The sequence below is a fragment of the Anastrepha ludens genome, chromosome 6, assembly GCF_028408465.1.
Source record: "Anastrepha ludens isolate Willacy chromosome 6, idAnaLude1.1, whole genome shotgun sequence".
NCBI classification, from domain to species: domain Eukaryota; kingdom Metazoa; phylum Arthropoda; class Insecta; order Diptera; family Tephritidae; genus Anastrepha; species Anastrepha ludens.
In genome coordinates this window covers 78,700,859-78,845,037 of record NC_071502.1, presented here as the reverse complement: position 1 = coordinate 78,845,037, position 144,179 = coordinate 78,700,859, and the positions used below count along the sequence as shown (strand labels likewise).

Sequence of the window (144,179 nt, the reverse complement as noted above, 5' to 3'; positions counted from 1 at the left end):
AGGGGAGATAAAGATAAGGGATTTCATAGATTTTCTGACCAATTTGCTCATAGTATCAAATTATATGACTTCGGTGCATCTGTTCTGAAGTTTTATGTTGGTCTAGTGGCATTTTCTTAATAACCGTTTTTGCGGTGGTGAACTTTTTCTTATCAAAACAGCAATCCTGTGCTTTCACTGAACTATAGTTCATCCAGAATACATCGAATAATCAATATCCTCAAGAACTCATTCACTTTATAAAAAAATTCTCTCGCTTAGAATTACAGACAATTATTCGGACACAAGAAAATATTATAAATGATAAAGGATTGATAGTCTCCTTTTTTTGTGATAGACTCCTTAAGTTTCAAGTAATTAATATTTATTTGCGCGAACAGAAATCCATAAAATTGCAGTAATGCCGCCGCATTTTCATTGCATCGCCTTATTGCATTGCATCGCACGTCATCATGTCACCAACAGCGTCACCACCTCTACCACTTCCAACATCTGCTTGCTACAACAAGAACAAGAGCAAAAACAACGGTAGCTGTCACAACAAAAATTGACATACATGATTGGCATTCCTTGCTGATTGATTGAACAACTCGCCGGCGGGCATGAAGGATCATTCAATCCATCGCTTCCCCCTGACAACCGATTACATCAATGATCAGACCATTGAACGATCAATCGGTGCCCTCAAGAGCAGCTGCTCGTTGTGATTCAGATAATTTTTGAATGATGAATAAGAGGAGTGTGGCAAGCGCGCAGTTTGCTACTGCATTTTTTTTTTTGTATAAAGGTACGAAACACAGATATGTAATTGCATACAAGCGCTTTAACTAAATGTACACAATCTTCGAACACTATCACAATAATTGAGCATCGAATCGATGAAACGCTGACTGAAATAAAGAAGTGCCGACGAGTAAATTGTATGGCTGAGCGGCGCAGGCATTGACAAATATACCTAAGCCTTGAGTCAAATGTGTGTCCCAATGGAACTCAAATATTTATTTATTTAGTGTGTGAACAAACAGAGATTCCTACAGACTAATTACAAAATCTAGCTTAGTTACTAATTAATAATGTATAAGGGCTGGAAAATGGAGTACAGTGAATTTTTAAAAATATCTCCCGAAAAAGTAAAATCAAATAATAGGTTTTTCAGAATTATGTTAAGTTCGTCTAAGGCAAGGGTAATAGGGACATTAAGGGACTTTCAGCCACAGAATGACAGAAAATTACACAGATTTCGGGAAGGAATATTAAAATAAGTTTTTTCTTGAAGAAGATGACATATATAAAACCTTTAACTAAATTGAAGGTAAAAGACAGAGAAAATACAGTTCTTCTTGCGTCTAGTAAAGCGTTTCTCAGCGCTTCAACTTTGTTTTTGAATAAAACACAAACGGTTTGACTTTTTTAACTAATTTTTTTTTATTATCGAGTTTGAACATATACATTTAAGTATGAAATTCAATTTCTTTTGCATGACCACCGCGTGCACGTTTTACGAAGTCCAATCGTTGAACCCAATTTTCGAACACTCTTTTGCATAAATCGGCCGAAATTCCAGCAATTTCGCGTTCAATATTGGCTCTGAGCTCACAAATCGTCGCCGGCTTGTTACTGTAGACCAATGACTTCACATAACCCCAAAACGGGACGGCTTGTTAAATGGACCGTAAAATGGCCGTAGCAGCAACAGAACGATTATTTTCATAAAAAAATTGCACGATTTGCAACCGTTGCTCAAGTGTGTAGCGTTCCATGATGAAATGTATACTAATGAAGTTTACAAATGACAAGCGAAGAATAAAAAATATTGCGTCGTTCGCCCTCCCTATCGGAAAAAAGTTGAAGCGCACCTATTGAAAAACGCCTTAGTTTCAAATTTATTAAGAGCAACCGGGATGTATATGATGGCAGAGGTTCCGCAAAATATAGTGTACATAGTGCGTTGAGCACGTTGAATTTGACTAATTAAGTTTGCTTGGTCAGGGCTCCAAATAAATACAAGTTATTTAAAATTTTTGTATGAAAAACCTAATAACAGGAAAGGTTTTTTTCTAATAGCGGTCGCGCCCCGGCAGGCAATGGCAAACTTCCGAGTGTATTTCCGCCATGAAAATGGTTTGCGGTTCGGAGTCGTCTTAAAACTGGAGGTCCCTTCATTTGTGGAACAACAACGATTACGATCTCACAACATTGTGCGAAATATGACTACTGGAATAAAAATTCGAAGAAAAGATAACTCCAAGATTTTTGATTTCGTAAATTGATTATAAAGCGAAAATAGATATTTTATTACTCGTTGGCATAATTTGGCGAATTTTTGCATACGTAACTTTGAACGTTTAAAGGCAGATAATTTTTAATGCACCTAAAATATAGGTCATCTTTTTCAATCTGAAGCTACACTTCATTTATTGTAGAAAAAGCTTTCAAATTGTCAACCTATAGCAAAAAATTAGCAACAGAAAAGCAACTACTTGTACCGTTAATAAATAATATTGTATAAAAATCAAAGTCCCTCATATACTCGCTTTTGGGACCTCAGATAGCCTCTTCTGAGAAGTTTGCAAACGTTACAGCTTCTATTTTCACAGATGCAATGCAATACTTACTAAACACTGCAAGGTTAGTACACATAGATTCATTGGCAACAATTGGCAAAACCGTCCACTTTGTTGCAAAATTTAATTTTTCCACTACAATAATTTCAAAGAGTTTAGAAACTGAAGATAACTTGGTCATAGGCCTACAATTACACACTTCACTTTTATGCAAACTTTTAAAAAGGGGGTTAATAGCCACTTTCCAGTAATCTAAGCAGGTCTCGGAAGCTAAAGACATGTGAAAAAAAAGTTTCAAAGGGATCACTGAAGCAGACTAGTTTTTACACAGCATGGCTGAAAAGCCTCAATATCTGTCTTAACAGACACTTTTAACTTGCAAATACGATTGGAACGTCATTAGATGATAAACTTAGGAATACAAAACAAAACGATGAATTTGCCTCAAAGTTGAAGTCTGTTGAGAACGTGAAATTGTCCCGAGTAAAATTTAACTTAAAAATTAAGCAAAAAGATTGGCGATGCCTGCTTTGGAGGCGAAAAGCCAAATGCATTCCTCAGCTTTCTTATAAAAAGCTTTTAGTTAGGCGAACTGAAGGATGCCACTAAAGAAAAAGGAAATTGAAAATGACCTCAGGCTTCTTTTACATGACAATGAGCCCGCTAACGATCAATACCTTACACTGGCTTCTAAACACTTAGTCCTGCGGTCTACGTTTAGCTGCTTCGGATTATAATCTAAATAAATAACTGAAAATTAATTAAATAACTATTATTATGTCTAAAATTTAACAAACGAGCTTTAAAAAAACAAAAAAAAAAAAAAACAATTGTTGGATTCGAATGAAGCGGATGAAGGAAAAAACATTTTGGATACTCTAAATAAGTTTATGAAGGATCTGAAAAGTATATAAAAAAACACTAGTTCACAGTTTTATCATAATATCCTTTGACAGAACACTTAAAATATTTCTATTTTAATAGCTACGCTGAAACTCTCGAAAATGTGAAATAGGACCGAGTCCGCCTATTAAACTCAGAATAGAGCTGGGTTGAATTGAGCGGCACATACGCTGCGCGCTGTAGGGCTGCATTCCGGGAGAAGGTGCATTGAGGTCTCCTGAAATAAGTCACAGAAACGAGTTGAGTCCATAGGCCTAGTAGACTGGTAAGCATTCTCAGTTTATCCTTGGGGAAGGTTATGAGTTTATTAAACCTCTTTTGGTTGCACCCTCCCATAATTCCATTTCTAAGCATCTCCTTGATGGTGTTTTGTCCCATATCAAGGAAGGGCTGTGATGGTGCGTTCCTAGTAGATCAAGTTTCTCGATACATTCAACCACCAGTAAGGACTTGATCTCACAGGACGATAGGGTCATGAGTGCCGCCTGACTGTTGCTCAGAATGACGCATAGACAGGTGGCAAACAACTCCGCTTAGAAGTATACCCATCGGAACAGTGCGCTTGGTTGTGGGGCCGTAGATCCCAGCCCCTATACCCTCTGGGGTCTTCGAGCCATCTGTGTACCAGTGTAGGGTACACTTCTGGAGTTTCTTTTGTAGGTCTTCTCCAGTTTAACTTATCGTTCAGTTCAATTCTGAACTTCTTTTCGGATTTGATGACTTTAGTGATATCATTTCTGTATAGCTGGGTATATGCGAACTGCAGCCCCAGCACTTCCATGTTAGATGATATCACTTTTCCTCTCCCGAAGCCTTCCCTGGTAGTATTTAGCAGGGTACGCTTGGCTGTTTGCTGAATAAATATATGAAGCGATGTCAGCTCAAGCATTACCTCCATTGCAGCTGTAAGGCAGGTCCGCATTGCCCCCGTGAAGCATACTCATGCTAAGCGCTGCCCGCACTGTCGAGAGAGTGACTCTCGATGCCCAAGCGCCAGCTCCATATGCCATCATTGGTCTTATTATCATGATGTACATCCATCTCAAGATTCTTGGGCTACAGCCCCACGTAGACTAAGCCAGCCGAAAATGTGAAGTTTAGTTGCTGACAGTCCCTTATTATTATTAAACCACAACAATTTGGCCACTGATTATAATTTTCCGATTTTAAGTTGCATAATGAATACAAAGTTTCGATGATTTTTAAAATGTTCCACTATGCAACACATTATAGCAAAAAAAGGAAGTAACAAAAAAAAAAAAGAAATATTTCTGTATGTGCACGTAAATATGTAAGCATCGATTTAATGGTAGATATGTTTGCCTTGTGGCTTGGTGGCTTGTAAAGATCACTCATCAGAGTCTTCCCTTGGGAACCGAAATCAGTGACTGGCGCTACATCACCGCACATACATACATCAGCAGATCAGTGAGAGTGATCGGGGAATAATACATACATACATACGACCAGTGCATTTTAACTACTTTTTTCTCATTGGCTTTTTTATATTTGTTTTTTATCCCTGAGTAGCCGGTGGTCGGCGGTGAACATGTACATATCTTGTGATTATTTGTTTACTTGCATGTTAAGCACCCATCATTGATGCCTTAAATGGTTGCAAATCTATCATCCTTGGACCTTGGGCACTTTGCAACACCTTAATGTTACACCAGGCATACCTGCCACCACCTTCTTCTGAGTCGGCGGTTGTGAAGGAATCTAGAGCAAAAGCTGCCTAAAGCAAGTGAACTTAAGAGATTTCGAAGATTAGTTAAAGATCAGTGAATGCAACGGCGGAAGGTGCACACAGCAACTGAACTATCTACTTACGTGAGTATGTATGGGTGTGTGTATGTACAACAATACGAGTAGGGAATGGTGTTCGATTTCTGTAAGCAAAATGTCATGTTTGATAAATTCCAGTGCAGTTGTTGTTTTGCTGCCAGTAAGTTATTTTAAATGTTTCTCGTTGTAAAACAGGGTGACCATCATTTCAAAAACAAAGTCTTCGTCACTAATATGATTTTACCAATATATTACTTTCACTGATGTTTAAATGTTTTTACTGTGCTTTTCATCTTCAATCAACTTTTGTATGCATTTGTTTGAAGAATGGGAGTTATTAGAAAAATAAACTAGCCAAATAAACCTAAAACTGTACGAATAGCCTGTTCGGCACTGTTAAATGTGAATGATAAATTTCCATAAGATGCAACTTCTCGTCTTCATTACTAGATGATTCAGTTTTTAGTTTTAGTGAATCACACTTTTGGCACGTGTCTTTTCGAGGAGTATGAAAATTTAAGTTGAACTCCGTATGGAATATTTTCCTATAAGTGCACTCCTTCACACGTGATGTATTATTGTCATCACATTTTTTCACATACAGCTCATACATTTTTCGAATATCTAAGTCAGCACTTAGATACTTTCGACCTGATGTGATCTCGTGTAATGGCTCTCACATGCTAGAAAGCTCAGAATATGTTTTCGTACCACTTTAATTTTTTCTTCATCTGTTTTTCTAGATGAACTAGCCATTTTGCCACGACCATCGGTTCCAGGTGTTTTAGCATTTAAGACACGGCTTAATCTTCCGTTAGATATTTTGAAAGTATCCAAAAAACAAAAAGCTTTGCAAACAGAAACTTCTCAATTCCGTAAATTTAGATGAAACTTAAAACCACATTTTCTCATATATCCTTCGTAATTTCTGGGTCGTCTTTGCTTTTCGAAACTTGCTAATTCCCAAAAAGAATCAAAATTAGCTGTCCTGTCTTCCTATCCGATTCCATTTATACATTTTTTGGAACAAAGGCAATCTTTATTTTCGAAAAGTTTACCACTCACATTCTTAGACTCTTTTGTTTCATATTCGTCTCCACTATTTCTCTCCATTTTTCTTATATTTTGTGCATAATTACGTCGATTTCGTGTCTTCTTTCTAGATTTCATGTCCGAAGTCACTTTTAAAGTATGAACTGATTCATCTGAAGACGATATTATTCTTATTCGTTTCCATTTCTTGGGAGCATTACTTATTCTTCTTCGCCGTATAATGTCTACAATTAACTATAAATAGTACGTTTTTACATTAAAATGATTACTTGATCATACCTGAACCGATATCTGAAGACATGAAAAATTACCAATTTTTTGTCAAACTTTGTGTACAGACTGACTTATACCACCATCAAAAAAAAACAGTAACCGTATTTTGTTTACCAACCAAAAAATAAACACATTTTATCGAGTTAATTTTCTGGGCATACTGCTAATCTCTTCAGATTAAATTATTTTATTAGGATTTGATATGAAATAGCTGTTAAACTAGATTTTTAAAATTTTTGACTTAAATCAAGGGCTCATATGAAAGTAAGTATATATGCCTTAGTTGCAGCTAAGGTGAAGTATCGACTAGAGGGTAAAGAGGTAGAGACAATAGTTGTCTCGACCTATTTTCCCTGCGACTCTATTCTGCCTTACCCTACAAGGGAGGCTATGGAAGTCGTAAGATACGCTGAGTCCATCGGATTAGGTCTTGTTATGGGATGTGATGTAAATTCGCAGAACACACGAAATGTAACTTCAGGGGGCATAAGCTTATGGACTTCATTCTGTCATCTCGCTTAGTTATACAGAACGTTGGCACCAGCCCGGCCGAGAAAACCGCGACGCCAGTAGGCCGAAATCCTCGAAAAGCGGATTGAACTCAGTATGATGATCTCATTAAAGAGTTAATTCTCGATGTGCCCAAACTCCGGGCTATATCTGGGATTGATGAAGCCACAAACTCATTAGGGCGAATTTCAATTGAGAGTTAAGAGAAGGTGTGCGTGTGGTGAACGTAAGAGAAGAGAGGCTAAGGCAGTCCCTTGGTGGAATGCTCAACTTTTAAAACTCCGAAAAACTTTCAGAAAACTTCTCAACAAAGCTCTCAAAACTCAGTTGGAAGCGGACTGGACTGCCTACGGTTAACTGAGGAAGGAATATGAGAAGAAAATTAGATCATCTAAATTTGACTCTTATAGAACCTTCTGCAGGGAACTGGATGATCGGAAGAGTTCTACGAGCTTGCGCAAGGTCTTCCAAAGGGGCTGGGCGGCTAAGCTGTTCTAAGTCGCAACCCTTTCAATGTCAGACAATACGCTTACCAAAGTGGAAAATCTTGTGAACCTCCTCTGCATGAGGGCGTCAGCTTCATCGAAAGGGGTTGGAAACAAGAGAACACACTTTTGGTGTGTTTGTGGACATTGAAGGAGCTTGGACAACGCTATCTTTAATGCTATCTAAGTGCTCTTCTATTGGATGGATTCACTCAACGCTATCCAAGAGACTGCTTATCACAGATGGAAGAAGCAATGATGGAGTCAAGGTGGAGGTTAAGAAGGACTGCCCACAAGGCGGTGTACTCTGTCCCTTGCTTTGGTGCTTTGTTGTTGATTCTCTTCTTAATAATCTGTAGGAAATTGGATACATCCGAGCTTACGCGGACAGTGTATGTGTACTAATCTCAGGACCGTCACTAGTAGCTATATGCAACAAAATATAGGTAGACTGCTTAATCATTGGTGCGAATTGCATGGTCTTTCGGTGAATCCCATAAAAAGTACCTTGGCACTTTTCACTAGAATCCCGAAGACTAAAAGTTTTTTGACAATGTAGGAGAACCTTTGGCACGACATAGGGTCTAAGACCGACGATAGTATACTGCTTGTACATCACCCGAAATAAACTACAGAAAAGTGTGCGATTAGGTATCACAGGTGCTATGAGTACGACATCTGGCTATGCTATATTATAAATGCCATCCTAAACTTGCAACCTCTAGATCTTCAACTCCGGAAGGAAGCAATGAAGGCGGCGTACATACTCAAGAAGAAAACACTGACCACTGTCAGATTTACCACCAGCTGTCGGAGCGATTATTCTCAATGCCAGCGGACAATCGTGTGCCTTACGTTTGCTTCGCTAGGAAGTATGACGTTTTGAGCCCAGATAGAGATCAATGATCAAGTCCAGAGAACTTATTAATGGGATTTCACGACACTTTCTACACCGACGGATCCAAAACCAGCAATGGTAGCGGATCTGGATGGTACTTAGACGAAGACACTAAAGGGCAGATGGCTACGGTATTCTTAACGGAAGTCTATGCCATCTTAAATGTAGCATACTTGCTAATTGAGAAAAAGTGGCGGGGTAGTAGTATTAGAATTTGTATTGACAATCAAGCTGCACTAAGAGCCCTTGCTAACCCACGCTGCTCTTCGAAATTGGCCGGTGACAAAACTGAAAAGTGTTCAAAACACAACAAAGTTTGTCTTATTTGAGTGCCTGGACACTGCGGTATTATAGGGACCGAGTTGGCTGAAAAACTGGTTAATGAAGGCCCGGCAAGTACGCCACTGGGCCCTGAACCCTTCCTAGGGGTCAATTCTGCATCGGTTCAATTATGAATTGATGACTTCATAAGGTCTACCCATAGATGACGTTGGTCTAAATTGGGCTCTTGCAGAGTAGCTAAGTGCTTTGTGAAAGAACCAAACCGGAAATTAGCGACCTTTCTTCCTAAAATTCGCAGAAAGGACCTGAAAGTACTGGTAGGTGTAATCACAGCACACCGCCTGTGCTCAGGATATGGCTACCATGGGAATCATCAACGACCCAACATGCCTGTTTTGTCGTGAAAACGAAGACACTGCAGAACACTTTCCTTGTAGCTGTCCGGCGTTCTCTAGAACCAGACTTAGGCTGTTGGGCTGCAATGTTCTGAGCATGGATAAAGTTCATACTCTTCCGTATCTCTTAAGATTCATCAATGAATACAAAAAATTCGCGGAAGAGCGACCTCCAACCAATTGGCCCGTCTTACCATCCATATAATATCTATCCTTCCAATGTAATCTATATGGGTGTAGTACAATGGCCTTCCTGACTGAGCGTTTGGACTTGTCTAACCCATCACAAATCTAATCTAATCTAAGTATGTATGCACAATAGACCGTACAGAAAAACAACGCAACAAAATTTTTTTTTGGCCGAACGTACGAGTTGGCATTTATATTTTTCCTTATATCTTCGGCATTTACAGTTGGGTCTTAAAGTACTATAGTACCACCCAAACTAATCCTCCTACCATCAAATTGCCAATCCCACTGGTACTACCGTTAAGTATTTTGTCAGGAGGCAGTTTGGCCCCTAGATTCAACATCTGTTACTGTCCTGATGCAGCACGTCGAAAGTAGTATCTGCTTGTTACCACCAACTGTTTAATTCAGGAGAGAGCCACAACTGTAGTATCAGTGCTCACCTACCCGGCATGTCCCAGTCCATAACATAGAAAAGTAAGTTTCTAGGTCTGGTATCGTGTTATTTTTTCTTGATGATATTGCCATCAAACTACAAGACAAATGTTATTCAACTTAGAGGTCGTATCACAAAATTATTATTTATTACTTCTGGCAAAGTGGAGTTTTTTAAATAGTATATGGGATTGACCTCTTTCGTTACGGCTGCTACAAATGTGTACCACAGGCATAGAAATTTACGCCAAAAGTCGATTTTGATGCGCGCTGCTGGTGCAGATGAGTACCAAATAAATATATGGATGGTATATATGGTCGCCATAGCCGAGTGGATTGGTGCGTGATTACTATTCGGTAGTACCGGCCTTAACAAGCAAAATACGTTTTTTGTTCAAAATTAGCTTTTTCACAACGTAATTTTCATCAATAACAACACAATCATTCCAGCGCCGCTCTAAGTGGTATTGATGCACTTTTGTAGGCGTCAGTTTCAGCGATAACATCTTCACTCGAGCGAAATTTCTTACCGTCGAGTATTATTTTTAGATTTGCAGGCAGCCAGTAGTCCCTGTTAGCCAAATCTGGAGAATACGTTGGATGTGGGAGCAATTCGAAATTCTGTTCATGCTATTCAAACACTGCTCAGAAACATCAACACGTTCTTGTGTTTGGGCAACAGTGAGGAAACGCGGCTCCCAATTTGAACACAGCTTTCTCATAGTCAAATGCTCATGCAATGTAAAGTCAGCACGTTTTTTTGATACGAGGGGTGCCTTTTATATGTCGGGATTTGGACACCCTGGTGTTGCAATCTGGCAACTGACAGCTGTATCCCAAAGTTTGACATTTTTTGGCTTTTACGTACTCGGAACGTTTTGAAATACCAGCGGTATTTGTGTTGTTTACAGTAACTTAAAAGATTCATCTCGGTCCAAAAATGGAATTAAATCGTGAACATTTTCGTGCGATTATTTTTTACAACTTTCGACGTGGATTAACTCAGCAACATTGCATGGATGAACTTAATTAATTTTTTGGCGATGAAGCTCCATCAAGGACCAGTGTTTATCGATGGTGTGGTGAATTCAATCGTGGTCGTAGTTCACTGCAAGACGAATTTGATGAAGGTCGTCCAAAATCAGTTGTTGTTCCGAAAACCATTGATGCTGTGCGCGAACTGATATTGCAAGATCGTAATCTGACCTATCGTGAGATTGAGACAATCTTAGGCATTAGTGGGACCAGCATACATTCAATATTGCATAAACATTTGACTGTCAAAAAAATTTATTCGCGTTGGATTCCACACAATTTGTCAATCGCTCAAAAAAAGGCTCGTGTCGATTGGTCGAAGGAAATGCTCAAAAAATACGATCGCGGGGCTTCGAAACACGTCTATGACATCGTGACAGGTGATGAATCATGGATTTACGCGTATGAGCCCGAAAGTAAACAGCAGTCGACTGTATGGGTGTTTCAAGATGAGCCAAATCCAACAAAAGTTGTTCGCGCACAAAGCACTTCCAAGCAAATGGTCGCCTGTTTTTTTGGAAAAACTGGACATGTCGTAACCGTACCACTGGAACAACGCAGAACAGTAAATTCTGAGTGGTACACAACCATTTGTCTACCTGTTGTCTTCCAAGAAATTAGGAAAACCAATCGCCAAAGACGGATCACTCTTCGCCAGGACAATGCGAGCTCTCACACATCGGCTCAAACAACTGCATTTTTGAGCACCCAAAACATCGAATTAATGGGTCATCCGCCGTATATTCCTGACTTGGCACCGAATGACTTCTTTTTATTCCCGTACGTAAAAAACAAACTGAGAGGTCACCGTTTTTCGACACCTGAAGAAGCGGTTGCGGCATTCAGAATGCATGTTTTGGAGGTACTCTGAATGAGCAGAGTGACAAAAGTGCTTCGACAATTGGTTCAAACGCATGCAAAAGTGTATAGATCTTCATGGAGAATATTTTGAAAAACAATAAAGTGATTTTCGATGATTAAAATTTGTTTTTGTTCCCTAATCCCGAAATATAAAAGGCACCCCTCGTATCTTCACGATATCAGCTACTCACGCAACTTCACTTTTCGATCACTGAAAACGATTTTTTGGATTTTTTTATGTTTTCTGGTGTTACCGCCTAATTTGGACATCTACTGCGTTGTGCATCATCGGTGTTTTAGTGCTGTTTCTGATGGAGTAGAGTCCCCATGACTCTTTTCAAGCCACAATAACTCATGAACCAATAAATAAAATATTTTGAAAATTTAACAGCTCTCGTTTTAAGGTTAGTACTAACTGAAAAACAGGTGAATAAAATCAAACTAGTGATATCTATGTGTTAGGATAGGAATTTTTCAGCCCATGTGTTATGTGTACTATGGGCCCCACTCTACGCCCTTTTTCAGCTGAAATATATTCCCATATTTGGTCCGGTACAACGTCCCTTTGCATGCACCTGTTCAAATTTATATAATATAAAAGCTCCCCTATTCGAAAGCCGTAGCGAAAGGGTTAAACTAGCCTAGAACAATAAAACATTTTTTTTCTGAATATAAAAAATTTATATTTCGGCAATAATTTGACGTGCATGTTTCTATTTTTATTAGGTAATAGGTCTATTTATAAGTTCGTGCGGTTTTACAACAGATGGCGTAACTTGATTATTATTCCATCGATCCACATTTCCAAACATTCATTGGAGAGCTACTGTCGTAAGGCACAAACGTCAGTATAAGTTTTTTATTTGAAGCGTAAACAACAATATTTTTACCACACTTGAAAATGTCGAATTTCGTGCCAAATAATGTGTTTTTGCGGGGAATTCTTCTTCATTATTTTAATATGAAGAAAAAAGCAGCCGAAAGTCATCGTATCTTGGTGGAAGTTTATGGTGAGCATGCTCTATCTGAGCGAACGTGCCAGAAGTGGTTTGCACGCTTTAAAAGTGGTGATTTTGGCTTGGAAGACGAAGAACGCGAGGGTGCGCCGCCAAAGTTCATGGATACCGAATTGGAGGAATTGCTCGATCAAGATCCGGCTCAAACGCAAGAAGAGGTTGCAAAAACTTTGGGAGTTGATCAATCAACCATTTCCAAACGTTTAAAAGCCATGGGAATGATCCGAAAGGTAGGCCATTGGGTGCCGTATGAATTGAAGCCAAGAGACGTTGAACGCCGTTTTATGGCATGCGAACAACTGCTTCAACGGCACAAAAGAAAGGGTTTTTTGCATCGAATTGTGACTGGCGATGAAAAGTGGGTCCATTACGACAATCCAAAACGTCGGGCAACGTATGGATACCCTGGCCATGCTTCAACATCGACGTCGGCGCAGAATATTCATGGCCTGAAGGTTATGCTGTGTATCTGGTGGGACCAGCTGGGTGTTGTGTATTATGAGCTACTGAAACCGAATGAAACGATTACGGGGGATGTCTACCGACGACAATTGATGCGTTTGAGCCGAGCACTGCGAGAAAAACGGCCGCAATACGCCGATAGACACGACAAAGTTATTTTGCAACATGACAATGCTCGGCCACATGTTGCACAAGTGGTCAAAACATACTTAGAAACGCTCAAATGGGATGTCCTACCCCACCCGCCGTATAGTCCAGACCTTGCGCCATCCGATTACTATCTCTTCCGATCGATGCAACATGGCCTGGCTGACCAGCACTTCCGTAATTACGATGAAGTCAAAAAATGGATCGATTCGTGGATTGCGGCAAAACCGACCGAATTTTTCACAAAGGGAATCCGTGAATTGCCAGAAAGATGGGAAAAAGTAGTAGTAAGCGATGGACAATATTTTGAATATTAAATTTGTAACCATTTTACGTCAATAAAGTTTCAAATTTCGAAAAAAAACCGCACGAACTTATTCATAGTCCTATTAATATGCTGTTTTGTTTTGAGCTATATTAGGATTTGTTTTGTACAGACTTATTGTTTCTGAAAAAATCAAGAAATTATTGAGTAAACTTACTCCTTTTGTTCATAACCGAACAGTTTTACTTTTTTGTTATCAGCAAAATTGGCAAGCCTCTGACTGGTAGATCGATAAATATATGTGACACAGTAATTTTTATAAAATTCTATATGATGTGAATCAAAGCTTTGGCACACAACATTTCACTTTTGTGGGCTTTGAGGAACAAAGGTGGTTTCCTATGCATAAGAAAGTTTAAAAGTGTAAGCGCCACTGATCTTGTTTTCTTCAAAAAATATGTATGAGCCCTTTTGAAGTTTTTTTGTGATGCTTACTTCTCCACCCTTCAGGTAATAAGCGGCGAACCAAAAACAAGTCTTCTGCTATGACCAGCCTAATATGAATAAATTCATGTATCTGTGTGTCTGTGTGTATGTATGCATATATAATTATCTTTAGCGCAGGCCGATACGCATACGAAAGGTGAAGAAACACTAACAACTACCGCTAGTGCATGAAACTTCAGTGTGATTAATGCGGTAGATGTTTTTAATGTTCAATGAGATGATAATAGCTCTTTATCATCCAATTACATCCATGCTCGGTGGAGTCAAATTGCCTGGCTTTAAGAGAACAAAAAAGAAAGAGCTCTCAAAAAATTAGTTTAACTTTTTCTTAGGCAGTGAAAAACTTCTATCAAAACGGTACACAAATAATTATAGATGCTGGTGTTAAATTACGAAGCTTAACGGTTAACAATCAAGCAGCCGAATTTCATGTTAGCCGCTGTTTAATTTTCAAGCCACATTTGGTACGTGTTTGGCAAAGGGCGTTCTGAGAATGCAAATCCGAATTGACGTGGAGGCATAATTAACATGTTTCGAAATGCTGCTCAAAGTGATAGATTGAGAGAGAAGTGTACTTAAGGGTATTTTGCTTTTTAAAAGAATTATTATAGCCCGTTTTGCAATACATTTTTTTATATGTGGATCTCTTTCCAATGACTGCATTCTACATACTCAGAAATATATAAGTGTGTGTATAAATTGAGATTATTTTTAAGCTAATTTCTCTTACAGTAGAAACAGCTTAAATCAGGTCTTACAATTCACGAAAGAATTATGGGCAAATAAAAAATTATGGTGTACAAAAATATAAATTAACAATTAGCATGAAAGTTCTTTCACAAGCACCATTCATAAGAGAAAAAAACTGAAGCCAAGTTCTATCCCTATAGCCTTTCCTTTTCGTTCCACAACTAGCAAGCGATCGATCACTAGATCTGTACCCATTGACAAACTATGGGCTTGACTATGGTATGCCATCGAAGCGTTTGTACATTCAGCGCACATAACCCCTTAAGTCTCCCTAATATCCACTTCCAGCGCTTAATTAGTTGTTTGAACCAGCCAAATATGATTTAAAGACTGAACATTATTTATATCTTAAAACCTGTTTGTAATCACCTCAAAATTGTAACTATCGGGCCCATTTTTTGACACTTAGATTTGCTGGCATTGCCTGTTTGGTTTCCTTCTATTCTTCTTAATTGGCGCGATAACCGCTTACGCGATTTTGGCCGAGCTTAACAAAGCGCGCCAGTCGTTTCTTTCTCGTGCTAACCGGCGCCAATTGGGCACACCAAGTGAAGCCAAGTCCTTCTCCACCTGATCTTTCCAACGCAGAGGAGGCCTTCCTCTTCCTCTGCTACCACCAGCTGGTACCGCATCGAATACTTTCAAAGCCGGAGCGTTTGTATCCATTCGGACGACATGACCCAGCCAACGAAGCCGCTGGATCTTTATTCGCTGCGCTATGTCTATGTCGCCGTAGAGCTCATACAGCTCATCGTTCCATCGTCTGCGATATTCGCCGTTGCCAACGTGCAAAGGTCCAAAAATCTTACGCAGAATCTTTCTCTCGAACACTCCAAGCGTCGCTTCATCGGATGTTGTCATCGTCCAAGCTTCTGCGCCATACGTTAGGACGGGCATGATGAGAGTCTTGTAGAGTGTTAGTTTTGTTCGTCGAGAGAGGACTTTACTGCTCAGTTGCCTACTTAGTCCAAAGTAGCACTTGTTGACAAGAGAGATTCTACGTTGGAATCCTAAATAAACGAAGTCTTTTACAACCTCGAAATTATAACTGTCTACAGTGACGTGGGTGCCGATACGCGAGTGCGCCAACTGTTTGTTTGAAGACAGGAGGTACTTCGTTTTGTCCTCGTTCACCACCAAACCCATTCGCTTTGCCTCTTTATCCAGTTTGGAGAAGGCAGAACTAACAGCGCGGTTGTTAAGGCCGATGATGTCAATATCATCGGCATACGCCAGCAATTGTACGCTCTTATAAAAAATTGTGCCTGAGCGATTAAGTTCTGCGGCTAGTACGATGCTCTCCAACATCAGGTTAAAGAAGTCACACGACAGCAAGTCACCCTGTCTGAAACCTCGTTTGGTATCAAACGGCTCGGAGAGGTCCTTCCCAATTCTGACGGCGCTGCTGGTGTTGAGCAACGTCATCTTACATAGCCGTATTAGTTTTGCGGGGATACCAAATTCATACATCGCGGCATACAGGTAACTCCTTTCCGTACTGTCGAATGCAGCTTCGAAGTCGACGAAAAGATGGTGTGTGTCGATTCTCCTTTCATGGGTATTTTCCAAGATTTGGCGTATTGTGAATATTTGGTCGATGGTAGACTTTCCAGGTCTGAAGCCACACTGATAAGGTCCAATCAGTTGGTTGACGGTGGGCTTCAGCCTTTCACACAATACGCTCGCTAGAACCTTATAGGCGATATTTAGAAGACTAATCGCGCGGTAATTGGCACAAATTGCAGGATCGCCCTTCTTATGGATTGGGCAGAGCACACTTAAATTCCAATCGGCAGTCATGCTTTCATCCGACCATATTTTGCATAGGAGCTGATGCATGCACCTTACCAGCTCCTCGCCGCCATGTTTGAATAGCTCAGCCGGCAGTCCGTCGGCGCCCGCGGCTTTGTTGTTCTTTAGCCGTGATATTGCTATTCTCACCTCGTCATGGTCGGGTAACGGAACGATAATTCCGTCGTCAACGATTGGGGTATCGGGATCTTCATATTCTCTATGACATGCGCAGTTGTCACTGTTTAACAGGTTCGAGAAGTGTTCCCTCCATAATTTAAGATTGCTCTGTACGTCAGTCAGCAGATCGCCGTCTTTGTTCTTACATTATATGGTTTCCTTACTACATATAATTTAGAAAATGGCGAATTAAGGGGAATACTTTAAGGCTCTGCTGCACTAAATATGATCTCATCTTACTTGAGCTATAGAATTCTGAGCCAATGGAGTGTTTATATCTAAGCTTATATCGGCGAACAGTGATTTTTTCAATATGCGCGTATAGACAGCTCAGAGGAGAATAAGATTGTGTATCTAATTTTTTTCCCGTAACAATTCTCTTTGGAATAACTTTCCACCTTTTTATTTCACAAGTGAAATTTCAGTAAAAATTTGTTCCATATCCATTCTTTTTAACTCACTAGTGCTCTCAATACTCGTAATACGCACATCATCGCGCTGACAAATCAAGTAGGCCTGACAATAGGAGCTGATTTCACACTCGAGGTGAGCGCTTTTGCTTTAATATATCGGTTGATTTTTAGCTGCATGAGAACTATCGATATCGATAATTATGGTTTGACAGCTGAGAATCGAAAATGTGTTGACACTTCTGTTCAGTAAGGCTTGGCGAGTCTTCATGAATCGTTTAACGCCAGAACAACGTTTCCAAATTCTGAAATTTTTATTTGAAAAAAAAAAATAATAATAAATCTGTTCGCGAAGTGCATAGAGCACTGGCGATATCAGCGATCCTTATTTATTTCAAAATTATCAGCTAAATATCGACGATATTTGGCTCCAACAAGGCTGCGCAACTTACCATACGGCACGCTCAACAATAGATTTATTACAATATTCAAGCCGCCGTTGACGCCATTCGGCAAGATTTATTGGAAAGAGTAGTCAAAAGTTGGACTGATCGAATGGGCTGGGAAATATTGCGACATTACTTTGAAAATCATGGCTACTTGCCACACAGCGAATGCTACGAACAATCTTTTGCGCACTGTCTTCGAAGATCGCATTATCAACCGAAATTCTGATATCACTTGGCCGCCTCGGAGCTGCGATTTGACGCCGTTGGACTATTATCTTTGGGGTGCCGTCAAAGACCAGTGTTATGCCAACAAACCAGCAACAATTGATGCACTAAAGACCAACATACGCGATGTCATAGCTGAAATACAGCCGCATACAATCGAAAATGTGTTGAAAAATTGGACCGATCGTATGGGATGATGCATGGCTAGCCGAGGCAGCCATATGAATGAAGTTGTATTCCATCATTAACCGGAAGGATTGTACTTCAAAATAAAAAAACAGTTTGGAAAAATATTGAGTAGTTTCTTTTTTATGGCATTTTTAATTCCGTAAAGTTATATGGCGGACCCTTTACTTTGTCGAACGCCTTGGAGGCAACAAGGAATACGGCAGGGGCAAGTTCTTCTTTCTTCTAAAGTCTTTTCAATTATTCGAAGTATCTAGATCAATAGTCGTGTGGAATCCAAATTGATGCGTCGGTTAATTTTTTTAATTTTCAGTTATTATATCAATCCATTTGATCAACAATTTTTCCACCATTTTCGATAGTATTGGAAGAAGTGAGATAGGTTTGTATGATGCTACGTCGTGGGCGGCTTTGCTTTGCTGTTTAAACATAATGATTTCCGCTGTTTTCCAATATATTCAAAAATATTATAACTTAAACGTGGTGCTGATGACGTTCGTGTAAAAAGCGCTTCGAAAATTGGTTCATACGATTTCCAAAACAAAAATGTATTTCTTATCCTAAAAAATAATCATAAAAAAGATATGAAAATCTTAAAGAAATTTCCACACTGAATTTTTTTTTTGTTTTTTTTTTTATTACTATTGCAATCTAGTTAACAAAACTAATAAGCAATTCATTTTACATATATTTAATTAAATTGAAAAATCTCAAGTAAAGACAAAATTTTATGAAAAGAGATCATGCGGTTTCGTCCTTTTTAATCTTCTCGTGAGGTCATCAGTTACAAGTAGTTTGGCTGCTTCATCATTGATGTGCTGCTGAAGTCTCTCTTTATGTTTATTTGCGAATTTTTTTATGATATCCGTAAGGGTTTCTATATTAAGATCCTTATGTAGATTGCAATTACGAATGTACCACGGCGCTCTAACGATGTCGCGTAATACTCTATTTTGGAATCGTTGAATGATGTTTTTGTTGCTTTCACTGGTGCAGCCCCAGATCAGTATGCCATATGACCACACTGGTTTCAGTATTTGGTTGTATAAAAGTATTTTGTTATAAATAGAGAGTTTAGAATGTCGGCCTAACAGCCAATACATTTTCTTGTATTTAAGAATTAACTCCTCGTGTTTTTTCTTGACATGTGCTTTCCATCTCAGCTTAGCATCTAAGGTCATTCCTAGATATTTTGCCGTATTTGCATGTGGTATTGCCGTATTATTGATAAATATTGGTTTATGATTTATATTTCTATTAGTGAAGTCAACATGCACAGACTTGGTTTCGTTTAACTTGACACTTGGTCCAATTTTGAATTGCATTTACTGATGCTTGTAACTTCTGAATTGCTTCTAAGTGTTTTTCATCAGTTGCTAATACTGCAGTATCATAGGCAAATGTTGCAGTTGTTGTATATCTGCATGTGGGTATATCGTTAGTATACAAGAGATACAAAACTGGCCCGAGTACACTGCCTTGCGGGCCACCTGCATTAATATCTTTCAGTTCTGAATAGACATCTGCTTGCTTTATTCTAAAGTATCTGCTCGTTAAGTAGGATTTTAAAATGTTTTAGTACTGGATTGGTAGAACTGCTTGAAGTTTATGGATTAGTCCCTCATTTCATACTTTATCAAAAGCTTGCGATACAGCCAGGAATACCGTAGAACAGATTTGTTTTTCTTCCAGTGATTTTTCGATTACATGAGTAATGCGGTGCACTTGATCAATCGTTGAGTGCTCATTTCGAAAACCAAATTGATGGTTTGGTACAAGGCATTTTGCATCTAACAATGGTTTTTATCTTTTTAGCAAGATTTTTCCAAAAAGCTTAGATAAAATTGGTAACAACGATATTGGTCGGTATGATGCCACATCGTGTGGTGGCTTCCCTGGTTTTGGAACCATAATAACTTCCGCTATTTTCCATTGTTGTGGTACATATTCTAAACGAAATGCTGCATTAATCAAATGTGTCAATTTGACAATAGCATTATTGGGCAATTCTTTTAATATTTTCCCTGTTATAAGGTCATAACCGGGTGCTTTTTTGCTATCTATTTTATTTTTAATAGTGCCCTTTACCTCTTTAAAGGAAGTCAAGGGGATTTTATCGATTTTCTGTCGAATAGGATGAGGTATATTTTCTAACTCATCTCCTTCGTTAGGATGAAAAATGTTTTGAAGATATTCGGCAAATCTCTCAGCTTTTTGTTCGTTAGACACTGAATAAATCTGAAAGTTATTGACTTTTTTTTAATTTTTTCAGCTTACGTTTTATTATACTCAAGACTGTAAATAAACCGCAAAACAATCTTATATCAGAAAAATCTAAGACCATTCCCAAAATACTTGGATCGCAAGGCATGGATTTGCTAGTTACAGGAAACCTTCATTTATGAATGAATAATATAATTTTGATGAATTTAGTAACCAATATGTCATCATACGGGATACAAATATCAACTTTACTGATTAAAAATTTATTTTTACTTTTATTTTGTTGCTCATTACTTTGATTTGGGTATAACAAGGGTTCTCATGAAAATAATCTTCCATTCCTAGTTGTCTCAAAATGAGGCAATGCATATTAGTGGGATCCCTACAAATACCTATATATTTAAATTATTGGTTGCACTCACATAAGGACTTCAGCATAAAGCGATAATAATTCTATTTGACCTTTCTAATGGGAAGTCTGCATTAAAAAACTAAAATTAAAAATTGAAATGTGGGGCTTATTTAATCCGCCGCCGAATATTGTTGTGGTAGTATACGTTTTTTTATTACTTGACCTGCAATAGTAGGTGCAATTCAGAGTAAATAGACATACCCTTAGCCCAACCACTAACTGTGTCCGATTGGTGTTATGTATATTTCAGCAAACACAATTTAAAAAGTCGAGAAAATAATGTTGATGGGGAATGATTTTCGCATTGCAATTTTCATGCCTTTTAATGTATCGGCACATGGGCAGGCATGCAATATAACATATGTGTATGTGAGTGTATTTGCCTTGTCGACATGCCGAATGGGCAACGTTCGAAATGTCATCAACAAATGCAATCACTTTTGACCAAATGGAAACCACTTGGATTGATTGGTTTCCGTTGAAATTTTGCCATTTCCCCCTTGCTCCACCTCGCAGTGGCATAATCAATGCGTGACCGCATCATCAGCAAAATCCGCAATACGCACACTTTATCACAAACACACTTCCATATTCATTCATACACATATGCGCATACATGTCATATACAGGCAAATAATTGTGCAGCAGATAACAGTTTGGGGTTTTTTGAATCATCCAAAATGAAAATTGTAATTGACACCAGCAATGACGGACCTGAATTTTGACTTGTGTCAAAACCAAGCAAATTGGGGTAGTCGGAAAATGACAGTGGTCGGGCATTGACGCGGTGGCGATGGCCAAGTTAGGAAAGCGCTAACAATAATAACGAAATCAATATAATTCAGAGAAACCGCAACAAACACAAAACAAAAAAGCCGTACGGATGGGTGCACAAAAGTCAGGTGAAAAAACAGCCTAAAATATTTCGCCAACCCATCTACATACATTAAAAGCCATATACATAGACATATATACATACACACATTTGCACAAAAGTTCTCAATATATGTGGGCCAAATGTAGTGTCTTCATGTATTTTTGAACACTTTTGCAATGTATGCATGTGCACGTGTTTATGTGCTCAAAAATTCACCTGCAATGTAATCATTGTGTTGGAAAAAATGCGAGACAAAACTGGGCAACGAAGGCAAAGAACTGCTGAATGTGCACGTTGAAATTCCAGGAAATCCCTTATGCAACAACGCCCAAGAAAATGATAGCTGTTCAAAAGACTGACTTGCCAGGCTGATCACAAAATAAAAATAAAACAAAACGTCTCTGAAGGTGGCAAATACGAGTATAGCGGAATCGTGTGTGATAGACGCTCGCTCGTATCAACTGAACCGTAAAATGAGAAGACGACATGTAAGAAAACTCTGAACATGATTAGAAATTGTAGAAACACATACATGTCACACACATGTATACTCGTGAGTCCATAAGTGCTTATAATATAATATTTACGTGAGAATGAACAATTTCTAAAGATTTTCGACATGAATAATTTCTGCAAAATTGAAGCTACAAAAATATTTGGCAAATTTGGCAAGTAATATAGAACATCGGAAACTTATAAGCTTATATGTATATAGATGTGTTACAAAAGTATCGCGAATTTTGTGTGTTTCAAAAATTATTTATTTATTCATTAACTAGCTGACCCGATGAACTTTGTTCCGCCCTAGAGGCAATAAAAAAACAGATTTTAAATTTTATTAAGTTAATTTTTTTATTAATCAAGTATTTCAATGAACCTTTAATAGATTGCACTCTTCAGTTAAGCACCTTGTGATACACGACATTTTTTGTTTTATTATCAGGTGCAAAAACAAACAACGCAAATGGTTTTCCGACCCGTGAACATGCCACATATAATTGACCATGTGAGAAACATTGATTTTCTAGATTCAGATTGCATGCGTTCCAAAGCACTTTTGAACAGCCTGACCAACGCATGATGTTCAAGTGGTAGTTGCTGCAGATCTTTAAGAATTGCTCTTTTCATTGCTGCATTGATTCCTTGGCGTCGATCAAGTTGTTCTTTCATGTTGCCCATGAAGTATATTTGTAAAAATTTGTGCTGTGCATTTTCGAGAGGTTGCAATAATCTAATTGGATGATGAATCTGCCCTTGTATCTATTGTATAAAAAGCAAAGTCAGTATTTTTTATTTATAAACACTTTTTTTATAATCAGCAAACATAATACGTATGAATAATTATAGAAAGTTCAAAAACAAATCAAGAAATACCTTGAATGTCGGATTAAATCCTCGTTCTTCGGTAATATCTGTCCGAAATGAGGTCATTTGGAAACAACCATTGTATTTTTGAGTGTTTGCAAGAAAATGGCGTGATTCTGGTGTTTCGCCACAAAGCAATGAATGCAATGGCTCAGGTCGCGGAGTCAATAATGGCAATTTCACTCTTCCACTAAGGCAGCACAATCCGGGCGTTTCTCCGGAAAACTTCAATGCGCCACAATACTCGCAAACAAAGTTCATTGGCCCAATGCAAACGCTAGGATGCAAGCAGTAATCAGTGTTGCGATCATATCGAAACTCTGCTCGATTCAAATCAGCACTTGATAATTCTCTTCTTGTGCGCCGAAAATGATCTACTTGTTGATCTCTGTTATTCGCTCGACGATTTCGCATTGCCAACCGAGCCGTTTCACGGGCTGCCTCGCTTTGCACTTGTGATTGAGAAGCACCTAGTCGAGCCATACTAACGCGGCGCTCTCCACGGGCAATTCCTTATGCTTCGTCAGTCGTTTCATTCGCAATGTTTCGTATCCTTCTTGCACTACGGCCTTGTCGGGAAAGATTCGATCGTCTTGGTCGCGGCATTGATAATGATGACTCAAAGAGAATACAATCGACTGTGATTATATATTTCTGACAAAACTTATATTAAGAAATTTTCTACTTAACCATAGACAAAACTACGTTTAGCTGTCATTTGCGTTTTGTTATTTCATATCAGATGTGTTTTTGTTATACCACATTTTATAGTGAAAAAGTATCCTATGTCCATCTCATGGTTCTAAGCTACCTCTCCACCAATTTTCAGCCAAATCGGTTCAGCCGTTCTCGAGTTATAAATAGTGTAACTAACATGACTTTCTTTTATATATATATACCTATACATCTATTTTGTCGCTTTCAAAGTAGTCCCTATGAGATATTATGCATTCGTGCCAACGTTTTTTTCCAATCTTCGAAGCACTTCAATTCAATCACCAGTTATGACCCTCTGGAGCATATTTGGGTCATCGCGGACAGAGTCCAACATCTCATTAGCAATGTTCATGCGATGCTGCTTCTGGTCGAAATTGAGCAGTTCCGGTACGAATTTTGCGGCGACCCGTCTCATGCTCAAATCATTGAAAAAAAAAAAATCGAATGCCACGAGCCAATCCATGTGGTGATTCGACGATTGGCCAATACCATTTTCTTCACTTCATCAATTTTTTTGTCTGTTGTTGAAGTGCTCGGACGTCCGGCATGCTTTTCGTCGTTCACAACTTCTCGGCCTTCTGAGAACATTTTGTACCACCGATAAACGTTGCTTTGGTCCAAAGTAGCTTCTCCGTATGATACAGTCAACATTCGGAATGCATCCGCGCACCTAATTTCGTTTTTCACACAAAATTTGATACAGGTTCTTTGATCTATTTTTTTGAATAGGTAAACATCGCAGACGAGCAAGCAAAGCAGCTGTCAACAATTAACTGAACATTCAAAATGGCCGAACTTCGAATTCAAATGGCCGACGAATTCAAAATTTACGATACTTTTTGAACACACCTCGTATATCTATTGGTATGCTCAAAGTATGTACGCACAACAGTTGTATGACAACAGTTGAAAAAAATATCTTTAAGCTGATTGCAGTTCCAGAACAATTGTGGTTACAACAGCCGTTTTGAATGTAGCTGACTCAAAAACTTGACTCGCAAAATCTTATCTTTTCGGCTGCTCGAGGGCCGTATACATAGTAAAACATAGAGCTCGAAAAATACGAAGCAGAAATCTTGTTGGAATGATTTTTTTATTTATATTTTTATAATCTGGTGGATAATTTCATGGCATTTATTTTTTGAATGTGATATCCGGCATATGTCCACCGCGGCTACAAGTTATATGGTCGGTCCAATTTTTGACTACTTTTTTCAATAAATCAGAATAAAGTGTTAATGCGAAATCTAATTTCGATTGCTTGTATTTTTTGTAATCTTTATTCTTCGCATTTTTCAGTGGCATAATCTTGAATTAAGCCGGGAGTTTATTATGCTTAGTCAAATTCTTCGCAGGAACAAAACTTGAAATAATATTGGAGATTCGATAAAATACTACGCAAGATTTCAAGATTATTTTTTACAACCATTCTATTATATTGCTTATATTATTATTTACTTCCATGACGTTATTAGGTAAGGATGTGCAGCTAAATATTTTAAAAATTCATCTTCGGAACAATTTTATTTTTCAAATAGCAATTTTTTGATACTTTCGATTTTTTCTCATAACAACATCGTTGTGATTGTTTTTCACCTCCGTTTTATTATTTTCCATTTGTATTTGTTCATTAATTAGGTTGGGAAGTTGATTATAAATTTTTGTATTATATCAGATATAATTCATTATTAAATAAAAATTATATATATTAGACGACTTAGACTTAGAAATTGAAGTTTTTGGGTAACTAACATGCGAAGTGGTTGGTTTCCTTGTGGACATAAAACGTCAAAATGGCATAAAATGTTTTCCCTAATAGCTGTCGTCGCTCGAAAGACAATGCAGATGCAGTTATGCTACGAAATGTTTTTCATAAAAACAATGTTTCCCCAAAACTCACTCGGTGATTTGACATCTCATGACGAGGGGCCACCACATTACAGCACTTTTCTATCTTACCAGCATTGCACCGAAGTTTTAAAATTTTCGAAACAGTCTTCTTCTATCGATCTCAGGACTCTTTCCGCTCTCTTCGTTTTTCACTGCACAGCTCGCGTTAGATCTAGTGGATAAGGCGGTGAGACAAAAAAGCCGCTACACATAAGCGAACGGAGGCTATGGCCCTTATTATGAGCAACATTCGATCTTTGACAGTAGTCGAAAGTGCTGATCGAACGAATTTTCATTTGGTATTATAGTGCTCATTCGTTGAAGAATAGGACTATTGTGAATTTCGATCGCTCGACGCATTTACAATAGATAATTTTTTCTCAGCTGATACAGCAAATCAAAATAAAAGAAAAACCGATTGTGTTGAAATTCTTTGCTAACATTATTTTTAAAAGTTAAAAAAAGTATTTTTTGTGAAAATGAGTACAACGGAGTTGTGGTTCGACGATTCATCGGACGATGAAAGATTAGTGGAACTAGCTAGAAGTAAAGAACAGTTGAGGGACGCATCCAACCCCCTAGAAATGGCTTCCACTGAGTAAATTTAGAATTTTCAAAACGTGCTGACGTACTTAATATTACAGAAATTTCCTTACAGATTTTTAAAGAACTTTAGATTATCTAAAGAGGCGTTTGTGAACCTACTGTCCAGTACAGAAAACCAGTTGCAGCAGTGCACCCGAGCCAAATTGATTCCAAATATGTTAAAGCTAGCCACAGTTCTGCGAGTTTGTGCTCAGGGATCGTACCAATTGAGTATTGGTAATGAAGATATGCTAGGACTTGCTCAACCCACTGTGTACGATGATGCTGAAGATATTGAAGTGGAGTCAAATAACGGAGAAGTAGAAAACATAAGAAATGAAATTTTGAGAATATTATAGAAAAATCTAAAAAGTATTAAATAGAAACCTTTACGCCACAGTTTCTGTTTTATTTTTGTTATAAATTTTCTTTATTCAATTATTCGTCATTTGAAAAAAATATGTATTTCAGTTCCTCTACGTATTTCAGCCCATACCCTCCAAGGGAAAACAAAAATGTATTTCTATAAACATCACAAAAAAAAACCATTATTAAGCTTAACCCATTTTGCTGCCGTTCTCACTGGTGGTCCCAAGCAATTCAGCTCCGTTGTAAATTCCTCCCATTTTTTTGCTGCTTGAAGTTTGGTGCAAATCCCTTTTGCGAATTGTGGACTTGCCTTTCTAATTGTTGTTTGGTACTCACGACTTTCGACCTGCATAAAATTAACAAAATTAGTATTGTATATATATATTATTTGGTTACTATAAAACCATAAATAATCGCAAACAACTTACACTTTAACAAGTTTTCCCACAATACGCTACTCAATCGAAAGCAAAGTTGCATTCGACTCTAAATTCGGTAAACATCGAAAATTTCGATAGGGTTGCACCGCTCATAATACCAAATTGACATTCGATTTTCGATCTTCGACAACCAACGAATATTATTATTATTTATTTATTTATTATTTATTATTAATTGTTCGACTTTTACATTTCATTACATTTAATTTTTAATCATTAACATTAGAACGTACGACAGTGACACTAGGTCGTTTGTCGGAAGAAAAAAGAAAAAAAAAAAAAAAATCTTACATTTTACATATGTTACTATGGTACTATATATTGAATTCGCTTAAAATTAATTTTCTATATTCTAAAGCACCAGTGATGAACTTAAATAAATTATTATATCCAGAAGGGCCAACACCATTTAAAATGTCTATGATTTCATCTCGGTTTAAACTAAATTTTCCAAAAAATCTTTGACGAATTCTTTTAAGTATCGGGCATTTTCCTAAAAAATGTGTGATGTCTTCTAATTCATTTAAGTTACATAAAGTGCAATTTAAATCCCTTTGGCTTCCCAAGTATATTAAATCACATCTGGCTTTCATAATCCACATAATTTTATAGATTCTAGTATTATCGTTTAAATAGCTTCTGGCGTTGTTATGGTCTAATTCCTTATATAATCGGGTGCTTTGGTGTGCCCTTTCCCATAAAGTTCGAATATTCGAATCATGAAGATTTTCTATTATTGAAATTATATTTCTATTCCACTCTCTTTTATTTGAAGTGCCCCAGTTACATGTTATATTTAACTTTTGTGCTAGATTACTAATTTCTTCAACCCAAAATATCTGTTTTTCTAAAATCTTTTTTGATAGTATATGAGGCAATCTATTATCATCATATTTAAATAACGTTTTGAATATATATTTTAAGTGAAGCTGCAGTGTATACAAATGAAAACTTGGAACATTTGTCTCCAAGAGAATGCAATAAGATGGCGTATTACTCGGGAGATGAAGTACCCTTTTTAAAAAATAAAGTTGAATTTTGTCTACTTCTTCAAACAACGAGTTTCCCCATACCTGAGCAGCATAACTCTGGATTGCTCTAGTCACCGCTAAAAACAGTTTCCATTTTGCCGACAACTTAATTTTATTTTTACTAAGAAATGTGCACCAAGTTGCATTTATGCTATTTTTCGCTAGAACATTTCTATTTTCTATATGTTGCTTGAAACTGAGCTTTACACCCAAGTAATTATATTCTTTCGTTATTGGTATAACTTCGCCGTGAAAAAACCACTTTTCTTTTTCTGCTATTCTACCGCCTCTCCGAAAGATCATTATAGCTGACTTAGATAAGTTTACTTGCATGTTCCACTTTTCGCAGTATTTTTCTAAGTTGCTTATCATTTTTTGAAGAGCACTAACCTCATCTGCTAATATGACGATATCGTCAGCATATAATAGCAAACGGATATTTAACTCATCTATAAAGAGTCCCCCCTCCAAACAGTCGTGCAGGTCATTCAAGTAAAGAGCAAAGAGCAAAGGTGAAAGCAGGCACCCTTGCTTTACTCCTGACGATATTTTGAATTTTTCACTCATTTCATCTCCTACTTTTAACATACTATCGAACATGTATTTCTGTAATAACTTTCAATAAAGTTTGCCATTTTGGTGGAGATTCCTATTTCATGAAGCTTGTATAGCAATAGTTGTCTAGGGACAGTATCAAAAGCGGCTTTAAAGTCCACAAAAAACGCGTACACTTTTTTCTTCTCCCTGAACTTAATATGGACTATTGCTGCTAGGTTATATATGTTATCTACAGTTGAATGTCGCTTTCTGAAACCTGCTTGAAATTCTGTTATAATATTTTTATTTTCTACCCAGCTTGTGAGTCGCTCATTTAAAATGCCCATCATTATCTTTGCAACACAATTCATGAATGAGATACCTCTATAATTGGAGGGAGATTTCCTATCGCCTTTTTTAAAGAGCGGATATATCAGACTTGTTTCGAAACATTCAGATACTTGGCCCATATTATATAGCCTATTAAAAACGTTTGCCAACTCAACAAGAATATCGAAGATCGAATGTAACTCATAACAGGGACCTATGAATATACTCACTCGTGTTAGAAGCTATAAGTAGCTGGGCTCAAAAAAGAAGAAAGTTTCACGCTAATTATTATTTTTTCTGTGGCAGTGACAGTCTAGTTATTTAGTAGCTATAGTTAATTATCTTGAAAGAACTGGTGTAGATTTGCCGATATATATAGAAGAAACACCTAAGCAAACTTTCGGACTCTATTTCTACTCTACGAACCATAAAATACTCTGCTTGCCAAATATGTATAGGCATATGGGCTAACGTGCACAGTTAGTATTAAATTTCTAAAGGCGATAGGGCATCAGTCATCAAGTAAAGATACTCTACACTTTCTGCATTCGATTCACAAGTCAAAACAAAATTTTATTTTTGCCTCACAATCACGCTCCAGAAATAAATAAATACGTTACGTTACCCAATAAACATTAGGTAAAGAATTCGAAAATGCTTGAAAACGAATTTCATTTTCAAATCCCTGCTTCGTTATCCAATGTATTTTACCCTCGTTGAGAATTCGAAATCCAGTTCATTCTCGATGAAAGCGAGTGGTTGCCTTACGAGTATATCTCCTTTCGAGAATGAGAGTAAATGAAATTAAACTATAAACAAAATTATTAAATAACTTACATATTTATATATGTAAATAGCGATCATTGAGTTCAAAACTTAATATTAGTTAGTTAGTTTTGAGATTTTACAGATCGTTGCAAGAGAAAAATAGTTTGCTTTAATAGATAGAAAGGAGTTTGAAAAGGCAAGACTTTGTTGGGCACATTGATACATATCTGTTTAAGTAAATCGGGTCCATCAATATAACCACAGAGCAAATCGTAGACAAACATAAGTTCTTCTATTTCCAATCGCTTTCACTTTGTTAAACTAACAACGAGCATTACAAGCAGTTAAAGGTTCTGCAAAATCAAGCGATTGATAAACGAAACGAATAAGTTTACGTTTTCATATTATCGAACTCAGGGTCTTAAGGATCCAGGGGTATTATTGAGATCCATTAAATCTTTCGGATATCTTCACAGAAATACTGAATTACTATAACAAATACGATTAACAAAAGTGAACTCAGAGTCAAACACAACACCCATATCGACCAAACCTTGAACTGAGGTGAACTGGTGGCTTAAAAAATTATAAATTGTATGAATGAGGTATATGAAAACTTGTATTGATATTTAAAGATAAATTATTTCTACAACTGCACGTTTGTCGGCTGCATAGGTAAGTCTGTGAAATAGTTTAAGATCATCCACAATGATTTAAAACAGCTGTTAATGTCATTTAATATATAAAAAAACAAGTAAAAGAGATCCCAGGCCACTGCCTAGTGCAATGCAATGAATTAATTAGATTTGTAACTTCGATTTCAACAAATAAGATTGTGTTATAGAGACAATGTTTCAACCAGGATGAAGAAGCCGAGTGAATACCAATAAAAACTTTCCAACTTCCGCAATAAAATATAATGAGAAAGCTTTGGAGAAGTCAGTGTAGATGCTGTCTACCTGAAACCCACTACTGAAAAATGGGACCCAGTATTTAGAAAATCCTGCTAAATAAGGAATAGTTGACGGACCCCAAACAAAGTCATGCTGATGAGATTCCAATAGGCATTTAGTAGCGAATGAAAGTTTTTCTTTAAAAAGTACTTGGAAAAGCTTGGAACTTTTGCTGTTATCTATTATCGAAAGTGATGCTTGAAAGCGAGAGTCGGTTCTAATTAACCAAGCCAAATGTTAATTGGGCAAAAACTGAAATAGTCTTATGTGTGCACGAGTATGTGTAAATATATGTGTATACAATAACTAACTGGGAAATACCATTGGTTTTTCATTGCATAACTACATCGGAGTCAGTCGAAAAAGCTGAAATGTAAGTTGAAAAATATGTATGCCATTCTCGAGCATTTCCCATGTATCTCCCATATTAATAATACAAACATACATGCATATGTATGTGCGGTTGTATGCAACTTTCTTTCAGAGCAAAAATTTAAAGAAGGTATTATGATTTTGTGGTGAAATATGTTTAGATCTTGAAATAATAGGCGATAGTCATTGTGATGCAATTATTTATTTTTATTTTTTGATCATCATGTATGAACACGAAGGTATCACCTTACACGTTCGCGTGGTTGGTGACAAGTGGTTGGTGATTAGACAAGTCTTCAAAATTTTGTGTTGTGTCTTCTATAACTCCGTGTTCTCCACGCTCTAATGAAATATATGCACATATGTACGTATATATTGTATATATATATGTATGTGTGTCTCTAATTTTCATACATATTTAATAAATCGTGACATTTTAAGCGGCTAGTTGCTAACGAGATCGCTTGCATATGCAACCCACATGCATTTTTATCTCATTAGAGTGATGATTCACGAATTGAAGATTTTAGAGTAGACAGAGGAAATACCAAGTGAAAATGGAAGAGCCATTGAATCATTTCTTCGAGTGGCTCCGGTTTAAAAGTAACTAATGAGAAGTGCTTCATAGGTCGACATCTATTTTGGGTGACGCTGAACCTAGGTTAGGCCAGGTTAAAATGGCTGCCCAAAGAGTGTACGCACTTGGACGAAGAAATCAAATTCATCCTTTGTGATACCATTGCAAAGGAAGTAAGGTGGAGAGTACTAATAGGACAGAAGGAGAAGGGGGCGGTAAAGGAGGATTGAATACGAAGTTCATCAGGTTTGTAATATCAAGGGCTGCTATATTAGTAAGTATAGCAAAGGAATGAGAGCCATTATGCCTAAATTTTAGCACCTCTCCTCCTTGCATTTACGTGAAACTCACCTCTCCAGGAGGTAGATTAATCGATGATCAATTTCGAGTGCACGAGCGGCCCTCGTAGCCTGAGTAGCCAATCAGCTGCTTCTTTGATTGCAGCTACCTTCGCTTGCAACACATTGCAGTGTTTCGGTAACCCTTCCTCAGTCTGAGCGTAGCACGTGCACCGGCAGTTTTGCCTGCGATTTGTACAGGTACCACATTTAACAATGCGTTAAGCGCTAGAGTAGGAGTAGTTCGTAGCACCCCGCTGATTCCAATGAGTGCAGACTTTTAACTCTCTCTAGCTTCTCCACCGATGCCATCCTATCCAGTGCGGGAATCCATCCAACAAAAATGGCTTTATAACGGAATTATATGCTGAATTTAATAATTGCTTCGAAAAATCTATTTTCGGCCTTCTCTTGTTCTTCAAAATAGCCTAGGGTGTAACTGCATAATCGCATTCGAAGAAACCAGTTATCGCAACGTTTATTCTACTTTGAAGTAGTGTCGATGTCTGCTAGTGTAACAGAAATTGATCAACGACTTTCACAGAATACGTCACTGATACTAACATGGCCCTGCTTTGGTTTTGCAAACAACTTGTCAGCACCGTAGTTTTGTGTGGTGCTACATTGCCAAAGGTAGAGGCTGCCGATCCATACATTGATTAAAAATCGGAAAATATTATCACCGAAAATGTTCACGAGAAATTTAAATTTTCCACAACATTTACTTTCTTAAGCCGATGTTAAAACTAAATTCCTTGACAAATTTTTGAGCTGTCAATCCTTTTTGCTCTTAAAATATCAAATTTTCATTTTCAAAATGACACAACTGGCAAATTCCATCTACGGGTAGAATCCAGAAACTTTTAAGTTTACCCACTATGACTGTCATTTTCAAAAATGTAATATAAAAGAGACGTTACAGTTTTCTCAGTTTACGCATATCGACACATTCGCCAAATACTACCGCGAATATTTTTATTTGCTCCATTGTGATTTGTATTTAGCTGCTCTGCTTTGAAATAATTTTTATTCCTTTATGACTATTTTTTTTTTATTTTATTGTAGAACATTGAACGTGCTTTTTATTATGCTCACTGACATATGTACGAGATGTGTTAAAAAAATAACGTGAAGGTTTCAAATTTCGCAGGCTACGTACCCGTTTATTTTTATTTTCTCACTTTTTATAAATCAAGTAACCTAGATAACCTATAAATATTTACTTAACTTTTTAATATATATTTATGGGAGGATAATATTTAATTTTTGACTATAATTATATTACTCATACTATTTTTTTTTCAAATAACCGCACCACTCTAAACACTTTGGCTCTAAGAGTACGCACTTATTAATTATATTTAATATCTATTTAGCTCAAATATGGTAATATGTGATTAATTTTGTGGGATACTTAAGAATTGTCACATTTATTGGAGGAGAGGCTGAGCTGTGATTCGAAGTTGGATTTGGTTTTGCCAGGCAATAAAGCAAACATCTTTCAGATTTTTTAAATGTCACGTTATGGTTGGAACAAATTTAGAATTTTGATCTAATAGAGTTTAGTAATAAATATTTGGGTGTTTTATAACTTTGTTTCATAAAGAACAGTAAATCTAAACATGTAGAAAATATGCCGCCCTAGTTTTTTTTTTTTTTTTTTTGACACAAGGATATATTGTGAATCCTTCATTTTATGTTGAGAAGTTACCTTTAATTTTTAGCTTACTTAAAATGCCATTAGAAGAAAATTTAACTTAGCTTCGAGAACATGATCGCAAATGAAAGCAGTGCCACTCGTACATACAACTACGGTAAAACAGCAGAGGACCGTAAGAAATTTAATATACAATAACTCCACACTCCAATCCACACGGAATTAAGGCTTTTCGTGTATCCTTTTCTCAAACACGCACACACACACACCTTCGAACAGCATATAAATATATTTATGTACTTATTTCTTTCCATACTTTCTTACATGAAATATATTTTTTACGTTTTTCTGGGCTTCGATGGCGATAATTTGTTAATCTCCGCCTTGTTTACCTGGTTGTCGAATAGGAAATTTTATAGGAATTGCTCTAGGGGCACGTAATTATTCTACAATTATACAAGTAATATTTAATTTATATGTAAAGAAATAAAAATGTGCTTAAAAAACTTCACATTTGAGAAAATGTTTAAGTGATTTTGTTTTAGTTTTGTTTTGCTAACTTCTTTCTCAATCTTTGTTGCCTTGTAATTTTGGCAGTTTTTCAGTTTTTCTAACGTCAGATGACGCTGTTGTAACACTGACTTACACTTGCTTACACATGTTTCTAAATCTACCAGAAGCAAAAACCGCATAAACTTACGCACTCACACACTCACACTCATATCGTACATACTATTTGTTTCCTTTTTCCTGACTTTGTCGCCGGACCTCACTCGCAACTTCCTTTTCTCTTTTTTGGCATTTTACTCGACGACTCTTTTGTCACAGCGCTCACATTTTCCGATTGCGGCATAATTTAAAGTTTTTCCTTTTTATAAAAGAAAAACCGCATACACATACATATGTATGTATATGTGTACGGACTTATGTATGGGTGATGTGCTTATTTTTTCATTTGTTTTATACTTTGCCGAATTTGTTCGATTTTGTCGATTGTTGCCGTTCGCCATTTTTTTATTATTATTGTTATTGTTCTTTTGATTTTTACCATCCATCGTTGTTTTTTCGTGCGCGAAGCCAATAAACACAGGCACGGCAACACCAGCAGCGAAGCGAACGTCGTTTGTCATATAAGTCGGTCTGTATGTATGTCGTCGCATGTTTCATTTGCTTCAGTTGCTGCTCTGTCAAAGTTGACGACAATTTTGCTGTTGTCGGGTCCTCTGCTTCCTCTTTGTGTGGGACTTCGTCTATTGTTTTGTCTGATCTACTTGTGTTTCAATTCTGTACAAGTGTTTGCGCTTTTGTTATAAGTTTTTTCTCTGTTTTTGCTACTACTACAAGTAGCCAACATGGTATTCCTTGAATTATTCAGTCACACAGTGGTACATATCCGACATTATTAATATTGTAATTATTATTATTATTGTATAATTCTTTTTTAACTTTATAACAATGAAAGTGGTCTGAAATGAATTTTTGTAAGCCATTGGCTATCGGTAAGCTCTTAGTTTCAAAAATAGTTCCAATTTAAAATATTTACAATCAAAAGTTCAGGAGGAACCGAATGGTATCCTAATAACATTGTTGATATAAATTTTTCTGGAATTAAATGAGTAAAACTTAAAGAAGTACATCGAGTATATTAGCGTTGTTCGTTGATAAGAAACCCTTACTATGATGAACAATCTAACAAAATAGAAAGCATTAAAAACTATTCTGAAAATCGCTACGCGTAAATTACCCTGACGAGGTTATCTTCCATTCTATATTGCCAGATGAAAACTCTGCAATCTTTGTGGGATAGAAAAAATTACTGGCCCTTATTGTTTAAATACAACACATTGGTAAGCAATAAAAAATGAATCCGATCCAACTAACTTTCTCAACTTACGTAACTTTCGGCTAAGCAGAATAAGCAGGGTCAGTGAGCATTTCAAACTACGCTAAAAATGAGCCAATTGCAAGGAAAAACAGATTATGTAATACATATTGCAGCATAATCGATTTTATTTTAAGTTGAAATATGTTAAAAATGACGCCGTTTTCAATATTCAATAAATTACAGGTAAATAGGCTGTAAAAACACTCCTCTGTAGACTGAACGAGTAAATAAATAAATAAATAAATAAGTAAATAAATAAATATAAATTGCCATTGGTGCGTGTTTGGCCGAGCGGTGTGCGTCGTAATGTTGTTCCACCAAGTAACGGATCTACAGTCTTATGCCGCCTCCGAATTGAAGCCTGTTTTTATGATAATCTGTTTCATGTCAGATATACACTCGGAGATCTGCCATTGTTACCGATGGGCGAGCACAATTTGAAGCAACCTTTTCTTTCATTTAATGTTTCATGGCTACAATGGGTTTCAAGTCCGGGCCCTGCCGAATGGTCATCATGTACAAACCCATTCGAACGTCAAGCATCAAGTTATAGAAATATTTTTCTTAATGACAATCGATCCTCGGTCGACACTGACATACGTATGTACCTCTGAGTGCATATTTGATATAAAAAATCGTCTCATAAAAACCATCTGCCGTACGGAGGGACTTTCCATACCGAGCATTTCCAAGTAGGTTTCGACCGAGTATGCAATTCGTAGCCGGGCTGTACTAAGATACAAAATAACTTTGTAGTCGGTCTTACCTTATGAGTTTCTTTATATTTTATTAGTGTATGGCATACGAAGGAACATGCCACTGTGCCACTTTCGTGTCGTTGTCAGCGTGTGACTGGATGCGTACTCTAATCGTTTGTTTGAATATTTGTTTGTGTGCTGACTATAAACGTCGCCGGCGTCATCGTCGTTGTTGATGTCGCAGCGCTGGCGCTGGCGCTGGCGACGGCGATGGCGATGGCGATGGTGGTGTAGATGGTGTTGTAGTCGTAGCCGTCGTCGTCGTCGAGGAGCAGAAATCAAAAAGATTTCGAACGCAAACAGATGCAACGTGCCGCTCACAGCAACTGGTCGCACGTTTTCCCTCAGCGCGAACTCGACATTCGTCACTCGACAAATTCAGGCGAACAGTTAGTCGACAATTTCGTATTGTTGTCGCATCGTCGTATAGTCTTATCGTTGTACCGTCGCCTCGCAAATCGGATTGGCTGCTGCTGTCTCGTAGTCGCACAGTCACAAACGCGTCAGTCGAACTGAATTTTTGACGAGTCGGAAGTGTGTGTAACGTGTTTTTGTGATTTCCGTTGTTTTGCGACATTTTGCTTTTGGCCTATCCGAAAATCGCATAAGCCGCATATATTTATTAAAAAGTGAATAAAAGTCAATCACAAAATCGTATGCATTTGTGACTTACTTTAAGCTGTCAAATTGAAAAGGTATACACTGACGCCTGCATACAAGCAGCGCAGTGGTGAAAGGTAAACTTTGTGGCGCGTGTGAATCTGTGAATGTGCAGAAAGGTGCTATGTATGCGCGTGCAATGTTTTAAGCGCCCCGTCAGTGTTGGGGAATCTGTGTCATCTACCCGAAAGTGAGACATTTGACGTCTAGCGGAAAAGTTTGTATCACAAGTATTTAGAGCAAAAATCAAAATGCGAGCGATGAGGATTTCATCAAAATAGAAGACAGACATAAGCCACGCATTTGTTGCCACTAATTGATTAGAATTTTTTTTAGTCAACTATTTGTCTGTGAGTGTGTATGTGCGTGTCAAGTTATAATGTCTGCCTATTAGCCGCACTTTCGCCAATTCATTCGCACCATTTACACATAGATGCTGACTGGACCAAGTGTCCGCGTTCACACATACATACATGCACATACTCTCTAGCATTAGGTTCGTGATAAAGTGACAGTTATTCTTGATGGTGGGTTGGCGTTGTTTTTGTTAGTCAGCGTTTGTTGTAGTACAAACACTGTTATCGCACCGATTGTCAGGGGCGTCGTTTACATGTGGCAAATGCTGCATGTGTGACAACGTAATTGAGGTTAATTAGTTTAAGTTGCAGCAGCCACAGGTGGATATTGTTGTTCGTTTCTTGCATTACATATAATGCAATAAGTGCCTACCGCGTATATATTTGTGGCGAAACTTATTCTGGCGAATATGTGAATGTACATACTTACATATGCATCTGCCTATTTATAGCTATGTGTGTGCGAATTCATTGCGTAGTCCCTTCTTAAACAATTCGCCACATTATTTTATTCTCTTCGCGGCACTTTCCTTAAAAATTTACATCCAATTATATGTACATATGTACAATGCCTAGTACGTATGTATGTATGGATATTTGTATGTACGTATTTTACATGAGTTTCGTGGCAACTAATTGGGCGCGTAAAACGTTTGTGATCGCTTGGCTATCAGTGGATTCTAGTCTATTTTTATTATTTTTATTTTTTTTTGTGTTTTGTTTTTAGTTCTCTTCTTTTGTATTTATTATTATTGCATGGACTATACTCAGTTCACAGAACCTAGCAATCTACTTTGAAAACCTGCATACACTTAATTACATGCGAGTACTTGACTAAAGAACCTTTTTCTGATATAATCTGATAGTTAAAAAACATTTAAGAAAAGGCATTTGGTATGAAAACATTTAGCAGGGGCTCTAATAACTGCTGCATACAATTAAAAAAAAAAACGCACATGAAATTTGAACCCAAAATTTTTTTTGCTTATTTGTTGCATTATCAGCTCGCATTAGGGCTCTTTTAGCCCAAATATTTCGCCTATTATTGTTAATAGGATTCTATCTCTCTGTAATATGATATTCTATCTGCCAATAGAATATTCTATCTCTTCGAGAAACCGCTTTTTGATTCTTTTTATTGTATAATATAATATTAATTATTATAGGCGGCCGCCGTAGCCGAATGGGTTGGCGCGCGACTATCATTCGGAATTCACCGAGAGAACGGCGGTTCGAACCTCGGTGAAAACACCAAAATTAAGAAAAACATTTTTCTAGTAGCGGTCGCCTCTCGGCAGGCAATGGCAAACCTCCGAGTGTATTTCTGCCATGATAAAGCTCCTCATAAAAAATATCTGCCGTTCGGAGTCGGCCTGAAATTGTAGGTCCCTCCATTTGTGGAACGACATCAAGGCGCATACCACAAATACGACTAGGAGCTCGGCCAAACACCCAAAAAGGGTGTACGCGCCAATTATATACATATATAATTATTATATATATATATTATTAGTTCCTATCGCGCCATCTTTGAACGTATCGTGTTTACTTCTCGCTGTTTGTTTACTTACGTCTTAATTTGTGTCCATGCGAGAGATTCGTCAAATTGTGAAAATTCTTCATTAATGCTACGTCACCAAGCTCCTTTTAGGCGTCACTTGCTGCGCCATCATTGTGGGTTCCAATTCTGGGCCATTCTACTTATGTCGGTCGCTAGCTTGCGCAACGTATGGCTAATCCAGTTCCATTTGCGTTCTCAAATTTCAATGTCAATTGGTCTTCGTCAGATGGGGTGGTGGATACGGACGTAGAAGGATGGACAGTGGGCTCCGTACAATCTTAAACAAAACTACAAGGTCAAATTCATCATCGACAAGGCAAGAAAGTGGCATCTTTATATAAGCACTTAGTCCAAAACAGCGTGTGCCTTGTAGCAAGCGGCTGAAAATAGAAATGCTGCTCCCACCATATAAATTTAAGATGACCGCCCCATCGTGCGCCCCTAGGCAAACGACCAATTGCTCCTGAATTAAATCTCGCACTGAAACCGAATCAATTAATATTAATATTAATAACAATTGGCACTGACACCATTTCATGGGCCTTTCCTATTTGATGGGTGCTTTTCCACAGTTTTATGCCACCTCTGAACCTTTTATATCATTTGTTTGTCATGCCCGCACTGGGCACACGCACTATCATAAATGGCTGTGGCGGCAGACTGACTAAATTCTTTCTTTAGATGTAAAACAACTTTTGACTTGGTAGGATTACTTCCAGTAATAGAGCAAATAGCTGCATGGACCGTTGGTCCAAAGGTAATAAACTACATAAAACATTTCCTCTAAATAGAAAACAATCGGATTAAAGTAAATGTAGTACTCCGATGAATGACTTCTGCATAATGGAATCACTTAAGGATCTGCATTAACCGTCATAGTCTTTATGGCTGAAACACAATTGCCTTAGTTTAATTATACAAGAACACAAATACATGTTTATGCACGTTACGGCGGTTATCTTTAAATATTCGCTGATGTAAAAATGAGTCTCTCTCGACTACCAACTAAACAACTTCCCAATTAATATATTGAGCTGGTGCCAAAATAATGGTACAAACAACATTCATGTGGCAACCTAGTTTTAAATATTAATTCTTGTGAGGGCACCACCTTGCATAAACTAATTCGTACCACGCATGGAATGGCCAGACCATAGTATAAAATATGAACAAATAAGGTAAAAGCTGCCGGTTGCGTATTTTATATTTTTAATTTTATATAAATAATTATTATTATTATTGATTTGTTAATTTTCAACGCAGTGAAGGCAGTATTGAAATTGTCTTGACTGTTTAATGCATCCAAAATTCAGGCAATCAACACATGGGAAACGCGTTTTTCTGCAACATTTATCTACAACCTGCGCGGATATAACGTCAATTTGGTGTTTATGTTTTCTGAAGTATCAAAATCGCTTTGCTATCGGAACCTCGTAAGTCAAACAAACGCAGTACTGAAAAAAAAAAAATTAATTAAAAGAATATGTAAACTAAGAAAATTAGTACTAACCACAAAAAAAGAGATTTACAAAAAGATCTGGTAGAAACATTTTTCTATAATAAATTGTGGGCTACTCATTGTCTCTACAATATTTGGTGTTCCAAGAGATTCAACCATTACGTTATAAAAGAAATTACGATCATCAGTTGTTCTGAATACGGAGTTCTTGTTGCAGTAACTGAATGTTACCAGCGCCATAACATCAACCGTTTTATAAAAAAATGTCAAACGCTACCTTTTTGCTATAGTATACCTAAGCATTGCATCACCACCAATTTTGTATTTGTTGTAAATGGATACAGCCTTTTACTATTTGTGTATATCTGATCTTCTAACTCCTATTTGAAGCATAGGGCGTCAACCACTCCCCTTCGCTAACGGACACAGTTTTGTGCTTGTGATGTTAGTTCGTTCCACGACAATACAATAGACTTCATTTCAGTTTCTGTTGAGCGCAGCCAGGTGGTACGTAGTCTGCCAATTCTTCTGCCAGTTTATTGACATGCTTTAAAAATTCTTGTGAAACACACGTTTTATTTGAGCGACGTGTTCTTCAGGAGTTTGCGCTCTTCAAAAGAATATTATCACCTTGACCATGGGTTTAAACGCCAATTGAATGCTTGCCAGCATAAAATATACCACCAATTGGAAAATGTGTTTTAGCCTACCCAAGTCAAGGTGTTCATCTATAGTGTGGCTTATAGTTACGAGCTGAACTTTGGAATAAAATAAAATAATCAGTAATAGCTGCAGCTCAGTCATGTTTCTCACTATCAAAACGAGTACTTCCATTACCAAAGCTTGAAAACAGTGAAATTACTTACCGTTATATCGAAATATAGCTAGCTAAAAACATAAACACAGATTATTTGTAGGCAATAATAATAATTAAAATAAAAAAGTATCAAGAAAATCGATGCGATCGTAAAGGGTGTTTTTTAAGGGTTAGGTTTTCAAGTTGGCACTACTTTTTTCGTAGATGGTCTTTTTGACAGCTGTCACTTGATTTATGCTCAGTTTGGTTTGCCATTTCATAATGAATAGACTTACACCTGAACAACGTTTGCAAATCGTGCAAATTTGGGCCCAAAACGAGATGGCCACCGATCCCGATTTTCACAAGAAAATTTTGTTCAGCGATGAAGCTCACTTTTGGTTGAATGGGTATGTCAATAAGCAAAATTGTCGCATTTGGAGTGAACATAATCCACAAGCCATTGCTGAGACGCCGTTACATCCTCAAAAAGTCGCTGTTTGGTGTGCTCTATGGGCAGAGTGAATCCATATTTCTTTAACAATGAAGCCGGCCATAATGTTACAGTCAATGGAGAGCGCTATAGAGCCATGATTAATGACTTTTTCGTGCCTGAATTGGACGATGTTGATGTGGACGACCTTTGGTTCCAACAAGACGGCGCTACATGCCATACAGCCAACGCAACAACCGATTTATTGAAGGAAACTTTTGGTGAGCGCATTATCTCGCGCCGTGGACCTGTGGCGTGGCCTCCAAGATCGTGCGATATAACACCACTGGACTATTTCTTGTGGGGCTATGTGAAGTCGCTTGTCTACGCAGATAAGCCCGAGACGATTGACGTCTTGGAAGAGAATATTCGGCGCGTTATTGCTGACATACGGCCCCAATTGCTGCAAAAAGTGGTCGAAAATTGGGCCTCTCGGCTGGAATTTATTCGAGCCAGCCGCGGCGGCCACTTGCCCGAAATCATTTTTAAAACAACTTTATAATAAAGTTAAATTCTTGGCCATAACATTAAATTATATACGTTTTATTTTATCTTGAAAACCTAACCTCTAAAAAAAACACCCTTTACATACTTAGGCCTGCCTCAAGTTCTGTTACAAGTTAAGTCCGTTATAGATATGGAGTTATAATACTTTTTTTAGTGAAGTTGGCGTAGGCGAATGGTTTGGTGTGTGACTACCATTCGGAATTCAGAGAGAACATAGGTTCGAATCTCGGTGAAACACCAAAATGAAGAAAAAGTTTTTTTCTAATAGCGGTCGTCCCTCGGCAGGCAGTGGCAAACTTCCGAGTGTATTTCTGCCATGAAAAAGCACCTCATAAAAATATCTGCCGTTCGGAGTCGGCTTGAAACTGTAGGTTCCTCCATTTGTGGAACAACATCAAAACGAACACCACAAATAGGAGGAGGAGCTCGGTCAAACACCCAAAAGGGGCGTACGCGGCAATTATATATATATATATATTAGGGTGGTCCAAAAAAAATTTGTATGCTGCCGCCCCCCAAAATAGTAAAGAATGAAAAATAAAAAGACCCGTATTTTTTTTTTTTTTAATCAGACCATATTTAATGGTGCCGCCGGAGCTTTGAAATATCCCATGTATTTTGCATGGGAAAAAAATACTTTTTCGTAGATTTCATGTAAAAACCTGGAAAATGAATATATTTTAACCGGATAACTCAGTTTCTCTTCATAATTGGTCAGGGATAACAACCAATTATGAAATAATTAATTTTTTTTGTATTAACTATTTTTTATAGAACCCCAAAAAGCCCCCATAAAACGAAAATCTAAGAAAAAATCGAAAAACAATATTTTATATTACTTTTATGATATTTTTTTGTGAGATTGGTTGTTATGTATATATACTCGCCAAATTTCTGTGAGGCCTTCGACAGGTGGTCACTGCTGGGTGGTTTTCGCCTTATGGGCCGGAGCGGAATCTTGGTGAAAGGTCCAACGCTCTCTATCGAAGAGAGTACTGTTCAACTGCTTCACCACGCCTTCTAAGATATCCTTCTGGTACACCTTTGCTCCGGTCTTAACCCTTTTTTTTGCAGAAATGAAGAGATGTAATGCCTTTACAATTCTCTCCCCCCCCCCCCAGAGATTTTGTGGTTTTGCTTATTAAAAACTTCTTCAACAGTGAACATTTTCTCATCTGTGAAAATAATATTTTCATGAACGTTGACCGTGTGCCACCGAAGACGCCAGACGAAGACTCAAAATATGACCAGTTGAGCGACGGAGGCCTTTCATGTAGAGATCATTTCTAATTAGTCTTGACATGGATCCGGTCGATGCATTCATTTCCCTGGACATGATTTTCTGCTTTCTAATGGGATTTTTGCGAATTCTTTCCCGAACGGCTTTTATGGCTGCACTGGTTCAAACCACGCTAGGGCAATCACTTCTTTTTATGTGTTGCACTTCAGACATTTGGGAAAAACGATTGATGGTGCAGTAAATTGAAATATTAAGTTTTTTCAGCAATTCGCTAATCTCACTTGCGCTTTTAGCACCCTTTGATAATGCAATCCCTGCAATGCGAATTTCATTAGCTCTCCACTCCATTGTTAACAAGCGAAATTTGCCACGCAAGTAAGAAAAATTTATGAGTAGAATGCATACAAACAAAAGCACAAAAATCGTATCTTTTTTCTGCGAATTTGTTCTTCCGGTATGTATTGAAAAATTTGAATTTATGGCAAGACTAAGTATATGCACATATGCTCCGGGAGCTGCAGACAATCTACCAAAAAAATATCGCCTGCACCAACTTGTGGTTAACTTAACAAGAGGTTATAGCTCGCCGTTATACTTGTGCACATGCCTTGCGGTAAAAGAATTTGTTAAGATGTGACCACATAATCTGAAGAATATAACAACTTTTGGACATAAAAGTATGGATTTGTTCAAGGGTCCGCCTTTTTTTACGTGTAGTTAGTCTCCTAATAAAAGCCATCAATAAAATTTGAGTTTTGTAATATATTTTTCACAAAGTGTTTCCTACTTCACAACATTAATAATCAAGCTTTGCTTGGCAATTACTCTGCAAATTATTTTAAAATGAAGTATGCCTTTTTCCCTATCCAAACAATTTCAATTATCGATGTTCTAATGCAAGCCGCACTCTCTCAACTGACAGGACGAGTTTCATATCTCTCTGGAATTATGATTTCAAAGTTTATCTACCCAGACGGATCACCCTAAAAAAGTCTTATAAAAATAAGTTCAAAAGAAAGCGCCAAGCCAAAAAATATCCGCCTACTATAGACTATAAATATTGCTCAAGAGCTCTGAATCAACATCACATTTTCTACACCTTACATGCACAATATTCGTTGGCTCCTAATCAACCTAAAGTTTTCGAAATACAAACAAGAAACACTCCTTCCAACATATATCTGCAAAATGGAAAAACCTTATACATGAATTGAACTTCGAACTGCTGCCATATCCACCGTATTCACCAGATTTGGCTACCTGGGCTGTTCGCAGACTTAAAAAAATATTCACTGGTAAGAAATTTCGCTCGAATGAAAAAAATATCGCTGAAACTGAGGTCTGTATACTTTGAATCAAACTATAAATCGTTCTACAAAAGTGGTATTGATATGTTAGAGTGGCGCTGGAACGATTGCGTTGTTCATGATGGAAATTACGTGGATGAATAAGTTAATTGTGAACAAACAAAAAAAAAACACAAAATGTTAAGACAACCTATTTAGGCTATAGGCTCCTGTTTGCCGGCAAAGCAAGTTTCCGAAGCTCAACCAGTGAATAAGATCCGCTGAGTCAATTCATGATACCGAAATCCCTAATGATTATTTCACCAAATCATATGTATCTGACTTGAACAAATGCAGGACATTCACATAAATAATGGCAAGTACTCATTTCGTGTTCCGATGCAATATAAAGTGCAACACAAACCAGATTCCGAATAGATATTGGCCGTCTGAAGCCATGCCAGTAGTTACAATATTCCTTTGATAACAGGCCGTTACTCAAGCCTTTTCATATCATAATAAGTCTTTAGATCTAAATAGAACATTGGACTAATGAATATATTTCACGATCATCGACAACTAAAGTTTTGTGCCTAAAAAAAGCACAAAAGCTAGCCGAAAATTGCCTTCTCTTTTCATTTTGAACAGCATAATCTTTTCTTTTTTTAAAGGGTTTAGTGAAACAGGGCGCTCTGCTATCTACAATGCTCGGTATAGCCGTCAAAATGAACTACACAGTAATTGCATTCGGCCTCACAGTACTTCGTTTTACAGGCACTTCTTCAGAAACTGCATGAGACATGCCTCTAATATATATATATAATTGGCGCGTACACCCTTTGTGGGTGTTTGGCTGAGCTCCTCCTCCTATTTGTTCCACAACTAGAATCTTAAAATACAGCTGCATGGGGCATCTGTATAAATAGTACCTCTATCTGCGAGTTTCACAGGCGTCGAAATTATAGTTATGTATATGAAGCCGCCTTAGAGTACCAAAAATTCAGTTGAGTTGGAGTTACTCAAAATTCTGTTCTAATTGCTAAAGGAGTTTAAAACCAGTGCAATCAGGCTTAATGTGAATTCGAAATCTATAAGTAATTTTCCTTTTCAAATTTGTGAAAGACGTTATAGAATTCCCATCCTGTTTTGGAAAGCCAAGGGTATTTTCCCCTGATAAGTCGTATTAATATCAGGGTTCCAAACAAGAACCGATTACAGGAACGCCCATCTAATTCTCGAAAGAATTCCTGTTCATCGGAGGAAATATTGGACAGTAGCTGCCGGTGATCAATTGGTTTGTGGATTCCATCATAGCAAAGACGGATTAAGTACCCGTGAAACTTCTGAAATTCGAAACCTCTTGGTGCCTCATTAGAACTTTTTGAATCTGTCATAAGGCAGGCAATAAATGCGGCTCATTTATTATATGGTAATTTATTTGGATAAGCACTCTGGTTTATGTGCTACGAATCTGTTTAAAATTCCTTCGCAATCCTGCTTCTTATTGCAAGTGCGTATGCTAGACGCTTAAAAAATATACGCTATTTGTTTAAAAACTGCCTTTATACCAAAAACAAAGTCCCCATTCAGCAGACATGGAACATTAAATATTATGGAAATGTATTTTCTAAGAACGGTTACCCCCTCATACTCCATTAGCGCTAATTTTTTTCACCATAGTTCAAACGGAAGACTAATCTTAATTTCCTAATTGTCCATTTCCCCTACCCAAATATTTATTGATCCAGAAATAAGCATGAATGTGATTGTAAATCGGACTCAGTGTCAAACATAAGTGTGCTTTATCCTGATTAAAAAAACCAAACTCTCTGCTTAATGCTCTCAAAACTAAATTTTATGCAATAATTCCCATTTAAAACTTTTTCAATGAAATCAACCAACTTAACTAAATGGAAATGAAAAAAAGAAAAAATATAGGTATATAATAAAACTGGCGAGACAGTCAAAAATTACGCTCAAATCGCATCAGAAAATGTGCAGTTATGGCAAAACTCCACATACTTTATATATCCACGTACACACCTAGAGACAAATATACAAGTACGTGTATGCCCAACTCGGAAATCGAGTGTTCCTACACCGGTGCTATTTACCGGTCTTTTTTGCAGAAGCAAGGATTCATTTAATGCTTGTTAGCCAAGCCAGCGCAGCAGCGGTATTTTAATACTCGTACGCTTCATTATGTCGACATCTCGGTAAATCTCATACAGGTCGCTGTTCCATAGGATACGGAATTCATTCTCGCCTCCGCGAAGACGACCAAAGAATTGTCGGAGAATTTTTGTCTCGCACGTTCCCAGTGCTTTCTCATCAGTCGTCGTCATCGTACAAGCTTCTGCGCCATATAATTATTTACAAGGACAGGGATAATTAGGCTTTTGTACATCCTTGTTTTCGTTTTCGAGAGAGGGATCTACTTCTCAATTGCCTACTGGGCACAAAGTAACACCTGTTGGCAAGAGTTATATTTCGTTTAATCTTTAGGCTGATGTAGTTCTGGCTTTAACATTGGTTCCTGGATAAACAAAGTCCTTCACAACCTCAAATTCTTGGTTGCCAACAGTTACGTGCTGTTGACAGCAGCTATTTCGTTTTCTTCTCGTTCACTGCAAGACCCACTTTTTCTGCAGACTGGAGTACTCTGAACATACGACGTGGTTGTTCAGAACCATACCAATATCGTCAGCATACGCCAATAGCATGACACTTTTGTAGAAGATAGTCCAAAGCGGTTTAACTAGGAGCCCGTATAATTGTTTCCAATAGAAGATTAAAGAAATTACACGAAAGGGAATCGCCTTTTCTAAAACCCCGCTTGATATCGAGCGGCTCGGAGAGGTCCTTTCCGATCTCAACGACATTTTACACAGCCGTATAAGTTTTGTGGGGATACCAAAGTCAGGCATAGCGGCATAGTGGCCGTTCCTGTTTGTGCTATCGAAAACAGCTTTGAAATCGGCAAAAAGGTAGTGTGTGTCGATTTCTCGTTCGTGGGGTTTCTCCAGTATTTGGCGTATTGTGAAGATCTACTAGACTTACCAGGCCTGAAGCCGCACTGATAAGGTCCAATTAGTTCTTTGACGATGGGCTTCAGTCTCTCACATAATACGCTTGATAAGGTCTCGTATGCGACGTTAATAAGACTTCTTGAGGATTGAGCAGAGTACGCTTAGGTTCCAGTCGTTCGGCATGCTTTCATCTGATGCAAACCTCTTCGGACCTCTTTAAGGTCGGATGGTGTTACGACTACTCCATCGTCCACGACTGGGATCATCGGTTTCAACTTCGTCGTCTGCTACTGCTACCGTTTAGCGGTTGTGCGAAGTGATTCCTCTATAATCCATGCATTCGTCGACTTCGTCGTCACAGACACTAACGTCGACGTAATTTTTAGTGCAAAATATGTGCTTTGCAGCAATTTATCTTAGCAGTTCTGGAATTTTTTGCAGTCGAACTCTACATACGCACATACACAATTACATTTCATTATGAGAAGAGGTTTCAACGCATCAACTTTTCATTGTGACTTTTCTTCTATCCTCGATTTGTTGACACTTGAAAACCCTCGTTCTTGTTAAAGATTTCTGCTATCGATTTGGAACTGAAACCTTATCCTCTTTTAATTTTGTTGGGGCAGCCCTAGAGTGGGATTGTAATGTCGAAATACGCAAAACTTAAGAAATGCCATCTGAAGACGCTGAAAAAAATATTTGCTCATCGTCCTCCGTATGCCAAAAAGATGATTGAGTCAAAATTAAAGACAATTAGAAGGTTTCTTGTCTGATAAAAAAGTTGTTGTGGTTGTGTTTGTACATATGGTACATAGAACATCAAAGGGTTAATCAGTTCAACTCACTAACTCAGAAATGGCAAATTTGTATATTCATGCTTCTGGCATATGGTGGACTATCTACATAAAATACAAGATTTATATATATTAATATACTGGTTTTCGCGCGGTGGGTTTTTAGAAACTGAAAAAAGGAGCATTCCGTGAACAAAAGGATAGTGAATATTAGTGCATGCCTGTTATAAATGCTAACGATATCCGACAAAGATTCACAATCAAAGTTTTCTTGGCTGTTTGGGAGCGTATTGAAGCATTTGAGGCAGAATATTCTTTGTAAGAGTCCACAATTGTAGCAAAACAAAACGTGGTTTCTTCATTACACATTTTGTTTGTATGTGACGATTTTGCAAACGTTTTTTCTAATTGTGCAGAGCTCTTGGTGTATTTCTGCTATAAAAAAGCTCCTCATAAAAACCATTTGCTGTTCAGAGTCGATTTAAATCAGTAGGTACCTCCATTTGTGGAACAACATCCAGACACACAGCTCAATTAGGAGGAGGAGCTCGGTAAAACACCTATCTGAAGCGTACGCGCCAATTATTTTTTTGTTTTTATTTTGCTAAAAATATATGTGACTTTTTTCTATTCCGAAGTTCTAAATTATCACTTCGTGGAAACCTTTTCGAGATTACTGAAGCCACGAAGGGAACTGTGCAGAAACAAGTCAATTCTAAAGACAATTCCTATGCCTAAACATTTTTTTTTGGAGGTTTGAAGAAGCGTTGGTATATATTCCTTGGTTATTATGGAGATTGTCAATAAGTATCAATGTATAATTGAAGCGCTTTCAAGTTATTAGAAAAACTCTGGTACTCTTTCTAGTTTTTTAGTGGAACAGCTTAAATTTTTTTAATGAGTGCCTGTGCCAACAAAGTTTTGAAAATTCCCTCGTGAAGTATGTATTTTTCCTTAATATGGCATGAAATATTTACAGATTGATATTATTTAATCTCCTCTTTTAATTTCTCTTCACAATCACCAACAAAATTATGCTTTATTTAATAAAGAAAATGAAAGCCCCCAAAGTTGAACACATTTTAGAGATTAAAAAAAGAAAATATTTATCTGGTTTTTTTTTATTTTTGGTTTAGTTTTCTTGGATATTTGTGAAGATAAATTAAAGGAGGACATTAAAAAATATTGATCTGTAAGCATTTTGTGCCATATTTACAGAAAAGTCATATGTCCCATGGGAATTCAATGGTAATTTTCAAAGCGTTGGAGGCACGGGTAAATATTAGGTAAAAAATAAATAAAGAATTATTTTCTCATCTTTATAGCCATAGAAAAAAATTTAGAATTTAGTGTAGCATCAAGAAACTTGCTCATCCTGTTGCGCACATAAGAAAATCAAATATTGTATTTTAAGCTAAATTACAAAATACGAAAATATTTAAAGTTCAGTAGCTTCTTTCGAGCGATAATATTTTTCAGTTTATTTTGAAAAACCAGTTGTGGATTAGTAATTCGTTGTACGTGTTCACATTTTGCCTGCAGGGCATGTGAATATATCTTTGTTTTAGCAAGCATTAGGGCAAACAACTTTTTTCAGTGATTTGAAAAGAAAAACCCCAAATTTAACGCATCAGCAACGACACTACGCCATTAAAAAATTTTGGTAATTTCCATTATCAATTACATAAGCACACATAGTCGTACATTAAAACATTACCGCGGGCAAAATCATATGTGCATGGGCACATATCTGTGTATGTATGTACACTCATGTGAACGAGTATGTGTAGCCTGTGGAAACGCTAAAAGCCAGAAGCGGATGCAACTTTTTCACGAATTGGATTTTTTGAAAAGTTTTTGGCTGCATTGACGCAAAAACGAACACATTTTTCAGGAGGAAACGGCGGAGTGTGGTGGGGCTGATGTTAGCAAGTGAATCAGTAGTACAAGTGTTAGCGAATGCATGTTTGACGATTCAAAAACTGGTTTCTATGGCGAAAAACATGCATGCACCAGCCATGTATGTGATTATATACATATGTATGTAGGTATGATTTCATTTATGTATGTTCGTATGCGTTTACACAATTACATCCATTGAAGGCACACAATGAGCAGTAGACTCACCCTACACGCCCCAAGGAGCAAAGGGTTGCCACCTTGTAGGATGAGGTGTGGGGAAGAAGGCTTACCAACTCATCAACCTATTCGCCTCAGGAGCAAAGCCAATGCAGGAATCAGAGCAGATGTTACAACTATGCCACCGCTGTTGGCTTGAAATCAGGAATATTTTATGTTGCGTTAAGTGAGGAAGAGCTGAAGGAACGCTGCATTGTGTTGGACAAATAACTTTAATGGACTCTAAATGGTTCTATTTACCGACGCTTACTCTTTGCTTATATTCCATTCTCTGTTTGGAATGGCGCTGATGCTCGTCAATTTCATGGTTGATACAATAGTTTTGCAGTTTTGCAGTTTTTACGAATTACGCATTTCAAACTTGTTTTTTAAAGTTTGAGATTGTAACTTGATCATCCATTTTAGTTTGAATGTAGCCATTCAAATATTTAAAAAATGTTCCTTGTAATACTTACTTTTTAGGAGCAGAACTGTACTTGTACGTAATTTTTTTTTTTTTTTGCTTTATACAAGAATGTTGAATTTTTATTATTAGTAAAGAGCAGACTTTACTTCGCACAATTTTTAGTTTTTGCCAACTATCACAGTTAGCCAAACCGCCTTAACCCTGCACAAATTTCACGCAATTGCACATGGATGCATGGACAAATATTTATTGTGGACGTTAGTTTAGTTAAAAATACTACAATACTCAGCCACATTTTTGTACGATTTTAAAGTCGATTTGGATAGCATGAAAAAAGTTGCAATATCTATGGGAAGCGTATATATATATGTATAATTGGTGCGTACACCCTTTTTGGGTGTTTGGCCGAGCTCCTCCTCCTATTTGTGGTGTGCGTCTTGATGTTGTTCCACAAATGGAGGGACCTACAGTTTCAAGCCGACTCCGAATGGCCGATGTTTTTTTTTAAGAGGAGCTCTTTCATGGCAGAAATATACTGGGGGGCTTGCCACTGCCTGCCGCTATTAGAAAAGTGTTTCACTTAATTTTAGTCTTTCACCGAGATTTGAACCTACATTCTCTTTGAATTCCGAATGGTAGTCACGCGCCAAGCCATTCGGCTACAGCGGCCGCGGTATAGGTATTTCCGGGAGTGTCCGTGTTTTGAGAATAACTGACTCATGAAATAGCCCCCTTCCCCGAAATTCCTTTGAACCCATTTACCCATTACAGCGTCCATCTGCCACTCGATTTAGTATCGCATCGGCTTTGCCACCGCTGCATGGTTTGGCATTTCCGTTAAGCGGCGTTAGTGGTGTCGTGTTTTTCCCTACAATTCCACGGATCCACTCGTTTCCGGGCCATGAGGTCGATAGGTATCTCCCCGTTGATAACAGAAACTACTCCTGAAAAAGTGCGGTTGGCGGAAGCTACTCTGAGTGTCGCTGTTCGTTGTACAGCCTCCAGTGCTTTGCGCTTGGTTTTACAGTTTAGCGCATCTCCCCATATTTCGGAGCTGTACAGGAGTATTGTGTTTGTGATGGCCATGATCAGCCTTATTTTACTGTGGGTTGATCCACCGATGTTCGCCATTAGTCTGCTCAGCAGTTCCATTTGCTTTGCCTTGCAAGACTTGTGTCTATTATTATATTTTAGTTCTGAACACATTTTGAAGAGTACAACATCTCAATGTTCTCGATTAAAAAGTAAATTTCTCAGTTCAGATTCAAATACTTTTCAATAATTAATAAATAATTATACTCTTTTTGCACTACATTTGGCGAACACTTCCTTCGTTGGACGTTTGTCTGAGCTTCAGGTGCGCCGCTGCTTAGACAAGGAGCTTATCTTAATTGTCCATTATTTCAGTATTGTTATTTTAATTGCATATGTATTAAATAGTTGATATCTCTTAAACTATTTAAGTGCAAGTAAAATACATTTTTTGAGCTTGAGTGAAATTATTTCAATTTGAAAAAAAAAATTAATGTTTAGGAAATTAGTTTCATAATTCTCTTAGAAGTATGAATTGCCTTCAAATCAAATTTCAAATACAGATACATTTTGATTAAATTATTGTTCCAAATGAAGCAAATAACCCTCCTTTACAAAAGTTATCTACATATCTACATATGTATAGGGTGTCTGGTAGTAGTATTATTAATTAAGAGATAAATTAAAAAAAAATTAGTGGTTATAAAAGTTTATTTTAAAAACTATTGTAAAGAAGACAATTGGAACTTTTTTTCAATTGTTTCCTCTAAATGTTGGCCGTTATGTCGGATATACTTTTGGAATCTGGTCTCCGTACTCCGTGCCACTCGCTAGAGATGGTCGCTTGGTTTCATAGACTTTACTTCTGAGGTACAGGAAAAAGTTCTTAGGGAAAGAAATCACGCAATATCGGCATTGTGTCTTTGGCCGTGTGCGGCGTGAAGCCGTCTTGCTGAAGCCATGGGTGTGGGAAAGATGTTTTCCCATTATTGGCCAAAAATATTCGTTCAAGAAGCGCCGATAACATACAACGCCTACAGAAATTGCTTGCCCTCGACGATGTTCAGAAAAATATCGTCCAATTATTCCACTTCTTGACAAGGTAGTCTCTTTGAAGAGACTTTTGATATTTTAATAGTGGGTTTAGGTCACCATTAGGTGACCAATAACGGCAATTTTGCTTATTTACACTTCCATTTAAACAAAAATGGGCTTCATCACTCTAAAAGATGGTGTTTACCGTACGAAATTGCCCCAATATTACCTCGCAGAACTTTTTATACGCAAATTGTAATTGTTAGGCGCCAGCGCTTGAACGATTTGAATTTTCAAGACGCGAAGCTTTTATATTTCATGAACAATAGGTTTTGGAAGCCTCGCTTCTTACGCACGGACTGACGAGTACTATATTTGTGTTTGTTCTCGATATTCAGCTTAGCCCCGGCCGTCGGCTTGTTGCCGAGAACTTTCACACGCTTTTCGAATGAAATCTTCACTTGTGGTATATAAGCGTCGAATATTGTAACTTGAACGAATTGCACACGAATCATTGGGCTAGAAATACGCTTCGATTGCTAAAGCGCGTTGTTTACCCGTCCCTTGACTAAATGACCCGGAGCAATAACTAAGCTCAGCCCCGACGAGAGGGAGGGGGATCGGGGACTTTATACCCCGGGCCCGGACTCGAGAGTAATTCGAATTATATGAATTAGACATATTTGGAAAGGGTCCGCATTTGCAATTTTCCCCCGGGGCCCGGATATGCTCTCTACGGCCCTGACTAAGCTAACGTGGTGCCCACCCCTCATACACTCAGCCGTTGCGAACACTTTAAATTTAAAAGCTAATTCTGGCACCGGACACCCTTTACAAGTGCACGTTGTTATGTACAGACTGTATTAATAATCAACGATTGCAAGTGCACGCAGCACAGAGCCCTAGTGGATCGCATCAAATTTGTTAAAAACTTTTAAATTCAGTGGAAAATTTATTGCTCGCAAGTTTAGTAAATTAATTCAAATCGAATTTCGAATTGAGCTTGCTCAGTTTGTGGAACTGCAGATTGGTATTCCGCTCTCACACTTTTTTCTGTTTTTTCATTATACCGTTTTTTTGTTTTTTTGATATCGTTCTGCCTCTCTGCTCGCTGCAGGAAAGTTTGCCATTTGCCAGTTAAAACGTAAAAGGGCCAATTAAATATTTCGAGCAATTCGGATTTCGGAAGCCAATTTGCATGTGGAGCCAATTAGTTAATCTAACAATTCGGGGAATTATCATCAGTTGCCCACTTTCTAGAATAAAAAAAAAAAACCAAAACGTTTCAAAGCTTGATTTTAAAAGAGCCAAGAGTAACAGAGGGAGCTTGTGGAAATGCATTCGATTTTCGCTGATTGGCAGCAATTCAATGCTAACAAAAGAAGTTGTCAAAAACTGGACAATGCCACCATTTGACAGCCGCCCAATCAATTGTTGGCAATTAAAAGCGATTGGCACACTCACACGTACTCACACACACACACACACTATGTTTGACAAATCTAATTGACGACAAATGCTGGGCTTGAAATTGGCTGTCCTAATCCGGCAGAAACTTGCCTTTTTTGCTTGTTGATGCGGAACAATTCGATTTTTTTTAATCTGCCTTTTTGTACAACCAGTGACTAAATGCAATTTTACCGATTCACAAAGCGCATAAATTACACTTGCGAACGAAGCATTGCACTAATTTGAACATTCGCACTGAAATTACGAAGGTCGTATCCGTCCAAAATGCCGTCAGTTAGAACTGCGTACACCCCACGGGTTGTAGTGACACGACCCATTTTCCTCCTGCTCGTTGTGAGCGCAGCACTGTCGGGTGATTTTGTTAGTGCGGAAATTGCCACTGCCGCAGACGCCTTTGACGGAGTGTTAACTAATAGTTTAGCGGAGAGTAGGTTCGGGGTTGGCAACGGAGGCAATCGTTGTTCCGCACGCAAGTTCCAAACGATTGCCAAAGCTATCGATGATGTTGAGGATCTGGAATTGGATGTGCCGGTTAATATCGCCTTTGACAGCCATCAGAAGAAAAGGTAAGTGCAGAATTTTTAAAGCTCACCTTTACTTATGCATGCATATATACACAAATTTGAATTGTACGTAAGAGTGTTGGTGGACGAGTACAGTTGTATGCTCAGCTGTAAGCATACTTTTAGGTGACACTGGTGGACATCGATTAGAGTTACATTGAGCGTTTAGTAATTAATATTTAACTTAATTCTTATTTTATCATGAATAATTATTTTATCAAAATAATATTTATAATTCGAATTTTGTGTGTTATATTATATTATAGCGTACTTATTTCTGATACCATTTGGACAGATTTTTATCTAGCCTGAACATAAATATTGTTAATATTGTATTTAAAGCAGGTATCGGGTAGTGAAACTTTTTATTAAAGAGTTGAAATAAAAATCGATTTTCTATGATATTTACCAGTACGAACTTGGTTATGACTACAAGGGAGTAATTGTATCGAGGGTTTTTTAGCTGCTTGAAAACTATAGACATTGATAACTATGGTTTGGCAGCTGAGATTGATTAAAAATTTTGACACTTCTGTCCAGTAAGGCTTTACGTATCACCAGAAATCAATAACCGTCAGAAAACCCAAATTGTTGTTGTTTCATGTCCTTTATTTCATATTAAATTCAAATAAGTAAATACAATGGCATAATAATAAATAACAGAACGTACGACTATAACACATGTTGTCAGTCGGTGGAATAAACAAAAAGTTTATTTTGGAACATAGTTATTTAATAGTTATTATTATAATTTTTTATTTTTTCTCCAACATTACTAATCAAAAGCTAATCCTAAAATGAAAATATAAATTAATTAGTACACAAAAAATAACAAGCGGATTACGAGAATTCGTTAAGAAGCAGCCCCCTGTATTTGAGGCAGCTATATAAGAATTCGCACAGAGCTTTATAATCACTACCGTTCAAAATCATGGTTATATTTAAGGAATCCATTGGCGGCCGCCGTAGCCGAATGGGTTGGTGCGTGATTACCATTCGGAATTCACAGAGAGGTCGTTGGTTCGAATCTCTGTGAAAACACCAAAATTAAGAAAACCAGTCGCCCCTCGGCAGGCAATAGCAAACCTCCGAGTGTATTTCTGCCATGAAAAAGCTCCTCATAAAAATATCTGCCGTTCGGAGTCCGCTTGAAACTGTAGGTCCCTCTATTTGTGGAACAACATCAAGACGCACACCACAAATAGGAGGAGAAGCTCGGCTAAACACCTAACATAAGTGTACGCGCCAATTATTTATTTCTTATTTAATGCTTTTCACCAAAATGTTCACAACGAAAATTTGTATAGACAGGGCAGGTAATGACTTGCTGAATATTTCCTGGGCCATTCAAGTTACAAACTGGACAAAAGAAGAAGTTACTTTTTTAAAAGGCCTTGCACTTAGATTAAGGAGCCTTTCTTTCCATTGCGCGAAAGATCAAACTTATAGCAAAAGCAGACAATTCACAAGTCGTTACTGAAATAGTTGTTGTTTGTAAATGATGGACCAGGATACAAATCGTGAGATCGTGATTTTGTCGCTGAGTTTAAAAATACCGAGAATTCTTTGACATTTAGTTTTTATATAAATTGCAGAATATATGTCCTCAAGAAGGTAGAAGAAAATACATTTAGAGGCTCCATACTCCAAATTGTGAAAATTTACTTTGAACAAAATAAATCTGCGTCAACAGTCTTTATTTCTTTCGAAATGAAGAAGCAACTGCCGTTACGGTGAATGGTGAACGCTATCGAGCCATGCTGACTGAATGTTTGTTTCCAAAAATTAATCAGCTAGAAATCGACGACATTTGGTTCCAACAAGACGGCGGAACTTGCAATACAGATAAAATAAAATTCATTCCAACATTATTTCTGTTTTGCATTGTCATTTTAAGTTCTCAAGCTCATAAAAAACACCTGATAGTACTGAACCTCGTTTCCCAAACTGATCAATCAAACGCCTAATTCAGAAAGCTGTCGGAGCTGATCTTGAATTAAAATATTGGCAATAATTCACTGTATGTTGTTGTTGTAACAGCTTACTAAACTTAGGGCAATGTAGTTACCGGTCGTCTTCGTCTCGCTCATCTTACGGTAGGCCTGTTCGACAGGTTGGGTTCAGAGGGAAAGAGGTGTTAAGTGAATAAGTTTGATGGGGTATGTGAAAAGGTGGTTAGTATCGTGCGGAGTGCTTTCACATGCTGGACATATGTATGTTGGATATGTCGGGGTAAATTTTGGATAGGTAGGAGTTTAGTCTGTTACACTATCCAGTAATTGTGCGAAAGTTACGCGGGTCTTCCGGAGTAGCTTAATCTCTTCATCTGCTGTGGCTGGTGGTTGGACTTCGATTACGGTATTCAGAGGTCGGGAGTTTAGGAAGATGGTATGTGTCTCCCGATGAATGCCATTGAGCGTATGTCTAAGCACTGTCCGGGGCAGTAGTTGTCGGTTAGTTTTGTCCCGGATCTTGTTGGAATAGTTGAAGAGATGCCTCCTGACGTGCCTGGGAGGCGGCTCAGGTGTTAGCAGGTATATACAGGGGGGAAACCTAAGGTAGCACCTGAGTAGAAACTGTTTGCTAAGCATTTGGTTGTACTCCTTGACTGGGAGCATCTGTGCTGAATTATGTAGGTGTTGTAGGGGGAACAACAGGAGGCGTCCCGTGGCTGTCCGAATAGCAGTGTTTTGGCATGTCTGTCAGTAATAAACTAGCCCTGTCTAGTGCACCGTTCCATAATTCACTACATAATATTTGATCGTTGACAAGTACAGACAAGGTTGATAGTTTAAACGCGCTGTTGTGTGAATGTCAAAGAATTCAAATAACCTGCAAACGGAACAAAAAACAAAAAAAAAGAAGAATTGTATGTATTACTTGTAAAAATAAAAACATAAAAAATAAAAAAGAGTATAAAAAAGCTACTCGTGCCTAACATTGGTTGGTCTTATTTTGACCTTGACATATATAAAAAATATGTTGGTGTACAACTTTGCCTGCACCGTTTTTCCCCCAACATCTAAGTCGTTCGATTACATTTTTTTACATATTAGCGCTTCGTGGTGCTGTACGTCGTTTGCCGCCCCTTTTCAAAATATTTTGGGCAGTACACGAACTCCGCACCGAAGTAACTCCTTTGTGGAGATTCACGAATCGATTCGTTTTACTTCTTCAAAAGAGTAAAAATGCTGATCAGCCAGAGTAAATGTCATCCATCGAAGCAAATATTAGTTGGTAGGAGCAACGCCTGAAAGTACAGCGACGGAGTTAAGACCTCGCACTTCACGTTTACTGGAAGATAACTTTGTGGTATCTCTCTCTATACAGCGTCTGTTTTTATTTCCGCACACGGGTGAAACGCATTAATTCCATTTTGGTAGCCAAGTCACTAAATCTGAACTGAAAATTCCCAATTCAGTGGATCCCTCATTGGAAAATTTGCTGTGAAGACTAATGTTATGAAGTTGCTTATTTTATTTTTAGATAAGTAATAAAGATCCCCGCCTTAAAACTGGATGAGAAATTTCATCTGTGGTTGCTTGAAATTATTTTTTATTATTGGCATAATTTCTTTCAAGTATTTCATTTAACTTTGCAGCACTTTTTCAAAAGACGTAATAAAAAATGATGGGCTTGCAGAATATTTTTAACGGGCTCTTTCTGCCCACCTCTTCCATGCTCCTGTCTTATAAGATACCCAAAGCTTAGATGGGGTAAGGACATTCTAAGAGAGAGCAAATTTTAAACTAATTTTGCTTTTAATTTCACCCGGACCGAATGCGGCGGGCTCGTAAGTGGGCAATAATATTTTTGTTATTGAAGTATGGGCCACCTTGGCTCTCATTTATTTTGGAGCACTTACATTGATTTCTCACATAATATAAGTATGTTTGTATGTATATACAATAGTATATTGGTTTTTTGACATGCAACACATTAAAGCTTCAATAAATGAAAGTTTTTCATTTACGTTGCACACGTTCCAAGGTTTCTTACAAACAGCGCAGTGTCCTGAAAAAATGTAATAAAAACTTTAGTCAGTAAAAACTTTTACCGCAACTTGAAACCGAAACTAATAATTTTTGTAACGTGAAACATAAATCGAGCGGTTGCTGCTCTTTTCGACCAGTTTTCGTTTTGACACATGAGCGGGCGCACATGTGAGCACGTAAAGGGAGGCATTGCACTGAGAGCAGGAAGTACTTATTTGCCTTATTTACTGAAACTCAGCTGGGTTGGAAAAACATGCAGCTGTGCTGACGCCGACATTAAAAGCAATTGAATTTGAAAAACTGCCGAAATACGTGCGCCAATAACGTGGAAAGTAAGTGGAAGAGGTATGAACCCAGCAAAAATTCGCAATTCACTTTCAGAGCTCTCAGGTTATTATCGAGGGAGGGCATAATATAAGTATGTACAAGTACTTAGTAAACGCTGATGCAATGCAATGGAATGTTGCTCATAGAGAATCATCTTAAGAGTTTATAAAGCATTTGGAAATAGAGAAATGATAGAAAGATATCCGTCACTTCATAAAGTTTTCGCAAAAAATTAGTTGCCCAAGAATCCATTGGACAAGTTTCCCACGGGGCATGCCCAATGGGCTATGAGCCTAGGTGAAACCCCTAGTGGACAACAGCTACAATCTAAAAATCCAGCTTTCAACTTCTTAATTGAAATTAGACATAGTCATACTTCAGAAATAATTCGATTTAGGTATATTTTCCCTGTCCCTGGAGCAAGCATATTTTAAATAAAAAAAAATTGAGTACCTAATTATGTGCAAAACTTCTACTTATTTCGCCACTTAATCTACTCGATGCAAAGGAAGACTTTTTCTTGCTCTGCCATCAACAACATACACAACAGCGAATACTCTCAACGGAGGGTGCAATGTAGTGCTTACTGGCGAAAGAAATATATAATATTTACAAATATATACAGTAGAAGCCCGATAAGTACAATTGGAAAATTTCAGCAATGATTCCACTTAGCGAAAAATTGCACTTTTGCGAATTTCTCCTGTGGATCGAGGAATACCTAGGGAAAAATATTTTAACTCTATTCAATGCAATTAATGAGCTCAAAAGGTCGATATTCAAGAAAAATGAACACATATTTATTGAAATTAATACAAAGAGATCAATGCGGAAGGACATATGAGTGTGTGCTCCAAAAGTCAATTATTTTTTTTGAAAAAACTTTGTTATTTTCGATTGCGTTTTCTCGTAACACTTTTCAAGTGCTTTTGATCGGATATCATGCAAACAAGCGATCTGATTGAATGACAGCACCGTTCTGTTCACCCCATTTCAAAATTGTATTGACACAGCCAAAAATCGATTCATGCTGGACTTTTTCGGTTGTTTCTTCTTGAGTAGTATCTTCGGGTTCATTGGCTTCACTATCACCTTCATCTATTCCTAATTCCAAAACCCAATTGCGGATTTCATCTGTGTCTGCTTCACCCACATAGTTTTCGTCCATCTCATTTAACCGTTGTAATCCTCCGACCCCCTTCGTCAATTTCGATATCCAATGGCATATCGTCTGGATTAGATTCAATAATCGTGTCAACTGTTGGGCTTGCACCCAATACGCTTTTCCAGCATTTAGCGATCGTTTCAGGGAGCAATTTCCCCCATGCTTGGTTCAACATGATCACGGCGGTTTTCAAATCAATTTTCTTCAATAGTTCATGAAATGAAGAATCCTTTTCACTAATTATGGTTTCCATTAGCAATGTTTTGTATTGAATTTTTGTCAAGTTAATAACACCTTGATCCATTGGCTGTAAAATCGCTGTGCAATTGTCCGGAAAATACATCACTTCGATCTCACCACAAACTAAGTCTTCTTCGGGCGGATGAGATGGGGCTTGATCCAGCAAGAGTAATGCTTTGGGTGGAACATCATTTTCTTTGGCGAATTTTTTCACTTCTTCGACAAAATTATCAAAGAACCACTTTTTGAAAATATCCCGCGTCATCCAAGCAGTCTTGTTGCTAGCATAATTCACCGGTAGACGAAAATTTTTAAAACAACGCGGATTCATAGATTTGCCGATCGTTAATGGTTTTATTTTGTGGCTGCCATCACCATTTGCACACAAAAGAACACTGATTCGATCTTTTGAAACTTTGTTGCCTGGAGCACTCTTTTCATCTTTCGAAACGTAGGTTTTATTTGGCAAAAGTTTCCAAAAGAGCCCCGTTTCATCAGCATTATATATTTGTGATGTTACACATCCTTTTTCAGCGATTTTCGCCGTCAATTTTTCCTTAAATGGCTCAATGGCTTCAGGATCACAAGATAATGATTCACCAGTCACAGTCAAATAGCGAAGTCCGAAGCGTTTCTTGAATCGCGAAAACCATCCATCACTTGCATTGAATTGTTCTCCATCCTTTTTTATTTCATCAAATATTTTTAATGCTTTGCTTTTCAATATCAAGCTAGAAACAGGAGCATTTCGTCGCCGCTGATTCATGAAAAACTGGTACAAACGCTTCTCGAGCTCTGGATGATTGCCAAACCGCAAAGTTTTCCGTTTATTTCCAAGTGAAAATGAATTGTATGCATTTTCTTTTAATGAACGGGACTATTTTTTTATTCCGCAAATCGTTGCGCAATCAACTTTGTATTCTAATGCAAGATCTCGTTGTTTAACGCCTTTTTCAATTTTTTGGAGAATCTCATCTCTTTCTTTCAATGTAAGAACATGTAGATTCTTTTTCACTTTTCTCATGATTTTATTTGATGAAAGCAAAAAAAAATGATTCAAACTCCGAACGACTGTTTTACTCTCAAGAACCAGCTTGAAACTAACGCGTGTTGAATGTCACAAACGATTCGATGCCATATTTTATGATATCAGCGCTACAATTTTACAGTTATTTGTAAAAATCAAAAATCACAAAGCGTGAGAACGGTGTTTTTGGTCGCAATAATTCCGAGAACCATAACTGTGCTTAGCTATAAAGCTGTGTCTTCGCGCGTGATGAACGCAAATACATTGCCGTATTAAGTAAACAATTTCTTCCAACAAGAACTCTTTTGTGCCCGAAAATTGCAATTTTTTATTGCTCTTTTCGAGTTTTCTATGGACTCAAAATCGAATTGTACTTTCCGCGAAATTGCAGTTATCGGTATTGCACTGATCGGGCTTCTACTGTATATAGTTACATATAACTGGCGCTTATGTTATTTGTTGGTTGGTGGCCAAGCTCCTCTTTTTCCAATTTGTGGTGCGCGTGGTGATGTTTTGTGAGAAGCTTTTTTCGTGGCAGAAATACACTCGGAAGCTTACCATTGTCTACCGAGGCAAGAGAGATACTCCGCTGAATTTCTTAGAATAACTGCAGCTACTTAAAGCTGGATGCTGAATACAGTTCAGACTTTTATGGATAAATATTCAGTTCACAACTTCCCATCGGCAAACTAAACTCCTTAATGCTGTCTACTGCTGACTAATAACACTGGTTTACAGCCAAAATGCACCAGAGACGCCGTTATGAAATTCCTATGTAAAATCACCGTCTGATTCCGAAAATCAAGGTTATTTTTTATTCTATGGTAACGTTTTCGAGATATTTACGAATTACCGTTATTTCAAAAAAAAAAAAAATTCGGCCCACCTAATCATATATATCTCGAAAACGAATTGAGGGATTCCAAAACCGTTGAAAGCTTTTAAAAGGTAATAAAATTTGCTATAAACTGTGTGTAAAACACTTTTTGCTAGGCCCTGCAGATTCAAAGATAACGAACTATCATAACGGATTTTTTTAATTTTTTTTGTAAAAATATAAAAAAATTTGTACTTTGAGAGAAAGGATCTTTAAAACTTTTTATTTTTTCGTATATTTTTTGTTTTTACTCTAAGCTCTGTTTTATTACAAAAAAAATAAACTTTGATTCAACAAAATCGATGAACTAGTACAAAAGTTACAAGCATTCAAGTAAATATATCCATATAGTAAAACTTAAGTTCCCTACAAATAATAGCATATGTACATATGATTCTGTCTTAACTCTATGATCTTATTTTATAATTGAAAAAGTTATATGTCTTGTTTTGACGTTTATTTATATAAGGATCGGTTTCTTTTATGAGAAACCAACAGTAGTCACCCATCATAGCGACATCCCAGAATCCTTGATACCGACTTTCAATCATTTTCATTTGCTGGTGAAACCTTTCGCCATGCTTGTCACTTTCGTCGCCAAGATTTTGCGGGAAAAAATTTAAATGGGAGTGCAGAAAATGAATTTTTAAAGACATATCTACTCCTGAAAGAAAATTAAAAAGGGAATTAGATAAATACATAAGTGACACATTAGCATATAATTTTCTTAGGCTGGATTAATCTTCCAATTCAGAACAAATTTTGGTCGTTCTTGTTTGTTCGGAGCAGGGCAATAAATTCAGATTAAGGGCTATATATTCTGCTTTAAAATTTTTTGTTTAGTTTTAAAGTTAACTGAGAAAACGGTCTTATATGTGTTTTTTATTTACCCATTTCCGCATAGTTTTTGATTAAATCGTTCACTATCAGCTCGAAGTTAGGACTTTTGTGTTTGCCTAAAAAAGAAGTAACGACCTTTTCAAAAGAGTCCCACGCCGCTGCCGCCACTGGTGACAATAGTTCTTTGAAATGGGTATTGGCCATTATTTTCCTTATTTGCGGCCCCACAAAAATCCCTTTCTTTATTTTTGCTTCTGAAATCTGTGGAAAGATTGTTTTCAAATAATGAAAAGCTTCGTCTTCTTTGTCCAAAGCTTTGACAAATGAAACTGGAGCCGGAACTAAAGTTAAATTTGATTCTGGCAATGTAGCTTCCGTTGAATTTAGTTCTGGTAATGACACTGTAGATACGCTCGCATAGGTTACTTTTCTTGACTTTCCAACCCCAAATACTTTTGTAGTACAAATATAGCAGTCCGTTGAATGGCAAGTTGGTTCCGTCCACTCCATTGGTGTAATAAATTTCATATGTCGCCTAAATAGATAGTTTAAGAAATTAGTCAGATATGCATTAAAAGAGAGAAAACCCTAATTTTTACGATGTACCTTTTGGTTCCGATTTCCGAAAATATCAATTCGACTCGAGATGTGGTGCACACAGTATTCGGTGTCCATGGTTTTTCATTGTTTCTAGGCTCAATTCCATAACACTAATGGTATGCAAATTTCAAAGGATTTGAAAACACACGTCGCATCCTTTTAACGATAAATTCCCCGCAGATGAAACAAAACATATCTGGATCATTTTTACACTCAAACTCTCACGCCCTTTTATTCATATTATATTTTTAAGTAAATGACGGATTATAAACTGTAATTATAAAGTGACCAGTATCCGGCGATCCTTGCAGAAATTATGAAGGAACGAGGCACATGTACTATTATTTATACCTATGTAAGTATAATTCAGCTAAAAATGCAAGCCTACCTATACAAAAAGGTTCCCTAGTTATACATAGAAAACACTACCTGCCTTAAACATATGAACTTGCTTGAAATGTATCTGTGTTTGAGATAACGACACTAACAATTTTTTGTATCTAATAACCCTTCCAAAATCTACATGTGACTAACTGACATGCGAATACTAACACATATTACCAGTAGGGTACTTAAGTATTAAATGGATATATTTACTTGAATATTTGTAACTTTTGTATTAGTTCATCGATTTTATTGAATCAAAGTTTATTTTTTTTGTAATAAAACAGAGCTTAGAGTGAAAACAAAAAGTATACGAAAAAATAAAAAGTTTTAAAGATCCTTTCTCTCAAAGTACAAATTTTTTTATATTTTTACAAAAAAAATTAAAAAAATCCGTTATGATAGTTCGTTATCTTTGAATCTGCAGGGCCTAGCAAAAAGTGTTTTACACACAGTTTATAGCAAATTTTATTACCTTTTAAAAGCTTTAAACGGTTTTGGAATCCCTCAATTCGTTTTCGAGATATATATGATTAGGTGGGCCGAATTTTTTTTCTTTTTGAAATAACGGTAATTCGTAAATATCTCGAAAACGTTACCATAGAATAAAAAATAACCTTGATTTTCGGAATCAGACGGTGATTTTACATAGGAATTTCATAACGGCGTCTCTGGTGCAGAAAAAAAGTTGAAATTTGTGATCCAGTGTAATCGACTACTTATTTTTGCTTAGTAGAAATAGGACTTTGTCGTGATCCTTCCCCACATGTTTAGTACTACCGATTTCTTTGCTGGGTGTGTAACAAAAACAGTTATGTATTGAAAGACGCGCCTGCGGGTGATAATCGATATAACGTAGGAAATACATACATAAAGTAAAGTAACTTAAGGAATCTTAAACTTTTGAAGGCATTCTTTGGTTGCTCTGACACCGAAGAAAAGACATTCTACTATGCAAAAAATTCGGCCATCAATGTGGCGAAAACACATGCATTGTTATTGCTAAATATTTGGTTTTGTGTCACTAAATATTTGACGAGGGTAGATTACCAACAAATTTTCGTTTATGTGCATATGCAGTGATTTTTTAAACTGAATAAATTTTTATACAGGTATAGATGCAAAAAAGTACCCTGTAGATAATCCATTTCAATTAATTTCGTTTATTCCATGCCTAAAATAGAATAATATTATAGTTTTTACAGACCACTTAAAGCTGATATGAGCTTAAATAAATACATAAATTAAAAAATATAAGAGAAAAACTTTCAGAAATTCATAAAATTCGTTCTTTGACACCGAAAAGTTAAGCGGAACAGAACTGGAGCTTTCATTGAATACTGTTAGGGCGCGGGCAATAGGAGCATTTCGCGCATAATTCGTGTTAAGCAATTTAAGAAGAATGGATAAGGGCTGCGTAGGGATCTAGTAGGGATATGATAGAGAATACTCCGTAGTAGAAATGAGCAATTAATTACACTAAAGAGAGAGTGAGAGTATATACCTTTTAGTCTCTAGAGATTTCAAGTTAACTAAAATTAAACGCACTAGGAAGGGATAGGATTTGAGAATTTTAACGATCTGAGAGTATATTTAAGGAACGTCTTTTGTAGGTGTTCAAGACCTCAAGATGTAGATCTTCAAGATTTATCTCTTGCATATTCTAATCTTAAAGCGAACTAAAGAAGTGAAAAGTAATTTGAGACTGTAAGGGCTATTACGCCTTATAAAACCTCAGATTGAGTAAGTAGTGGATACAATCAAGTCAATGGAACTATATTAACATGTTTCAATAGAAATGTCCTTCTTTTTCGGGCTCATTTTCACAATAATATAATTTAGATAGCCACGAACTTCGTCAATCGAAACGGAACTAAAGCCTGAAGCAAATGTATAGTAAATATAAAGATAACATCGATTATAAATGAACAGTTTACATAAAACCACACTTTTATAAGGGGTACGTATAGTTTCCAGTGTAACCGTATGTAAGACCTAACACTCCCTACTAAACTTACGCGGTCTCGCCCTGCAAATAAGTAAATTGTTAAATTGTTGATTACCTACACACCTTTAGTACGAGGTACGAATTTCTACTAGCTTTAATTCTTATTCAATTTTATACTTAAACAAACTTCTTCTTCAACTTTGTCATATACATATTGCGACTCATTTGGTAGCATTCACTGGCGTGAGCCACTTTTTATTAGCTGCCACATTCCTGCCACTACTGATGGAATTGGAAAAATAGTTGACTGCCTAGCGCTGGTAGTCGCAATTACAGAGGCATTGTATCCAGTTGCCAAAATGTTTACGGCAATAGCTCCAAATTCTACCGTCGCTCCTGTTATGCTTTCTTAAAAAAAAAAAAAACAGAAAAAAGAAAAAAAGAAGAATTATATGATGTGGAGCACGTATTTTGTGACCACCACCGCTATTACACTTTTATCCTCTCTTTTATTGCGCATACATTGTCTGTTGTGTGTGTGTTGCAGTTTCGCCGAAGGTTTTTGCGTCGCCAGACACTCTCAAATAATCGGAAGCGCCTTCGACAAATAATCTTTTATGATCTTTCCGGTACGTGTGAGGATTTTGCCTATTACTCTATTCCAGTTTTTATATTGTTAATTTTTTCATGTAATGATACTATGAAACGCCGATGAGGTTATAAAGTTGGTACGAGTAATAACAGCAAACGAGGACTAATAAAAAGTATCAAATGTAAATAATAAAAAGTTGACGAGGAACTCAATAAAATGGACCAATAGTAAAATGATTTGAAAAGGCAACAGTAAACCAAAATAATATTTGTTTTAATCTTCTGATTTAATTCAAGCCTTAAACTTATATTTCAACTTTTCGTCTGAAAATGTTGTTAAGTATTTATACATAGTTGTAGCAAATAATAAAATATCGCAAAAAAATTGTTCAGGCCTTAAAAATATAGCAAAGAATCTATGGATATCAGTATACGTTTGCAATTTGTGTAAATTCATTCGCGCAATATGCACGTAAGAGTGCACACAGGCGTCGATCTGTGTAAATTACAGCTCCTTTCTACTGATATTTGACGAATAGAAAATGCTAACTTTAAACTGAAATAGTTGGTTAAAAGTTTAAATTAACATATAGTGATACATAATAACGGCGTCCGCTGTAACCGAATGGGTTTATGAGCGATTACCCTCCAGTCTGGCCCGGTTTTGAAACCCACGGGAGACACAGAACACCAAAATGTTAGACAATTTTTTTTTGTAACAGCGGTCGCCCTTTGGCAGGCAATGGCAAATCTCCGAGTGTATTTCTGCCATAAATAAGCGTTTCATAAAAACATCTGCCGTTTGGAGGCGGCATACAGCTGTAGGTCTCTCTATTTGTGGCAACTTAAAGACGTACAAAACAAATAAGAGGAGGAGCTCAATGATATCGATATCATCGGCCTTAACAACCGCGCTGTTAGTTCTGCCTTCTCCAAACTGGATAAAGAGGCAAAGCGAATGCGTTTGGTGGCGAACGAGGGCAAAACGAAGTACCTCCTGTCTTCAAACAAACAGTTGGCGCACTCGCGTATCGGCACCCACGTCAACAGTGACAGTTATAATTTCGAAGTTGTAAAACTCTTCGTTTATTTAGGAACCAGCATTAACACCGATAACAATGTCAGCCTTGAAACCCAACGTATAATCTCTCTTGTCAACAAGTGCTACTTTGGACTAAGTAGGTAACTGAGCAGTAAAGTCCTCTCTCGACGAACAAAACTAACACTCTACAAGACTCTCATCAAACCCGTTCTAACGTATGGCGCAGAAGCTTGGATGATGACAACATCCGATGAAGCGACGCTTGGAGTGTTCGAGAGAAAGATTCTGCGTAAGATTTTTGGACCTTTGCACGTTGGCAACGGCGAATATCGCAGACGATGGAACGATGAGCTGTATGAGCTTTACGATGACATAGACATAGCGCAGCGAATAGAGATCCAGCGGCTACGTTGGCTGGGTCATGTCGGCCGATGATACAAGCGCTCCGGCTTTGAAAGTATTCGATGCGGTACCAGCTGGTGGTAGCAGAGGAAGAGGAAGGCCTCCTCTGCGTTGTAAAGATCAGGTGGAGAAGGACTTGGCTTCACTTGGTGTGTCGCAACTGGCGCCGGTTAGCACGAGAAAGAAATGACTGGCGCGCTTTGTTAAGCTCGGTCAAAATCGCGTAAGCGGTTATCGCACCAATTAAGAATCCGTGGAAATATCAAAATTGCTTATAAAACTCGTAAACTTATTGGTGCCATAAAATAAAAGAAAATTTACTTATACAAATATAATAATTGGTAAACAACTTTCAATGTTCAGAAAATTCAAAATACCACTCAAAAGTGATATAGCCTGCAAGCACTCCACAACTTAAGCCAGCGGCTGATCCAGCCCTCGAAATATTTCTGGAGCTATATTTTAGGTAAGTATAACCATCAGAGCTATCTTCGCTTTTCCATTATTTCCTTTCAACTGTTAAAACATTTACTCATAGTGGTTTTTTGACTCGATCAAGCAAAAAAAATTCGCAGGGAGCCATATCAGGTGAATGTTTGGTCATGTTTCTTTGGTACTCGCCACTCATTCGCCTCATGTCTGGATTGCGTGCCGTACTTTATGAGTACCCACGTATCTACGTCTTGTCTCCAGTAATGAAGCGTAGGATGAATGTTGGGTCGGATTCAGCCTTGGAAATCATGTTTTTGGCGAAATCAACGCCTTTGTGATCAACATTGCAGCAACACAGCGCAAACCCAAATCGTTAATTACAATGTACTGAACAGATCCACAAGCAATGCTCAGGTCCTCTCCAGCTTTCTGATGGTTAATTTGCGGTTGTTGATCCACTTTTCTTTCACCAAACAGTTTTCGATGTTGACGACCTGTCACTGCGCCCGTCATCTACGATGGACTCACGATCTCTTTTAAAACGTTCAAGCCATTCGTATTCTTTTTAAAACTGTAATAAAAACGAAAACAGAACAGAGATAGATTTACTCAAGCAATGGCAATAAAATTTTGGTAAGACTGCTAATCGCAGATGTGGCAACTTAGCAAATAAACAGAACTCAAATCAGTTGAATTAGAGCGTCACCTGGTGATTGCTCCGGGAAATTTTTTGATCACGGTGGTATTTGCTATTTTCCATAACCTATCAGAAAAATACTATAACACCCGTGGGCCTAAATTTGGTTTTCACTTTGTTGCACTGTAGTTTTACTTAATGCATTAATGCATCCTTTATCATTTCCTTTAGATTGTCGACTTTATTATACTAAATTTTTAGTACTTTCTTAAAATTGAAATAAACTCTGATGCCGAAGCTCTTTAATAGGATCTTAATAAGCTATTCATATAATTGGTTTGTCAGAAATCAACATTAATAAACGTCGCAAGATATCCATCTCTAAACTGATTAATTCCCTTCATACATCGCAAAAGATTATTAACTCTGCGCTTGATTCTATTATCGAATTTAAGGATTTGGGAGTCATTTTGATGCTAAGTTCTTCTTTGTCATGCATATTAATCATACAATAACTAACTGTTGTTGTTGTAACAACATAAACCTTCCTCATATTTTTTTACGGAACAGCGACAGTGTTTGATTGGATACAAGCCCGGGCTGTTCAGATAACGTAGAACCGATCATGGAAACGGCAATAACTAACTAGCTTGCCGCAAGTTGTAAGAAAACCTATTCTTATTACTCAGAGCCACATACAATTAAGAAGCAGCGTTTATTTGGAGGCCATACTTTGTTAGAAACGCCATAAATAGTTGAAAAGTGTTCATCAAATTTCCCTCCGTTACGCTTTAGATGCTCTAAAGCGCCATATGAGTCTCGCTGCGGCTTGATCAGGATACTGTCTTTAAATAATAGAGAGACACTCTTAGCCTATCTTAGGTTGATATTTCTAGATAACCTCTTGTGAATCATTTTGCAAGTTTTTACATTAAAATAACGTCATTTTATTGCTTGACTTTCATAGCTAATGTTCTAAATATATCAGTATATAGCTCTTGCCTCCTGAAAAGGTTATCTTCCAATATCCCACTGCCTAACTTACGGCATGTAGAAACAAAAAGTGCTGACTTCATGAGAGCCCCTTCGGAATTACATAAATTAGCTGATTGAGTTGGTTCTTCTCTTGAAGTATGAATAGTTAGTTATTTCGAGTAGACATTCGTTTGACTGAAATGAATTGAATTAAATAACAAAATAGAAACATTGATGTGTATGCCTAGAAGGCATAATTTTTTTTTTCATAGTTATGTGAAAAATAAAAGTGTATGTATTGTAAAAAGCTTAGCATTTCAATATGATTAACATTGGCCTACTTCTTCGCGTAAAATATTTATAAAAATCGCTACTCCCGCATTTTATATTAATAACGGCGATATTATTATTATTATTAGTTGATATCTCTCCGCTATAGGGCGCATAGTGCCGACACAAACTTTTTTCAAATGTTGTCTACTTCTCGCTTTCGTCTTTGGGCCCATTAGAGAGATTCGTCAATTTCTAAAAATCCTTTAGGGCGCCCCTTGCGGCGCGACCCTTGTGGGTTTCACTCCAGTGCCATTCTACCTTACGTCGGTCGGTGGCTTGCGCAACATATGGCCAATTCCATTTGCGCTCTCGTATTTCGATGTCAATTGGTTTTTGTCGACTTCGATTGAAGAGTTTTTCGTTTGGCATCCATTTGTCGGGCCATCAGATATGGATAATTGTTTTTAGACATCGATTTACAAACGTCTGCAGCTTCCGCGTTGCAGATACAGACACCAACCACGTTTCACAACCATATAGTAGGATGGATTTAACATTCGAATTAAAAATTCGTAGTTTGGTATGCGTTGTGAGTTGTTTGGAAAATCAAATCTTTTTGAGGCTTCCAAAAGCTGCTTTGGGTTTTTTATTATCGCATCGATATCGTCTTTTGCTCCACCGTCCAGGGTAATGTGGCTTCCTAGAAGGGTGAAGCTGTTTACATTATGAATGGGTTCCCCATAAATTGTGAACCAGTTTAGTAGTAAGGTGCTGATTTCCATGGACTTAGTTTTCTCGACATAGATTCGTATTCCAGCGTTTTTGATCTGGGAGCTTAGGTCATTAAGTTTGTTGTGCGACGTAGTCACGGTCGTTTAAATGTTCTCTACTGATAGGATTCCAGAGAGTTCCCCTGCCTGAGCTGGTATCGAGAGCGCTGTTTCTTGGTTCACTCGAGTTTTGTGAGACGGTGCCGAGTCCTGTTGAAACGTCCATCGAAATGTTTGTGTGCCCATGGCTTCAAAGCAACCTCCAGAATACTTTCTCGATAATATTTCGCATTTACCTTTGCGCCAGGCTCGATGAAAACGATTGGAGAGCGCCCAAACTTTTTTTTATGCGGCGGATGCTACGGTCAGATATTTTCAGTTCTTTCGCCATTGGATTGGCACTTCGTCGGAGATTTCGCTCAAGTCGCGTCTTCACTTTTTGAACCATTTCATGTGACGTTGCAGTCTTTTGATGACCACCTCGGTGATGTTTCGCGATGCTACCAGTATTATTGTAACGAGTAATGGTGCGATAAACCAAAACTTTATTTACTTAAGATGCTCAGCTCACAAACAATCGCTGGTTGTGATTTACAAGCCAAAAATAATGCAATCACACTATTGCGTTTGAAATCCATTACTGATTTTGTTTTTTCGACAAAATGATTCCGCGCGCTTATTAACAATACTTTGGGATGTCATTTAGCTAACTAACAGACACCTGCGCGAGCGGTCTGAAGTTGGTTACAGTTCGAGTGCCGGACCTTGCCCAGTTCCAAGGAGACTCCGAACGGCAGATATTTTTTCTGAGGAGCTTTTTCATGGCAGAAATACACTCGGAAGCTTGCCATTGTCTACCGAGGGGCGACCGCTATTAGAAAAAACTTTTTCTGGCTATTGGTTTTTCACCGAGTTTCGATTCACCATTCGGCTACGGCGGCCACCTTGGCTTGAATATTACTAAAGATTTAATCTGAGACTCTCCGTCACTTAAGGACGTCCCAGATACTTTGATGTCGCAGGCTATCGCATGCCTTCTCAAAGTCCACAAAGATCACGTGAAGGGGCTCCTGCAACGGCGACATAACAAAATAATATAAACATAATTTATTCAAATATTAATAAATAACTAACAAATTCTTAAGCAACTATAAAATGTTTAAAGCCACAAAAAAAATTATTAGAAATTAAGGGTTCGCACATTATTCGCCATTGGAAATTACTTCAATTAGATACTGGCTCTAATAAATGGTAATATTTAGCATGCGGACTAAAAAAATGTAAAAACCTTTCATTAGTTTATTGATTTATTTATTCCTCAAACAATTTTATCAAACTTACCGCTTTCATTTTTGTATATTTGGCCACACGCCTTACACTGTGCGACACGTCGTACAGCCATCATGTGCTTCATTCAGTTTGGCCAAGTAAGGATACGCAGCTAAACATGAGCTTCTGCGTCAATGCCTTTACATTTGTTTAAAAAAATTGCGCCATGTGCTTATGATTTCAATCGCTTGGAAAAAATGTCAGCAATTCTCAAAATACTTATGAAATAACGCGCGATGTGTGCTCGTTAAACTCAGGCTCTCGCCGAGCTACCTATTCAAGCAAACTTTTTGGCCACTAAAAGCTCAACGACTACTAATGTCTGTTTCTCAATGATCCAGCTCATATACGCCCATGTTGGAGCCGCTGCACTCCGTAAATTATCACTACGACACTAATAAACATTAACTTCTTAACACTCCCCTCTACCGGCACCCCACTTTCCATATGTTAAACTATACTCGTATTGTTGGGGGAACTTATTTAAGACTTTTTAAAATGTGATTAAAATTCTGAAGCAAATGTAAGCAAATTTTACAGGAATAACTTTTTTATGATTTCTGCGCACAAAATTTTAATAACTCTAATAAATACAAGTCACAATTCTAAATAAAACAGCAAAATAATTAACGCTTTACTGTAAGTACATACATACCCACACATATATGTAAGAAAAGGACTTTCAGTCCAATACACTCAAAAAAATTAAAGGGCCAACTTGCCCTGCAATGAAACACTAAAGGATCAAAGTTAGAATTTACAAGGTTTATTTACTACAAAGGTAAATGTTACAAGCTACGGTTAATGTCCACTACGCAACTGCCCCCTTGATGTGCGCTGCAGGCCTTTATAGGTTTGGGTCGTTCCGCTGCCTTCAGGTGCGCCGCGTCTTGGTATGCTGGCTCCGCCCCTAACTTCCCACGGTTGGCATGCACTGGTGGCATGTGCAAGTATTTCACAATCGTGTGAAACATAATTTGCTGACGCTGCGTCTGGCTCCGTTCTTAGTGCGTTAGCATTAGTACGTGGTACCTGATATGTAACTGGCCTTGACTTAGGGTGTTGGGTTGTCCTATAGAATAACAGCGATTATGCTGATGCAGCGGCACGTGTATCGGTAAGGTGTGGGAATGCAATATGTTGGGTACCGCAGCGTGTTAACTCCTCCCCCTTTAAATATCTGCGTCCCGCAGATTAGGTGACGAAGGACGTTTCTCGATCCTTCGACTAAGTTGGTTCTCGATTTTTATTTCGGGTAAGTGGATCCTTGCTGTGAGCTTCCTCCAGATAAACCAAATTATCACCATAAGTAACAGTAGTCCCGATCCCTCGGATAATATGAACCAATTCGTCTCAGATTTAAGGTGCTTCAATATTTGCAAGTTGTCAATTGCCATTCCATGTACCAGATCGAGGTTTATAGCCATTGTGCGGTTTGTGACGCTAGTTAGGATTGGTGGGAGCACCTGAACTCCTGAGGTGGTAATGCTTGAGTATGTTTGGTTGTTGATTACTACCGTCTCGTTGTCTACACGGAGAATATAGGAACCGTTAAGATTAGTAGTGGTTTTACCTGAACTTATGTTGCCAACGAAATTGTTTAGGAAAATAGTATCATCTTTGATTACTTCGACGGTAGATGCGTTGCTTGTCAAGTAAGGACAACTTGTTTCTCCGCCCTTGAGGAGACGAGCCAAACAACCAGCCTCCGGTAGCAAGTCCAAGGATTTCTTTTCACATACCATTGCTGAGGATAGGTGCAAACAGTCTCCCCTTATGCCAAACGTCTCCTGTTTGCTTATAAGGATAGTTTTGTACGCCAATTCTATCCGATGGCCCTTCTGGACATTAGCTCGTGTGATAAGGTGGTTGAATCTTTCCTCCGTGACCTTAGGCAGAGATAACACGTACAGCAATAGCGTGTTGTTGGTGTAGATCGAAGGTTTGCTATACTCGATGGCTTCAATGGCATTACTGTATGGAAGGATGTCAATCTCGCCAACAAGCTGGTTAACTTCTTCCTTGCTTAAGAGATTGCTATTGACGATGCCCGCCTTAGCCATTTGGCAGGCGCGTATCAGCTCGTTCACGTCTTCCTTCAGAATAGCTATCTTGTTTTGGACATCCTGCTCGAGCCTTTCCCTGGTTCTTCGATCGACGACGTCATTTGTGATCGTCACAACGCTGTTTAGCTTCTGCAATACTTCGTTAGTTTTTTTGAAAATTGCATTGTTTACCTTGTATTGCCTGTTACTATTTTGGTTAAGGGAGTTTTCGTTGTTAAGGACCTTATCCCAGTCGAGCGCATCTGGTGACCCAGCTATCCATTTCCAGGCAGACCCTATCCAATTGATGGATCGCTTCGATCTCGCAAGTTTGTGCCCTCTCAGTTCATCCAAGTGTGTGCGAATTCTGTTTAGTTGGAACAGCAGTACTTCTGTGGTTGTTGTTGTTTCATTGAGGTTGGTTAGTAAATGTTCCAGTTGATTCGTTGTCAAGTCATAACGCTCTAGATCTATAACGTGAATGAGCTTAAAGTGTCCATCGATGATCCAGCCGTACCCATCTCGTATAGTGGCCAATGGTGAGCCTATTTCAAATATCTCATAAGAGTGCGCAGTTGCGCAGAGGCAGATGCTATGAATTATAGTAATGTTAGTAAATTGTTTGCTTACATAAAAAATGGAAAATTATTATCTTAGTGCCTATTTTACTAAGCTATTCTATGGAATTTCAAATAATTCATTCGAACAAAATTATCATCTTAGTGTCTACTTTACTAAGCTATTCTATTTCTATTTCTATTTCAAATATCTCATTCGAACAGTAAATTTCTTAAGAGTATGCGAACTTAGTGTCTACTCCTTATTCTAGGGACTTATCCTAGTTTTGAGTTGCGCAGTGGAGGGTGAATTAGTAAAAGCTGGTGAAGTCTATTGTGTTAAAAAAGGTTTTTCTATTTTCGTTAGTTGGGAACCCAGTAGTGAAGTAGTTGGTTAAATTGGTTGCAAGTTGCTTTAAGCTCGATTAGTGTTATTTTAGTTATCAAAAGGTTTAAAATTGTTAGTTGGTTATGAAAAAATTTCAAATTGTTAATTAGTTAATTTGTTAGTAAATTTAATTAAAATTTTTTCTTTTTTCTTTTTTTTTATATTTTTTTTTATATTAGTATTTAATTTAAATTTTTTCTTTTTGCTTTTTTATTTATATATTTTTTTTTTTTTTTTTTTTTTTTTTGCCTTTTGCGCATGTTTCCTTTTCCATATTTTTGGACCCATCTTTATTTGTTGTAAAAAAAATTGTGTTTTAAATTTTTGCATTGGAATATGGGTATTAACTTGACTATGGAAGGTCCGCGTTGATCCCTTTTAGTCGCAAGCGTTTATGATTGCAAGCGACCTACTCATGGCACGGATGACTTCACGCAAGTAAGCAGAAGATCATTTTGGGGGAATTGAACCCCTCCGCATCGGTTACCACACACCAGTGAGAAAAATGGAATTGAACCACTATAACTTCAACGGCTACAGGCGCGTTAACGCTTGCATTCGTACCTCCGAATTCTACTGATCTTAAGCTTCTTATTAACCCTTTGACCAATGGTATCTCATACTTTAATGCTTAGTGATTTAGTAATTTTTTGGTAGCATTCTTTTTGTTTTTTGTTTTTTCTTTTTCTTTGCACCTTTTAGGTGTTTGTGTACAACTTAGTTGCGTAATTTTGCATCGGAATGTAGGCGTTTCTCTCAGCTGACATTGGAAGGCTCGCGTTGATCCCTTTTAGCCATAAGCGTTGATAGTTGCAAATGGCCTACTCATGGCACGAGTGGCTTCACGTCAATTAAAGCATAGACCTCGTGGTGGAGTTGAACCACACCGATTGCAATCATTCGAACCATCGAGTTATTTGGAATTGAACCAACATCTGACTACATCGGCTGCAAAAAATTTGCACCCATACCCTGGGGCCAGAGAATCTAAGCATAAGATTTGCCTTGTGACCAATGTTATCTTTAGATGTTTTTTACATCCGCCTTGTGGAACTTTTTTCCTGTTTGCGTTAGTATTGTTGCGTTTCGATTTTCTTCAATCGTTTCTTTTTTATATAATGGCTTTTGTTTGGCCTTAATTTGTTTGTTTGAAATGAACACCTCATCTCCGGTATCGAAAGAACGCGGAGGGGTGCGTTTGGTGTTCAACCTCGCGTTTCTGACCTCTTGCTCCCTTTCTAATAGAGCTTTTATATCCTCCATGGTTTTTTCCCTGAAATTTACCAAACCCTGATAGTTTATTCTTGAGGTCCGGTTGAGAAATATGTCCGCCGGTTTTCGCTTGATAACGGAGTGAACGGTGTTGTTATACCTGTCTACAGCAATTGAAATGCGTTCTTTAGGGGTGAGCCGGCTAAACTCAACCGAAATACAGCGGTACATTTCTATCAATGTTGAGTGTAAACGCTCAACCTGACCATTACTTTCACTTCTTTGTGTTGGGGTTTGATAAACCTCTATACCTAGTGATCGGATATAGTTTAGGACAAGAGGGGTTAAAAATCCCCTTTCATTGTCCATAACTAGCATTTTTGGCACGGAAAAATAGTGCAGGAGAACAGTAAGCTTCCTCCGAATGTGAATTGAAGATTTATTTTTTATTGGGAATAATTTAGCAAATTTCGTAAATTTGTCGATTGCGCTAAGATATTTCTGCTTCTCCATCTCAAAAATATCGATGTGCAGAATTTCGCAGGGATAACTAGGTACAGGCGTCTGTTGAAGGAACGGTTTCGAGGGATGCCTGTCGTATTTGTTTAGTTTGCAAGTATCGCATTGCTTGACATAGTCTCTGATCTGTCTGGACATTGAAGGAAAGTAAAATTGTTCAAGTATCTGTATTTTATTCTCGCGAGGGTTTCTATGGGCTCGTCTATGCTCTTTCTCGATTATTTCATATATACTGTCAGGAATTGTAACATCTTCTACTAATCGCTGTGTTATCCTGATTCTGTATCTCCGGAAGTTATTAACATATGTGTCCTGCAGTGCGGCGAGGTGTTCTTCGGGAATTTTAATTCCATTTATTACGTTCGGGTTGAGGCACTCCCGTAAGATATTAACCAGTGCGTTGACATCGGATTCAGGAAATGAAACGTAGTATCTACTGTAGCCTGGATAAGGATGTTCGAGGCATCGAGGGCGATCTCCATTTCTAAAAATAATCTGGTTTCGAAACACGTTAAGGGGGGCCTCCACATGTGGTACTAGGTCTGAGCTGTCTTGATCGGCTGAGTGCATCGTGCCTTCGGAGGTCGCGTCGATTTCCGGTTCTGCACTTGTTGTAGGCTCTTGACCCGATACAGATGGAGGTTGAGCGACAACAGACTCATTCAATATGTTACACTCGGTTTTGAGGCGAGAAAGAGCATCGGCAACCAAGTTCGATTTTCCCGGTTTATAGATTAGTTCGCAATTATACTCCTCAATCCTTGCTTTCCATCGTTTAAGCTTGGCGTTATAATTGCGACAGCTTAAGGCAAAGGTTAAGGGTTGATGATCAGTATATATCCTTATCTTTTTGGCACCGTACAGATACGACCTCAAGTTGTCCAATGCCCAAACAATAGCTAACATTTCTTTTTCATTGGTGGCGTAGTTTTCCTCAGCCTTGTTCAGCGAACGAGAAATGTATGCGATTGGTTTGTCTGTACCTATATCTCCCTGGGACAGGACTGCACCAATTGCGTAGTTTGATGCGTCAGTGGTTAGGTTAAATGGATTGCCAAAATCAGGAAATGCCAGAACATCAGCGGAGGTTAGCATACGTTTTAGATCAGTAAAAGCTTGTGAGGCCGCGCTGTCAAGTTGTATTGCTACTTTCCTTGATGCATTTGCCCTTATTTGTGCATTTTGCCCGCGCGTTAGGTTTGTTAGGGGCTTAGCTATTTTTGCATAGTCCCGGATGAACTTTCGATAGTAGGAGGTCATTCCCAGAAAACTTTTTAAATCTTTTAAATTGCATGGTGGCAAGATCGAGTTCATGGCCTCGACCTTTTTTGGGTCAGGACGAACTCCTTCGGGAGTGATGATATATCCCAAGAATTCGACCTCTGTCTGCAGGAAACACGTTTTTTCTAAATTCACTTTAAGGTTGGATTGTAGTAATTGGGAAAATACCATTTCAACATTCTTCAAATGATCGTCAACATCCTTGCCGAACACAATGATATCGTCTATATAGACGTAGCAGATTTTGCCAATGAATTGTTTCAATACGTCGTCGATCATGCGTTGAAAAATGGCCGGCGCGTTTTTAAGGCCGAAAGGCAATCTCAAAAACTCATACTTTCCGTTCATCGTTGAGAAGGCAGTTTTCGGTACGTCGGATTCTTTCATAGGGATTTGGTGGAACCCAGAAGTCAAGTCAATGGTTGTGAAGTATCGAGAGTTACCAAGGCTACACAAGGTAGCGTTTATATCAGGAATAGGGTAGGTGTCGGGGATAGTTACGGCGTTAAGCCTTTTGTAATCTATCACCATACGGTACTGTTTCTCTCCATTTGGCTTAGGTTTTTTAGGCACCACCCAAATAGGAGAGTTATATGGGCTTCTGGATGGTCGAATAACTCCTTCTTCCAACAACTCGTTCACTTGTCGGTCGACCTCCTCTCTCATACAAGATGGATACGGGTAGCTTTTGCTATAAATAGGTTCATGAGTTGTTGTCTTGATTTCAGCGCGTACACAAGTGTCCACTAGTTCCTTTCCATTTAGGGGTAAGAAAAGATTGCTAAATTTACCAATAAGGTTACGCACTTTCCCTTCTGTTTGAAGTGGGAGATCCTTAGACAACGTATAATTCACCTGCGTGGACATTCGGGCTTTCAATGGAATTTTGTATTTGTTTACGGCTAGGATGTTCGATTTCCTATCAACTATAGCGCCTATATCCCTAAGTGTGTCGTCTCCTATGATTCCGTCAAATGACGTCAATCCTGGGAGTACAAAGAAGGTTGTCTCGGAGTCATTACCTACGTCCTTAAATAGGTTTAAATTAATTTTCTCTTTTATGGTAATATTTCCGCCAGCTGATCTAACGGAAAAGGGATTGTCGACTGGATTGCCTTGCCTTACGACCGTTCGGCTAATAAAATTTTTGTTGGCACCAGTGTCGATCAGAAAATCTAGGGTGCGGCCGTCTGGTAGTACATACTCTATGTAAGGTATGCTAGATGCCCGTCGGATAAAAAATTCTCCTCCTGTGCGTCTTGTGTATCCGCTACATGGTTATTCACTTCGTCCTTGGTGTTTTCTGTTTCTATATTGAACAGCTTTTGCTGTTTCCGCGGAAGGTTGTCTGACCTTGCACCCCGCTTAAAGGGATTTGGCCTATTCATGTAATTTATTCTACGTGTTTGGACAGATTGGTCTATGTCCATTTTCTCGACGGGTGACTGAGAGGTTGTTGGAGGATCTCGTTTAGGTACAGTGTATCCACCTCGATTTTCAAAGGGATATCGTCGCTCTTGGGGACGATAGGTTATCCTTGGTGGTAGCGGGGGTGCTTTATTGCCCTCTAGGCCATGCATGCGTTCTGGCATCGTATTCATAGGTGCGACGATGCGATTATTGAATCGCGGAGAATGCACTGTGTAATTCCTTAGGTTTGTATTTTGTATTTCGAGGCACCTTGAATATGCCTCGGGTAGAGTTTTTGGGCGCTGAACCAGGAGCATCTTCGAAAGATCCCCATTCAACCCGCGGATAAAAACATCCAATGCGCGGTTTCTGTACGTGTCTATAAGTACACGCACTGTTTCCTGAGAATAATTCTCAGTTTTAAGTTTGTTGATAATCAACGCAAATTGGTGATTCACGGCTCCGTAGAAATCATCGAGCCGTGAATTCTTTTGAGAGAGTTGGTGGAGTTGGTACTCCAAGGTGCAGATGTCTCGTTTGTCTGCATAATGGAGCGATAGACACTCCTTCATGGCGGCCCAGTCAGTGTCAAAAATGCTATACGATATGAGGGCAGTATCGGCGGGCCCTCGTATTTTTTGGCGAATGTGCTGTAAGATTGCACGATAGATTGGCTTACTCTTTACCGGCTCGAAATCGGTAAGGATGCTTTCAACAGCGTGCACCCATGATACAAACATTGTTGGGTTGCCATTGAAAATTTGTAACTCCTTTACGGAGTCAGGAAGCCTCGAGATATCTCTTAGCTCCTCCTCAGTTGTTGGAGCTCGGGGTTGAACGTGAGCTTCCACCGTACTTTGAGCAGGAGTAGCAGCTTCTATCGAAGCGACCCGGCTTTGGAGTGTGTCCAAGCACGATACACGCCTCTCTAAACCATTTAGTTGTTCCATGAGTGCATTCACTGCACCCGTCAAATTCGTCACCGTAACTTGGAGTGAATCCATCCTGGAAAAGCTAAGACGAGAAGAGAAAAAATATATAGCGGTTACTTACAGAATCTCTGTTAGCATTAAAACTTTGATTTTCTAGCCCTTGGCTGTTCGACTATTTTCCACTTTCACTTTTGTAGCTCTTGGCTATTTAAAGGAGAATTTATTTTTATTTTCCCTTAGAACCTTTTTTCCACTTTCACTTTCGTAGCCCTTGGCTGTTTAAAAATTGTATTACACTCTTTATTAAATTTTTCTTCTCTTTTTTATTTGTAACTTTTTTTCTTTCACTTATTTTTGTAGCTTTTTTAGCTTTTACACTTTTTTAAACATTTTTTTTTTTAATTTTAGCGACTCTTTTCACTTTATTTTCTAGCTCTTAGCTAATTCCAACTTATTTTGTCACTTCACTACTGGTCCCTGCTCGGGCGCCAGAAAAGGACTTTCAGTCCAATACACTCAAAAAAATTAAAGGGCCAACTTGCCCTGCAATGAAACACTAAAGGATCAAAGTTAGAATTTACAAGGTTTATTTACTACAAAGGTAAATGTTACAAGCTACGGTTAATGTCCACTACGCAACTGCCCCCTTGATGTGCGCTGCAGGCCTTTATAGGTTTGGGTCGTTCCGCTGCCTTCAGGTGCGCCGCGTCTTGGTATGCTGGCTCCGCCCCTAACTTCCCACGGTTGGCATGCACTGGTGGCATGTGCAAGTATTTCACAATCGTGTGAAACATAATTTGCTGACGCTGCGTCTGGCTCCGTTCTTAGTGCGTTAGCATTAGTACGTGGTACCTGATATGTAACTGGCCTTGACTTAGGGTGTTGGGTTGTCCTATAGAATAACAGCGATTATGCTGATGCAGCGGCACGTGTATCGGTAAGGTGTGGGAATGCAATATGTTGGGTACCGCAGCGTGTTAACTTGTATATTTAAATCAGCAGCATTGCATGTTTTTGTAAATCATATTAAAATTCAAATTTAAATTAGGATTGCTCATCAAAATATTACATATTTCATTGGTATGCAAAACCATTTTACCAACTCGTCATGACGAATGCACATTTTTGCGCCTTTACTGTTCACCAGACCAAAAAGAATCGATTCAGACGCCCAACTAAAACGTGTCAACAAAACCAGCCGCAAATCTATTTTCGTGACAACAACTAATTTACAACCAAATACCTACATACATATAATATATAGTGCATGGTTAGTTGCGTACAAATAATTGTGCGAATAAAATCCTGAACATGTTGGCAAATAAACATTTACATATATATACATACATGCATTGTAGCTATGTATCATACGTATTGACTTTCTAGAGAATCGAACTAGTCAATGCGCGACGGCACACAGTGGGAGACTTTACAAATTGTTTGGCTAAAATAGAAGGAGTTGTTGTTGTTGTTGAAGTAGTTGAGTGTTTCTACTGGAATATTTTTAATTAGCGACTAGCGACGTTTTACTACCACTTTTATGTCCATTTCATGACATACAAACAGTGAGATCCAAAATAACAGTTAATTGTTTAGCTCTATGTCTAAGATGTCATTAATTTGCTGTAAGAAAGGCTTACCGAAAGAGCGAAGAATTGTTCTGGCTAAACCTGGACAGGCACAGGCACAGTAAAGGTATTGTCAGGGAGGTCCCAAAATTCGAAGTTCTTACTAACACACCAAGAAAATTTGCAAATCTGAATTGTTGAGTGTTTGACCATATAATGTTTTTTTCGTTCGAATTACCGAGTGCATAAAATTGTATGGATATATATTAGTTCGAAATATAAAGAGATTTTGTAGGGGACTCGTGATAACTTTGAATTAATGAGGGGCTCGAAATATCGCAGGTTTGAATTAACGAGAGTCGACTGTATATCGAAATGAACTCAAATGTTGCACAATTATGTAAATGCATAAGGTTATAAGTTTACAATGTGACATTGTCATAGAAGTAACTTTTGCTCTGCATAAAACAAACTTGTTTCAGGTATCAAAACTTTAGCTGTCCAAGGTTTATAACTTGTAAGTTTGAATACAAAAAAAAAATCGGGCTTCTTAACTAAAACAGACCAACGCATCACTCTTTTGAAGACTAATAGTTCTGACTATATAAGTTCCTATGGTTCCACGAGGGCACAAAAGGCCACATTTGTTGTGGTTTCGTTGATAGATTTGAGTTTAAGATTGACAGCTTATCGGCCTGTAGAAGATGACCCGATACCGCCAATCGACGATAATTTGGACGTTCCACCACCTAGTCATGCCGAAGTCAGAGTTGCCATTCAGCGGCTGGCGCTGACGGCTTGCCCGCTGAATTGTTCAAGACTGGCGGCGATGTGCTGATAGGGAGCATGCATCAGCTATTCTGCAAAATATGGCTAGCAGAAAGCATGCCCGACGATTGGAATCTCAGTGTCCTTTGTCCTGTACTGAAGAAGGGGGACCCGACGATCTGCACCAACTACCGGGGCATCAGTCTTCTAACCATCGCCTACAAGGTCCTGCCTGGCGTCCTATGTGGAAGACTTAAGCCGTTTGCCAGAAGTGGTAAGTCCACCATCGACCAGATTTTCACATTACGCCAAGTCCTGGAAAAGACCCATGAAAAGCAAGTCGACACCCATCATCTCTTTGTCGACTATAAAGCTGCGTTCGATAGCCCGATAAAGGATTGCCTGTACGCCACCATGTCTGAGTTCGGTATACCAGCGAAGCTCATATGGCTTTGCAGAATGACGTTGAGCAACACAACCAGCTCCGTCAAGGTAGGAAATAACCTCTCCGAGCCATTCAGTACCGTTCGAGGTTTCAGACAAGGCGATCCACTGTCATGCAACCTCTTCAACTTCGTGATGGAAGGGGTGCTCCGAAAAGCAGGTGTGCATCGTAACGGCACTATTTTCTACAAATGTGTCCAGCTCCTTGCGTACGCCGATGACATTGACATTATCGGCCGCTGTAAGCGAGATGTCACGGCTGCGTTTTCTGCTATCGAGAAGGAATCATCACGAGTGGGTCTGGCAGTGAACGAGGGTAAAACGAAGTATATGTTACCTACAACGCGGAACACACGGCGTGTAGGAACGCACGTCATTGCGGACAACTTATACTTTCGAAGTTGTGCCAGAATTTATTTATCTTGGCACCGCCGTTAACAGCAACAACGATATCAGCCTGGAGATCAAACGGAGAATCACTCTTCCTAATAGGTGTTACTATTGGCTAAGTAAGCAATTGAGTAGTCGGGCCCTCTCTCGCATGACCAAACTGACACTTTACAAGACGCTCATCATACCCGTGTTGCTTTATGGCGCAGAGGCATGGGTAGTGCAAAGCGATGCAGCCGCTCTTGGGGTGTTAGAAAGAAAAGTTCTTCGTAAGATCTTCGGTCCTGTGCGCGTTGGCGAAGACTACCGTTCAAGAATGAACCACGAGCTGTATGAGCTCTACGCCGACATTGACGTAGTTCAACGCATCGCCATCCAACGCCTGCGTTGGCTAGGGCATGTCGTGCGTATGGATGAAGAAGCTCCAGCAAAGAAGGTGTTCGAGGGCGAAGTCCAAGGGAGCCGACGAAGAGGAAGACCATTGCTCCGGTGGAAAGACCAAGTGGAGGAAACCCTATGCTCGCTTGGTATACAGAATTGGAGAAGGCGCGCGCGGAGGAGAGGCGCCTGGAGAGAGCTAGTGAGGTCGGCCGTAACTCGGTAACGGGTTGTTATGGCCACCTAAGTAAGTAAGTAAGCTTATCGGCCTACTTCTCCGATTCAGGTGTTGAGATGCCGGCTTTATTCCCCCGACGTGCTGCAAGCTTTTTTTGTAATATCTTTTCCTCTGTCAGGGATGTTTAGGATATACCGCTTATACGCGGGCGTCACAAGCTCGTTAGTTTTGAAACGGGGAGTTCCGTGTGAAGGTGAGGTTGCCATTTGGGAGGGATAGGCTATATATTCACCACCAGCCCCATTTGTCCACATTTGTTGGTATTTTGTGGCCCTCCCCTCTACTCGGCTGCTCTTTATATTTTATAAAATTTAGCATACCGTTTTGCGTCCTTTTCACCACTGTACTTGGTGGTATAGTCAGCTGAGGTTTACACATCAAGTGCGTAGTGAATGAAATCACAACAATCAGCAAATGCGAATATGCTCTTAAAAATTGCGCTTTATTTTCATGTAGGAATGTAGGTATGTATTTGAAAAATACCAAAATAAAATACATGCCAATAATAAAAATGCGCCAAATAAAATTGCAAGTTTAATGAGTGGCCGAAACAGTAGCGCCAACAACAATAATAACAAAAGAATTGAATATGCATATTCACATATTTAGAATTACACTCACACACACATATATTCTATGACATATATGTATGTGTGTAGCTAATGGGTAAAAGCGCCAGCACATCGCTTGAAGAGGCTACGGGTGGATGCAGTAAACTGACGCCCATCTGTCTGTGATGTGTAATTTTAGTATTGCCACGTAATTGCCTTCGAAAAGGCTACTAAAATAAAAGGAATGCCCAATATAAAAGATGAATTCACATAAGGTGGTACAAAAATTGTAGAGAATTAAAAGAAATTTTAGAACTAATGACACAAAAGTAAAATGCAATGCGACGCATTTTAACGGTATGTCGATGCTTTTGATGTTGTTTGTGCAGTTTGTGCTACACGGGCGCAGCATCTGCGGTGGTAGTTGAGATGGTGGCAAAGCATGTGCATCACATAGGTGTGTATGTATGTGTGTACAAATGTATTCACGTCGAGCGTTTAGCGACGATTTCCGCGTTTCGTATTCGCACTTTGTTACAAGCAATTACGCATACATATGCATGTACATATGCACGAATGCGGGCAAGTGCCCAGTTACTTTTTTCTTTATTTACAATTCTTTACAAAACGTTTTTTTCTGATTCCATTTGCGCCTCTTAGTGTCCCCTCTTGCTTACTTGCTTCACCAATTGTTTCCAGGAACCAAATAAATATTTCGAGCAAGAACTCAGGCGTATATTTGTCAAAAAACGTTTGCCTGTGTATGTTCGTGTTGCACACCGTACGTTTGAATTGGTGCGTAAAATATGAAATATAATAGGACTATGAATAAGTTCGTGCGGTTTTTTTTCGAAATTTGAAACTTTATTGACGTAAAATGGTTACAAATTTAATATTCAAAATATTGTCCATCGCTTACTACTACTTTTTCCCATCTTTCTGGCAATTCACGGATTCCCTTTGTGAAAAATTCGGTCGGTTTTGCCGCAATCCACGAATCGATCCATTTTTTGACTTCATCGTAATTACGGAAGTGCTGGTCAGCCAGGCCATGTTGCATCGATCGGAAGAGATAGTAATCGGATGGCGCAAGGTCTGGACTATACAGCGGGTGGGGTAGGACATCCCATTTGAGCGTTTCTAAGTATGTTTTGACCACTTGTGCAACATGTGGCCGAGCATTGTCATGTTGCAAAATAACTTTGTCGTGTCTATCGGCGTATTGCGGCCGTTTTTCTCGCAGTGCTCGGCTCAAACGCATCAATTGTCGTCGGTAGACATCCCCCGTAATCGTTTCATTCGGTTTCAGTAGCTCATAATACACAACACCCAGCTGGTCCCACCAGATACACAGCATAACCTTCAGGCCATGAATATTCTGCGCCGACGTCGATGTTGAAGCATGGCCAGGGTATCCATACGTTGCCCGACGTTTTGGATTGTCGTAATGGACCCACTTTTCATCGCCAGTCACAATTCGATGCAAAAAACCCTTTCTTTTGTGCCGTTGAAGCAGTTGTTCGCATGCCATAAAACGGCGTTCAACGTCTCTTGGCTTCAATTCATACGGCACCCAATGGCCTACCTTTCGGATCATTCCCATGGCTTTTAAACGTTTGGAAATGGTTGATTGATCAACTCCCAAAGTTTTTGCAACCTCTTCTTGCGTTTGAGCCGGATCTTGATCGAGCAATTCCTCCAATTCGGTATCTATGAACTTTGGCGGCGCACCCTCGCGTTCTTCGTCTTCCAAGCCAAAATCACCACTTTTAAAGCGTGCAAACCACTTCTGGCACGTTCGCTCAGATAGAGCATGCTCACCATAAACTTCCACCAAGATACGATGACTTTCGGCTGCTTTTTTCTTCATATTAAAATAATGAAGAAGAATTCCCCGCAAAAACACATTATTTGGCACGAAATTCGACATTTTCAAGTGTGGTAAAAATATTGTTGTTTACGCTTCAAATAAAAAACTTATACTGACGTTTGTGCCTTACGACAGTAGCTCTCCAATGAATGTTTGGAAATGTGGATCGATGGAATAATAATCAAGTTACGCCATCTGTTGTAAAACCGAAACGAACTTATTCATAGTCCTATTAATTCTCACATCTTTTATTGCAAATAGAATTTTGTTGTGCACTAATTGTATCGGCTCAAATGACACAATAACACATTACCAGATTCAACCACTCGCAGTTCACCATTTTCGCATAGACATAAAAAATTCCGCTTCGTACTGGTGTAAAAGAACAACAGCAGCAGCAGCAGCAGCTTTAGCGTGTATTGCAAAACCAAAACAAATGCCTGAGTTTCGAATCGCTAAGCTGCCCATCGTCTAAGCCAGTATAAATATGTACAATACGTTCAAGATCATTGAAAAACTTCCCGCGCACAATAACACGAATTTTTGCCATTAAAAAGTAAGCATTCAATAACAACAAACATGAAATATATGTTTGTGTATATGTATGTATGGGTGTATGTATGCATGTATGTATATACGTATGTGTATGTAAGTGTTTAGTACACGCAGAAGTCACACATTGCGACCATTGTGGACCTCTACGAAGCCGGCGATTTCGAGTTGTATTTTGAGTTGCCTTCAGTGGCGATCAGAACAAATACAAAACCAACAATATGAAGATCAAAATAAGCCGACATTTATGTGGTCGTGAGTGCATAAACTCGTGTAAGACCTACTACTCTATAAACTATTTGAAGACATGAATGGAGTGGGCTTCACGATTGCTAACACGTTCAAGAGCACGTTTCAAGTCAGACCTAATAAAGCTATCCCGATTAGCGTTGCTACTAATGAAGTCGTAAAATTTAAGTTTACGATTTGTTTACAAAACATTCCACATTTGACTTTTGTATTGCAAATCGTGATCGGTTATTGTGCAACAACGAGTGCATATGTATGTGTGTTGCTCGTTCCTTTACAAGACGAACAATTTGGTTTTTACCCACTTTTTCTTTGGGTTTCCATTTAAAATTAAAACAAAATAATAATAATTGACGCCTACACTCCGGTTAGGTGCTTCAGCTCCTCCTCATATTTGTGGCGTGCGTCTTGATGTTGCTCCACAAATGGAGGGACCTCTAGGCCTACTTCAAACGACAAATGGGTTTTTATGAGGAGCTTCTTCATGGAAGAAATACACTCGGAGATTTGCCATTAGCTGCCGAGGGTGACCGCTATTAGAAAAAACTTTTGGTGTTTCATACACGGAGTTCCGAACCTACGCTCTCCCAAATTGTTATCACGCACTATCCCATTCAACTACGGCGGGTTTCCATTTAGCCCAAAATATAATTTATTACTGTAATTGAGAAAACACAGAAGGTTGCGTAAAACACAGTACCTTTAGTAGGCTCCCAATGAGTTTGACAGAATCAACGTAATTTTAGAGGGTCATATTTCATATTTATTTGTTTATATAATAGTACATAGTAAGACTAAGGTCTTTTAATAGGGTCGCTTGCGTTTTTGTGTCATCAGCCAGTTCTTGTCTTTCTATTATCCTTTCCATAAAACAATCGGTCGGGTATTTCTTTGTTGTCATTGTTGCCATTTGAAAATAAAATTAATGATTTAACATTTTTCGGCTCACAGAAATGCCCAATTTCGAATTTCATGTAATTTATATCGTTAAAGCCGTTCAAGAGAGACTGGCTTCAAAATACAAAAAATACGGTGCAAATCGAAACATTCTATGGGTGCCTATTTATGTACATATGTACATATTTGGGGACTTTATTTTCATAAGACACAAAAATAAGAAATACAAATTTAATCCGAGTTGGATTTGTTGTGCTTTTATCTGGAATTTATGGGTTACCGATAATTAAAGCGAAACAAAGATTCAACAACTTCTGCCACAAATATCAATTACCTTCTAAACTTTATATTTAGAATGAAATTAAATGAACAAAGTTAATTATGCTCATAGTAAAAATGAAAGAGAAAACATTCCTGTGCTTTAAACAACATAACACATGGGCTGAAAAGTCCCGGGCGTAACAAAGATAACGCGCTTTTTTTTGTTCAAAAATGCCTTTATTCTTCAACATAACTTCCATAAAGAACAACGCAATCATTCCAGCCCCATTCTAACATTTCAATACCACTTTTGTAGAACGATTTATCTTTGGCTTCAAAGTTGATCTCAGTTTCAGCGATGACCCCTTCAATCGAGCGAAATTTCTTACAGGCGAGCATTTTTTAGGCCTGCGAACAGCCAGTAGTAGTCCCTGGGAGCCAAACAAATCTGGCGAATACGGTGAATGTGGGAGCAATTTGAAGTTTAATTCTTTTAGTTTTGCCACTACTCAGAACCATCAACACGTTCTTGTTTTTGATCAACAGTGAGCAAACCAGGAAACCGCATTTCTCATAGTCAAATGCTAATGAATTGTAAAGCTAACTCGTTTTTGATATTTTTACGATATTAGCTAACTCACGCAACTTAACTTTTCGATCATTCAAACGATTTTGCGAATTTACGACCACGTTCAAGTCAGCAAACCATCGTTTTATTGTTGTTTCTGACAGAGCGGAGTCCCCATAACACTTTTCTAGCCATTGCTTTGCTTGAACGGTATTTTTTTCCATCAAGAAGCAGTGCAAAATTAAAACGCGAAACTCTTTTTGATCCATTGTTTTGAAAATAACAAAAGTTGTTTCACTCTTAGCACAAAAACTCACGAACTAATGAATAAAATATCATGGAATTTTAACAGTTGTCTTTTTAAGGTTAGTACTATCCGGAAAAGAGGGAATGCAATAAAACTAGTGCCATCTATGTGTTAGTCCTGAGACTTTTCAGCCCATGTGTTAATTTTATTAGCACAACTCTCTTGGGCAGCAATTTTATGGTTTCTGGTTCTATCTTAGGAATTCCTTAATCCACTTTTCTCCACAATTCGTTACTAGCCAATCGTGCATAAATTGTGTGTATAGCATTGAATTTTATATCAAATAAAAAACTCGAGCTGCTATTTTAACTCTTAAGCGGCTTATTGGAAGCCTTCTGAAACAGATAATCAGTTTTCTGTAGCGGTCACTGCTGACAAAGTAACAAAGTTCTGAGCATCAAACACTCGTTGTTGGCTTTTTAAGTATAGTCATAAAACCGGCGAGAGGTCAACAGATTTCACTTAATTACCGATTTTTGTAAAGATAATATCGAAAGTCATTACAAGATGATTTGCTATGCAATAAAAATGACATTAATTATACAGGGTGGGTCATATAGCATTTGCTTTTTGAGCCACCTATTTTTTTGAGAATGGTAACACAAATGACATGTCAAATGTGCTCATAATTTACTTAAAGGTTTGACATTTACGAAATGGGACGCATTACGCTTGAACAAAATTGGGAAATATTGAAAACATATTTCCAAAGTGGTGTGTCTTCTTCTTCTTTTCTGATTTTCACATCGGTGGCTACGTCAATAAGCTAAATTGTCGGATTTGGGGCTCAGAAAATTCACACGTTACTGTAGAGAAGCAAATGCATCCACAACGAGTCACTGTTTGGTGCGGTTTTTGGTCTGGCCATTTTTTTCGAAAATGAGCGAGGAGCCGCGGTTACAGTAAATGGCGAGCGTTACCGTGACATGCTCAACGAGTTTTTGTTTCCAAAAATTGAAGAGGATGACATGGACGACATTTGGTTTCAACCGTTTTTGAAAACAGAAAAATCAGCCGAAATTCCGATATCAATTGGCCGCCTCGGAGCTGTGATTTAAGCCCGTTGGACTATTTCTTGTGGCGAGCCGTTAAGGCTAAATGCTATGCGAACCATCCAGAGACGATTGATGCTTTAAAGCCCGACATCGAAGTTGCCATTCGTGAAATTGGAGCCCAAACAATCGAAAATGTGCTTAAAAATTGGGTTGATCGAATGGCCTACTGTAAAGCCAGTCGTGGCAGTCATTTGAAAGCTATTATTTTTCATTCATAAATGACAATGTTCAATCTTCCACTTTTCGGAATTTATCAAATAAGTGAAAGCGCGTTCATTATCTACTGATATTCATTTATTCCCTTATTCCCAAAACAGTCGCATCACTTCTTTCAATCTCCAAAAAAATGTTTCATTTATGAAAGTCAAACAGGAAATAGTCAGGGGTCCACATCAGCTATATACAAGGGTTGCTGCCGTTTTTGATCAAATAGTCATATAAATTATGAGACAAATGAGCCAGTGCAAAATTCTAGCCTCTTTCAGTGAACATTGAGTGAGCTCTTTAACATGACCGTAAAAATTATTAGTACTCACGCATCCTTAACCCATAACTAGTACCACGGACATATTTTATACGAAAGGTGATACGGAGGTTGGCAAGACTTAGTTTTATATTTATCAAAACTTAATAGCATTTAGTAGAAAACAAAATTTGTTGCTTGTCTAATAACTCAATTTATTTCAAATATAATTCTTAAAAATACTTTTTGCGAACAGAGGAATAATTAAAAGCTTTGAAAAATGTAATTATTGGAAATTTTTGTGGAGTCTGACCGACTAAATGTTACTAATAAGTTACGGGTTAAGATTGACGTACATATAAAATAGCGTAAAAAATCTTAAATTGCGTGAAGTTTGTTCCAATTCTGCCGTAACTGTTGGTCGCTGCCCTTAATATCAGTCATATTTCTTTGATTCAAATTTCCAAATACTACCACATTATTTGCATTCCAACTGAGTCGACAGTAAAAAGGTTTTGCGCTTTTGCCAAATTTGCTTCAGTTCACATATTCCATATTCTAGGGCACATGATGCCCCCTCATTCGAAAAATTATGCTGCGCAATGTTCTAGATGAGGCGAAAAGGAGAGGGGTGCGATGTGACTTTACAGTTATATATATATTTGATGTATATATGACACTATCGGGAATTTGAAGAAGAATTATAGCAAATACAAATAAGTGTGTAGATTTTTATTGATAAAGTACAAAACTATTTCTCTATACTCAGTGTGGGAGAATCTGAGTTACGTAATTGGGATTCGCAGTACGAATAATTGAGGAGCCACTTTGAATTTTTGTTTTTACTTTATTTTACTTTACTTGCAGAGGTTATCCGCAGTTCCGCTTGTTAGCATAACATAACCGGAATGGATGCATTTTTAGTCTAATTAGAATTTGCCTTAAATCTCAAAAAAAAAAAACGGTAATTCCATCATTCTTCTCTGAGTATGCAAACCTGTTTTCTCGCTCTCTGACTTAAAACGTTTCATATAGGGTGCGTACGGTATTTGAGGACAGCTTGAGAATAAAACTAGTTAGCATTAGAAGTGGCAGTCGGTATATAAACCAACTCACTTAGACCGTTTCTGATCCATTGTGATACCACAGTAGCAGTTTATCTGCTACTCCACGCGAAACCATTTTGCTTTAAGTGCAAAGTGGATTGATCTGGCTGACACTTATATAGATAAGGTCATCAGTATTATTTAGAAACGATGAGCTAAATTATCAAACCTAGTGACATGCCACGCGGGACAATAACATAGAAAGTGTCTAACGGATCCTTCCTCCTCCTCATTCTTGCAGCTTCTGCAATAGGTTAAATGAGGTACGTTCAGTCTTTGAGCATACCGACCTAGGAGATAGTCCCCAGTGATAAAAGCTACTAACATAGAACCCTCTTTCATAGTTCGATGAAGTAGCATCTTTGAGCGCCTGACTTCATATTTTGACCAACATCTTTTTATAGCATTACATGTCAGACTATCAAACCATCTCATGTTGGCTGGCGTGACAATGTTACTTGCGCCATGCAGTCTGTAGAGGTTGAGAGGTGTAAACCTACAATCTCCATATCAAGAGGGAGGCGAGTGGTAGTGCTCTCTCTCGCTAATTTGTCTGCCTTACAATTCCGTGGTATGTCACTTTTCTGATTTGACTTGCCATTTGAAATGGATGCGGAAATATTTCACCATCTCATTAAGAGATGGCATTTGCGGGCAATGATAATTCCATCAGTAGATGTTTCGAGCCACCTGTCATTTTGGGTTGGGTAAAAATTTGTTTCGCCAGAAAAAACCCGTATATCTCAGGCACTTTGATCGGATAACTCGCTGTTCTCCTGCTTACTTCGACATAAACTGTTTACTGCGCTTAATGTAGGATTTATACCGGAGATCGTCATGGACAATTCGACGGATAAGACTTTCAGAAACATAAAGCTTCCTCGCAAGGGCCCTCATTGATTTAAAAGGTCCTTATTAGTGATCGCTTGCGCCTGTGAAATAAATTCTGCAGGTCGGACAATATCAGAACGTTCATCCAAATTCTTCCAAATTACGGCAAACTTTATGAAAGAATGAACCAGCACTCTTAAGAAAATTAGAGATTCTGAAAAAGAGGGAAAAGGTAAATAATGGTTTCGCGAAGTTATAGCCGCATATATGCATGTCCTCACCTACCATATTCACTATGTATTTATCTATAGTGCGAGTGTATAAATAATCTGTACAAAAACTAGAAACAATTCTATTATAACTAAATAGGAAAGTCTAATTGTTTTTGGAGCCAAACCTACGGACAGAAAAATAATCTGGAATTGTGCCTCTTTGACTACGCATTTGGATATCTCCTGTTTTAGATAAGAAAAATGTATATATATGTAAAAAATTTCTACAAAATTCCAATAACAATGTTACAGAAATCCCCTCTCATATATCCCCTGAAAAAGATGTATTACACTTCCTCTTGGGCTAAACGGAATACTTTCATCGAGATCGACATGCAATTCATGATTTTGTGATTTTGGGCGTTATAGTTCAGGTTATGCCAAAAGTATGCCCGAGTATAGAGGAGCTGCCCCGTCGTATATGCATAACTGCTCTTTCAAATTACATACCGTATTCACGTGGGAACGAAATCGATAAAATGTTACAGAGTTTTGAAGTCTGCAAAAGGCATAACGAAACCCTGATACTATAAGCTAATAAAATTTCTATAAATATATCGACTCCAGCGAGATCTAAGTAAAATAATAATAATAATTGTGCGTAGACTTCTCTTAGGTGTTTGGTCGAGCTTCTCCTCCTATTTGTGGTATGCGTCTTGATGTTGTTCCACAAATGGAGGGACCTACAGTTTTAAGCCGACTCCGAACGGCAAATGGGCTTTTTATGGCAGAAATACACTCGGAAGTTTGCCTGCATACGATCGCTATTAGAAAAAAATCTACGGAGATTCGAACCTATGGACTCCGAATGATAGTCTCGCTCCAACCCATTCGGCTACGGCGGTCGGCTGCGAGATCTAATTGGATTGATTTCTGTAACCCTAGAATACTAACCTTGAAAAATTTAACCCATACCTTTCATATAATTTAATAATAGCATCACTGCTGCAACTAGCGATGTAAGTAAATTTTACTCATAAGTGGTAATGGAAAAATATTTTTGCGGATGGTTCTTACTCATAGTTAGCGACAGGCTCATACAAATTAGGGTGGTTTTTACTTTTGGTTAAAAATAAAAGAATATTTCCATTTTCTTAGATTTTAGTATGAGGGGGGGAAAAGTGAGTCCGTAGACAAAATTATTGTTATCCCGATAGAATGAAATATCCAATAAAAGCATGCAAAAGCGTAGGGAGCTTCGAAATTCGAACAAACAAGTTAAGAATAGCAGAATATGTTTCTGAATGTGGTAACATTGACGGTAAGTAAACAAATACAAAAAATACCATGGAAGTCCTCTTCCTCAATAAACCAGACATTTCTTCAGAATCTGCTGCGTTGAACGAATGCTTACTATGTTGAACAAATGTTTCGGGTGAAGTAAGCCATGACCACTCATGTATTGGTTCAGGTAAACGCCCGATTTTCTATGTGGCCTCATTAGCCCAAGTTTATGGTTGGGAATGCATTTGTGCGCCCAACGTCCTTTTGTAGAGTTATCCCATCTCATTTGAAACTTATCGATGCCGTTTTCTCGTCAACCCGCACGAGAAGGCGAGCTTATAGGCCTCTGTATTCTCGCTATTTGCCCATACATGCTAAATATTACGTTACACAAGCGTAGTTTTTTTTTTTTGTTTTTGGCGGTGAGGTTGGGTTAAAAATTCCTTCGCACCATATAGTAACCGTCGCTACTACGTGTGTGGTGATTCCACTAAAAATATCCCTCCTCTTCTCTTGGATTTTTCCCTCCACCCCGGTCGCCTGTTTTGAGAAACCTATGCTCAATGCTCTTCAGCATAGCTTTCCATTTTGCGCTTCTTTTTTCGAATAATATCCTCCACAAAATTTGCGGCGGCATTCCATTTTTCTTCGTCTATCATCATTTTCTCGATAATTTCTTCAGGTGTAAATACACCAATAGCTCGCTGCAGACCTGTTCTCTCTAAGTTCCACCTCTCGCATTTAATGAAGGTGTGTTCCACATCATCATACTCAGTATCTCCATATATGCAGTTTGGTTGGCTCCTTTTTCCCATTCGCCACAAATACTTGCGAAAGGACCCATGCCCGGACAAAAGCTGTGTGAGGTAATAGTTAACCTCACCGTGCTTTCTTTCTACCTACTTTTTTAGATCGGGTATTAGTCTCGCTGTTCATCTACCATACCGTTCAGAGTTCCATCTTGCCTGCCAAAGTGTGAGTGTTTGAACTCTAATATCGGAGAAGTGTGGTACTGGAATTCCTGTGTTTTTTGCCTCCCACCTCCGTTTACGCTCTTGTGGCAGAATAACTATAGGAATGGTTCCGCTGATAACTAACACCGCTGCTTCAGATACTGTTCTGTATGACGAAGCCACTCTGAGAGCACAGGTGCGTTGCTCAGATTGCAGAATTTTCCGCCGGCATTGCACCCTTAGCGAATCTGCCCATATTTCGCATCCGTATAAGATAATCGAGTTCGTCGTGTCCATTAAAAGTTTTCGCTTGTTTTGTGTTGGACCTCCAAGGCTTGCCATGAGCTTACTTAACATGCCGCTTACCTTGGCAGCACAAGCGTAGTGCGCACAACCGGTAGGTAGACTTCAGTAGTTTGGTAGTTTGCTTATATTCCGAGTGTGAACTAGATCGGATCATAATACGATTTCTATAAATATTCCTACCCTAACGACATCTAGCGGGACCCAACGAATTCAAATACTTTCCCACATAAGTACACAATAACTTAACGAATTTCATTGTAATCGAGCAGCTTAAGCCGAGCTTCTCCTTCAGTGAACTGCAGTTTTATGCTGACTCAGATCGAAAAGTTTTTGCAATTGGAAGATTGTCATAAAGGAGAGCGAAGGGACACTTCATAGATACCACAAGCCAATCTTGAAGGACTGCAATTTTGTTTCCTTAGGGATATGAGATTAAACACGCACAACAATTCGAATAGTAAATATTTAGACGCGTGGTTGCAATCCGATCTTGACCAGACGCCTTTCTACACTATTCAACGCTAAATAATTATCTGAAATGGTTCAAATTATTTCATAATTAGGTTGAGTAATAACAAATATCTGTATATATTTCATATGGATTTCAAATCTGGAAGCGGAGATCCGTATTTTTTTTTTCACGTATGTTGTTGTATCGAAAACAAATATTAGCGCATACCTTTTTACTATCTTAAATCGGGATGTAAAATTCCGTTAAAATTACATTTTCCTTACTCAAAGTTCAGCATTTTGCTACAGGCATTAATTCAATTAGTGGCAAACCTGAATGCAACCACTAAGATACGCCGCATTCGAAAAACTCAGGGAAGGGTGGAACCGACTATAGTCGCAAATTGTTCGCACTTCTTTGTTGCGCTTAAAATGGAATGGTCGCATGAAATTATATGACTTTTTTAAAATAGAGTAAAGCTTTAAGAGCTTTGCTTTGCACACCACTAGTCAAAATTGAAATGTTAGCTAAAACCAGATTGAAATGCTTTGGAGCTTAACAACATGAGAAGTTAGAATGCCCTCTGGGCATTTACAAAGATATATATATAAAGGTCTAGCTCAACCTGGTAACACTAATGACCAATAGGTCTATGTGATGACTTTCAGGCAGCCAGGTCAACTTAACCTAATCTAAAATGCATTTTTTGTCGGTGGAAATATTTGAGATTTATTGGCTTTCTTCTATCACCTGATACCCACATAATTGTACTGCGTGGGGCTTAAACAGGTTTTCGTTTTTTTAGCTGAGGAATGGTAAAAATCGATTTTCTCGAAAATTTGACGTGTGTACCGGTCAATTCATTTTACTAGGGCGTTGAGTCGAAAATTTGATATGAAAGGCTAAAACAATGTAAGCGCATTCAAATCCAGATCGAAATTTGGAAATCTGTAAAGAAGTGTTATCAATGAGACCTTTAAATAGGAGAGTAAATGATGTTATTTTTATTGACAATGAAGAAATACAAATTTTTAGTAAATATGCTAGTAAATATATGCACATTAATTCACTTATTACCATCATTTTCTGATTACGATGCATGCAAACATAACTTAGTTTAGATAAAAAATTCAATAAAATTTATGTAAATCGACACACCTGCGTTTGACTGGCGTAAATCGAATGCTCCTTATAGTATCCACTTTGTAGGTTTCTGCACCGAATCGCTTACTATTATTAACTTTAGCTTGCTTTTTCTTCACTTTCCCATTTCTGCTTTCTGCTTTAAAAGCTATGTTCCTAAATGGCCTACAACCTCGTTTCTTTTTTGAGAGTTTATTCTTTTTATTTTGTTTCTTAATAGATTTCTTCGAAACGGTTTTGTTAGCGCTCTTCCACTTGGCATATTTCTGCGAATATGGCGTCAAAAGCCAGAAGTAAAAAAGCTCACCAATGAACAAGAATACGCTACCAACGACGCCCATAAACAAAATGGAGAAAGATCCTTTTAGGTGATCTGTTGTGAGAACAATTGCCGACTCTGTAAGGAGAGATAAGTTTAAACAAAAAATATATAAAATCTTGTCATGCGTACCTTTGAATTCTGGTCTCATTCGCGCTATTCGATTGAGATATGTGTTGTTGTAGCGAAAATCACTATCAATCTTTTGGAATATGCCATGGTCTCGCATTGCCCTTATGAGCCAATTGAAATCTGTTAACAATGGAAATCCTACTTTCATTATTATATGCAGGGGGCTAGAAAAAACGCTCTGGGGAAACGCAAAAATTTCATCGGCAAGTCGATCTTGCAACACATACATGCGGCTCGCTAGTAAAACGCGCTGCCCGGTTTTCACTGTACGAAGATTATGCGAGTTTGGTATAAACAAGTCCGTGTCGTTATAATTTTCAAAGATCCACATATCCTCATCATTTTCAAACCAGTCCTGATTCTCATCTGGTCCGCCAAAGGGTATACCCGCGTCAAGTACCTCAAGGAGATTGTGTATCTGGTGTAGGTATCCAGGGTCAGTGAAAACAGTAATTAGCTGCGAATTGTAAATTGCCACAACGTTCATGCCGTAAATAGTCAAGGCAAGAAAGAAAATGCGCGAGGAAAAACATTCGGGCCGCTCTTCGACAGCGACACATATGGAAACAGCCATGGCGTTAATGCCTGTTAGCGAAAAGTCTTTGTGGTTTGGCGGCTCAGGAAGCATGTTTACAAAGAAGTACCAGAATATCCAAGTGATAAGGAGCAGAATTATGAAGCAAAGCCAAGTTTCGTCTTTAAAGATGTGATAAATCGCCATCCAGGCAGGTCTCGGATCAGCAAGTTTGACAAACCAGGTGTAACTATCATAGAGGTAACAGTCAGATCCCCAAAAATTTTCAATAACTTCGTTATCGGGAAAGAATCCGCCAATTATGAAATCACAGTCGCGATCGAACAGTTTTCCAAGTAGACCAGTCCATGTGCCATTCTCTTCTCGCACTCCTCTGGTTTCCTCGTCACAAAATTGTTTGATCTGTCAAATTTATATTAGATTGATTTAAGTAAATAAGAATATGGCATGGAGGTATCAGCTTTACCTTGAAGTTTAGATGATCACGCATAAAATCTACTATACGCAACTCTAATCCAGTTTGGCAGTCCTCCTCCACAAAAGGCGCCGATATAGCTGCACACATTTGGAATGTGCAATTTTTTATCCTGATCTCCCTTTCAAATTTTCGCAACCTCCGTTTTAGCTCAGCCGTATTTGGTTGTGGTTGTCCATTTTTGCACTCGCCGATTTTTGACATCCTTATGGTGCGACAATTCGCATTGTTGTAATAGTCCATCACTGAAAATGAATAATCGATCTCACTAGTTGCGTATAGCAGTCCGATTTGATGGACATAGTATTGCTTTTGCAATAGAGAGAAAATATCCATCGCGACCTGGTCCTCGCTATGCCGATTCAATGCGTTATTGAACAATACCAAGAAACGAGCCCCCGGATTCCAAGAAACCATACGACTAACGTAGTCCCTCATAAGCGCCTGGAGCCGATCTACGCTGTCCACGATAATAATATAGTAATCAGTGTAAATAACTGCGCTATCACCGAACTTCAGCCTCGCATATTGCTTATTGTCGAAGACTGTGCGAATCTGAAAGAAGCGACGCCCTTTTTCTTTACTACGACTTATAGCTTCGTTAATTATCTTAGCGAAACCATCCTGTATCTCCAAAGCCGGTGAGGTTAAGTTGTAGCTATTAGTCAAAAGCACATTGTAAGAACGGGTGAGACGTTCGCGGGATGTGAAGACGATTTTGACGAACTCTTCCAGACAATACATGCCCGAAATCCATGGCTCCGGTCCCATTTCCACTTGCGAACGTAAAAAAATTACACTTCTAGCCGTCTCTTGGTACTCATTTAAGAGCGCCTGGCAACTGAGACTGTGGCTAAAAAGCTGAAGTACTATAATCGCGCAATTCTCGTACCTTCTCATCTTCCACACTATTGTCATTGCAAATTTCAACTGTCATGAAAAGGCTCAGAACGAGAGATTTATTGCAGAAATGTTGTGTCGTCTGCCACCATTGTTGCATGCAACTATTATATGTAGCGGTGTGTTGCATGCAATGTTGTTGACTTTAGGAGCTGGTTGAGCTGAAACGAAAATGGCCTAAAAAAGTCTGCATTACACAAATAAAGCACGAATCCTTCACATTTGTTATTGGAACGCCATCATAGGTTTTATACCCTTCTCAAATGAGCGCAAATTGCAGTTTCATGTGCAAATTGAGTTAAGCCATTCAAGAAAAATATAGTAATAATAATAATAATAATAATAATAGCAATTTATGTAAATGCATTAGGGCTGGTCGATTTAAAAATCGCTCATTGCTCTGTGAAAATCGTATTCTAGGGATCAAAATAAGAAACTTTGCCGAAGGAACCATACCTCTAAAACGAATTCTATTGTCCCCCAATTTGGGTCGAACGAAAAATCCCACTTTGACCCATTTAGAGTGCTCCAATCGAGTCCAAATGTATGACCGACCCCCACTAACTTTGGACGGCCGATCCACCCATGCGAGTGGCACACCCCCTGGAACTCCCCTGGGGCGTTCCCCATACAATCATTTCAAAATATCACCATTTTTGGCCTTTAAATGAGAAAAGAAACTAAAAAGTTCCACCCAAATTGGGGGACATCAGAATTCATTTTAGAGGTATGGTTCCCTCGGCAGAGTTTCTTATTTTGATCCCTAAAATATGATTTTCACAGAGCAATGGGCGATTTTTTTGCCTCCCCACAAATTGACCCGGCCTAATATGCTTGTACATATATCATGGCCAAAAAAATAGACACGCTCTATTCAGATCAGTTCTGACTACTTTTCTTTCGCCTTTTTAATCGCATTCAGTTTTTATAAAATTATGGTTCACTCTGCAACAAATGCCATACAAATCAAAGTTTCAAACATTTAATAAAAAAAAATCCGCTGAGATACTGCGCATTTTCTGCATTTAACAAATGCATGACATTCATTTAATTTTTAACCATGAGGTACGGAAAATTATATTTTGATTTGTTAAATTTATTAAAATTATATTATGCGCTCTTTGTTAAACTCGGTGAAAATCGCAGCGGTTATCGTGCCAATCCAGAAGAAGAAGAATCCTCACATCAGCATTTGAGCTGTAAAATATTAGCAGCCCCCAATTTCACAAGTTGTGGGCAGGTGCTCAGCTAGCCTTGAGGGTGCCACAAGCCTACCGTCGTAACAAAGCTTCCAATAATAACTACCTGAGTAGTTCAATGCCTGACTTTTCGGAAGCGAAAGTAGAGCAGAATAACAAGGTTTGGTGTTAACTAACGGTACATACCTAAACTCATTCCGCTCCACCTATTCTCAATTACGGCCTCGACTGCGAATACTTTAGGTAGTATCACCTGAATCATAATCCCAAAGGCAGAGAGTAGCTAATTTTAAAAATAAGCCAGCTGAAAAAAACAAGGGATTTGTCTAAATGTACTAAAGTGCTAACCATTCAATAAACCTATATAAGATATGATGGGTATTGACTCAGAAGAGAAAATCGATTACAAATTTGGCCGAATGGCAAATGATATTGAAGGTACAATTTCAGTAATGATTGAATTTACCTGAGTTTAATCATCTCTGTCAAAATTTTGAAGATGTATTAAATCTCTTGCCAATACTAGAAGATATAGATATTGAAATATTGGTCAAAAATGGGATTTTTGGTAGAAACAGGTACGAATGGTGAAGTGTAAAGTCCAATCAAGTAATATGCGGTGAGCAACAATTTGTGGTATTCAACAACTGCACATAATGCATTTATTTCCCTGCTTAATTTTTTTCCTAATGCTCATAAGTGGAAAGGTGTGAAAAAACGTGTTTTTGTAAAAATATATATTTTTCTGCGTATTCCAATTGAATACTCATCTAGCAGAAACACTTGTTTGCAAGATTTTTTCTTAAGGCTATACTACTTATATACTCCCATAGCAATGGACGTTGGAGTTTGGATTAAAGTTGAGAAAATAAGGATTTTATTATCCATTCGGACCGAATGTCTGTTCACCAACAACGTCGGATTACACATCGGCTTTACACTTTGGTAGTTCGGCCTATTTTGCTTTATTGAATACTTGTGTGGTGGTCGTCAAATCAAAAGGCAAGTTATATGAAACTGCTGAGCAAAGTCTAAAGAACTGCGTTTTCATGCATCACCGGCGCTTTAAGGACCACCCGTAATAAAGCGTTCGAGGTGCTAGTCTGCTCCAAATATTTTAGGAAAACAGGTGGCTGCCACTTCAGTGCTCAGACTTAATAGCATGGCGCTATACCCGGCTGTTCGGCCACGCTTCTATACTATAAGTGCATACTCTGAATAGTTATGGTCCCGGTAACTGTGTATCTTAACACACCCCCCGTAACAAAAACTTCGATAAATATCTTTTCGAATAGTCAAGCGGGCATCAAACCAATGGAGGCAGTTGTACTGTATTCGCAATTCACAGAGAGAACGTCGGTTCGAATCTCGGTGAAACACAAAACTTAAGAAAAAATATTTTTCTAATGCATGCAATGGCAAACCTCCGAGTGTATTTGCCACGCCCTTCGAGATATTCTCTCTTGAGAGGTTAAGAAATTCTTCTGATCTTTTCTTATCTATTTCGGCCAAATTAGTCTGGTTGTAACGCACGTATTTTTTTCTCCATGACCTCTTGGAGAATATTAATATATTTTGTATCCTTAATTTGCAAGCTGCCAAAGGAACCCCAGTATTGTCTCTGTTCTCAAGTAGTGGAAGATTAGTACCCTTTCTGGTTAGCTCATCAGCCATGCAATTTCCTTCAATATCTCTACGTCCCAGAACCATTATAAGGCCGACCTTGAGGACGGTGCTAATATCATTTAGAGCTGTCAGGCATTCCTGAACAACCTTTGATGGCAGTACAACTATATATATATATAATTGGCGCGTACACCCTTTTTTCGCCGAGCTCCTCCTCCTATTTGTGGTGTGCGTCTTGATGTTGTTCCACACATGGAGGGACCTACAGTTTCAAGCCGACTCCGAACGTCAGATATTTTTATGAGGAGCTTTTTCATGGTAGAAATACACTCGGAGGTTTGCCATTGCCTGCCGAGGGGCGACCGCTATTAGAAAAATGTTTTTCTTAATTTTGGTGTTTCACCGAGATTCGAACCAACGTTCTCTCTGTGAATTCCGAATGGTAGTCACGCACCAACCCATTTTTCAATTCTAATAAAAGATATCTCTTTTATATGCAGACAAACTACAAGGCCAACGAAGGGAATGAATAACAAATATAGTGAAACGTTTCTGAAGCTTCTCATTTCTTAAAGATGAGTCCATATGGAGTGGATCCCAGATAATGCTGCAATATTCGATGTTTGATCTAACAAGAGAAAAATACAAATTCTTCAGCGTAGAAATATCCTGGAACTCTTTTGAATTCCTTATTACAAAGCCAAGCATAATAGATATGATATAAATAAATATGAACCCCAGGTCATTCTTTTCATACATTTTTATGAGGATGGTAGTGCCCAACTTGTAGTCAATCAATCGCATCTACTAAAGGACAGATGCTGGCATTTACTAGCATTAAGAGGTAAGGAGTTATCATCACTCCAAGCTCCCAATCTTGCTAAATCCTGTTGAAGTTTTCTGCCCTCTGTACGCTACTTCACGATCGTTAATCTTCAGAACATCTGCATACATTAGACAACGCGATGTTACAAAAACGTTTGGAATATCATTAACAAATATTAAGAACAATAGTGGCCCTAGGTGGCTACTTTAAGGTACACCTGAGGTGGCATCAGATTTTGTATTGTTTATACGAATGAATTGAGTTCTATCTGTGAGATAAGATGCAAGCCTCAAGCATCACCACAGAAGCAAGCTAGGATGAAGACCAATTGTCTCAACTTTTTAAGTAGGGCCTATGGCTGACTCTAGCGAACGCTTTCGAAAAGTCGGTTAATATATTTCATAGCGCCATTATACCTTATATATATCGACTTTCGCAAAGCTTTTGATACGAGTCCCCAAGACGCACTTCGCAACGCTCTTTTGTGCAATTCATGGGGTTATTTCCTGCCTGTTCGTTCTATTTCCGGGGATGCCACAAAGTGGGGTCTCAGGCGCACTTCTTTTCATACATTTCATTAATGATATTAACGGTCGTTTTTCTTTTGGAAATTTCCTGCTTTATATAGACGATTTAAAATTTTTCTTTGTAATTAAAAACACAGTTATTTTATTGGAAGTCAAGTGACACTTAGGCTTCATCTTTGATGAAGCTGGAAATCACGCTTCTCCTTGAACACTTGCAGGTACTTTCGGATAACAAAATGTCAAATTTTCAATTATCTGCCTACCAGTTGCTGTATAACGGCTAATGACTTGAAGTATGTTGATGAGGGAAAGGCTTTGACGTAGTGATTTGTGAATGATTTTCTTTTTATAGTGTTTTGGATATATAACGTCAAAGGCGTATTCTGTCCTAGGCTTTGTAAGACGTAATGCAACAAAGTTGTCTGATACGTTTTAAAAATGAAATGTTTCATCTACTTTCCATCCCCTATGTAACATTTTTAGCGCATAAAAAGACAGATTGATTGATTTAGCTCTCTTTTGATCTAAAATACAAGGAGAGCTTTGTAGGGATTTTTTTATCGGAAAGTTATGCCATGAAATGCCCACGTAAAATTATATCTACGATAATGGTTCCGCATGACATGAAATTGACAATTCGCATGCGATAGCAAATCGCAAATGGAAATGCAAGTATAAATATGGTTGAACGTGTACAGAAAATTATTTTTAAGTTCTTTTCGTTCTTCGAACTTTTCGCACCTCATACTCTCATATTCTTCTCGTCCCGTGCTTTTAAATTTAAGTCTCTTAAAAGTTGCCTATTCGTCGTGTGCCTATCGTTTATGTTCAATGCTATTAATAGTAGCTGTATTGGTTTTGCATCCGACCTGTAAAATAACACTAGGGTATTTAGCAACAGCACAAAAATCCTTCTTGAGTTACATATCCCATTTGAGTTGAAAGCGCACAACTATATGCCAAACTATATAAGAATGAGTATATGACTACCATTTGAAAGAGCTCAGGCTCTAGTCTCCGTGTATGAAATATCAAATGTTACTAACAAGTTTTTTTCAAATAGCGGTCGCCCCTCGGCAGACAATGGCAAACCTCCGTGTGTTTTTCTGCTATGAAAAAGGTCATCATAAAAAACCATCTGCCTTTCGAAGTCGGTTTAAAACTGTAGGGCACTCCTTTTTTGGAACAACAGCAAAACGCACGCCACAAATAGGAGGAGGAACTGGGCCAAACACTAAATAAAGTGCGGAAACGCCAATTATATATATGGAAAGGGCCTGGAAAACGCCTGCTAAATGTCATACTCTATCCAAATAAAATGTCGAAGTTTTTCTCTGTTTTATGGTCGTAATGTTAGAATGCAATACGCCAGTATCACGCCGATTTCCGTGCTATCTCAGAACTCCGTGAAATTAATAATGTTGTTCCGGCTGCCTTTTCTAACTCAAACACAGCTTTTTTACGACTTCTAAATTCTTTCTTTTAGTTTAATGTATTTTGAATAGTTTTTATACCATTTTGTGTTCTTTTTAGTCTAAATAAATAATTTAAAACTTTTACTCTTATATAAAAATGAGCCTAAATATTTCAATATTTATTTAATACTCTTAACATAAAGCTCATTCCACTTTGTATGTGATGAGTGAAAATTGGCAGTAGAAAATATTTGCTGCTTTGTATCAAACCCATCGACTTCATCGTCTACTGTCTGCCCCATTAAAAAGCTAAAATGTCTGCCAATCGCGGAATTTATAAAACAAACGCGTTAACTTATTACATTTCCCGTTTATTCCACACATTCTGCCACTGTTGTAATTAAATTGAAATTTACGAGCAATTGTCAAAGGAACGACCATACAAAAGCATTCGATTCGACCATCAACACAAGTTAAGAGTTAGCTGAGACACCACTGCCAATAGTTGAAGATAGCCGCCCAGACGCAAACACGTCCTTCAGAAAATAAATAAAATACTCAAGGCGTAAATCAAGTGCGCTACAATTTGACCATCCCACCGACCATTTCGTATACTCCGGATAAGGCCGAGCTATGTCCTTGCTTGTGTGCCTTTGTGCGTGTGTGCAGGAAGAATCCCAACTAAGTCATCAAAAACTGGCTAACGCTTAAACGCAACCAACAACAAACTTTTGCACAAATGCTATCAAAATATTTGGCCAAGGCAGTTACCACTTCTTTCCAACATTCGAAAGTGCTTTTATATGACAAAATTTTTTGGTGTTCTGCTGTTTGCCCACTTCATTGTCTTAGCTGTTATTCAAGCGTAGTTGGTAAGTGTGGCGCGATAAAGCCAAAGCCAACGCCAGATATGACTCATTCACAGCCACTTGGTGGCGATGACCGCCAAAATGAGAAGTTACAACCAACATCAGCACTCAGTATTTCAATTGTTACTGTTAGTAGTTTAATAGCCGTCCAGCTAATGGTGTCGGTGTCATAACATTCATCTTTTCCCCGTCGTAATTTTTGTTCGGTCGCTGCTTGCTCGCAAAAAATCGAGTGCGTAGTTTGCTATGTCTACTTGCAATAAACGTTTTACTATTGTCGACAATTCATAGATAACAATAAAGATTTGATGCGATTCCCCATTTTAGCTCTTTGTAAAGGCGCACATATTCACATGTGGATCCACATAACTGTGTCTCCTTCCGGACTCCTCAGCGCTTGCCGTTTGGCTTTTCACATTTCCTTACCTATTTTCATTTAAGTCCTTAATTTTATTTCAATGCGTTCGGGATTGTCAGTTCTACTTTTTTAAATTCTAGATTGAAGTACGAAACACTGATTAGTAAATCAGTTGGCTGTATGCTCATATGTCACTCATTTCTCATTTATAAACTCGAGCTTTTGGGTCTTCAATGTTGGCTCTTCTTTGATATCTTCCTTCCTCTGATGACTTTGAGTTCTAAGTGTAATTTTAAAAAATTATATATCCAACGCAATTGACGTTTCGTTAGGGTAGATATATACCTTGGAATAATTATTTTCTGGCTACTGCCATAAAATATTGATAACACTTTTAAGCCATACGCTTTGTTCGAAGAAAGGTTTTTGTTACAAACAGATTTTTGGGCTCAAGATTTTAACTTTCATTCCCGCACTTTTGAAATATCTGAGCTTCATACCTCTTACTATATAGCCGGTGAAAGAAAAGAACCGAAAACATATCAAAAACAATAAAAACAGTTTTAATTTAACAGTTAAAAACAATTTAACAGTTTAAAACAATTTTTTTTTAATTCTACATAAACAACTTAATTTCTATTGCAAATATAAATGTATGTTCAACAAAAAACAAAACACACTACTGCACAAAAAGAGCATCAGACGATCTTTAGACAATTTAAGTCCGGGTGCTGTTTTTTCTTTTTTCGATATAAGGGTTCTACAGGGCATTTTTTCCACCAAAGCCCAGTTTCGTCGGCATTGAAAACTTGATCTGCTGTATACCCTTAGGTTAGGTTAGGTTTGGCAGCCGCATCGCACATAGAGACAACGATGCCACTTAGACCACGAAATGGGTCCGTTGTGAATCGCGGGGGCTGAACTACATTTCCCTCTCCATATTAAACCATCCTGAGCTTTTGACAAAGCGTAAAAGGTTGTTGATACCTAAAATGTATAGATTATCTATATTCGTTAAGAAGTAGGTTTTTAAAAATCGGTTTCTGCTTCTGACTAGAGCTGGGCATGTGCAAAAAAGGTGTTGAATTGTTTCCAACTCCTCCTCATTTCTGCAGCTACGGCAGAAATCATGCGTGAAAACGCCTAATCTCTTTGCATGATTTCCTATGAGACAATGTCCTGTGAGTTCAGTTTTATAATACTCTTGGACAGACGTAAATTTAGCCTTGCCATGTTTGCCTAGCAATTTCCCAGGTGTTAACGCTAATTCATCTTTGATTTGTAGACCTGATTAATGCGTCCTTAATGAGAAGCTTACAAGTTGCGAGAGGTATCTCCATAAAATTACTTATGTTTGGCAAACAGGTACCTTCTCTTGCAAGTTGGTCTGCCCTACAGTTCCCTGGTATATCTCTGTGGCCTGGAACCCAGCACAAGATTATACGATATTGTTTGGCCATCTCACTTAGAGATTGGCGACAGCGTAAGACACTCCTTGATGTTGTTTGGAATGCATCCAGGGCTCGTAGGGCAGCTTGGCTGTCTGATAGAATGCAGATATCCGTTGATGATATTCTGTTTATCTTTAGCCATTTTAAGGCTTCATGAACAGCGTTTATTTTCGCTTGAAAAACACTACAGTGATCCGGTAGTTTACCCTTGCCCTTCTATAATGTTTTTAATTTTTTTCTGGATACGTCCTAACCGCTTCATGCTCAGCCGAACCGGATTCTTTTTGAATTGTTATGCTATGAATTGCAAAACGCTTTTTAAATTTTCCGCACCAGCCTTTATTTGCTACAAATTGGCAGAGATTCTCCTTGTTCTTAAATTGTTTGTAAATTTTTAATGCTTTTTGTTTGACGCGCCGCGGCTCGACGAAGACTGCCGATCAGAGACACATTTGTTTGCAGATAGAGATAGAAATGCATACATCCCAGTGGCAACACTGTATCCTTATCGTATCGGCAAGCCTCACCGTGGCTGTAGAAGTACACTATTTTACAAAGGTTTTTGCAATTTTCTTATCGTGTTAGAGCATGTTATATCTAAGATGCTGTGTTGAATTCCTGTATTACTGCATTCATAATCACTGAGGGTTTTAATTTTCAAAGTTAGCAGAAAAGAAAAATATTTGAATATAAAATTATAAACATTATAAACATTATATAGAATATAACAGATTTTTATTGAAGCTGGTTCTTACCAAAACATAGTACTAAACTGACTATGGTTGTGAAGAAAATAAACCCAGTTGTAAATATTAAATCCCAGTAGAACTTAACATAAGTTTAACGCGGGTCTACATTACGAGTATACGCCAATAAGTTCATATTTTGACAATTTTAACATTGTGACAATTTGTTTTTTAAATCAAAAATCCTTCTATACATAATTCTGCACACTTTTTCCAGTCATCAAACGAAATGTTGTTTGGCAGTCCTTGCGGTTGGAATGGAAATAGATAATACAGATCGGACGGTTATGAAGAAGCATTTGGGATTTTTTTGGTTGTCTGTCAGCTTCTGTCAATACATAGTTGTCTGTGATCATATAAATGGTTTTTCATAAGACGCGCCAATATGTTGTTTTAAAGAAAAGCAAGTGACTTCTTTCAGGTTTCACAATTTTCATTCAAAATACGACTTTGAACAACTGTATGTAAAAAACTTTATCATTTAAATGTCCACCCTGAACACTTCTACAGGTAAAATCCGCCAGAGAGTCGATTCATGAATGCCTGATTGATATAAATGTTGAAGGTTGTTCAGCAGCAACTTGGGCTACAGCAGCAATATTCTCAACAGATCGTCCAGTTTTAGATCTGCCAAAAGGACTTGCTATCTCCAACAGAACGAGTTTCTAAAAATATTTCACCAACTTTTGAATTGTCGACTCATTCGGACGATTATTTTCACCAAAAATATTACGAATTTTGCTATATTTTGTTCTTGGATATCGACCATTTTCATAATAAGTTTCAATGATTTTAACGCGTTGTTCTATGGTGTAAAATTGTACATCTGTTAACCTGGCAAACGTCAGAGAAGACATACAAAAAGCTACATTCTAGGAATTATTCACTGACATCTAGGCGTTACTTTTGAAAGACCTTTTACTATTATTTAATGTCACCATGGAATTTCTCGACCTAGTATTTCATCTCACTAATCGTTTCTCTACTCGATCGAGATCGGGCCTACAGGAGAAACAATTATCACCAAATTTTTGTGGGGCTGTTGGTGCGTTTCGGTAAAAGATTTACCAAGTCTGACACAAAAGTCAATAACAGTTCTTCATTTGAAAAAGTTTTTGTGCCAGCAATACATAAAATTTAACAAAGTTAACAAATAACCAAAGCAATTTACATCCAAACATGTGGGCAAAAAGTAAGGTGAATTTGGTTGTAAAATGAGAAATCTTTATTTATTCTTGTAAATCAATTTCATCCCCTTCAAAATAATCCCCTCTCGATGAAATACACTTATGCCAACTATTTTTCCAATCCCCGAAACATGCCAAATAGTCCATTTCCGGTATAGCCATCAGCACCTTCTTCGATTCAGCTTTTATCTCCTCAATCGACTTGAAACGCGTTCCCCGGAGTTGTCTCTTGAGTTTTGGGAATAGCCAGAAGTCACACGGAGCCAAATCAAGCGAATACGGTGGTTGCGGAACGATATGCGTGGAATTTTTGGCGTAATGGTCTCGAAGAACGAGTGCAGTGTGAGACGGTGCATTATCGTAATGCAAAAACCAAGAGTTGTTGGCCCATAATTCTGGTCTTTTTAGACGAATTGCTTCACGTAAACGACGCATAACGCTCAAATACTATTCCTTATTAACAGTTTGGCCAGGTGGAAGGAATTCATAGTGCACCACACCTCGAAAATCGAAAAAACTGTCATCATGACCTTTATTTTTGAACGACTTTGACGTGCTCTTTTCGGTCTGGCCTCGCCTTTAGCACGATATTCACTTGATTGGTCCGTTGTTTCAGGGTCGTAAGCATAAATCCAAGTCGCATCGCCCGTAATGATGCATTTGAGCTTGTCCTGATAATCTGAAAGCATTGTTTCACACACATCAACGCGACGACTTTTTTTCAAGAAATTGAGAGTTTTCGGTACCAAACGAGATTTGACTTTTCGTAGGCCCAAATGGTCTTTCAAAATGGTTTTCACAGATCCGTCTGATATTCCGATCATATCAGTAAGGTCTTTAACAGTCAACCGACGATTTTTGAGCACTAACACCTTCACTTTATTGACGTGTTGGTCATCTGTTGACGTCGATGGTCGTCCGCAGCGCTCCAAGTCATCAACACGTTCTCGACCCTCTTTGAAGTCTTTGTACCACTTATAAACATTTTTCTGCGACATGGTCGAATCACCAAATGCCTTCTGCAACATGCTAAACGTTTCCGCAGCCGAAATTTCATTCCGCTAACAAAATTTGATGGCACTTCTCTGCTCAATCAAATCAAACATTGTAAAAATCGAAAAATGCACTCTTGGTCGTTTGGTAAACACAAGCGTAAATATATTACTGATAATGACATTCACATGAAAGTTGGCCCAGATGTTATTAACAGTGCTGCCAACTCATGAAAAACATAACTAGAGCGAAATTTTAATCCCGCGAAGTTTCACAAACAAGTTCACCTTACTTTTTGCCCACAGTAGTACTTATTTAATTGGATAGCAATGCTGATCTGGATATCGATTAGAAAGTGAAATAAAAAAATTGTGTGAAATGAAAAATCCTGTGGAGGTGTGTGCTCAAATGTTCAGGGGTTATCTTCCGCTTCTATAAGAAATATGAAACCTCCACAGAATTTATCCAACTGCATGTTTTACATTTTCATGCGCACAGCTGCCTCATTGATTTGCGGCGTTAGTCACATTTCTCTGAATATCATAGGAATACTTTCGGGCTAAGACCGCACCTCTTCCCGAAAAGCTGCATGCATAATTAGAAGGCAATGTTCGCCTAACATTTACTTATTTAAATTCCCCACTAGCAATACAAATACGAATTTCGTGTTAGTTAAACGGAACATTGAGGATGAACAAAACTCATATTAAAGTTGTCCATTCATTAGCATACGCCTTGAATAAGTACATATAAAGACAGGAAAACGGTTCTGTCAGCATGAAAGCACAGAATAATCCAGCAATTCGCATAAATATTGTCGATTGATTGGAAAATTTCATATCAAAATATTTTCACTTCAAAACATAATCATAACTTCTGCGCTCCTTCATTGTATGCATGTACATATGTATGTGTGTATGTAAGTACATCCTTGGCTTGGTAGTTTGACGGCATGGATGTCCGCATACTTAGTTTGTCTACTTCATTTCCGCAAACTCTATGTGACTGCCTCGAATTCCTTTGGGGGAGGAGAGAGAAGGCAGGGAAATTCTACGGAATTAAATTACTTCAGCAGAGTCGGTTGTTGGAATTAATTTTGTTAGTCTAGTGCTACATAATTGTTGATGTGACGGCTGCTTGTATAAGTACATTGCCGTTGGCGTAGCAGTAAACAAGCCAAAGGAAAATAATATTGGCGGTCGGAAAGTGACATTGGGTGGTGAATCAAGCAGGATGTCGCACTCGGGTGCTTCTACTAGAAATATATGCCATTCTTCATGGCGTTTCCATAGCTTCTCAGATGTTTTTAAATTTTTATAATGAATGAGACGAACTATGAGTATGCATTGGGCAGAAATTTGAAAAATTTGCCACTATTTTGCTTTTTTTATAAAGAAATAAAATAAATTAATTGGCAGGTTTTTTGCTGGATTTTGCTCACTTCCTTGATAAATATTAAATATCCTCCATATTGAATCTCTGTTCCTTATTTTCTATTCTGAAAACAAAACGTCTTCCTGTTATAGTAAGCCCAGACCATTTACATTTTTTCTCTTCTAAGTTACCTGTTATATTCATAATAAGTTTGTATGCACACACAAAAGTACACCTAGTGGCCTAAGATTGCTTCGCTTGGCCAGCCGCTTTGCTCCAACAAAACATACACATCCTCAAATAAAATGCTCAACTTATGCAAATACCTCCAGGAAATGACCTACCAAGATAAAGAATCAAATACGTTTAGCCTCGTTGTTTGTGCGTTCTTCTTATTTCATTATAACTGAAAAGTAGAAATGCAATGAAATTTGCAATTTATTTTGCAAAAATTCTGTTCAGATATTATAAAACGAGCGAAAATGTGATTACAGTACTAGCAAAAATGTCAGCTCCAGAGCATCACCACGCAATGGTGAACTATGTCGTTGTTAGGTGGGAAAGGTCCTGGTCTGGCAAACGGCAGGCAATGGTCGGAAAAAGATTACCATTGCTGGGAGTTGGGGGACGCATTAACGCTGTTGTGACTATTGCATGTTGTGGCATGCCGCAAATGACTATAATTCTATGCCCACTTGCTTACTTATAAACTATTTTAATTGGGTATTTAGGTATGAATCACATTTCTGTGTACTGTGAATGAGTATTTTCTCTGTTTCTTGACACTCTAATTGAATTAACATATTTATTTGTCTTTGTGAGTAGGTGCACATGTAAATGGAGTAAATTAACAAACTTAACAGAATTTATTTGCCATTCGCTTGAATGGTAATCAACATTTTTGATTTCAAATTGAATGTTGGAAGAGGCGATGGCGAATTAGTGTAATATCTATTATTTTTGCACCAATCGTAATAGCATTTTATTTTATCGTTTAAAGAAGTACTGCAGGTCAGTAGAAGAACTGAGTTGAGGCCCGCATGTGCTTATAGGACGGTGTAAGACGATGCAATCTGCGTCATAGCTAGCAAAATGCCTATAAACATCCGAGCAAATGCACAGAAGATATTGTAATGCTCGTGAGGTCCCAAGCCGACAGAGCAACTCAAAGAAGCAGAACTTTCTACCTCGGTTGCTGAAAGGTAGTCAAAAGCTTGAAAGTCAAAGAGAGTTTCAGTTTAATTATCTGCATATCCCACAAAATATATTTAAAAGGCTGTAATTTCTTATCTTAAAAATTTCGGTCGCTACTCCCAAAATTTTTTTATGTTAAAGTTGATTGCTTTGCTGAATATGTAACATAACGCATGCTCTTACATGCCAATAAGTTGATTGACATAGGTGAAATGTGTTTATTTTCTCAGTTCTTTACTGCTGAATCATGTCAATGCTAATTGTCGACGGTACACACATTTTTTATTTATGTTTTATACATTTTAGGTTATCTGCAAATGGTTATAACTACTGAATCCTTTCACATCGCGTAAAGTATCTTGTTGAAAGCGATTCTCTTTTGAACATTTTTTGTTGATTATAGTTCAGTCCAAAGAAATGTTGGGGAAATGGAACAAAAATAAAGTAGAGACTTTTAAAAAATATTTTGTTTGAAAAATTATGAAGATAATCCTTCATAACGATACTGCATTTATGCAAGTCGGGGCAGAAAATTTTGATTCATATAAAGATTTAGCATCTTTTGTTAGGGATTTTTCTGATTTTAGCCAACCTCACATGCTCCGTGGCAAAAAACAAAAAAACTTCCCGTCAGTTTGTGCATAAATTAGCCCATCTTCAAAATATGAGTAAAATCGAAGATCATGTTGATAGAAATCACCATTTTTTATAACATTTAATATGGAATGGCTGGTTTATGAACAGAATGCTGTAGGTTCGGTTTTCATAGAAGGTTTCACAAACTTTGTTAACTTAATTGAATGCAGTCATTGATTTCTAATCCAGGAGTGAAATCTAGTTCTTTTTAGTTTTTTACCAAAAGTACAGTTAGGGTACTAAAAAGTAGCAAATTGGCTAGTTATATTCAGTTGAATATATACTAGGGTCCTTTGAAAAGTTCGTGCAAGTAAGACATTGTTCACAATTGATGTTGAATATTAGTAAAATGTTGTCTAATAGTTATACGAGTATCAAAAATATAAGATTATTAGGAAGTTATTATAATAAGTTGTTTGATAATTCGTATAGGGCATATAAGCATGACATGATTTATTTTGAAAAACAAATCTTAAAAGCAAAACTAGATCAAATAAAATACATTCAATGTGTAGTAAGGGGTTTTCAAAAGCAGGTGCTATTTCATGAGATATCACTTTTGAAGCTGTCATTTTTTGATATTTGACAAGTAGAAACTGCGCCATTAATAAAGTTATTAAAATTCACTATAAAAATGGTGAAAATTTGGCAGAGATGTTTCGTAAAACTCGGATATTTTTGAGTCATCGTGAAGCACCGCGTCGGACCGCAATACAGAAATTGGTGAAAAAATTCGAGCTGTTGGGACAAGTTAGTGATGTGAAGAGTAAAACCCGTGCACGTCGCTCAAGTACAGCCGGAAGTATTGCTGTTGTAGCCGAAAGTGTTGAAGAAAACCCAGGTTTGCCCATTCCTCGTCGTTCTTTGGAATTGGGCACTCCACAAAAGTCATTACACTGTATTTTGCATAAAGATTTGGGTCTTAAGGCTTATAAAGTCCAGTTAACACAAGAACTTAAGCCGGTCGATCATCAACAACGTTGTGGCTTTGCTGATTGGGTCGTTGAAATGCATGAAAACGATCCAGAATTCGGAATTGGAAGCCATAGTTTAGCTTCCATTTGCTGTTGGCGAGTGCGTCTAATGATTCCTCGTTTAGGATTATCACGGCTAGTTTTCTCTTGCCATCCACTTCGCCAATATTTGTTATCTTCCAGTCGCTGGTAGGTAACTCAAGGACATCGGAGCATTGAAGGTAACGAAAAAGCAGATGAACTGGCAAGAGGAGGATCTGCCATGAACAACGTTCTTGCAGAATCGGTATTCACACCATTAGGTGCAGTCAAGAATGCAATTTCCCAAATATACTTTCGAATCGCAGATTGTAGATAGAGAGCCCAGACGAAGTGCAAAATTAGCAGAACGTGATGGCCTACCTATAACCTCAAGCAATCGTTGGCATTAATAAGAATGAAACAACGGGACGCCTGGAGACTTACGGCAGTCATAACTGGCTTTTGGCCTATCGGAGAACAAGCAGGCAAAATCGGTATCCTTTATAATAATATACATACTATCACGGTTGTAAACAGCCGGAGAAAAAGGAGGCAGTCTTCCATTTCTTCTGTGAATGCCCTGCCAGAATGTTAACCCTAGGCCGACCGCTGTTCGAGAATCTCGAACAACTGTCTGGTTTAGACGTCAACAACCTAATAAGGTTCTTAAACCGCATAGACTGGATATAGTCATGCTGTAAATAACCGTTAAACAAGTTGGTAACGAGGATGTGGCAATAAAATGGTGCGAAAGCGCTAGTTGGATTCTGGAAGAATCACCACTTTAACCAAGCATCGGGAATAACATCTATTATTGGAAAACCGTTTACAATCGATATAATTAACTTTTTGGAACATCATTCGAATGGCCTCAACGATTTCTATTGCCGGAACGAATCTGATGATCCCAGTTTTCGAGCGCTTTATCACTAAATCTGGTCCTACGTCATGAATAGCACTTTGAATATTGACTTTTAAACATAAAGAGAGCCTGGTTTATTCACGTAGACCAACGACTTGAAAATCAATATTGGTGCAAAAATGTAACAAGAAGGTGCTACAACAGCATAATTTGTCGGTGTAAACGCTTCCTCAGAGACTAACGTTTGGAGGGCGATCACATAAAAAGAGCTTCTGATAAGTGAATGCAACATTTTGAAAAAAATTTGTTTCTCTTCATTTAGTATGGATTTAATACTAATAAACCCAATGATTGCCTTTCTCCTGCTCAACCGACTTCGCAATAAGACTTCCTTATGTCGCTGGATCAGCAAAGGTCAAATCACACACAACTAGAGAAGTAGTTAATTTAACCAGTCACATTCCAGCATGAAATCTGCTTTAAGAGCGCTACGACAACAAAATTATAATTGAAAAATCATTTATCAAGAAAATGGTCGATCGAACATCATGCGTATCCACATCGATTGCCGTGAAACCACACAGGAATGTTTGTTAGCATTGGAAATTGTACAGAGGATACAAAATCATGGAATCCGCATCTTTCATGAACAATTAGTAAGCTAACCGAACGAACAAGTTTGCAAACAATGAAGGCAATCAGACAACAAGTCGAACTATTTCATTAAGGTCGTAACTCGTTTTATAAGTTTAAAATAATCCTAACTTTTGAATTACTAGAAATTGACCCTGTGAGCAGTTTCACTGGGTTCAATTTTATTCCCAGCATTTTGCTACGCCTAGTAAGAATAAAGAGATTAAGAAGTCTAAGCCATCCACTGTATTTGGGAAAATCACAAAGCGAGTCCTATCAAAATTCTCTAAGGCAAAAAGTAAAAACGTTTCAAAAAAAAATTTTTTTTCGTCATAATTGTTTTCTACAACCGAATATTTTCTGTAAATAGGCTCTTCAATACGATCGTTTCTCGTTTTTAATAATAAATTTTGGCTATTCGCAACAGTAAAACGTTCACTCACACAGTCGCAATTCAATTTAAAAAGGAATGCGGAAAAGTGCTATGAATAACCCGTACAGAAAGTTCACTTTTCGAAAATAAAACTTAACACTCGAAAAAGTACTTTACAAACTTAGGGTGGCCTATCCTGTAATCACTTCCTGAAATTCTTCAGTTTGACAGGCTTGCTGAGCACATTTTTTAACTCCGTCTGACGGCTCTCAACTTATTATCCAATGCGAACAGTTCATCATTCATTCTAGATCCTCTGCATCTTTTGCCAACGACGGAGTATTCTCCGCGCCTATCAAACTCTTTGGCACAAACTCATCAAGCAGCCGACAAGGCTTGTAACTAAAGGGTGATTTTTTAGCTATTATGTTTTTAAACAGTTGGTTTAAACAGCTGACGCACGTTTGGTGTTTTGTTTCACTTCTTCAGTTTGGTCTCTAATTTAACCATGAATCGTCTTACAAACGAACAACGCTTGCAAATCTTTGAATTTTATTATAAAAATGCGTGTTCTGTAAAGAAAGTTTAAGATCCACTTTTTTATCGAAAAATTGTGTTCAGCGACGAAGCTCGTTTTTGGATCAATGGGTACGTAAATAGGCAGAATTGTCGATATTGGAGTGAAGATCAGCCAGAAGAATTGCAAGGGTTATCAATGTATCCAGAAAACGTCACAGAGTGGTGCGGTTTATGGGCTGCGAATCGTAACGTAACTGTGAAAGGTGAGCGCTACCGTGAAATGATATCCAACTTTTTTTGGCCCAAAATGCAAGAGTTTGACTTGCATGACATGTGGTTTCAGCAAGACGGTGCCCATGCCACACAGCACGCGTAACAATGGACTTGTTGAGAGGCGAGTTGGGTGAACATTTTATTTTACGTTCGGGACCTGTCAATTGGCCACCCAGATCGTGCGTTATAATGGCTTTAGATTATTTTTTGTGGGGCTATGTTAAAGCTCATGTCTATTCAGACAAGCCTGCTTCAATTAACGCATTGGAAGACAACATTAAAGCATTTATATGTGATATGACGGCCGAAACATTGGAAAGAGTATGCCAAAATTGGACTAAGCGATTGGACTAAGATGGACCATTTGAAGCGCAGTCGCGGTCAACATTTGCATGAAATTAATCGTCAAACATGAAATTATATGGACTGTACTATCGATTTAAATAAAAGTTTCATGCATTTTTCTTAATTTTACGTGCGTTTTTTGAAAAACTTTCCTATAGCTCTTAAAAAATCACCCTTTAGCTGGAAGCTATGTAAAATGTGACGCAATGAGACTAGGCGAGTACGTAAAAAGTGCAGTGACGCCAATGATTGAGTTCTCTACACTCCGTCAACTTGCAAATTTGTTGCAAAACTATATATAAAATTATAATATTTCAATTTATAGCGTTGTTCATGTGCCTCTTTTTTGCTTCGAAATATGTATGCTCATACGAGTGTGTACATATATATGGGGGCATGTAAGGAAGACAAACATAATATGAGGCGAAGAAGAAATGTTAGTTACATGGATAAATTTACCAGTTTCAAGTGTAAATTGAATCATCAAAACGGCAGCGGACAGCGTATGCTGATAGGTTTAACTTCAAAGTTTCTTTTTGGTTTTGAAGTTACGCTAGTAGGTGGAGACCTTATTGCACTTTGCGTACGTTAACTAATGTGGCGGCAAAATTGATGATGCCATCAGCCTCTTTGCTGTTTGTTTTGTTAATTTCTTCATCTGGCTGGCATGGAGGTGTACTTAATGATGTACAACTTTCTACTTAAAGCTTACCACGACTAGTTATTTGACCCGGGTAAGTGGCCGTTTTTTTGCGTTTATTTCTGTGTTTTTTGTTTTTGAGCCGAATGATTTAACTTGCAGTGTTACAAAACATTAGCTTTTATATTCCCTGAAGCAAAATCAAAGTGCTTATGTGTTTCCCCTTTACGGCTACGGCGGCAGGTGAATAGCACATCCTGCAAGATGTTGTTTTGTAGTAAGCGATCAAGTAAAGAGTAGATAGAAAGAAAGACCTGTCGGACGATTACTTATGCAGACGACTCCGCAGGAAAGTTGTGAAATTATTTGAATTGATATAGGGGTACCAAAACTTTGCCATCGAAAGAGCCTCTTACTATGAGTTATCTGTCAATCCTCCAAGACGGAGCTCATCGTATTTTCCTTCAGAAGAATAAGACGTTTCTATACAACAAAATGTATAAAACCATTAGTGATTTGCCAGGCAGCTAGGTTAGGATAAGTCAGGCTGCAAGTTTAAAAATTATTTTAGAGCTCCAGAATAGTTGCTGTAAGTCTCTTGGTATGTCTGTTTTTTTTGTAAGGGTTTAAAAGCCTGTAAAACGTCTGATTACTGTAGTTACTGTATAGAATTTATAAATTCTCTGCACACTTTTCGAACTTTTTAAAAAATCTGAGTAGTTAGGAGAGGAAAAGAGAGAGTAACCCGTCCAATCTAAGTGCATTCCACCCAAACATGTATCATCTTGAACACCACCTGGAGCACACACAAGTTAAGGGCTTTTTCCATTTTGTAACGGCGTTTAGTCTTAACTTAATTCTTGGATCAGTTGTGTAGAAGAATACGTGCGATTTATCTGATCAAAGCTAAGTATATCCAGAATACCATAGCCAGTATGTGATACCATGTCTTGCTAAATGTTCTTCGACACTGTCCGAAAAGTCTAAGCACTGGGTTCAACTTTCACTCTCATCTAGAATTACCCATATTATTTCACTTCCACGGAAAAGCTTAGGTTACGCTTCGAAGCACTTGCAGACCATGGTTGCATTGTTGGGATTGACGGCAAGACCCTATAAAATGCAGTGTTTAACAATCTTACTTCCTTGGAGCAGAAATATCATTCGCGTAATCTTGGATGTTAACGAAGTTTTGCATTTAAGCTAATAGGGAGCTCACCACCTAACACCATAAAAGTGGGGAGGGTACCCCACCCTGAAAGCGTTTTCTCTCCATCTCTGACATGGTAATATATAAACACCAGTTCTTTTCCCTAAAGTCAGCAATCTTCTAAATAGTATGAAATGAATCCACCTTATGATTACTTGTAGGGGACATGCTTTTTGACCGCAAAGCACACCGAGTTAAAGCCCACTCAATATCAGGAAAAACTCCCACTGGGCACTCACCTGCTTCCAGCTTCACGCCGAACTTTGTCGCAAGGTCGTGTGAAACTTACTCTCATGACTTTTTGCTTTAGGCGTGTTTCGTATGAAGTGAAGGCTATGGGGGCTGCCCACCAAAGTCTTGGATCTTATGCAGTTTTCAACTATACATTCATGATTTTTCTGCCTTAAGGATGTGGGACTGACTGGTCTGAATTTGGTTGCCTTCACATATTCCTTTTACTGCAGTTTGGCGATGAGTACTACCCAAACTTTCCTCCAAAGAGTGGAGAGGGGGACAATTGACAGACCGAAGATTTGCTGTTGTTTGTGTTTTATTAAAACAAGCCCGCCGACATTTAGCCGTGCTCTGTTGCGCCTAACTTTTCAACGCCTCAAAGGTAACAAATTGCGAATAAACACAAAGTCGTCACGCAAATGACTTACAAATACCAAAATTAATAAAAACAAAAGAATAAACATCACTCGAGTTTGTAGTTGTCTAAAGTTGTTTAGAAATTGTACCCTAACTTTTGGCTACTTTCTTTCTATTTAATTTAAAGTATTAAAATAACAGTTAAACCGAATCCAAAAGTCTTTACTTCATTTTCCCATGAAAAAAGTTACTTAGCCAGCAATTTCCGGCAACAATGTTGATACTGGTCAGGCTAATGCAAACGTCGGAATAAAGTTGATGGCTACTTAAAATAAATGTAAATTATATCTTTCTCTAAGAATAGTAAGTAGCCACTCAACGAAATGTTACACACAATCGCAAGGATAGGATGCACATACTCGTACAAATATTTTTTTGTGTTTCTCCTACTTCCATTCGAAAGCTGCACATAAATTTATTTAAGTTCTTTACTTTATTTTATTTTACTTTTGTAAATTTTTGAAGGTTTACCGAATTATTTAAATCATTTAATTAAATTTTGTTAGGAATTGGACATTTTTTTACGTGGATTCATTAGCCAATTACGTACTTTGAACTGCCTAAATAGAATACGAAGCTGAAAAAGAGAATAGTTTTTCTAATAACGAAGTAACTGATAATTTAAAAAGATTCAATAAACAAAGGAATTTGGAGAAAAAATGAGTTGAAACTTGGATAATTACTTGGAACAATTACCATGTGGAATATATTTCCGGCTACATTCCCTCACAAATGCTTGTCAGCCTGCTGCGACAATCTGAAGTGCGCGCTTTGATCGGGTCCCATAAATGGTGACACCTTTTTTTTATTCGAATGTGAACGATTGAAGGATTTAAAAATAATATATTATTAATATTTTTTTTAATAGTAATTTTGATCTATACTTGAAAATAATTGGCGGTCTCTAGCTGCTTCACGAGGTAATCAACATGTTGTATGCCAATCCACTGCTTTATGTTACCCAACCAAGAAAACTGCTTAAGCCCGATAACTCTTCTTCCTTCGATTTTGACCTGCAATATGAGTTCCAGCAGTTCATATTTCGGATTTCGCAGGGTATGGTCCAGATACGATATTTTTCTACGCTTGAACACTTGAGTAGTTGTCTGTCACCGTGAACTCTTCGCATCACTTATTAAATGGGAACGTGTTCATTCCAGGGTATATAGGGTTGTTCAATAGGTGCGCTTCAACTTTTTCCCTATAGGGAGGGCGAACGACGCAATATTTTTTATTTTTCGCTTGTCATTTGTAAACTTCATTAGTATACATTTCATCATGGAACGCTACACACTTGAGCAACGATTGCAAATCGTGCAAATTTTTTATGAAAATAATCGTTCTGTTGCTGCTACTTTAAGAGCATCGCGGCCATTTTACGGTCCATTTAACAAGCCGTCCCGTTTTGGGGTTATGTGAAGTCATTGGTCTACAGTAACAAGCCGGCGACGATTTGTAAGCTCAGAGCCAATATTGAACGCGAAATTGCTGGAATTTCGGCCGATTTATACAAAAGAGTGGTCGAAAATTGGGTTCAACGATTGGACTTCGTAAAACGTGCACGCGGTGGTCATGCAAAAGAAATCGAATTTCATACTTAAATGTATATATTCAAACTCGATAATAAAAAAATTAGTTAAAAAAGTCAAACCGTTTGTGTTTTATTCAAAAAAGATCAAAAGTTGAAGCGCTCTTACTGAAAAACCCTATATTAAGTAAAACCGAAGAAGCCAAATCTCAAAGTCTGTTCATGTCTAACAATTTTATCACCCATATTTCCATGCCATATAGCAGAACTGACCATAGCATTTCTTGAAGCTTATTTTTAATTGCATATTAAAGTCGCAACATTGCGCTGCCGAACCATTTTGTTACCAGATCCTCAGTACCAACTTGTTTACCAGTTATTTAAGGCATGACTATATCCTGTCTGTGCGGTTTAAGAACCTTATTAGGTTGTGCACATCTAAGCCATACGTGTGCAAGACTCACGAACAGGATAGACGTTCTCTCTTTCCATAGGGCAGGGTATTCACAGAGGAAATGGAAAATCGTTTCCTTTTTCTTTGGTTTTTTACACCTGCGACAGTGGGTGTTGTGAGGGATGCCGACTTACCAAAAGCCAGATGTGACAGCTATGAGTCTCCAGGCGTCCCGTCGTTTCTTGTTTATCACTGCTGACGTTTGTTTGTTTCTGCTAGTTTTGCATGTTGTCTGGTCTCTCCATCTACAATCCGCGATTTGGTGATATTTTGTGGAAAATGCATTCTTGATTGCACTCAATGGTATGAATATCGATAATGCAAGAATCCTCTTGGCAGTTTATCTGCATTTTCGTTACCTTCAACGTTCCGATATCACAGGACCCAGATTATGGTTTTCACTCAAGGTGAAAAGGCTTTTTCTGCTTTGTTTCACCAGATTAGAAGTTGTTATAACTGAATCCAGTGCCTGGATTGCAGCTTGGCTATCCCAAACAAAAGAAAAGTTTCCCCAAGAAGAAAAGTTTCCCCAGTACTTCAATCTGGGAGACACTGCAGGCATTAGGAAGACGTACAGATTTTTCAACTTTAGGTTTATGAGAACATATACCTACTCCAACATCACAATCCATTTTAGAGCCGTCTATGTAGACTGTAGTGTCGAAGTTCTTTAGTGAGAATATCTTACTCCATTACCTTCGGGGCTATATAATCCTGTCCGAGGTGTACTGAGTATGTTGCAATAATAGACGGACACGACCGTAGTGCATATCTTTTCATATGGTTTTTGTTTTTTTTAATTTGTATATATATGTATGTACATTAGTATTTATATGGGGTATTTTTTAGCTGCCTGATAACTACTGATATCGATAACTATGGTTTGCCAGCTAAGAATGCCAACCTGTGTTAACATTTTTATTCAGTAAGGTTTGGCAAGCCATTACCATAACAACACTTCCAAATTGTGGAGATTTATTTATCAATCGATTTATTGCAATATTAAAGCCACCATTGACGCCATTCGGTCAGGTTTATTGGGAAAAGTAGTCAAAAATTGGACTGATCGAATGGACCTTGTAACTCGTAGCTGCGGCGGATATACGCCGGATATATTATTTAAAAAATAAATGCCTTGAAGTTATCTACCTGATATTCCAACAACATTTTTGTTATGTAAACAGGCTATTGTAAGCTTAAGATCTAAGTGAACCTACAGTTTCTTGAGCAATCTGTTTTTGGCTTCCGAACTGTAGTTTTTTAATCTCTATAATTTTTCTCTATGGCATTGTTACTGTATGTTCAATCATCTGAGCACAATACAATATCACAGAGATCCAAGTGATTTTTATTTACATGCGGAAATATTTCCAATTTGATATTATCTAGAGGTACTGGTACTTATTAATGCGGGATTACATTTTGCTGGAACTGCTACTTAAAGCGGAAAGCATTCACTGTCTGCGAAAACACACTCCGGTCAAATTCTGGAACCGACCATAAAAACATGGTTGATTGAAGCTTTCGACTCGTTGGAGACTTTTACACAAAATACTGTCAACTGCCTACATTAACATTATTTTGACTTGGAGTGAGCCGAAAATCATGCATGACAAGATGTGCAAGATCAATAGTAAATGGTTATCAGATTAGAGCCCGAATGTGTGAGCTTCGATACATTTATCTCAACTTCAGAAGAAAATTTTACGAATATCAGATTTTCCAGCATTATAAACGGCTATTGTTACGGTTGAATAAGCATTACAAAAATTTACAGTTCAACGCTGCTGCATTTTTGATTTTTCACTTTTCATTGACCAAATCGGGCATTGATTGTCAGAAGTAGAAAAAAAATGTAAATTAAGATATTTCTTTTCAATTAGAGGATTTCTCAAAAACTAGTACCAACACTGAATAAACAAACTGAAAATTCTATTGTAATTCAGCGCATTTCACCTTAAAAACACGTTCTCGCTGCTCAGTTCCAAGGAAGTAAACAAAGGAAGACTAGCTCACTATGTACGGTTGACTGCAAATAAACACACAATTGAATTTCTCACAATTGGCATATTCTCCACTACTTTTATTATAACAGTACACCCCACGCTCATTAATATCCTCTTCATTATCATCACACAGAAATACGTTTCCTTTTTCACAATTCCAACTTTCGCTTCATTATTTTCAGATTTTTGCTGTACATCAATGCATCGGCACCACTAACCATTAATTTCTCGCAGCAGGTTGTGCGCAAGATTTACTTCAACCAAACAAGTGAGTAGAAAATCGAGTTCTTTACCAACAGTGCCATCGGCTCATACGCCCCATCAGGCACACCACTGCCAGCATGCAGTTTTGCACTAAATTAAATTTCCTTTCATTTGCATGTCTCTTTTGCATTCATTCACTTTCTCACTACTTTCTCGTTATTCCACGTTTGCCCTTTCATCATTTCGGTGTCTCATTTTCATTAACATTTGACTTCCTTTTTCGTATGGTTAATTTTTTATTCCTTTACTTTAAATTCACTTCGTAGTAAATTTATCGCGCTCACTCAAATCGGATCAACGCACTGTGATCCTGCCCTGTGCGCTACGTGGTCAGTATGATATTTTTGTACAAGCCCGTCAGCGAGGGTCCATAAAAATCGAAGCGCATGCTGAACATCCGCAATCCGGCTGGCCGCTACTCAATCGCACGCATCACATCAGCATACGCAGCCAAAACTGGGTACGCAAACGTCAAATGATAGTCAAGTGGGACAAGAGGTGAGCATAATCAATGAATGCAGCATATGTATGTATCGGCCATTAATGAACTTTCCTTCACTACCTTCATCCTCGTCGTTGAGCAGCAAATTCGATTTCCACGCAGTACATTACTGTTTGGTTGTGAGCACTCGCCAGCGCCAATTGAATTTCTGCAACGCCATCAACGAGTACTTCACGAGTACAGCGGGGCGAGCAGGTGTGAGTGCACCGCCCAACTGCTATCCTGGCTCCTTGATGGATTACATCTGGTTGAAACCACCGGAGCGTGCTAAGAAAATTGGTGAGTCGCCACACAATCGTGGTCACTAGCTAGTGAATTGAAAATGCTTCATTATTCTCTTCAATTTTCATAGATCCACGCATCACCAATATTGTCTGTACAGGCGCTCACACTCAGCAGCTACTAAGAGGTGTACTACCGAATCATACGTACTACTTGGATGTGTTTGGAGTGCACACTCGCCGTCAAAATCTCACTTTTCACATTGCCTCTACGCAAGTGGATTTCAACCGCACGCATCCAGTTTCGCTGCGCGCAAATATGTTAACTATGAAGAAAATATCTGGACTGCATGGCGTACAAGTCTTCAGCTTTAAGGTGAGCACACCGCTACCCGCAAATTTTAGGAAACTTGAATATAAAATTAATTTAAATAAATAAATTTTGAGAATTTCCAAAAAAATGGTTTCGGTCGAAATTAAATATTGGGTAGTCGAAAAAGTCTTTTCGTATTTCTAATCAAACTTCAACTCATTTTTTTTATATTTATAATGAACTTTATTAAACTAAATATGTATCATTTTGGTCGGCCAACTTTTGACATTTTTCTTCTAGAGTCATTATTCCATCAGTGTAAAACTTTTGTGGTTTCTCGACGAAAAACTGCGACAAGTAATTTTCACAGGCTTCTCTTGAAGCCAACCTTACTCCATTAAGGGAGTTCTGCATTGACCGAAACAAATGGTAGTCCGATGGTGCAAGGTCAGGGCTATATGGTAGATGCATCAAAACTTCCCAGCCAAGCTCTACCAGTTTTTGCCGAGTCATCAAAGATGTGTGTGGCCTAGTTTTGTCCTGATGGAAGGCGACGCCCTTTCTGCTGATCAGTTCTGGCCGTTTTTTTTCGATGATTCCTTTCCAATCCCACCAAACACACAGCATAACCTTTCGAGGTGTCAATCTTGGCTTTGCGACCATTTGTTGAGCTTCACCACCCTTGCGCCATGATCTTTTTCCCACATTATTGTCGTATTTGATCCACTTTTCGTCTCCTGTTGCCATTCGCTTCAGAAATGGTTCGATTTCATTTCGTTTCAGCAAAGAATCGCAGATGTTAATTCGGTCCATTAAATTTTTTACAGACAATTCATGTGGTACCCAAACAACGAGCTTCTTTTTGTAGCCAGCCTTTATTAAATGGTTCAAAACCGTTTGATGATGAAGGTTTAGTGCCTTGGCGATGTCATGGCAGCTTATGTGACGATCCTGGTCAATCTTTTCCATAATTTCATCGACTTTTTCAACGACAGGTCGACCGGAGCGAGGGACATCTTTCACATCGAAATTTGCAGAACGGAAACGAGCGACCCATTGTTTTGCTACACGAACTGATACAGCATCGTCTCCGTAAACTTCACAAATGTCAATGGTGGCTTGCGTGGCATTCTTCCCTATTTTATACAAAAATTTCAAAATATAGCGAATTTCTTCATTATTTTCACTCATTTTTGACCAGCTGTAACTTTTGTTCAACTTCTCCGAATTTAATTTTTTTTGGTTAAATGAAGCTTAAAATGTCACCTTTCTAACACCATATCATATGACACGATGTGATTGGTAGCATTGGAGATAGATGACTCCAACGACATCTATGGACAAAATACGAAAAGACTTTTTCGACTACCCAATATATAATGTCCCTATAGAAAATATTTCCTTAAATAATGAGTTTTAATTTTTCGTACCAGGGAGTCACTAAAGAGGTTAATTATGATATATAGGTTTGTTACCGGCTACATGGTTTTCATTGTTCTCAATGTAATGGGACTAAAGTTAAAAATTTAGATATGCATTGCTGATTTTCGTCCAAGCATGCATAAATTAGTTATACATTTACTTTGAGGTTATTTATTCATCTGATAGAGACTCCAAGTGCCTTAGCCAGTATGTCATAAATTCTTTTCAAAATTAGTTTATTTGTAGGCTTAAGTGTAATAAGAAGAAAACAATTTCCAAAAGAATTTAATAATTTGAGTTTTATTCAAAACTAAAGACTTTTTAAAGTGTGGTATTAAACATTTTCATAACTTTTTTTTTTACTTTTTCTTTTTCCATAGTATTTTCACTCAGATTTTTTTTTTAATTTTTGTATTAATAGCTGAAGCTATGCTCAGTAATCCCTACAGGTTTCATTATGGGATCCACATAACTTTCGAGTAATATTCACATACATACCAGTGAAAATCAGTGCAAGATACTGCTCTGGTGAAGTGCTAGCATACCTACTTGTTTTTTACCGTCATTTGCACATCGATCAAAGCGTCACTACATACCTACATATTGAGAACTTACGCGGTATTTTTTCATCAGTTCGTCGTACGTATTTGAATATAACTCGAAGAGTAAACAATTTATTATTGCTTTATCTTTATGCTTTGGTGTTTCATCTTCAGCACGCCCAGTGTAATTTTCTCCTTACAATTTTGTGGAATGTTTTTTTTAACCCTTCGACTGCCTTATACTGAGTTTATCCATGAAAAAAAGGGATAGATGATATATTAGCTAGGGGATTAAAATTTTCTCAAACAAATGAAATGTTACTTAATTTTTTTTACTTAATTCATTATTGGGTGAAGTAAAATGTTCTGAATATTTTCTTCTAGATGCCTTCAGTAGCCGTATCTGACGAAGTGCACATAGTTTCGGTGACTAATATACAGAAATTTAAAGGCGGTATTACACTACAAAACAATTGTTTTGTTTATTTGCTTGTGTTTGTTGGAGCCAGTTGGCTTTTATAAGAAAAGAAAAGAAAAAATAAAAAAGATAAAAACTATTCGCACTTCAGCACCACTACGATCAAGGTGAAAAGTCGAAGAGGTAGTTAGACAAGAAATTTTGTTTTGTTTATAGACCTGATAGAGTATCGAATGCAACAGCAATGCATTGATTCAAAAGATTGCGTTCAGGCAGGATAATCATGGAGAATATTGATAAAATCATCGAAACCGTCAAGTTGGACCGTCGTCAGAGCACCAAAATTGAAGATTAGTCAACAACTGTAGGGAACCATTTAATGGTTAATGGTTAATGATAGTAAAGGGTTAAGGTATGGCCCTTTAGCACTGCGACCATATTGATCTATTGTGCACCCTATGCTGTCTATTGATTGTTAAGTATGCTTATGAATTGTACCAGCTCCTTCTGAGGGAGTGATTAAAGGTCTTCATCTGTAAGCATGAACTTTTCCTTCTATGCGTCAACCCCGGACATTCGATGATGAGATGTTCTATAGACTTAGGGAACCATTTACATAGAGATAATTATAAGCGTATTGAATTTTAAAGAGTTTAACATTACATAATTGTGATAAGGAGAAGAGAACTTCATTTCGGCTTTAACTTCCTTTGCCTGGATACCAAGAAATGGAATTAGTTTGGTTGAGATCAACAACAGCAACCGTCCGAATGTTTCACAGAGCTATTTGGAACATAAAGAAAAATTGAGAAAGAGTAGAGTACAGTGTTTCCGTTAAACAAGATCCTATATTAAATAATAAAACGCTATTTTGTTCCCTTTTCCACTCAGTAGTTCTGTGATAGGCAATCATTACCGTTTTATCAAATAAATTGGTTAAGTAACAATTACCAATTTTAAAACAGAACATAATATTATATTTACCCTTTCTGACATACACGTGCTGTCACTTCAGAAATAATACATTTTTTATTTTTCGTTTGTGGCGGTAAGGTAGGGTTTAAAATGCCTTTGCCCTAACAGCGCCCGTCGTCTGCTGCGTCGAGTGGTATGCCACTAAAACAATCACTCCTCTTCCTTTCTACGAGAGCATTTCATCGAAGACAGAGAAGATCTAAGAAGCTGATTCTGGTAAAGACTGCCTCTTCTGCTTTCCCTGCATCCAGGGCCGCCAGTTTTGGAGCCATCTCCATGCTGTTGGCTCATCTTCTGCTTAGATAGGTAGGTTAAGGTTAATCTGTCGATTAAGCATCTCTGTCCATGTCAAATTTTTGGCACGCAGAACTCGCTCTATGTACGTGGCAATAACTTGCCAATTTTCCAATGTTGTCTGCTCTTAACAGCTTTGCATCTGCGTAAACGTATTCAGTGGTTTCTATTTCCCCTATTTTGTTTTGATATTTTCGAAAATACCCATGCCCAGATAATATCTGAGTAATATGGAAGTTCACCCCTCCGAACTGTCTGTCATACCATTTATCTATGTTTGGTATAAGTCTCGCCGTCCATCTGACTTTCGTCTTTGACTTGCAGCGCTTTTGTCCTAGTTGTAGTGTGTGTGCTCTAATTTATTATTTTTATTATTTATTTGTTATCTATAATTAAAATTACAAAATACCTTTTTTGCACAAGCTACCAAGTCTATCGGCGCTCTAATTTAATTTGTGCTATTATTCGGGTGCACGAGTGGTCTATTAGATTAGTAAAATTTTAAAGTCTTTAGAAAGTAGAAGATCAATTGTTACTCTCTCGTTTTTTCTTTCAATGTTATTAAGGCTTTCTATTTAACTAAGTTCAACAAAAATTATGCTCGTAGTGCTACTATTTCTTAGTGCTCGCGATTTGAATAAGATCTGTAATTATTAATCTTAGATTTATCAGTTGCAGAGAAATTATTTTCTGTACTATTGAACTCTATCTGCTACGATTACTGACAAGCCGGTAAACTTCGATTATTTCTGTGATTTTATCAACATGCTTGAACATCCTCCGCGTCCTTGAAGCGCCTGCCTGTGCGAGATGCATCATTAACATCAAAAATGTCTGAACAGAACCGACAAAACTAAAATTGCATGTAATTAGCTATTACAGTATCCGATCCATAAACACCATTCAAAATATTAGCGGTCTGGCTTGCATTTTCGCCTTTATTAAAGAAAAACTGTAAAATGTACCGCATATTTTCTTTGTTGACTTCTATTGTTAGCACCCTGTAACTCACAAACAAAACACAGCAAAAGAATTTTGTAGTGAGAAGAGTCACTTTCATGAAGCAATAATTAAAGGTGATGTAAGTAGCCTAATTTTCACCCTGTGTTAGCCATCTTGAAGCTACTTAATAAATCCGTGTTGTCCTCTTGGAAAAGCTACTTTTTATTTCAGAGCAAATTCTAAAGAAAAAGTACTCAAAAGCGTAGAAATTAAAACTTTTGCTGAAAAAGTTAGCAGGCAATACTGTTTTGCTTAGACTTTCGCACCTTCAATTCTATTGAAAGTTCTGTGAAAATCATTGAGAAAATAACATTGCATTAATTGCATTTGAAGGTTTGGGACTTTTGATAAATAGCTGCCACATAGCCACACTTAGGTAAGTCTTTTGTTGCAGATTATCAATTTGATTTTTTGTTAATAACTGCTTAAAATTTATATACACAGGTGTGATTAGAGTCCGTTACTGCCACCAATACTTTGCGTTTCATCAAAAAAAAAAGAACCCTGTGACCCTCTGTGACAAAAAATAACACTGACTCTTAGCATTTTTGACCACAGAAACATACGAGGGTTGCTATTAATATTTCTGGTCTACAAAGTTTTTAGCAGTTGACATTTCAAAAAAAAAAAAAAATTGCTTTATCGGCATAATATATTTAGTAATCATTTAAGTATATTAAAATATAAGAAAAAAAAATGCCAAAGAATAAGAAAATAAACGGAAAAAAAAGATTTCTTGAAGTGCTTTATTTTTAATAGCTTAAGATTTTTCGTGAAATAACATTTTAAGTAAATTAATAAATTTGAGATTTTTAGAATACTTTGTTTATATTTAAAGTACAATAAAGGAAAACACTACATTTTTCTTAACAATTTTTGGGGAAGATTTTATCAAAACTGCAAGTGTTTTCTTTACTATTAATTTTTGGATTGAATCTTTTAACAGACGAAATATGCCAAAACCAAGCTGTGTTTTGTGCCACAAAACGTGGACAAAAGAGAAAGTTAAGTTTGTTCATGTTCCCAAAGATGAAGTGAAAAGAAAAAATTGGGTAAAATCATGCAGCACTTCGTTGAAGTTACAACGTTTACATTTAAATTTACGTTTACAAGTGGCGCATATAGATTCCAATCCGATACATGGTCAAAATACATATATATATGACACAAATCCATGGGAATAGTTAAGTTTAAAATATAAATAATTAAGTACCACTTTTAAATTAACATAAAATTATTCTATGGCTTACAACGACCTTTTTCAATTTTTTACTACATTTTCAGAAAGGGTATAAACTTATGCCCTTTTTTCCCTTGCTTCTAAATTGCATCAATGGATTAAGTAGCATCCGAAATCAGTTGTCAAACTTTACTTAACCTTGTACAATTGAATCATGAGTCACTTTCACAACGAGCACACGCTTTAAATTGTTTGATCGATATTTTATGAGATATCGACCACTACAATCATCTCCTGAGAAAACCGCGGATATGTTTTCCCCCAAACTTTCATTATTCTTTGATTTTAGTAGGCAGTTCGAAATTATGCTTTCTTAACTTATTGAAATAAATAAGTAAATAAAAAATAAATAAAAGGTCGTCCGCAAAAAACAAACAATCCAAACAAAAAAAAACATACAAAAAATTCGCTCTTAGTTTTGAATTTAAATTTTTAAATTAAATTTATAATTTTTAAAATAATTTATAAATTTTAAATTAAATCTTTTTTAAACGTTTTTAAACTAAATTTATATTGACTAAATTTTCGAATACCCTCTTTTATATATGCAATATGTGCTTAGATTCCATCTAGAAGCATTCCTGCTATTTATAAGCAACTCCGTGCTTCAGCTTTGCCGTCAACAGCACTCCAGCTGCGCTATCTCATTCTGCCATGCGGTGGCAGCGAAATCGATGCAAAGATACTCCGCCAACGTCGAGTCATCGGCAATGTGTCAGGCATATATCGGCCCACTTATATTCGGCTCTCCGAGGTACAGGAAGGTCAAAGGTATATTGTGCGTTTCACGCCCAGCAATGAAGACGAGACGCTACGTGCCAACAAAGTGGGGGTAAATAACGCCCATGCTACAATATCGAAACTTATACAACATAGTATAATACTTTTTTTTATGTCTTTGCAGCTGGCTGTTACAATAACCGGCATCTTTCAACAACTACCCGAACTGCCAGAGAATATAACGGTTTTCGAAGTGCACAATCGATGCTCCTTAGCCACCATTGCGTGGTACAGTTCGCCGGATAATCGGACAATGAGGTGTGTACACGTGTCTGTGAAAGCTTACCTATACAGCTCAGTTGCGACTTTCAACAACTCAGCATTTTAGCCTGCCAGTTTCCGGTTTTCGGGAGCGCTTGTCTTGCTGGTGTTGAAAGCGCCTCGATGCTACTTTTATTGCTTTTGTTTATTGTTTAATTAACCGTAGCCGACCGGCATTAGTTGTTCTACAATGGGAATTCCTCAGTACAACCCTGTCGGTTTCACATACGCACATTGTTATCTCAACTATTATTTATACGCTTTCTGATTTTCTCTTTCATTACATTTACAATAATAACAACAACACAAATGTATGGGTACCGAAAACTATGCACCGTAAACTGTGGCATTGACAACGATATACATCTTTCCCTCTACCTACATACGTACGTACGGGTGTGTGCGCCTGTACGCTGCGTTAATTTTGGTGGCGGTTTCTGTGGTTTGCTTCTGCCATAATGTTGTTCGCAATATGCTGATTGTATTGCTGCTCTAATTTTACTTCGTTTGGCTTTGTGGCTCCTGCTGTTGCTGCTGCTGTTGCATAATCGCTTTACTTGTGCGTGCGTTTGTGGCATCCAGGTACTGCATAATTGTGTTCAATTTACCGCAACGTAATCGCAGTTCCGTTGATTACACGAACTACTGCCTCGATTTCGGAAAGAGTGTGGTACAGCATCCGCTCTTCGACTCCATTAAATGCATTGAACGCTCAAAAAGGTGAGTCTCCTCCTAGCGTGTAAATATTTATAAACGTGTGTGTATGGATTTTAGGAACTTGTCTTAAAAAAATATATATTTTGATAAACAATTTTATTGATACATATAGCCTCTTAAGCTACACCTATGAGTTTTTAATATTTGAATTATTTCTCAGGAGCCGTCCAATTTACGAGGGCGGTTCGATAAGTTCCCGTGTTTCATGAGAGAGGGCGTTCCTGGGGGGCTATGAGCATCGCCTGATGCCATCTATCAAACGACAACAAAAAAATTTCAGATTGATTGATAGGTTAGTTTTGATTTGGCAGCTGTTCGAGTAAGACGTGTTTCGTGATTTTCGCTAAGATGGAAAAAGAGCAGTATCGTTCGGTAATTCGCCTTTGGTTTTTGGATGGGAAAAATGCGATGAGATAAAAGCAAACGATAACGCACCAAACTGCCGCCAAACTGCAAACCCTTCGTATTCAACCGATCTGGCTCCCTGCGATTTTTTCTTGTTCCCTAAAATGAAGAAATGGCTCGCGGGAAAAAATTTAGTTCAAACAAGGAAGTCGTCGCCGAGACAAAGACGTATTTCGGAGAGTTTGACAATTCCTATTTTTTGGAGGGGTTGAAAAAATGGCCGGAACGTTGGGAGAAGTGTGTCTTTCTAAAAGGAGACTACGTTTAAAAATAAACCAAAATTGTTTGAAAAAAAGTGTCTTCATTTCTAACATGCTTACTTACTGAACCCCCGTCGTAGTGCTTTACAACTAGAAAAAGAAGGCGGTGGCAAGTCATTTTATCAAAAGCGCACAAATATACAAGTATACTGCAAATACGACTTAAAGAATACTTTGAGAGTTAAAATAAAAATATCAACTCAGATCAAATTATATAGATTGAGAGAGGGTATTGAAATACAATAATATTATCTCAAAAACTCTACACGATATGGCCACTTTTTATACCTTTCAAAAATACTACACAACCTTTTAGAAAAAACACGCAAAATTATATATGTACGAATTATATACATACGCTGGTGCCTCAAAATAATAGACTTGCCAGCATTTGATATTATAACGGTCTGCACAACCAAAGCTATAATAAACATATTTATATTAGCTACAAGTTTTCTTCTTAAAGCTTATATCAAATCAAAATATTATTTTTACCTCTTTTGAAAAAAAACTAAATTTTTACATTGAAAGTTAAAAGAAACATATTCCTAGGAATTAGCAGTTCATGATAGGTATTTTCATTTTAATTATTTAGCCAAAAACCACACCGTTATCATACTTCAGCCACTGTATTTACCAGATTTGTCCCCCTACGACGTTTCCCCGTTCCCTAGATTGAATGGACGGCGTTTTGCGACGATTGAGTAGAAAAAAACCGAATCACTGAGAGAGCGCAAGGACAAACCAAAAAGTACATATCAGAACTGCTTCGAGGATTGAGAGAAATGCTGGCACAAGTGTATTATAGTATCTCTATCGAGGAGATAAAATTTAAATTGATGAAGAAATAAATATTTTTTGAGAAAAATGAAAATTCCCCGTATTTTTTGAACACACCTCGTATGTATGCATGGAAGGCTATGTATGTTTTAGTTTGAAGTTTTAATTTTAAGTTAATACGAGTAAAATAAAATTAAATAAATAAATAGATAGCTTTGTTTTTCAAATTAACAGTGCGAGCAAAAAAAAAAAAGTTAAATAAAAAAGAGGGTGTTTTGAGACTTGATTTAGAAAGAGTTTTTAAATACAAAACAAATACATACTTAAAAAAAACTTGTTGGAAAAGATTTCCAAAAACTTATATTTTAAATCCTCTTTCGGATCGATGCATCCCATCTGGTTCAATTTTGACCGTTCAGTCCAGTTTTGACCGTCAAGCTGTTCGGATGTGCGATTAGTTCATTTTCGGTGTGATATTTTTATTTAGTGCGATTGTATTGTAATTGTTAACTTTTAATTTTTACTGGGACACTTTTAGCATGCCTTGCACTTGCAAGCAAAAAGTCGACCGCGGTAAGTCGAAAATTCAATGTTCTAAATGCAAGGAACTTTTCCACCTAAAATGTGTTACCCTGTCAGAAGCTGATGCTGACTTTTTTGTGAAGTCAGATCGTGAATGTTTTCTGTGCAGTTTGTACTAAAGTGCGGCGAAACTCAATTCGCTCCCTGCCTCCACCCCGCAACACACCTGATGCATTGCCGCCGGTGGAGGATCAGAATATTGTTTTTGCTCATGTGCTTGAAAAACAACAAGGACCATCTATTTCGCCAGTTACTTAAAAGCCAAACAATGGTCAGCAGAATGACAAAGGAGTGGAATCTTCGCTTACTGCTGTTTTGAAAAAATTGCCAAAAAAAGTGCCAACTTGTTCTGCTTCCAGCAGTTATACCGCTGCCCCTCGTCTTCAGGTGACACCGAATGCTGCTGCTGACGCCCCTGCTGCTGTCACATACGCTGCTGCCTCTGCCTCTGAGAATTTGTCGCCGCCTGTTATGCCTGTCGTTCGCAATAGCTCTCCGTTACTACTTCGCCCGATTGTTGGTAGTGGAGTTGATGCTCCCTCCGTTAATGCTAAGAGTGTAAATAATAATTTACCTTCGCGGATAATTGCTGCACAACATAAAAACTCTACGCTGGCTCCCTCTGATTCTGCTTGGGTCTCTGTTGAGAGTAAAAAGAGTAAGCGTAAGAATAATCAATTACGTGTTGTTGGATCTGGTGAGAACAACGAACTGGAGGTTGCTGTTCGCTTTAAGTGGCTACATTTCTCACTTACGGTGTCAACGGATGACATCATTCAATGTGTTGAAAAATATGCCGGCTTAGATACGAAGCATTCTTATGCTATAAACTTTAAGTTAGGTGTTAGTGAGCATAATTACGATAAACTGCTTAAGCCTGAGATTTGGCCTGTTAATGTATCTATTCGTCCGTTTAATTTTTTAAGCAAGCAAGTAAATCAACCGCCGCAGAATTAGCTGCCTGTGCCAGGTTTAATAATCGAATTAAAATTTATTATGAAAATGCGTCCGGACTAAGAAGTAAGTCAGAAGAAGTGCGATTGCTTAGTTCTTGTTGTGAGTATGATGATGTGGTTATAACTGAGACTTGGCTCAACTCAAACTTTTTTGACGCTGAATTTTTCGATGCTGAATAACGTTTCGTAACACCAGAGATGCTGTTAAAACTGGATGTAGCAGAGGAGGCGGAGTCATGCTTTTAGAACGACCTTTAATTTTTGCTTCTTAACTTTGAATTTGTCCCTCCGCCGCTCTCCAAACAAAACAAAAGCGAGCTTCTACGCTAGAACTTCTCTTATACAATCTATAACATACATCATGAACTATCTTTTTCGTATTCTTAATTCATTTTATTGTTCATTTGAAAGGAACAAGAAGTACTTATTTATCATCTCAGCTTTAGTAACCTAATTTCTTAGGCAAATAAATAACAAATGACTGCTCTAGTTAACACAAGGCAAGCATGTAGCATAGGCAATAGTATTCTGCTTCGAACATGCTCCATAACTTTGAAAAATTACGATTATTTTCGATCTCTAACTTTAATAACCATATGAAATGCTTTATGTGCGACGGAGCGTATGAGTAATTTTTTGTTACATGTCCAATATAACTAAAGGCAGGGAATAATCAATTCAATCGTAATTAGACTTTGATGAAAGTCGTTTAAATTTACGCAGGGGTGCGTTTGAAAAATTCAGGAACTAGAATAGCGATAACCAAACATTGAAATAATTTAATATCTTTTCTTGATATAAGGCCCTTGATATGATTTATTACCTCTATCAACTGTAAAAGACTGAAAGGTCATTCTCTATATCGGTAATTATTTATAATTATTCTAGATTTTGTCGACTAATCAGCACGCCTTTTGTTATTAACCTCTCGAAATCTGTTCCCTAAGTTTGCATGTAATGTACCTACCTCTGCTCCAGTTTCTATTTTGTGGATACAGTATTCGAAACCTTTTGTTTTTTCAATGGCGAAAACGAGTTTCAGAACTTTACAGCAAAACAAAATTTTGCCATTTTATTAATTAAAACTTGTGAATATTTCAGTCATGAATTCGTTTTTCTATTTACAAGGCGGCGAAAAAATGTAACAGCTTGAAAAACAGCACTTATTGATAATATTTCATTTATATACTAGTGAACAAATTTTGAGACAATTTGAATTTATGAAGAACACACATTTACAAAAATAATTGTTTAGCAATTTTTTGTCTTTGTTCTGCGAACTCACAGAGATTTTACGATTATATATATTAAACATATATAAAGTTTAAATGGGTTTTCAATTTAAATCTTACTGTCGCTTTTATGTCTTCCTTCCAGTTCAACTCTTGAAACACACACAATTTTTAATCTGACACCAGGTGAAACGTACCTCATCTACGTTACTGCCAATCTAAGCGAAGGCAAGCCTCTGCCATACCAATCGCTGCGCATCACAATGAGCCATCAATGCAGCAACGATCTGCTTGAGTCGCGAGAGCAAACTGCATATTATTAAAGAATTTTCCCAGCGAAGTGTTCGAAAAGAGAAATCAATTTTAGGAAAGGACCTAACTAAAAGCATTAACAGATAGCAACAGAGCTCGTGCCTCAAATTGCAAATTGTATTATTGTGTTGTGTGCAGCTTCTGGCATTTTGAATTCATTCGCCAATGAATTTCACCGAATACAATTAGAAATGCCAATAAACAATTTTTTGCTTGTAAAATACATACCTATCTACATAAAATATGCCACATGTAAGTATATATGTATATACCAGAAGATAAGCGCTAAAAGACTTAAGCCTACGCCGATGAAAAGTGTCTACTGTAATAAAGGAGGGTAGAGAACAAAATTCGTTGCCTATTTTTGGGAGCATCGTACATCCAGTGGAAAGATTATTGAGCATAAAACAACAAATGCTACTAATGTCTCTATAACTAATGCATAAGTACCAAACGTACAATAGATGTGCTTTTATGTTTTTTTATATTATTTCTTGTTGTATTGATAACAAAATACTATGCCGCCACCGAATTGATACTCCTCAACGTATAAGTACATTTAAAATTGTATTATCCCTTCACTATAAATATAATATATTTATCTAAGTATAAAAATTATCTGTGTATATTATGCAAAGAAGCGAATTTATTCAGAACTTCTTAAACGGAAAACTTGATTTCACTAGAAAAACGCTTTGCCTCAAATCCACATTCGGGGTATTATAGTAACTTCTAAATCCAAGCAAAAAATAATTACAGAGACAGTTTGAACGTTCAAGGGAGTTAATCAATATAATATACAGCGTTGGACAAACAAACAGTTAGGCTGTGTATGCAAGTTCACTAAATATCGAGAAAGAAAAAAATCGAAACCTGTTTCAGTATTTTTTTTTTTAATTCAAAGTATTATCGTTCACCACTACTTTCATCAATTACTCAATAAATTTTTGGATTCGTTCTAAAAAAAAAGCATTGGATTTGAGATGATTTATGAAGTGAGCCAATTATAAATTTCTTCAAACGGATCCTTCTGCAGGTTAGATAGCAACCAGCAGTAAGAATATGTAATGTCTGGTGCATGCGTCACGCAGAATAGATCTCCATTGTATATAGCAACAAATATATCGCACCCTAAATACAAAAGGGTCACAACTCAAAATGTACCTTCTGCTCAAATATGAACGAGACGGTATCAATAAAACGGTCCGCAGATGACATATGGCAAAAATAAATTTTTTGTTTTTTGGTAGGACTGTTATAAGCTTACATGCCTAATTTCAGCGTGATATGTTACATAGTTTGTTTTCTGTGCTACTGTAAACAAGTCAAGCTCGAGTGTGGAAAATTTTGAGTTGTGACCCTTTTGTATTTAGGGTGCGATATGTTAACGGCATTTGCCACATCTGACAGAGCGTTGCATTCTCAGTTCTGCTTTCTTCTGGTTTCATTAACTCATATTAAATTGCACGCCTTGATCTCAGTAAATAGACAGACTACCTTGAAAACGTGGCTGTGTTTACCAAGTACTCCTGGAACAATCCGGTGGATAAACCGATTCCTTTCTTGACGTAAAGGCAGAAAATCCGAACTCGAACGTTTACAAGAATAATATAATAGAATTATGGTTCTTGAAACGAGGGTGAGAATACAGAAAATTAAAAAATAACCTACTTAAAAAATTATCCACGAGCATCGCTAATACATTTATTTTGGCAAGTCGTGGTCAAAGAGTACGAGAGTGAATATGCGCAGCTTGTCTATAAAACTATCGAGAAGCGAAAAAATCACGGACTATATTAAATTTATTAATAAAACCCAAACTGATTGAGAAGAAATAGCAAAGTTAAAATTAAGATCCTCACCACTGCCAAACTACTATTAAGAATAGAAAAGTTGGAACTTTTCGCCGAAATAATGTAATTATGGTCAAGCGCAACCTTGAAAAGCTGCGGTTTCCTCACGCAATACTTCTTTCATTGGGAGTACAAAACTAAAATCATCCAAAACACGGCTCTAAATATTTGTCAAATTGAATACCTGCAGAAACATTAATGTTCTGAAATAGCTGATATATAAGCAGGAATATAAATTTAGACGCATTTAGTTGGAAGAAGCCTAAAATTCCGAATAAGCATTTCTAACAAAGTTATAAACTGACACCACTGGAGAACACACTAAATTTAGACGTGATCTTAATAACGCATCATCGGTTTCAATAACCAAGCCAAATTCTTCAAGTGAATAAAAAAGCAAATGAACGAGATGAAACCGAAATATCTCCTGATATATTCGTGTGTTAGCTTTTATATCGCTGATGACAGTAAGAATTTTGAAGACTTCGTTTGCTTTGCACACCAGCATTCGCAACTGTAACAATGCCTTGAAATCTAACATAAAGAAGCAGTATTAGCAGTGGTTAGTGCTACTATGGACTGAATGGGCAAATGGGTAGTAAAATCGCGCTCGTCGAGCAAAAGTTATACCGCATCCATCATCACGCACACCATGGCCGTTGGGGTTTTTGCAAGAAACATTTGGTGGAAGATACACGGACCGATGTGCGATCTCTTCATTCTAGCGCGTAATGCTGACTGTGTACGCGAGCTCAGTATTCAGAGAGGTGCTTTGAGATATTTTTCTCTACCTTCTCTCGCGCTGCTGATTATATTCTAATGTCTTGGATAGCCTCCTCAGTACGGTGTCGATGTTAGTAGTGGCTTTTTATTGGAACTGTATAACAGCACTTTGTAGCCTAGTTTTAGTCAAGTGTATACCAAGGCACACAACGTTGTTACCTCTGTTAATAGTTACGTCAATCAAAACAGCTGGGCATTTGTTAGGTTTGAGCGTAAATGTTACAAGTTTATATTTTTGCTAATTCACTTTAATACTCCAGCTCCCCAGTCACTCCTTTAAACGCTTCTAATGGCTCTGTTAGACATTTGTGTTGGAATAGTTACACGAGTTTCATACCCATTTTATGCTCATATTGATGTATTCGGTATGATACCTGTTTTTAGTACCAAAAAAAAGAAAAACCAAAGGAAGAGAGTCTAAGTAGATCAAAATCTCTTTCAATAGCGCAATAATAAATTGCATTGTTGTTATGTTAAACAGTTGTGCTTGAACAAAGAAAAGTTGTCCAACAAAGGAAATACCTTTAACTATTAATAAACACAGGGTTTGATTGCAAAGTAATGAGCCTTATTTTTTTAAGCAGTTTTATTAAACCTTTTGGCTTATACAACTAATATTCTTCAAAATAGGACCCTTGAGCGTCAATGCATCGCTGGTAGCGGTCCTTCTACTGCAGGAATCGCGTTCAATTCGGCTGTCACAGTTTTTTGGATCGCCTCGATGGACACACACTTTGCGCATTTCAAGTTTTTCGGTCACGATTTCCCGCACATTGTATTAAGTTAAATTTAACTCTTCACTGATCTCACGTAGACTAGCACGACGGTCAATGTTCAAAAATTCACGAACCCGGTTCACATCTTCGTCTGTTTGCGCCGTCGAAGGCCTTCCAGATCGCTGTTCGTCTACGACGTCCTCCCGGCCTTCCTTGAACGATTTGTGCCACCGTTTTACCTGGGCACTGGACAGAGATTGGTTCCCGTAAGCCTCCTTGAGTACCCTAACGGTTTCGGAACTCGTTTTGTTTAGCTTTACGCAAAATTTGATCGAGTAACGTTGCTCCAACGTTCGCTGCATTTTCGCCACTCCGAAATCCTAACACACTTTTAAAACAGCTTTCACGCGCGAAGCGATGTTGACTGCACCGCTGTTGCCAGCGAACTGGAACCGGTTTCTAGTGGAAAGCGAAGGTCCAGCGATCATTTCCCCCCACCAGCCGATTCGGTTGATCGCTTGGCAGACGCTCCACGCGGGAAGGCTCATTACTTTTCAATCACACCCTGTACTCTCCAGTCAAACGTCTTTTAGCACCTAGTCTTGTATACTATTTTTTATAGAAACAAATTCCGAACTAAACAAAAACTAAATTTGTAGCAAAACCCAATCCTTGCTAATAAATTTACAAAATATTACTTCTATTCCCTTTTTAATGTGAATTATTGAATTTATTAATATGTTCTTGAAGGTTATTTGAAACTAAAATTATGCATCAGCTCGATATATTTTGTCCGACACTGCAGATTAGATTGTATTTAAAAATTTCAAAAAATAAAAATGTTAATATCGACAAAAAAATGTTCATGCACACCGAACTTGGGGATATAAAAGCGCATGAAACTCAAGTTTCCGTTTCTGAAAAGTTGCCTCAATTCTTGCTTTTCCACTGGGTATTTATTAAAGTAGTTAGTAAGCATTAAAATTATTAATAATGTTAACATATACATACTTATAAATCAACCCTTAAGTTAGTTATGATGTTTTGCTTATTAGGTTTTTAAGAATTTTTAGGTTCTTTACGACTTTTTTTGTAAAAGGTACCGTAAGTTCACAGCGGAGTCAGAGACAGAGTGCTGCTTTGCAAGCTTTAGTTCAAATTTGATTTGTAAGTCTTAGTTAAGTAAACATATTTTTATATAAAATCATTTAACTAGATGTTTAAGAATTTAGTGTTAGATTTTCATTGTGATGTGTTAAGTTTATATCTTTTAGTACAGAAAAAATTTGTTACAAATATTGTGTGTTGTTGTGAGTATTTTACGAATGTTTTGCGTTGCCGATTTATTTTTTAACTCATTTTTTTTTAATATTTAATTAAATGTAATCACAATAAAAATGCACCTAAATCGCTCAAAAAACGTTTGCATACTATTTCATATATGTACATTAGGGTGTCTCACCAGAAAAATATGATGTTTTCCTTCTGGGATTATTAGGCTTATTATATTTTAAGACCGTCACCAAAATATTTCGCAAAAATATTAAGATTCACATGAGCTCGAACGTTTTAAAAGTACCGCAAAAATCTATTTTTTTTTAATAAAATCAGTTTTTGAAAATAATTTTTCTAAAAACTAATCTCAGAAGTAAACTTTAACGAAATCGAAATAATTAAATTTTTTTTTAATTTTTTATTTAATCTTTTTGGAAGACAAGTTTAAGGAAAACCTGAATATCTCGGCACGATTTGGAAAGGCATTTTTTCACCCTTTTTATTTCTGGGGAGTCTAACCCATTCAAGTCAAAATTTTCTTTTTCGCAAGTAGCATTATTTTTATTCAGTTGATGAAATACTTAAATATTTTTATGCAGACCTTTTATACTTATCTTCTATCATCTGAGTAGATTAAAAAAAAAACTTTTTGAAAACTAATAGTTTTATTTATAAGAAAATTAAATTTTCGGGTATACTTTCAAATCATTCCACCTCACGTGAATCTCAATATTTTCCGAAATAATTCAGCGTCAGTCTTCAAATAAAATAAACTCCATAATTACAATGGGAAAACAGTGACAATTATTTT

The 144,179-nt window shown here is 37.7% G+C and overlaps 2 protein-coding genes across 2 annotated transcripts; one reads left to right on the top strand and one right to left on the bottom strand.

Moving 5' to 3' along the window:
• The first annotated feature begins 36,461 nt into the window (after nt 1-36,461).
• LOC128866627 (uncharacterized) lies at nt 36,462-139,650 on the top strand. The gene is made up of 10 exons (XM_054107505.1): nt 36,462-37,017; nt 54,559-54,972; nt 125,446-125,531; nt 125,794-126,025; nt 126,112-126,308; nt 126,382-126,626; nt 133,019-133,288; nt 133,361-133,494; nt 134,080-134,217; nt 138,575-139,650. Exons 2-10 carry the CDS (start codon nt 54,671-54,673, stop codon nt 138,750-138,752), a joined length of 1,782 nt encoding a protein of 593 aa, XP_053963480.1. The 5' UTR covers nt 36,462-37,017; nt 54,559-54,670; the 3' UTR covers nt 138,753-139,650.
• Nucleotides 96,884-100,373, bottom strand: LOC128868714 (uncharacterized). Its single transcript, XM_054111138.1, has 4 exons — nt 99,465-100,373; nt 98,464-99,400; nt 98,320-98,409; nt 96,884-96,951 (listed from the first exon to the last, which is right to left on the bottom strand). The coding sequence occupies exons 1-4, from the start codon at nt 100,371-100,373 to the stop codon at nt 96,884-96,886; spliced, it is 2,004 nt and encodes a 667-aa protein (XP_053967113.1).
• Nucleotides 139,651-144,179: the final 4,529 nt, after the last annotated feature.

Coding starts and splice junctions, on each gene's coding strand:
- LOC128868714 (XM_054111138.1), bottom strand. CDS start 100,373: ATGAGAAGGTACGAGAATTGCGCGATTATAGTACTTCAGCTTTTTAGC. Junction 98,410..98,463: donor AATGAGACCAGAATTCAAAG/GTACGCATGACA, acceptor CTCTCCTTACAG/AGTCGGCAATTGTTCTCACA. Junction 96,952..98,319: donor TAGCGTATTCTTGTTCATTG/GTGAGCTTTTTT, acceptor GAACCATTTCAG/ATAATTATTTAGCGTTGAAT.
- LOC128866627 (XM_054107505.1), top strand. CDS start 54,671: ATGCCGTCAGTTAGAACTGCGTACACCCCACGGGTTGTAGTGACACGA. Junction 133,495..134,079: donor CCGGATAATCGGACAATGAG/GTGTGTACACGT, acceptor TGTGGCATCCAG/GTACTGCATAATTGTGTTCA. Junction 134,218..138,574: donor TGCATTGAACGCTCAAAAAG/GTGAGTCTCCTC, acceptor TCTTCCTTCCAG/TTCAACTCTTGAAACACACA.